This window comes from Cibotium barometz, chromosome 21 (assembly GCF_041138505.1).
Source record: "Cibotium barometz isolate CiBa-2024 chromosome 21, ASM4113850v1, whole genome shotgun sequence".
NCBI classification, from domain to species: domain Eukaryota; kingdom Viridiplantae; phylum Streptophyta; class Polypodiopsida; order Cyatheales; family Cibotiaceae; genus Cibotium; species Cibotium barometz.
Window position 1 is genome coordinate 32,403,261 of NC_141066.1, and position 127,176 is coordinate 32,530,436.

Here is a 127,176-nt window from a genome sequence, read left to right on the forward strand (position 1 = left end):
TCTTGAAGTTGTGTGTGCATTCCTGCAACCCTAATTCCAACAATTGGTATCAGAGCAGGCTTCCTCCTCCCGGGCAGCATCACCGGCACCTGCCGCTTCATCTCCTCTGATTGCGACGAGGTTTCACGAGCGTCTGCAGGTTAGTATATGCCGTGGGAGAGCCCTTAGGGCTTGTTCGTTTCAGAATTTTGATCTGAAGTCATTTCGCCCTCCGTTTTTGCATTCCAAGTACTGCGCAGGCAAAATCGTCCTACTGTGCAGATTTTCTGTCAAGATTAAAATCTGCAGGACAGGTGCCCATTCGTCTGTTTTGGGCTGTGCTACATAGCACAGGTCGATTTTATACAGGTTTACCTCTTACAGACAGCATTTACATCTAGTAGTACAGTCATTGGCCATGGCTGACAACAATGATGTATTCCGCATGTTGGCTGCTGAGGATAAGTTGGATGGCACCAACTATCCATTGTGGGCATATATGATGCGACATGTATTGGTAGCAAAGGGGTTATGGAACATTGTGCAGGGTATTGATGCACGTCCTATTGTGGCTGGGAATGCTGCAAACACATCAGAAACAGGTACTGTTGATGATGGTGCAGGCACAAGTGCTGTAGCAGCTGTTCGAGAACCACCACTTTCAGCAGAGCAGATTCGTTGGGATGGTAGAGATGCGCAGGCTCATGCCTTGATTGCGCTGTCTGTCAAACGTACCATTATCCCACATATTCGCTCCTGCAGGACTTCTAAGGATGCTTGGGATGTACTTGCCACATTGTATCAGGCAAGAAATGAGGCTCGTGTTGCTTATCTCCGAAAACAGTTGGAGAATGAGCATATGAACGAAGGTGATTCTATGGATAGCTTTTTGACAAAGATCAAGGATTTCAAAGAGCAGCTCATTTCTGCAGATGAAATCCTGTCAGACAGTTCACTTGTGCAGACTGTTTTGAATGGTCTACCAGATTCTTATCAGGGTTTTGCTTCCACTCTTCGCTTGATGATGAAAGGCAATCCCAATGCCTTATCATTTGAGGAGTTAGTTTCTGTTTTGCTGCAAGAAGACCAGTCAAGGCAAAACAGGAATAATATGCGTGTCGCAGATCAAGCTTTCGTTGCTAGTCAGAGAAGCGGGAAAGGTAAAGCTGGCTTTTCTTCTAGTAAGCAGAAATCTGCAAATGCTGCGCAACCAAAGAAGGAAGACAAAGATGAGAAGAAGGGTGACAAACAGAAGACATTTTGCAAGTACTGTAAGGGAAATGATCATGTCATCAAAGCGTGTCCTAAGCTGGCTGCGAAAGAGGCTAAGAAGAAAGAGGCTGGTATGGCTGTTGCAGATGCCTCTCCTTCTAACAATGAATCTGCTAATGTTGTGCTAGATACAGAATGGGCATTCAATGCGCAGTGCAGTTATGACCCATCTTTGCATGACACATGTATGTCTGCAGTAGATTCAGATGTATGGTACTTTGACAGTGGTGCCACTAAGCATATCACCTCGCAGCGCAGTTTATTCACTTTCCTTGAGTCTGCTCCCACAGGGAATACTGTCACTTGTGCCAATAACTCCTCTTATCCCGTTGAAGGAGTTGGACAGATTGTGCTGAATGTTGCAAATGGCAACACCTTTACACTTTTTGATGCATTGTATGTGCCAGGGATCAAAAAGAATCTGCTGTCAGTCTCCGCATTTGCCAAAACAGGTTTGGTTGTAAAATTTGTGGATGACAGATGTACTGTTCATGATCTCTCTTGTGGTGACATCATTGTAGCATCTGGTTCACTATGTCGAGGGCTGTATAAGCTCAATATGGATGGCAAATGTGTAGAGGATTCAGCATGTGCTATTATGGATACGCAGGCTATTTCAAATGCAAAACTGTGGCATGCACGTTTTGGTCATCTGAATTTTGCAAGTTTGCTGCGCCTGCAGAAATCTGAAATGGTGTCTTCTTTGCCTAAGCTTGAGGCACCTGTCAAGCATGTTTGTGAGGGCTGCATATTGGGTAAAATGCAGCGTGCTTCCTTTCCCAAAGATGGATCAGTGAGAGCTGAACGCAGATTGCAGCTTGTTCACAGTGATGTTTGTGGTCCCATGCAAACTCCATCATTTGGAAACTACCTTTACTTCGTGACTTTCATTGATGATTTTTCCAGGCATGCATGGGTATATCCTTTGAAGGCAAAGTCCGAAGTGTTTTTGTGCTTCAAACAGTTTTTGGTTATGGCTGAAAATGTGTCAGAAAGTAAGATGGGCACCCTCCGTTCAGATCGAGGGGGGGAGTATATGTCTTCAGAATTTAATGCATTTCTGGCTGAGCGTGGGATAAAACACCAATGTACAGTGCCGTATACACCACAGCAAAATGGTGTGGCTGAGAGAAAAAACAGGTCTCTCATGGAAATGGCAAGATGTATGGTTAAGAGTCAAAGTCTACCACATGGTTTTTGGCTTGAGGCTGTCATGTGTGCCACTTATGTACTAAACAGATGTCCCACCAAAGCATTACAGGTTGTCACTCCATATGAGGCTTGGCATGGCCGCAAGCCATCTGTTGGCCATTTACGTGTTTTTGGTTGCCTGGCATATGCATTAGTGCCTGTGCAACATCGCAGAAAATTGGATGACAAAGCTGTCAAATGTATTTTTGTTGGATATAGTGCTGAGAGCAAAGGCTATCGTTTGTATCATCCACAGACAAAGCGCATTTTGGTTAGCCGTGATGTTGTATTTGTGGAAGATGCAGTTCAGCCCTTGGTTTCATGTACTAAGGAGACAGATATCAGCTCACGTGATGTCTATGATACATTGTTGCCTCTTTTCAGTGGTGCACAGTCAAGTGCAATACCTCATGAGGCAGTTTTTCAGCCTATGCAAGTTTTAAATGATGGCACAGATCAATCTATATCTGATGCAGATATGCATGATGCACTTGAGGATGAGAGACAAGAGATTGAGGGCTCTAGGAATATGCCTAGATGGCTGGTGCAGACTTTGCGTGACAGCAAGTTGGATGCCCCTTTGTCTAGTCGCACTCGTTCTGGCTCTCATGGTGCCTCTTATGCGTCAGATTGTTATGCATTGGCTGTTTCTAGTATGTGCGATGAAAGTGAGCCTGTTTCATTTGATGAGGCACAAAGTTCAGAAAATTGGATGGCTGCTATGCAAGCAGAATACGATGCTATTATGAAGAATGGTACATGGTCTTTATGTGACTTGCCCCCTGGCAAGAAGGCCATTGGCACTAAGTGGGTATACAAATTGAAGCGTAAGCCTGATGGCACAGTGGATCGCCATAAGGCTAGGCTTGTTGCAAAAGGTTATGCTCAAGAGAAGGGCATTGATTTTGATGAGACTTTTGCTCCCACATGTCGTATGACCACTGTTCGTAGCATCTGTGCATTAGCAGCTCATAATGGTTGGAATGTACATCAGCTGGACATAAAGACTGCGTTCTTAAATGGAGATTTGCATGAGGAGGTGTATGTATCGCAGCCTCGTGGTTTTGTTCAAAGAGGGCAGGAAAACAAAGTGTGCAGGTTAAAAAAGGCTTTATATGGTTTAAAGCAAGCTCCACGAGCTTGGTATGAAAAAATACATGCATATTTGACTGCACATGGGTTTCAGAATAGTCCAACAGAAAGCACTTTGTATGTTAAACGTGTGGATGATGTACATCTAATCATTGCTCTCTATGTCGATGACATGCTGCTCACAGGACCAAATGAGAGTCATATTGCTGATTTTAAGGCTGATTTGAATGCCTCTTTTGAGATGTCAGATTTGGGGCATTTGCATCATTATTTGGGGGTACAATTTAAGCAGTGTGATGGAGGTATTGCTTTGTGTCAGACAAAGTATATTGAAACATTGTTGCGGAGATTTGGCCTTGAAGACTGCAAGCCTATTGCTACTCCAATGGAGACAGGTTTGAAGTTGAGTCTTCATGATGCTGGAGATCACTTTGATGTCACACTCTATCAGACAGCTGTTGGTTGCCTCATTTATGTATGCATTACGAGGCCAGACATTCAGTTTGCAGTCTCACAGGTGAGCAGATTTATGCATAGCCCAGGCATTAAGCATTGGCAGGCAGTGAAGCGTATCTTTCGCTATTTGAGTGGTACTCGGCATCTTGGGTTGTTTTATCCCAAGGGGGGATCATTGCCGCCAGATTTACATGCTTTTTCAGATTCTGACTGGGCTGGTTGTTATGACACACGAGTGTCCACGAGTGGTTTTTGCTTCATGCTTGGAAGCTCATGCATATCATGGTTGAGCAAGAAGCAGCCTACTGTGGCCACTTCTAGTTGTGAAGCTGAGTACAGGGCAGCTTTCACAGCTACGGTTGAGTGTGTGTGGCTCAGACGCCTTATGGCTGATTTGGGTGTTGGGCAGCCATCTGCCACCACCATCTTCACTGACAGTCAGAGCGCATTGGCAGTTGCGCGGAACCCAGTGTTCCATGCTCGTACGAAGCACATTGAGGTGCACTACCATTATGTCAGGGAGAGACTCTCTGCAGGAGAGATCAGTTTGGCTTATGTGCCAACACAGGATAACCTTGCAGACCTTTTCACAAAGGCTCTGCCTCGTGAGAAGTTCGAAGCTTTTCGCAAAGCTTTGGGCTTACTCCCTTTTGTGGATTCGTCCACATAGCTAGACACTTCCCTATACATGAGTGCTAGCTCTTGTTCACCGCATCACTCCAGGGGGGATTTGTTACCATATTATAGTAGTGATGTGTGTGAACACACTTAGGACCGCCGGGGCACTTTTTCCCTCACTAGGAGGTTTTTTCCCCCGTGCATTGTATATACGCCCATTATCTTCTAGGGCTTGTTATCTTTCATTTTGGCACTTATAATACACCACTGTGTTGTGCTCAAGCTTCCTCATCTTCTTGAAGTTGTGTGTGCATTCCTGCAACCCTAATTCCAACATATTTCAAGAATATCCTATTAATCATTCTGTTGAAAGTAACTGGAGCATTAGTCAAACCGAATAGCATAACTAAAAATTCATAATGGCCAGTTTGGGTCCTGAAGGCAATTTTGTAGATATCTCCTTCGTCCATTTGAATCTGATGATAACCAAACTTTAGGTTGATCTTGCTAAAGACTCGGGCTCCTTTAAGTTTATCTAGCAAGTTATCCACTTGAGGTTTTGGATATCGATTCTCAATAGTAATTTTGTTTAGTGCACGATAATCGATACACAATCGATATGTACCATTCTTCTTTTTAATGAGAAGAACTGGAGCACCAAATGGAGAATTACTGGGTCAAATCAATTCTTTATCTAATAGTTCTTTGACTTGCCTTTGAATCTCCTACTCAAGCATGTTAACTCTATAAGGAGCTTTACACGGCGGTGAGCTACCAGGAATTATTTCAATTTTATGGTCTTTTGGACGAGGTCTTGGTAGGCCAGGTGGTAAGTCATCTATGAAGCAATTAGAGAATTTAGAGACGAAAGGGTCATGAGACGTATTTGATTTGGAGTCATCCTGGGCAGTACGTTGGTTGACAAAAAAAAATGTCCTCCTTTTTTCGTATAGCTGTTTTTGCTTGAGTATGAGTAAAAAATGGATCTAATTCACCTTTGTTTTGGCATTGAAGATAATTTTTTTGGTCATCTTTTATTAACCATATGGTATGGGTGTCATAGTCAATATGGGGGTTATGCTCATGTCTCCATGGCATACCTAAGATGACATCCACACCTTGTAAAGGTGTCACTAGGAATGTTCCCTTTTCTTTTAGTGAACCCATTTGTAATTCTAAATCTTTAACCTCCTTGGTGCAGTTGTACTTAGTACCTTGAAATGCAGCTTTAACTTTGTAACTAGAGTATGATGCATCTAGGTTAAGTGCTTTCAATGCTTTCTCATAAATAAAATCATGTCACGCAATATAGAAATTGATTTTTCTTTTATTTTTCCTTGAATTTTTAATAAAGCATGAATTGAAAACTTACCTTGATCTTCACTGCCCATATTCTCTACCATTGTCTCTATGTTCTACCAAGCAAGGTAGCAATATCTTCAAGAGCACATAGGACAAAAAGAATACCCCATTTCAGTGGTTTGCCAGGTGACAGAGTGCTTTTGATAAGCTAAAGACCGCCTTGGTAACCAGTCCCATTCTGAAGCTGCTAGATTTCTCTCTACCCTTTGAGGTAGTAACTAATGCAAGTGGTTTTGCCCTGGGAGGTGCACTCATGCAGGAAGGTATTGCAGTGGCCTATGAATCCCGAAAGCTCGAAACACATGAGAGAAATTATGCTGTCCATGACCTGGAATTACTTTCAGTAGTCTATGCCTTAAAGTTGTGGAGACATTACCTACTGGGAAAAAGATTCACTTTGATGACAGACCATCAGAGTTTAAAGTGGATCTTCACTCAGAAGGACCTCAACATGTGCCAAAGAAGGTGGATGCAGACCTTGCAGGAATTTGATTTTGAAATCAAGTACCGCCCAGGCAAAGAAAATGTGGTAGCAGATGCCCTCAGCAGAAAAGCCTCCTTGCTTGCAATTACTGTAGTATCAAATCCTTTGATTATTGAAGCAAGAGAGAAGATCATGCAGGGATAGATTCTTTGGCCTTATTGCTACCCTACTTATGCAGGAAAGCAAAACTCCACAGGAGTTGAACAGAGTTCAAGGGTACAGCCTAGATGATGGCATTATGTATTATAATCGCAGGCTATGCATTCCCAATGATGAGGGAACCAAGGGTCAAATTCTCAATAAAGCCCATGATAGCCTTATAGCAGGACATCCAGGTTTCATCAAAACCTACATGTCTATAAAGAAAAGTTTCTTTTGGCCTAGTCTGAAAAAGGATGTACTGAATCATGTACGTCAATGTCTAACATGCCAAAAAGTCAAAGCTGAAAGAGTAAAAATGCTTGGGAAGTTACATCCATTGGACATCCCCCAGATGAAGTGGGAATGTATCAGTATGGACTTTATTACTGGATTACCTTCAGTGTAATCAGGTTACAACTCCATTTTCGTGGTAGTTGACAGACTAACCAAAGTTGCCCATCTGATCCCAATAAAAGAAACCTACACTGCAGTAGATGTGGCCAGAGTGTTCCTCAAAGAAATCTTCAGATTACATGGCCTACCCAGGAGAATAGTAAGTGATCGAGATCCCAAGTTTACTTCAAGGTTCTGGACTGCATTTTTCGAAGCAGTGGGAACTTTCTTGATCTCAGCATAGCTTATCACCCTGAGACCGATGGTCAACTGAAAGGGTAAACCAAGTAATCGAAGATATACTTCGGTCATGCTGTGGTGGCAGGGAACCCAAGAAGTGGCTAAGCTATCTGCACCTAGTCGAGTTCGCCCACAATGCTTCTTATCACCGAAGTATCGAGATGAGCCCTTTTAAAGCTCTGTATGGACAAGATTGCTTAATTCCATTAACTTGGTCCGACCCATTGATTAGGGTCAAGATGTCCAGACAGATGCTTGACGACATGAAGCAGTAGATGCAGGCAATTCATAAAGATATAAAAGCTACCCAGGATAGACAGAAGCAATATGCAGATAAGAAGAGGACAGATAGAGAATTCAAAGAAACAAATATGGTCTTCATTCGTACGGCCCAAAAGAAGTTCGTTATCTCTTGGGAAGTACAAGAAGTTATCCCCCAGATATTGTGGGCCATATCTAATTACAAAGAAAGTAGGTGACTTAGCCTACGAGCTTCTTCTGCCTCCTCATCATCTCAAAGTTCATAATGTATTTCATGTAAGCCTTCTAAAGAAACATGTGCCAAGCCCAAATCATGTGCTTGATGATGAAATCCTAACCTCTTTAACCCAAGGGCAGATGTAACTCTAACCTGAAGAAATTCTTGATGTTCGAGAAAAGATTCTCAGGAACAGGAGAAGGTAAAATGGAAGTTCTATCCTTTTGAAGACCTGGGAGAATGAAGCCGATCTGTGCTGGATTACCCCTAGTTTGCGAGATGAGGGCATCTCGCGTTTTTCAAGTGGGAAAGAATGTAAGATTCCTCCCCAGCCTCTTAAGATATCCGGCATCTTTCCCTGTAACCAAATCCTTTTTCAGAAATATAAAAGATCTTGTTTCTACCAGTTTTGGCCTAGAGAGAGAAAATCTTCTAGAGAGTGGTAATTCAGTTTTTAAATATTTTTGGATAGAAAAATATCTCATTTTATTAAAATAAGTTTCCCTGAAACAGAAGTTCAAAAAGATTTTCAGAACGTGCATTAGAAATTAAGTATAATCTGTTCAAGAGGCATTATCATGGCGGTCAAGATTTTTTCGAAATTTTAAATTAAGGTTCTTATGGACCAATAAGATTCATCCAAATGTAGGGAAGAGATAAATAGAAGAATAAAAGGAAAATCTCCCAAAAATGAGTAAATACTCACATAAGATGAAGAGTTGACTAAGGACAAGGTTAATAGTTAAAAAAAGAGAGATATTTAGATGAAATGATGCATTTTGACACCTCAGTATGGGGGAATTCCCCTCATGAAGGAGACGCCTATTTCACATGTGTGGGAGAGTTTAAACTCCCAAATAATGAGATATTTTTATCTCTTCTCTCTCCTATTTCAACTAAATCCAAAAAGGGACTAAACTGACCCAAAAATGGTCAAAAATTGACCAAACTGATTTGGAAAATTCTAAACTCCCAAATAATGAGATATTTTTTTCTCTCATGTTTCAACTAAATCCAAAAAGTGGACTAAACTAACCCAAAAATGGTCAAAAAATTGACCAAATTGATCTGGAAAATTCTAGAATCAATTGGCTTGGTTAGAAGCTCACTTTTTCCTATAAATAGAAGCCTTCCCCTTTGTTGAAACTCAATAGTGTTTTGCACTGTTACCCTGCTTCTCCCAAGTGCCAAAAACTATGAATTTTACTCATAATTCATTAGTTTTTGACCTTCTCTCTTCTAAAAGATTGGTGGGCCACTCTTGTTTCAAACAAGAGTAGAACCCTCAAACCATCAAGCCAAAGGAAAGCTCTCAAATTATCCATGTAAGTTAGAGATTCTTCTCTTTTCTATTTCTTTTATGGTTTTTATGATTTTTGTTTTCTCTAAAATGAAATGATGTTATGCCTCATTGAAAAAAGGCATTCCCCTCTCTTTTTTAGTAAATCCAACCATTCTTATCCTAGATGATTGATTATTGGATAAAATCAAGTTTTTCATAATGTTTCTCTTAAATAAGTAGAAAATGTTTACATTAGAATGATTTAAATACTCTTGGTGAACTTCTAATTAATTTTAGTGAGTTAAAAATTGAAAAATGGTCAGCCATACAAAGGAGGTTATGGTAAAAAAAATTTGAAAATTTGTGAAATAAATTTCATCTTTTATTAATCAAAAAGAGTAATCCCCATCGTTAGAGTATTCTAAAAGTGTCATTTTCATTCATGCATAGAGAGATGTATATTGATTAATTTTTATAAAAGAATGATTTTCAATAGAATTAAATTCTATGTATAGAAAGATACATATTGATAAATTTTTTATTATGAAAGTGTTACTTTTATCATTATTGATTTCTATGCATAAAAGTATGCATAAAAGAATATATTTTTTTATTATAAAAGTGTTACTTTTATCATTATTGATTTCTATGCATAAAAGTATGCATAAAAGAATATTTTTTTATATTATAAAAGTGTTACTTTTATATTATAAAAGTGTTACTTTTATCATTATTGATTTCTATGCATAAAAGAATATTTTTTTAATTATAAAAGTGTTACTTTTATCATTATTAATTTCTATGCATAAAAGAATATTTTTTTAAATAAAAGTGTTACTTTTATCATTATTGATTTTTATGCATAAAAGATTTTTTTTTTAATTATAAAAGTGTTACTTTTATCATAAATGATTTTTATGCATAAATGAATGCATAAAAGAAATTCTTTTATATTAAACGAGTGATTTTTATCATAAATAATTTGTATGCATAAACATATGCATAAAAGATAGTTTTTTTATATTAAAAGTGTGATTTTCATCATAAATGATTTTTATGCAGAAATGGATGCATAAAAGAAATTCTTTCATATTAAAAGAGTGATTTTCATCATAAATGATTTTTATGATGATAAAAGTGTGACTTTCATCAGAATTAGATTTTATGCACAAACAGATGCATATAGAATGATTATATTTAAATAAGGGTTCTCTTAATCCTCTGTTTAATTTTCGCAAAAATTAGAAAAATGAATAAGTAGATAATATGTGAGAAGAAATGCTACCGTTTCATATTCACTAAGATGGTAATAAGAAAATTCAATTAAACTATCGAAGTCAGAGATCGAGATAAATGATTATTTTATTCCTCATAAGAAATTCATGTTTTAGAAATCTGTAAGTAAATATTCGTCGAACGAAATTTAGAAAAAGAGAAATTGAAATAGTACCTTTCGAGAAAGATAGCTTAGGAGGAAGAACCTTACGAACAGAGAGAGTAAGAGTAAAGGTTTATTCAATAGAATGGTACTCTGTGTGTGCCCACGACTATTTGGAAGTTGGTGTTCTTACTCGTAAATCTTAGTAGGTGACTGCACGTCTCCCATGGCATTGCCTGATTGGTTTGTCACCACAGAGTGCTGTCTTACCATTCTGCTGAAATGGAAATCAATGAGAAACACTATCTCACACCGTGAAGCGTTTTTTATAAGGACCTATCTCACGTCATGAAATGGAGGCTATGTTTTTTTTTTGGGGCTTCATGAACCTATCTCACGTCATGAAATGGAGGCTATGTTTTTTTTTGGGGGCTTCACGAACCTATCTCACGCCGTGAAATGGAGGCTATCTCACGTCATGAAATGGAGGGTATTTCGTGCCGTGAAGCCTTTTTTTTGGAAGTCTAGCGAGAAATTTGAGTTTTCTTGTATGGAGGGAATATTTTTTGAATTTTAAATTGGAAAGATATCCCAAAAAGGCAAGTGGGAATTAAAAAAGTCAATACTTTTATGACACCCCCTTACACCCTTCATAAATGACCCCCAAAATGGACAAGTTGACAACTCATTGGCATCTTTACATTAAATGCTCACTAGCCACTAATGAGTTGTGATTAGGAATTGATCAAAGATTAACTCTTTCACTAATCTTTCTCTCCTTTTGGACTAATTAAGGACTCTAATTAACACTAAGCACTAATATTAACTCTTTCACTAATCTTTCTCTCCTTTTGGACTAATTAAGGACTCTAATTAACACTAAGCACTAATTACACACCATTGAGCACATCATTAGACAGGGCATGAAATTACTAAGCTATGTGCATAAATTAATGTGTAAATTAGTCCATAAGTAGAAATTAATTAAACTCTTAATTTTACTCTCTTCTCTTTATGCTACAAAATTAAGCAAAAGAGAGCAAAATTCTTCCAATTAATAAAGAAATTAATTTAATTAGGTGTTTGATGCATCTAGATGCTCTCAAAACACTCAAGAACACTAATTTCGACCTCTTACATGATCGAAATGGACTCCAAACAACATATTTACGAATTTCTTAACTCTTGGAATGGATAAATTGCTCCTAAACGAGAAAAACCAGTCCATTAGTGAAGATTAGTCAATTCTAAGAGTTTTTTTATGTTCTTTAAAATTTTTTGAGAGATTAAGCTACCCTAATTGATTGCTAACACACTTATACAAACAAATCTAACAAAAAACACAAAAATTAACAATTTTCACTCTATGTTAACTAAAAAAGAGAGCTAAAAATCACTAAAAATACATTCTATTGCATTTTTTGATACAATGGAAGCAAATAAAGCCTAATACACCTTATGTGCAAGCCCTAGGAACATTAAAATTTAAATTAACAACAACAAAAATAACGATTTAAGGCAAAAAAATTAAGCAAAAAAATCACACACAAATCACCATCAAAACCATATCTTTTTCATGGCAAACCATTACTAAAGACAATGGGCAATGGATAATGCGTGGATTAGAGAAATACGGCAGAAAAAAGCCAAGGGATGGCTCCTTGGAAGTGGCACCAAAAATGTTATGGCTCGTGCAAACCTTCGTCAAAACACATTCAACAAGAAGTGAACCACAATTGTCGTGGGGACGCTGAGCTCGTAATCCTTGAGGTCTCCAAGCTCCACCATTCCTTGAGTAGTAATTCTGTCGTAGCCTCCCACATGCGTTGTCACCCCGCTGCGGTGCACTACGTGCACTCATCCCTCCTCTCACCTCGCTTTATTCACATACACTCACTAGCATACACTAGAGAGAGATTAGCAAGAGGATTAGCAAGAGCCACATAATTGCACAATGGGAGAGTCCTTTACATTAGAGAGAGATTAGCAAGAGCCACATAATTGCACAATGGGAGAGTCCTTTACATTATGAGAGATTTTCACTTACATACATGGTCATATCTATTCACACTCACTTAAATTGTGGCTGGCCGGGCACTTTAGGCTCATAAGAGGCCTAATGCTATATCCATGAAGTACATCACTTGGGACTTCATCCTAACTTGCTACCACACGCTCTTGAAGCAAAAATCGCCATAAGTATTTCGTCAGACCATTACGAGTGCCTATCCAAGTTGTAAATTTGGACATTGTTGCTTTATATCTTGAATGTATGACCTTTTAGTGTGTCTACCTTGACTCCTTGATGTAAGATAATGGCAACAATAGCTCTTGTTAACCCTAAAAATGGGTTAACACTCTTTGATAGTGAAGATGAAAAATTGTACCTCCTTTTTCCAATAAGAAACTTCGAGCAAGGCATTCTTTTGTGATAAAATCATGAAGATTATTTAGTAATGCTTCATTAATATTACTACCACCTAATGAGATTGTCACACTTAGCTCAAGAACTTTGGATTCATTGGGTTGATCAAATAATGCCTCATCATTACATAGCTTCTTTGGTCTACCATGGTTCTTCTTTGGTTCTATGCTAGAAACCTCAATAATTAGATTGTTTGAATTTTGAAAAATTACAGTCCCTGTTTCTCTTGTTTTTTGTTTTTTTTTTCCCATTTTCGACATTTCACTATATCATAGACAAAGACAAAAAAGAATGTCTCAAAATTTTGCAATACATATTTCCATACAAATAGGGGGCCACAAATAATTTTGAAATATCATCATGCAATAGACGATTACTATAAATGACTACACTTCTGCCAATTTTGTAAACGGAGACTGTATGCACAATATTTGAAGCTTAGGTATGTACAATTACTTCAATGTTATGTCACCTTTGCTGAAACATTGGTAACGAATTATTTAATCTCATTCAAAATGGAAACAAATAAAACAACAACAACTGCACAAGCGGAATTGAACTACTTGGGGCAAATAGAGCTGGACCCGAGCGTCGCACGGCTCTTTGACTTTGATGATATGCACTGTTCGAGTTTGACGCTATGTGTTGGGCGGGAGACTACTTGGGGCAAGTGAAGCCAGAGCAGGCGCTGCACACTCTTCGACTTTGATGCTATGTGTTGTTCGACTTTGATGCCGTGTGGTAGGTGGGAAGCTTTTCAATATTGCCATGTAGAGATTAGAAACCGAACATGCATTTTCACACGAGAAGTTGTCACCCCTCATATCCAAGGCTCAAACTAATCCAATAAACGTTCCATGTTAACCTATCACTTAAAAACAATAGTTTTTCTATCCTTACAAATACTAACTACTAATTAAAGAATAATGATTTTTAATTCGTTGTAGGCTCCTATTGAATCTTTGGTCACAATTCTTGTGAGCTGTAGGATATAATATATTATGTGAACTATGCAACTTGTAATTTATGATCAATGGGGATGAAGTGATAACACCTACCTTCCTCCATTGGTTTTTGACTTTTGTCTCCAGTGGATGGTGATAGGTATAGCTTATCCCCCTTAACTCTACATAGATGGATTTGTGAAAAACTGGACAAATTCTTATTCTGATTCATATTTGTGTACTTATGTAATGTTCTCTCATTTAATTTGATTTTACCAGTGCGCATATGTCATTGTAAACAAGACAAGTGTGATCGTTTGTGGTCTTGAAATTAATCTAATTGGTTATTTTAATCCAGAGGGAATGTCTATGCAAATGGGAGGGCAAATTTAAAACACACACACACACACACACACATATACATACATATATAACACGCACATGCACATGCACATATTCATATATAACATGCACATGCACATATTCATATCCACACGTACACGCACACGCGCACACATACATACATATATAAAGCGTGTATGCAATGTGTGTATATATTATATGTGTGGCTTCTATTTAAAAAAAGATAAATATAAATATGTGCGCACGTCTATTAAGATAAATTTTGGTATGTATTACATTGCCATTTAATTAATACTAATGTCAAAAACTCGTCCACCCCTCGCTCACGCCTCCCCTTCCTCCCCACTTGCAAAGCTGTCCACGGTCCCTCACGCCTCCGCTTCCTCCCCTCTTGCCAGCCATGCCTTTTCACCCCTGGCTCTTGCCTGTCCTCTCTGCTCATGCAGGAAGAGGCGCCTTTCTCACCCATCTCCCTCTTGTTTTGCGGAAGAGAGCTTTTGCTTCCCCTTGTAGTAGGCGGAAGAAGAGGCGGAGATCTTAGCCAGTGCACATCTGCACATGGCTCGTCACTCATGAATGCAAACAGAGAGAGAGAGAGAGAGAGAGAGAGAGAGAGAGAGAGAGAGAGAGAGAGAGAGAGAGAGAGAGAGAGAGAGAGCAACCACAGATACCAAACACTCCTTAATGTCTTTAGCCCTTCGCAGGAGTGGGAATGGACGACCTCATCCTCACCCCCGTTTTCACATTTAGCTCGACAGTGAAAATGCATGGGTACATGCCACGAAAATTCATGGCTACATGCCACTAAGAAAAAAATCCCCTAAATCAAAATTTTCTAATTACGTCTTTTAAAAAAACCTTAGAAATCAACCCTAAGGCGCCTTGGCCACGAAAAAAACTTCGCTCCTCCCAAACGAATTAATTAATATAAAAAAAACAATTTGATGTCTTATCTATTACATATTAGTCATGGACAACCAAGGCACAAGAAGAGTCTAGAAAAAAGAAACCTTAAATTTTTTAAAAATAGAAGGAAAAAATCCATTCCATTGACCCTTTGTATTTCCTGCATTTGGCCGGGTTGAGTACTAGTTCTTATTAGCCCTATTACATTATGTAATTTTCTAGGCCCCCCCCATAGCTATATTTTGTTAAGTTTCTTCTCCTTGCTGATTCAGTTCAGCAATGGCCTGCGTCTACATCCCCGTACAGAACTCCTCGGAAGAGGTTCGGGTGGACTTGGACCAGCTTCCTCGCGATGCTGCAGACATCCTGGACATTCTCAAGGCCGAGCAAGCTCCCCTCAACTTGTGGCTAGTCTTTGCGGTAAGTCTGCAAATCAATATATATTCCTTGATCTACCGTTGGTTCAGATTATTGGGTTTTTTATTTTTCTGAATGTTTTTTTTTCCACTAATTTCCTATGCAAACAGCATTTCCTACCCTCGGCAAAAATCGGATAATTTGCTCTTCCTAGTTTTTTTTTTTTTTTTTTTTTTTGGGGGTTGGGTGGGAAGTTTGCTTAAGTAAAAAAGGTAATCTGGAAAAAGTATTTTCTCAGCTTTGTTCATAGCCTGGTTGCAGTGCAAAGCACAACCCTCCCCCCCCAAAAACACACACACACACACACACACACACACACACAAAATTTTGAATTGGGAAACAAAACAAATGTTTTGATTCTAAAAATTACTTTTCTTCATTTTTGTTCATAGCCTAATTGCAATAGAACAATCGTGATGTAATATTTCCCTAAAAACAGAAAATGATGATACATTCTCCAAAAACAAAGATAGATACATCAGATTATACTTGTAGAGTTTTTATGGCTTCTTTGGTCTTGTATCGCTTATGCAAGGTCACCCTCTTCTTATGGTGGTGTGAAGTGGCTGAGTTGCTGGACGTTATTGGGGTTGATCAATTTCTAGAGGGGGTGTTCGGGTGTGGTGAGCTAGTTGAGACCATGTGGGAATGCCATGCTGACTAACAAGTTTTGGTGCAAGATAGCCCATTTGATTTTATAGTCAACCGCTGGGGAATGTTTTCTCGGACTATGGAGACAAGATCTTGATTTAGTAGACTTCTCCATTGCTCACCAGATTTAGCGTGTTTGCTCTTCTTATGGATCTGTCTTTATAGCTATCGTTATCATTTTTTTTTTTGGGTATCATTTTTGACCGCTTCGCATAATTTACATTCAAATCTTAGCATTGGCTGATTTTATGAGGAAAAAATCATGTGTGTTTTGCTGCTGTCCATATAAGTCTCTCTTATCTTCTTGCAGAGGGAGTATTTCAAACAAGGGAAAATTAAGGAGTTTTTACAAATTTTGGAAGAAGGCTCAAGCCCAGGTACAATAGCAATTGAGTCTTTATATGTTCCGTCCTCTATACTAAGAAGCTTAGAATAGAGTTTAATTTATGGTACTTGTAGGTTTTTTACTACGTTAGTCACAAAGTGCATTCATACTCTTTGATACCTACCATTGCGTAATGTTTCCATCTTAAAAAAAAGTGCATTCGTACTCTTTGATACCTGCCATTCCTAATGTCTCCATCTAAAAAAGAAAAAGAAGATCTTTCATTAGTTAAAATTCAAACAACCTAAGGCTACATGTACACACTTAGAGCCCTCAAAAGAGGTGAATATAATAGTTGGGGAGGGTGTACCCTCCATGGTTGGTTCCTCTTTGAGGGAAACTACCTCATACAATGGGGTGGGGGGCGGGGGGGGGTATGAAGCCAAACACGAGGCCTGTAATTCCAAGTGATCTTGCCATCCCGATCAAAGAGAAAAGGACCCTGGCATCATGTGTGTAGAAAAGCCTGTTGCCATGTCACATGTGCGGAAGCTCTTCGTTCCTTATTTCAGCCCTAAGTATGTTAAATAGGAACCTTGATGCAAGACACCAACAAAGAGAAAGAAAGAAAGAAAGAAAGAAAGATATATTAAGCGTCTACTAAAGACCCAATGGGCCTATGAGACCAAAGTGATACAATAATGTCCACGGCATATCTCATCATGGAATGGAAAATGAAACAGAAAGAAAACATAAACATAGCTATTTCACTGGGGTGATACAAAACTGTCCATGGAAACTCATCATGGAATACTAAGAACATAGAAACATGAGAGCAACATCAGCTCCGAGTAGATGGTATACCACTCTCCAAAATATCAAGCATGGGGCTAATGAGTATGGCCGAGAGGTCTCCCTCAGCTATGTCACGTGGAAAGGTAGCTTGATGGCGGTGGATCATGTCTTGGATCTGGAGCTGGAGCCGGAGTTGATGAGGTGATCGTGTCCGACAAGGGGGTCGAGGCGTCGGGCACGTTGGAGTGTAGAGGCTCGGTCCGAGGTAACTCCTCGGGCAAGATAGGTCCAGAGCAGCTCGTGGAGGGTCCACAAGATCCACTATGTTGGTGTCCTCCACTTCTTGGGTCCGGAAGAAACTGGTGATGGTTGGCTGGCGAGGGAGGGGGCGGGGTGGCTGGGGCCGAGGCTCTCTCAAGAAGTGTCCCTGCGCCTGCGGAGCTCAAGTAGGAAGAGGCCGAGGCAACGTTGGTCCTGGAAGTCAATGATCCTGGATCACGAAATAGATAGTGAAACCTCCCGCGGATCTCATAGTATACTGGGCAGTGGCATATGTATGCTCCTCCGTCTCAACCTATGTGTGGCATAGTCGGTAGATCCTCTCCTCTTTGGGTCTCCGTATGAGCTTCCCAGCTCTGAAGATGCGTTCAGCTCTACCTGTCTCCACTTTGAGGCGGTGGGATGAAACCCGTATCTGGCCAATCGCAATCCGCATGGCATGGGACATGTGAACACTCAATTAGCCCGGTTGTTGGATGAATCCATCCTCAGTGAGTGTGAGGAAGTGCTCTTTGTAGAAGTGCATCTTCGTGGGGAGCTCCGGAGGTGTGATCCATGTGCAATATGTGTAGAGGCTGAGAAGATCTAATCGGGTAACCCGGTTGGTATCCTCGTGAGACAGCCGGAGAAAAGGGGAGTCCAAACTGTACTGAAGGGGGGGTAGGCGGTCCATGCAGAGCCCATATACTGAGAACCAAGTGGAAACTAGTGCATACTATACTGCAGAGTGCCCCTCAAGTGCTACCTGTCTGGAGGACTCCAGGGCAAGCCTTGGGTACTTGTGGGGATCCATGTGACTGATGCGATGGAGGTATGTGACTGTCTGGAAGGGTGCATCCACTACCATCGGGGCTGCAGCAGACTCTGCCTGGATAATCTGGTGTGGGACCGATGGTTTGCTGCGGATCATATGAGAGAACATCATGACCTGGGGACTGCCAATCCTCATCGGATAAATCTGGCCCCCAGAAGGCTGCTCCATACATCAAGGCTGGTGTTACGAGTATGTGGTCTCAATACTGAGCAGATTTATGCATAACCCATGTATAAAGCATTGGCAGTCTATCAAACAGATGTATGTTACCTAAAGGGCACTAAGAACTTTGGGTTATTTTATCCCAAGGGGGGTAAATCATAGTTGCATGCTTTACAGACTTAAAATGGACTGGATGTTATGACACACAAGTGTCCACAAGTGGTTTTTGCTTTCGCCTTAGTGACTCATGTATATTATGGCTTAGCAACAAGAAGCAACCCACTGTGGTCACTTCTAGCTATGAAGTTGAGTACAAGGCAGCGTTTATAGCTACAATTGAGTGTGTTTGGCTCAGGCGCCTTATTTCTAATTTGGGTATTATGGAGAGTCCTTAGCCACTACCATCTTCACTGATAGTTAGAGCGCTATGGCAGTTGCCGAGATGAATCCAATTTTTCATGCTCATACAAAGCACATTGAGGTGCACTATCATTATGTCAAGGAGAGATGCTGTGGGAAATTAGCTTAGCTTATGTGCCAACACAAGACAACTTGGCAAATTTGTTCACGAAGTCTGTCCCACGAGAGAAGTTTGAAGCTTTGCAAAGCTTTAAAATTACTTCCCTTGGGGATTAGTCTAGGCTCCCTGTCATAGTCCAAAGAGCCTAGCACATCTCTGTACTTCTAGTGCCAGCTCACCCCATGTTTTTATCATCACTCCAAGGGGGATTTGTAGCCATATTTGGTAGTGATGTGTGTGAATACACTAGAACTAACCGGGGTACTTTTTTTCTCTTTAGGAGGTTTTTTCCCCCATGCTAGTATACACCCATCTTGGGGTATACTTATCATATTTATACATCACACATTTATTATCTATCTATTATCTCATTATGTGCTCCCTTGAGTTTCTCCATCCCACCCACTCGCCTATATGGGCAAAGCTTGCATGTCCATGGCTGTGCACCACCTCCATGAGGGGATGGGGTGTGATTGACCTCATCCCACCATGTCCATCCCGTCGTCCTTCTACGGGTAGTTGGAACTTGAAGAGCCACTGCCACGAGGAGGATGCCATGGATGATGGATGCCTCCTTGTCACTTGATAGCTTGAGAGAGAGAGAGAGGGAGTGAGGCTTGAGCCTTGAAAGTTAGGGAGAACTTGAGAAGTTGAGTGTGAGGGTGGGTGGGTGTGTGTGTGTGTGTGTGAAGCTTGAGAGAGAGTGTGTGTGAGGGAGAGAGTGTGTGTCTTGAGAGGCTACAGCTTGCTTGTGTGAGAGCTTGAAACTTGAGACCTTGGCCCTTGAGGCTTGCCGCTTGAGGGAGAGAGAGTGTGTGTGAGTGAAGCTAAAGCTTGAAGTGTGAGAGGGAGTGTGTGTGTGTGTGTGTGTCTTCTTATAGGGAGGGAGGCAAGAGAGAGGCCAAGGCCCAAAGCCTCAAAGGCTCAAGGTCTATGGGCCAAGGCTAAAGGTCCATGAAAAGCCCCTCCCAAATGGCCAAATAAAAAAGTCAAAAATGTGACCATTGCCCAAATAGTAACCTGCGGTGGGGGACGGCGTGCAGCCGTCCCCCATAACCGTCCCCTCCTGGATCCGTCCCCGGAACGCCGTCCCTTGTGAGGGACACCCAGCTAGGGACGTCCGTCCGTCCCCGTCCCATAGTGTTCCCGGGACGGCGTCCCCCCGTTCCAAGGGTCCGTCCCCTCCGTCCCCTGTGATGACTGAATTGTCTACACGGTGGTCTGGCATCCAATATCATACCAGATACACAGAACCACTGACATCATTCCAGAGGGAGACTCACAGCGTGGACTGGCATTGTTCCATGTGCAGGACAATGCACACCTGGTGACCTCGGACGATTGGAGTGGGACCTTGGCTGTATAGTCATAGGGGACGGAGGGGATGGACCCTTGGAATGGGAGGGCGCCGTCTTGGGAACACTGTGGGACGGGGACGGACGGACGTCGCCAGCTGGGCGTCCCTCACAAGGGACGGTGTTCCGGGGACGGATCCACGAGGGGACGGTTGCATGGGAACGCCACAGGTTACTGTTTGGGCAATGGTCACATTTTTGACCGTTTTTTTGGCCGTTTGGGAGGGGCTTTTCATGGGCCTTTAGCCTTGACCCATAGGCCTTGAGCCTTTGAGGCTTTGGGCCTTGGCCTCTCTCTTGCCTCCCTCCCTATAAGAAGACACACACACACACTCTCCCTCTCACACTGCTAGCTTTAGCTTCCCACACACACTCTCTCTCCCCCTCAAGTGGCAAGCCTCAAGGGCCAGTTTCAAGCTCTCACACAAGCAAGCTGTAGCCTCTCAAGACACTCTCTCTCCCTCACACACACACTCTCTCAAGCTTCACACGTCACACACCCCCCCCCCCCACCCACCCTCACACTCAAGTTCTCCCTCAACTTTCAAGGCTCAAGCCTCACAAGGAGGCATCCATCATCCATGGCATCCTCCTCGTGGCAGTGGCTCTTCAAGTTCCAACTACCCGTAGAAGGACGACGGGATGGACATGGTGGGATGAGGTCAATCACACCCCATCCCCTCATGGAGGTGGTGCACAACCATGGACATGCAAGCTTTGCCCGTATAGGCGAGTGGGTGGTACTGACAAAGTAATTTTTAAGTGCCATTCCTACCCTCGTTCCCGTTCCCTACATATGGTCGTCCCCCGTCCCGTTACCGTCCCCCGTCCCTTATGACTATGCCTGGCTGACTTGTCCCAGAGTGGGCTCACATGGGACGAGTTTTCCACCCCAGGTCCTGCACCTTTTGTATAGACATGTCTACGTGGCATCCAAGTGCGGGATGCACGTGACAATTACCTTGGTTTTAGCAAGGTTAACAGAGAGGTCCCGCTGAGTGCAAAAGTCATGTAAGGCATCCAACTGTCTATGAAGCCCTTAGGATGAGTTTGAGAGGAGGACGATGTCATTTGAATAAAGTTGGGACCAGCCCCGCCTAATCCATTAATGAAGCTCGAGATCTCATCAATGTAGAGGCTGAAAAGAGTGGGTGATAGAGGGCAGCCCTATTTCACCCCGATAGTGTTGGAAATCTCTTGTGATGTACCTCTTGGGGCTCTCATTCGTTCGGTGACAGACTCATAGAGGGCGACGATGCTCCAAACCATGTCAGATGGGACTCTGATCTCCTGTAGATGGTGTAGGAGGCGGGCTCAGGGTACAGTATCAAAAGCTTTGCGGAAATCCACAAAGCAAGAGTAAATCCTTTGATGTCGTGCTCTACCCTCCTCGATGATGGCACGAAGGGTGAAGATGTGGTCAAGGGTAGAGTAGCTCCTCCGAAAGCCAGCCTGTCCTGAGGCTCTGCATCCCTGGCTCTCTGCAAATGAACTGAGCTTCGCCTTTGGCACTGATCCATAGAGTTTGGCCAATGTGTGGCCAATCATGATTGTCTTGTAGTTATTAGGATCAAGTGGATCTCCGGCTTTGAGGATGGGGGTCATGGTGTTGGTGGACCAAAAGGGTGGAAATCCTTCACAAAGGGTTCTATTGAACATGTAGGCTAGTAGGGGTGCCAGGGTATCATCGGCATGCGAGATGTACTCGGCGCAGTGAGTCCCTCATGATCCCGGGCTCGCCCATTGGGTAGTCTACGAATGGCCTTTAGGACCATGCCCTTTGTGAAGAAGGTGGAGGTGGTGGGATGGGGATTTGGTGGTGGGGGTAGGGGTGGTTGATGGGGGATATGATAGAGGGAGCGTGCATAGGAGTGCCATGTGTCCGGGCAGGTAATAGGTGTGGGAGGATGATGTTCTCAGAGTTTCCTCTAGGCTTCTTTGCAGTTCGGCCCTAAGAAAAGTCAGTATAACTCATCCTCTTTCCGAGCATAGAACTCCCGTTTCTTGCGTTGGTGTCATGTGCATGAAATGCCAAGGACATTCTCAGAGCTAATCCAGAAGGGGCAGCCAAGAAAAAGACCATTAAAGCTAGGATTTGGAGCACAAGGTGCAGTGTGGACTTGGAGCAGGGCATGGAAGGCATTGAAGGATGACCTGTCAGCTGCGTTAGAACGCAAGAAAGGACAGCTGGCTGAGACGAGCTATCGGCTGCTTACAGGGTGGTCGGCTGAATCAGAGGACAAGGCGGGCTGCAGGCGCATCATGACAAATGAAGAAGCCCAGTTGGACAGCATTTAAAAGCATTTAATGTACTGTAGACTGGCCGACCAGCAGTCAGCCAGTATGCCAAGTATTCCAGAAAGCCTATAAATAGGCAAGGGTGCTCCTCATTGTATTCATTCATTCCTTTATGGAATGGATCCTTAGGGTCCTTAGAGTAGGACAGATTTTGGTGATGTTCACCTTGTTTACAAGGCAGCCTAGGGCTGTGGACTGAGTACCTTTTTGTACTATATGAAATATACTGAATTTCCAGCTCTCTCTCTCTCTCTCTACTCTCCCTTCTGTCTGCGTTTTTGCATCAGCATGTTCTCAGTGGTGTTTAGGGCTGAAAGAAGACTCCCAGAGCAGAGCTTCCGCATGTTACAGTTGGGTGAGCCGTTGAGAAATCCGTTGCGCTTGGCACTTCGTGATTTGCCCAATTCGTACCTCATGCTTAAGATGGGAGCGTGTGGCCTGGCATTCGTCATCATACCAACAGTTCTGGGGCATGGAACCGCAAGGTGGCCTGGCGGTAGACCGTCGCGTGCAGATGAAAGAAGCAGTGGCGGATGTGTGGAGTATGGTTGTGAGCTGTGCTGTGAGGGTGGATAGGGGGATAGTAGGTTCCACATCCTGGAGTTGGCGGTAGATTTGGTTGGAGTAAACAAGGTCAAGCTTGTGATAAAAAAGGACTTGAGTGTAATGTGAGATGGGGGGTGGTGGTGGAGGGACGGGTGGTGTGTAGGTACGAGTGAAAGAGAGGTAGGTATGGTCAGCTTCAAAAGGGGGTGGTGCATAGTCACATGGGACGCAAAATGGGGACGAGGAACGGGGACGGAAAAGATTGAGAATGGCCATTCCTTGTGACTATAGAGTGACATGGGACGGGAATGGGAACGGGAAGATGCTGCCATCCCCAACATTCCTGAGTCTAAAAATGCCCATTCCCTGTGACTATGGGGTGGTGGAATGGAGAAGTCGGGGAGAAGGTGTGCCAAAGCCAGAGATCCCATAAGGTAGTCCACAGTGCTAGTACCTCCTAAGTGAGGGAAGGAGGTGAGGGCACCAGAGGAGGGCCATCGGGACATCCAGTTATAGATAATGAGACCATGTGCAGCTCCCAGCTCTAAGAAATATCTCCCATACATTGTGACCTCCTCACGGTCCTGTGATGATCGCTGTAGCCGTGGGTCAGTGATGTCCAGCTCAAGTAGTCTGATAGGGTTGTCTAGATTGAGTAGTGGGACCTGCTGCCCCCAGCTGTGAGAACTCCATGATATTCCCATATAATGGTAAGTATGATGACTGGCCATGCTGTGTGGCGTAAGGGGAGTGGCGTGGTGCAAAATAACACACAGCAATGTGGACGACTTTGTCACTGCTAAGCTGTAGCCGCACCCAAAGATACCGTGCATCCTCGTCCTTCCGGACGATGTTGAGAATCTGTCGGAGATGGGATCTAAAATGGATAGCCCCCTCCCCTCCCCCGGGAGCCACGTACTCCTCCTGATGTGCGGGTCTCGCCTCAAAAAGCTGACTCCCACTCATACCTGGCTATGTATGGTAAGCCCCTCTCAGGGCTCTGACGAGTCTTTGTATAAAAAATGACATCCCTGCCTGTGAGAATCTCGCTCAAGCCTCCTGGATTTGACCACAGCATGCCATTGCAGTTCCATACTGCCAACCTCAGGTGTTTGGTCTCATAGACCCCGCGTCCCTATTTGGGACGGCGCTCAGTGATATTGACTCTACCATCTTTGTAGATAGCCCACTTGCTTGCCTTGCGGGCCTCATGAAGAGTCACCATCGCCTCACGCCGGTGTGCCACCTGTGCTGGAGTGATATCATCTCCCATGTACACCTGTGTGCCCTTGAGGGCAGCCCGCTTGTCTAAGAAGGCCTGTCTGCTGGTGGCATCAGGGAATCTAATGATGAGGAGCCGCACTCGTGTCATATCCTTGCCTACCCTCTTTGACGAAAAATCCGATACTTAAAGACTGTATCTGAAATAACCGGAAAGGTTGAGACGAAGCGAGAAATTACATATTTATTGGGAGCCAACCCAAAATGTTCAAAGGAGGACCCTATAAAAATCTCCCAACCATGGGGGGGTTGATGCTACCAAGAAATACTTTTCGTTTACCGTCCACTCCTAGCATCTTGCAAAGCATCATGGCATCCTCCTTGGGGGAAGCCCTTGTCTGTAGCCCCCGTACTCGCACATGGAGGGCCCTATCCTTCTTGCATTTCTCCTCCTCGAGAGTCTCATGTATGATGCTCTGTGGGGGTTTGTGCTTCTTCACCACCTCCACCCAATCTTTCTTAGTGGTCTGCAATTCTTCCCGCAGCCTATCACTCGCAGCTTTCAACTACTCCAAGTCAGTCCTTAAACCCTCCTCCCCTTCATCCACTGTATGGTCCTTGACCGTAGCCTTTAGGGCTTCCATTTCTGCCCGGAGTTCCCCTATTATTGGGGCAGCCTCTGGCATTCCTGTTTGTTGCAGCTGGGTCTCTTTCAACATCTGAATCAGCTCTTCCTGGTGGTTCACTTGGGCTGCCAGTTCTTCAATCTTGTTGTTCTTTCCTTGTATCTCCTTGTGGAGGCCTTCCAACTGTTTTTCATGTTGGTTCAGAACCCTGTCCAGCACCTTCTTTTGTTCGCCCAATAACTTCTTGGTGTTGTCCTCCACTGTCTTGATGTATGCCTCCAGCTCTTGTAGGTGCATTGTGGCTATTTCCCCCTAGTTGCTGCCTTGAGGGCCTGAGCAAGGCCGGGTGGGAAAAGCGAGGCGGTGCGCACAGGCGCAGCAAGGGTGGGTGGGTGGGAAAAGGGAGGCGGAGGGGCACAGCAGCGCAGGTGCAAACAGGCGCAGCACAGCAAGGGCAGAGGGGGCGGCTAGCGTGCAGCGTGAACAGAGGGGGCCGCGGAGAGAGAGAGAGAGAGAGAGAGAGAGAGAGAGAGAGAGAGCTATATATTTTCAGTTTATTATATGGTACAAAAGATGTCAAATATGACTGTGGCCTTTGGCAATGTCACATGCGCAGAAGCTCTGTGTACCTTCTTTCAGCCCTAAGTATGCCGAATAGGAACCTTGATGCAAGACACCAACATTGAGAGAGAGAGAGAGAGAGAGAGAGAGAGAGAGAGAGAGAGAGAGAGAGATTGCTATTATATTCTGATGACGTTAGTGGGGATGTCGTAGTATCTAGTCCATACTATGCATAATGGAGTTGATAGTTATATAGTCTTGTGGGTTGACTACCATGAGCATATAACATGCACGTTCCTAAAAGGGGAATTTGGGCATGTTTCTGGATTCATCTAGGTATATATATATATGGTACAAAAGATGTCAAATATGATTGTACAAAATCTGTGGCGTTTGGCCTTTCAAAAGGTAATCTAAAGACCTGACTCTTGACCTGTCTCAAAGGGGAACAAATGAGCTTCCACATCCTGGCCTAGCCTTTATATAGGCTCTTCACATGGTCATAAACTAGTTGACTTGCTTCCAAAACTTGAGGCATCTTGATCACTTGATCTTGTCTTCAAAACCTTTTGTTGCAACCTTGGATTGCTCCAATCTTTAATGCACGTGTTGTACATGTCTTAAGAATTGTGCAAAACACAAAGATGAATAGAGAGAAGAGAGAGAGAGAGATGCTGTTGAAATAGTGTTTATGTATCTATGTATCAAGATGTACATAGATCCTAGCCAACATGGCCTCCAAAAGGAAAACAACCATAGACGAAATGGCAAGCGCCTCATCAAGGCATTGGTCAGAGCGACTAGAGTCACCATCCACATATGAATGACTTGTTGACATATCAGGCAAAAAAGATTGATCTACCTTTTCCTTCCCTTTTCATGATACACCCACATCTATCCTTAACCTGCTTGACCATGGACTAACACTGGATCCACTACTAGAGGACTCTCTAGGTCCACTAAGCACCTATGATTGTTGCTCTATATGTGGTGCCCCTACCACTACTCAATTGCTGTCGGCTAGGTCCTTGGACAACAAAACACAAAAAATCCCATTAAAAAGATGGTCAATGCCTACAAAGGCTCCTAATCATAGCAAAAGCTGGGGATCACGCATGTCCACATCTTTGCATGTGACCACTGACATGCCGCCTGCCCATGCGATCTGAACCACCCTTAAGCTCCCCCCCACTAGGTGCGGAGGGTATGAATGATATCAGTCCAAATCAAGCGGATGGACTCAACGTTGGTGTTGGGGTAAGAGGGGTGAGAATGGCCTCGGTGGCCTTGCTGCATCGGGCCCACTATATATGCCACGCAACAATGCTGCTGATGATCTCCCATGTCTGACTAGTGCTTGGAGACCAGGTCTTTGACAAAAGGCCAGGAGTAGGAACCGCATGTATCCTGCAATAAGATAGTTGGAGATCCTCCTCTCCTGCAGCCTCCTCGAAGAAGAGGGCATGGTCAGCCCCTTGTCACCCAGACTAGTGCCCCCCATGTGATGATAGGCAGTGAAGACCACGCGTATAGAGGCGAAGAATTCTCTGCCAAATGTGTTGCGCTTTGGGTCAGTCTCAAAGGCAATGCTGTTCTAGTGGCTCCAGCTATATATATATATATAGCTGGGCATGTTCCTGGATTCATCTAGGTGTATATATATATATATATATATATATATATATATATACACCTAGATGAATCCAGGAACATGCCCAGCTATATAATATATATATATATATATATATATACACCTAGATGAATCCAGGAACATGCCCAGCTATATATATATATATAGCTGGAGCCACTAGAACAGCATTATATATATATATAATGCTGGAGCCCAGCTATATATATATATATATATATATATATATATATATATATATATATATATATATTTCTCCTATTAAATAATTGAGTTTGGCAAGGCCCTTTTAATTAAAATTTATTTTCCTTCAAAACGGGGTCCTTCGATTAGTAAAACAAAAGAATGTTTGCATAGGGGCAGATTACAATTCTCTATAGAGAGAAAAAAACAGAGATGGGGGGAGCTCCCTCTGTTGCCGGCCACTCTTGAAGGAAGGAAGACTACAATGGGGATGGGGGAAGTTGGGGGGGCTCATAATGCTAGAATATACTGATATGCCATGTTGGTGAGAAGGGACTCAGGCTGCATGGGAAGGCTGCGCAGCATTGCTGCATAGTCTTTGAGTTGCCCTGAAGGCATTCCGAGCCTTACTGGAGGGTGTGCATGTATGTCTAGATCAAGTGATCCTCTCTATAGTCTTGTTGCAATGTGCCACGTGTCCAAGAGGTATTGCCCATACCTTGTTTTGGTGGCATGTTTACATGTATCGTCAGATGTGCATTGAAAGTCATGCATAGTATCTGCTTGTGGGAGCAGGATGGCATATTCTTGGAAGTACAAGAGTTCTGCACATGTCCTGGCATTAAAAGTCCCCAAGCATCAAGGTCAACCCTGTTACCCATATGTCTGAATATCCTTATATAATGTCAGAGAGGGTGGCACTACCCTTCCCACAGATTAGGGGAAAGGGCTGCAGGGACGAAAGAGGGGGTGGAGAAGCACCAACTAGCAGGGGAGATCGTTTGGCGGCACAAATGTGCCGAGTTTCTCTCTTTCCTGACCCCATTTAATTAATATAATGTTGAGACTCTAGGATAAAGGTCTAAGATCCCTACTAGACCTTAGTGTAACCTTTAAAAACAAACATGTAAAAATTGGCATTTGAATTCAAGACATGCACATTTGTAAATAGTAATCACAACCACTATGCTACAGCGTACATGTTCTTAAAGGGATTTTCTTTTTTATAAAAGGAAGTTGTGCCCGCAAGCCCTTGATTGATTACTTTAGGCCAGATAGTTATTTTTTTCTCCTCCTTGAACTAATTAATTGAATTACTCATTTTTTTAGAAACTAGGAGCCCCTATTCTTTTAAAATTATATGACCTTAAAGATGCAAGATGTTATGGGCCTTGGCTTGTGTTTGAACTTCTGATGGATTTCAGAATTGTTGTTTAGATTAAATATATATACTGATTCTTTTTCGTGGGACAGAGATTGACGAGTACTATAGCGATGTAAAGTATGATAGGATTGCAATCCTAAATGCTTTAGGAGCCTACTACAGTAACCTTGGCAAGGTGGAAACAAAGCAACGTGAGAGGGAGGAGTACTTCATCCGTGCAACTCATTACTACAACAAAGCTTCTAGAATTGATCAGGATGAACCCACTACATTTGTTGGCAAAGGTCAGCTTGGCCAAAAATGGTTTTGATTGTGGACTCGGGATTTAGGAGTGTCATGAAAGTTTTGTATCTTAGTTGCTGTACATTTTTTCAATGTATGCTTAATTCTAACCATCAACTACCTTCTGTTTCAAAGGGCCTTCCATCACATCTGCATATCTTTTGCTTGCAGGCCAGCTCTTGTTGGCAAAGGGTGACCTTGACCAGTCTTCTGATGTTTTTAAAATCGTACTGGATGGGAGGCCGGACAATGTTCCTGCTCTTTTGGGTCAGGTGTGATTTGCTAGGTGTGCTTTTTGGCTTGTGAAAACTATTTTGCTTTCAGTAGATCACTGTGTCTGTTTGCGTTTTTTCTGGTCTGTTTGTGCTAATACAGGCATGCGTTGAGTTCAATCGTGGGCGTTTTCAAGAATCTTTGGAACTCTACAAGGTATTGTGTTTTGCTGCTTGCAGTTTTGTCCTACCCAGTTCTCCATTTGCACCAGTTTTGAGCAACATTTTTACTTGTTACAACAGAGAGCACTGCGTGCCCATCCACATTGCCCAGCTGCGGTAAGGCTTGGCTTAGGCATTTGCCGATATCGACTAGGGCAGATGAAAAAAGCACGCCAAGCCTTTGAGCGAGTTTTGCAGGTATTACAAGAGCCCAAACATGTTCTTGTGATGGTGAACCGTCTATTATTGACCCTACATTATTTTCTGCTTTTTTTAAAGTTACTCCTAATCCTGTACTAGTGTAAGTATCGCCACTACACTTTGAAACTCTCCTAGGGGCTGTAGGATGCCCCATTATTTGATGAATTAGTACCACAGTTTACCTGAACTAGATTTTATACCAGCTCATGACATGATTGCAGAGAGTATGCACATGAAGATGGGGAGATCTCAATCAGGCCTCTATGCACCATGGAGGTCCAAGGCTAGAAGAAAACACAAGTAAATGTGGTTCCCGATGTGCAAGGAAACACTGGACAGCCAGCTGAATATTGGAAGTTATGCAAAGCATGGGACAACTTAAAGAACAGTTGGCTATGCTTATGTTTGATGATTGATCACTGGACAATTTTATTTCTGTTGAGATGCTGCCACAGGCTTGGATATCCCTTATATGGGAATGCTAATGGAGGCTAATTCCACTTTCAAAGGAAAGGATAAGATGTGATGCTTGAGATTTGCAAGTTGCACATCTGGCACGTGTTCACCTTAATTTGGTGTCACATAGACAATTCCTTGGAGCTGCCTTATAGGCAAAGTTAAGAGCCATATATGGGCAGATTGAAGCCGTTTTGGTAGCTAAATGGCTCGGAGGTGCTGAGGACATGCATCGATGATTGGGACATATTTTGGGCTTAATATGAACTTGTTTAATGACATTTTTGATGATATTTTGGGACGTGGCCGACCAGCAAACGACTTGCCTTATAAAGGAGGTCTAGGGTCACTCTTCATTCATTCAAGCTTGGGAAAGGCAAGTCCAGATCTGGATCAGCACTAAGGAGTCCCAACACCTCAGGTTTCAGCCTGATAAAGCTTTGGAGCAACAAGTAGGAGCAAGTACAAGTGTTATGAATTGTAACATTAATGCACATGTAGTCCCAACGCAAGAGGTTTCAGCCCTGTAAAGCTTTGGAGCAACAAGCAGAAGCAGGTACACTTAGTGTTATGCATTATAACATTGACGCACATGAGTTAGAAAGTCGAGATTTAGTATCAGATCTGAATTTACAGCATTGTATATATTTATTTTGGTAATATACAGTGGGAGTAGATTAGGTAGAGGGTCTCTTTCTTCTACTTCTCTCTACTTCTGTCTATCATCATTGTGCATGTGATTAGTGTTCATCTCTGTAGCCTAGCATTAATCATCATTAATTACGCTTCCTCATAGTTAGCATGCTACCTTGGTATCAAAGGATCTAGGTTCTTCCTAGGGTTTGTAGGAAGTGCACGCAACAACAAATTACGGCTTGCGTATTTGCATTTGTAGCCAAATTAGGGTTGTGTTTTTGCATTGACGGTCAACTTTGTGCATAGATCTTACATATAGCAATAGTTTGCCAATTAGAGTCTAAGTCTAGTAGGCAAGTGTCATATGGCAAACATAAGAGTTGTTTCGGCAACAAGATGAGGAGCAATACCGTTGGGATAAAGAACATCAAGCTTTATGCGTGAAGATGGAGAAGAACTAAGGCAGATGCTTGAAGCTATTGGAGGATATGATGCAGCTTTTATGAGGCCAAGTACAACCAAGGAAGTGGTGGTGGCAGTCAAGTTCATAAGAGTGCTGCAGTTGAAGATCAAGGGAAAGATGATGGTGATGCACGTGATGACAATTCAGCTCATAGTACTCATGCTAAAGAGTACTCTCGGGAGTATGGTGATACAAGGAGAGATGTTTTTATGCATGCAGGAAGGCCACCGTTGTCTATCCCACCAACTCAGAAAGCACATGCCCCTATGTTTGGAGTTGCATACGAGCCCCATGTAGCAAGTGTTTCCTTGTCGGACAAGGGGAAGAGAGAGCATGAAGATGATGGGCACCATGCCAAGAAGCTCAAGGAATTCAAGGCCGGCGACAAGTTGGCCAAGTTTCAAACATATCATGGTGAGTAGGATGCAAGCAAGGGTAATGGCTTTTATTGCACAATTTGATATTGCTTTTAGTGATGAAGACTTCACGGAGAAGTCCAAGATAAGACATGTGAGCATGTTCTTGAAGGGCACGGCTGCCCATTGGTGGATCTCCGAAAAGCTTCCGGTAATCACCGTTCATGCATATTAGTGATTAAGAGAAGAAAAGAAAGTGCGAGTCCGGCTTACATCCTGTCTATCAATCATGCTTGGAACTTCATCCAAATCAAACTTTGCGACAACTCATAGCTTGTGCTCTTGCCACCGAGCAATTAGAACAAAAGATCAAGCAATCCAATAAGGATGGGCGCAGTAACAAGGGCAAAGAGAGGGCTGTCCAAAATCTGCAAAAAGGTGGACAGCCACCTAAGTGGGTCTTGAAAGAGGCCAAACATGAGGGAAAAGCTTAGAATACTCCTTACAAAGACGACCTCAACAAAAGGGACAAGTTTGGACTCACACTGGAGCAAAGGGATCATTATGTGAAGGAAGGAAAGTGCTTTGCACGTGGGAGCAAAGACCATATGTTTAGAGAATGTTCTCAATGGAAGAAGAATGAAGGCAACAAGTGTTAGCTACACTCTTGGGAAGTCTCTGGTGTGAACATGATCTATCCACGGGCACTTTTTACCCAGGCGGGAGAGGGGTTTTTTCCTGTGGGAACACACTCTAGCGTGTTGGCCTTTTAGGCTTAGGTCTTTTATATTGGTACTTTGTACTTTCACGTTATTATTATTAAGTACAACTTTCTGGCACTCTCTGTCTCTGTCTCTCTTTCTTTTTCTCTCTCTCTCTCGATTATCTCTGTTCGAGCTGTGTGTGTGTGTGTGTGTGTGTCTGTGTGTTTGCAGAGCTTCCCCCATCCAACACGCTTATCTCTGTTTGAGCTATGTGTGTGTGTCTGTGTGTTTGCAGAGCTTCCCCCATCCAACCTTGGTATCAAAGCCAAGTAAGCTGGTTGCCTTGCTGTCTGTACACAGACCTACATCAGCACGTGAAGATTTGCATCGTACCAACTGTCCATTCAGATCTGCGTTGCCCGTGCTGTCCTACAGATGTAAAAAGAGTGAATTCTTCCTTTTGGAAATGCACTATTTGGGGCACATTGTATCCAAGGATAATGTAAGAATGGGTCCCACAAAACTTGATGCCGTTCGCAATTAGCCGGAGTCTTCATTAGGCATTTTGCTTAGATGGCCTCGCTCATTACATGAGCTTATCAAGAAGAAAGCAGTATTCAAATGGACCGTGGATGAGGGATGCATTCTGCCAACTTAAGGAAGCACTCGTAAGTGGGCCGGTGTTGATAATTCTAGACTTGCTGAAAACTTTTAGTGTGGAGTGTGATGCTTGTGGAAATTGTATTGGACCTGTCCTAAATCAAGAGGAACATGTTGTGGCTTATGAGAGCCGTCGTTTTTCATGATGCCAAGCTTTCTTTGGGCATTTATGAGAAAGAGTTATTGGTTGTAATTCATGCCTTGACCATTTGGAAAAATTATCTTCTTGGGACTGATTTTACGGTGAAGACGGATCACCCCAAAGCCTAAGATACTTTCTCACGCAAACCAAGCTTTTTGAGAAGCATATGAGGATGGCAAACTTTCTCTCTATGCTTCATTTTCAGATTGTGCACTCTCCAGGAAAGAAGAATGTGGTGGTGTGGATGCATTGTGTGAGGAGTCTTTTACTGGCCACTATCAGACAGTCTAGGATATCAATCAAAAGCTGAAGCAAATTAAGGAGAAAACTCAGAAGACAACAAAAATAGGTATGAGAATCGGACAAGCACAGGTAACAGAAGGTATTTTTGCCAAGCAGGCACCTTAGCAATGATCGTCCAAGGCCTCATGAACTCGTCTTTCAGCTGGAGTTCCACAGATGAATCCAGTATACTATACATGTAATGTTGTGTAGTATATTGGCCCAAATTACTAGGATGAATTGGAGCGGCTTGATATTGGTGGCCTTAAAGAAGGCTTCTTATCAGCTGAAAAGGCATACAAGAAGGAGGGGTATCAGTGCTATTAGCTGTTTTTCTTGACAAGAGTATCACTCGTCATTTCCATAACTTCAAGTGGTTAGTTGCAGTCTTATTTGGGAAGGATCTCAAGATGTGGTGCTGCTTTTGTAGCAGCTGTGTGCTATGATAAATGCATTGATGATAGAAGGCTCGATTGTTTGGTTGAAAATCTTCTTTGTCTTTTAAATCCCCTTATTTCAATTTTTACTCAAGGCATGTCCATTCATACTATGCTAAGGAGGAAATAGATGATAATGCCACTCCATGGACGTGGGGTGAGAGTTGGTAGTGTTCTCTCTTCGCTTGTTCATGCAAAAGAATGGTACTCTGAGCATTTGGAAGTGTTAATGAAGTCCTATTGTGACTTCCAATAAAAAACAGTTTTATTCTTACTTGCTCTTGGGTTTCTTTTGGCAGTTGGATCCCGAGAATGTTGAAGCTTTGGTAGCCTTGGGGGTTATGGATTTGAATACAAATGAACGTGAGTTCAAAGAAGACCTTGTTCTTTTTCAGTACTGGTTAAGTCCTTCATTTTTGGTCCAATAAATAGTTTTTTGATTCTTAATGTTTTTCAATGAAAGAACAAGACTGGAAAATTTGCTTGAACCTTTTTGTATTTTTAATGCAGCTGAAAGTGTTCGGGAGGGGTTGGAGAAGTTGGCAAAAGCATATGAAATATATCCTTACTGTGCCATGGCTTTGAATCATTTGGCAAATCACTACTTCTTCACTGGGCAACACTTTCTGGTGGAACAGTTGATGGAGGCGGCCCTTGCAGCAACAGACAACCCAATATTAAAATCTCACTCCTTTTACAACCTTGCAAGATCTTATCATACAAAGGTAAGTTTCACATCCAAGGTTCGCTCATCAATTCAAACTTCTTGACCTTAAAACTTCAGGATTCTTTTTTTAAAACCTATTGAAGAGCTTATTCTAAGGAGCCCTCTTGAATGATTGTTCTTGTACTTATACGGGCAATGTACTTTAAATGCTTGTTGCTATGTCTTGGCTGAGGGGGTAAGTTAGATCAACTGTTGGGAATTCCAATTCTCAAATAATCCTGATCATGATGGTGGTGTTGATATATTTACTCTAGTCTTGGGGAATCCATTTAGAGAGACTCTTTGTTGAGGCTAAGTACACTTGTTTTGGTTATGTAATCTTCAGGAGTATGACACACTGCTATGTTAGAAATCATAATAGCTGAGGCATTTCATGGTCATGGCATGAGGAATTCTTGTGACGCCGGCACATGAAAACATTCTTGCAATTTATCGAGCTTTTTAGCCCTCATGCCAAACTCTGTGTGTTAGTGCGCTTTGTTAGCAGTCACTAACTGACCGTGTGCTACGAGGTGTCAGTCAAACCTTTCGAACTTGTGTCTCCAAGAACTGGATACATCTGGGTTTCTTGTCCTTTATTAGCTTGTTCTTGGAGAATTAGCATTCTGCCAAGTTTTATTCTTGGCCATTCTTTTGCAGGAATTTGAGGAGACATGCTAGCAAGGACACTCACGCCATATGGATTTTCTGATAGTTGGATCAGAGGCATGGCCATTTTGTATCATTCATATTGCGATATTGTCATGTGCACAGTGCGTATCTACCGTGTGCTATACGCATGCAAGACTAGTTTCGAGGCTTGGGGAAGCTTGGAACTAGGCAGGCTGATTGACGAGCTGAGTTAGGGATATACTAACGGGCGGGCACCCAAGTATGGACGGGCGGGCGGCCAAGTGTGGACGCCCGATGACCGGCCAAGAGTCTATAAAAGGGTGGCCAAGGTTAGTTATTGTATTATAGAGAGTCTCGCGAGTTTGTGAGAGCTCTATGGTCTTGGAGCCTGGATCTAGTGCAGACGTGCACCTGCTTTATGCAGCCGAGGCCGGCAGCAATCTTGAGGCCCGTGAGGGCAGCTTCGTGGCGGTATGGAACGTCACGAGGAGGAGATTGGTCGGTACGTCAACCTAGTTAGCTCAGCTCGTGGCTCGGTGGGGACAGCCAAGGCTGTGGGCTTGCCCACGGCTGTCATGGTTGGGAGGTGAGTCAGGCCTGCACCCCCTTGCTTGTTTGTTGTTCGTTTGTTTGCAGGATTCGAGTTTCGAACCAAGATCGATCACGAGGGAAGATCCGTGGGGATTTGACAGTGGTATCAGAGCATACCTCGTGAACGAGCAAGTCGGTAGGTAGTGAAGATGAGGTCGAAGAACGGTATGTGAAAAAAAAAGCTTGCTGTTTTTTTTGTGCATACTGCAGTTTTCAGTTTTAGTATATGTGTTTTCCTTTATCAAAGAACCCCATGTTGATGATGGGAGATGGTAGTTTTAATAAGGTTGATTGCTTTGCAAAGAAGAGGCCTTGTGTGCAGTCGTTTAACCTGCAGGGAGAGAAACAGAAAAAAAAGAGCAAAAAAACATGATGCTTTTCGTTGTTTTTTGGCGCATGAGAGAGAGAGCGAGAGAAGTGCTTGATTGCCGTTGAAAGATTGGCGATTGGCCGAATATTGCTGACGTGTGTGTCGTGTGTGTCATAGGCGTGGGGGCTGCTCACAGCTACAGGCGGCCAGGCCTGCTAGGCATGCGGCCAGGCCTGCGTAGCCAGCCCCAGCCGGCGCCCAAGCCACGCAAGACCAGCGCACAGGCCACGTGGCCCTGTGGCCAGGCGTACGTGTGCGCACAAGAGCTGTTGCAACGCAGGCGAAGCTGGCGACGGAAACTACACTCGGCGGCTAATCCTGGCGCCGGCAGCAGTGACGTTAGCAGCGATGGCCAGCACACCACGTCAGCAGCAAGCGCTGGCTAATCCAGGCGCCAGGAGGGAAGTGAAAAAAAAAAAAACAACGCAAGGAAAGCATTTTTTTTTAGTGCTTTCGCTTTTGTTTTTTTTTAAGGGGAGTTTAATTTTTTTAAAAAAGTCCTCCCCTCTCTAAGGTTTCCAAGGTTTTTATTTTTTTAAGACTTTAGAATATATATATCCATATACATATATATTAAAATATCTATCTATATATATATATATTTCAAAAAAAAAAAACACAAAAGCTAAGCCTAGCTTTTGCAGATTTTTGGCTTTTGGGAAACCTTTATAAACCCCTCTAGTGGGCTTCTTGCCACACATCTCTCGAGTTCTCAAGTTCTCCAGTTTTCAAGCTCTCAAGCTCTCGAGTTCGTTCGCACTTTCATTGTGCAAAGATCGAATTTTCTCTCCACGTACCCTCTTCACGATGTCGACCCAAGAATCAGAGTTGGAGCCCCTCGTGGAACGCGAAGGCTTGCCGGCTACGGAAGGCACTGATGCCGATCTTTTTGACGAGTTTGTGTCAAAATCAGATTTCCAAGAGTTCAAAGTAGCTCTCGAAGCTTCTTCGGCGGAACGTCAGGCACAAATCGCAGCCCAGATGCAGGCTTTGCAGAACTCCATCGCTCTCTTGACCACTACCCTCTCTACTTTCTCGGGAATGGATACCTTGGCTTCTGCTTTAGGCCCCAATATTACTCCGGAACCGTTCGGGGGCGAGCAAAAGCAGCGAACCAAGGAGATCGTGGACACTTGGCTACATAAGTGGCAAGTTCACTTTCAGTTTCATCCATATGATGATGGAAAGAAGATACAGTTAGCAGCAGGTTTCCTGTCCGGCAAAGCTTTGCTTTGGTGGAAGGAACTGAACCCAAAGCCGACGACTTGGGCACAATTCGAAGACATTTTCAAGAAAGAATTCCTCAAGAAAGAGGATGACTACGATGTTGTTGCCCGGTTTTCAGCTTTGACCATGACCTCGCAGCACCTCACTTATGAGGTCTATCTCCAGAAATTTCGTGACTTGCAGATGAAGGCTACAAAGATGGATCCCACTACTCTGTTGGGGTTTTTCGTAGCTGGTTTACCAGACTTGTACCGATTACAGGTTAAAAATAACAAATGTAAAACTTTGGACGAGGCCATTCATTCAGCTCGTATCTATGATGATACGATGGTCTCTTCCAAGTCGAAACCCGTTACCGAGCAGGGGAATAAGCATAAAAGAAAGTTCTCCGCACCTATGGCTAACAAGACAGAAGGCAAGTCTTCGGACCAACCTTCGAAGAATTCCAGTTCGACACCAGCGAAGAAGAAACGACTCCTTAGGGCTTTGAAGCTCAAGAAGGAAGAACGTTGTTTTATCTGCGAAGAAGAAGGACACATGCGTAATGAGTGCCCGAAGCAAAAGGGTACCAAGTCAAACGCAGGACCCAAGCCAAAGGCAGCTAACCAGTTGTCTTTGACAGGTACGTCAATTACTGTACTTTCTTGCCCCAGTACTTGTTCTGATTATCTGTTCAATTCTAAAGTATTTGGCATGCATGATCTTCTCCGGGTTTATGGAGAAGTGAATGGCCATAAAATTCACATTCTGTTAGACCCTGGCAGTTCGCATAACTTTGTTAACTACAAACTTGTGCAGAAATTGAGTCTTGACACGACACTCAGCGACCATACCTATGAGGTACGTCTACCTGCGGACAGACAAGTTTGGGATCGCAAGGTGGAGATGTTTCCAATCCAGATTCAGGACTACAAAGATACTCTGGAATGCTATGTTATGCATCTGGAAAATGTAGACTTGTTATTAGGGATTGAGTGGTTTAAGACTCTTGATGTCCAGATAGATTGGTCTAGTCATATTTTTTCTTTTCAGCATAGGGACACCAAGTATAGTATTTTAGGTGATTGTATTCATCCCTCTCAGGGACCTCTTGTAAATACAATCGATTTTGGAAATATAATGAATTCTTCTTTGTACACCGCTTTCCATTGTGTCTTGATTCCACTTTCTTCTTTTCTCATCCCTTCCATGGATGTGAATGAATTAAGTGTGTTTGAAAGCAAAGAATTACAGAAGATACTTGATTCGTTTCAAGACGTATTTCCTAAGGAATTGCCATCGGGTTTACCACCTGAACGGGTAGTAGATCATCGTATTGACTTGATCCCTGGTGCTCATCCTGTGAGTATTCCACCTTATAGGATGAGCCAAGTTGAGGAAGATGAGTTGGCTAAACAACTCGAAGATTATTTGAGGATGGGCCAGATCCGTCCAAGTAAATCACCTTGGGGTGCACCTGTGTTGCTTAGGAGAAAGAAGGACAATACTTGGAGAATGTGTATAGATTACAAAAGATTGAACAAGTTGACTATTAAGAACCGTTATCCTCTCCCTAGATCAGATGACCTAATTGACCGGTTAGCAGGAGCGAAATATTTCACGAAGATAGATTTGCGTACTGGCTATCACCAGATACGTATTCATGAAAGGCATGTCGAAAGAACCGCCTTTCGACTAGGTATGGCCATTACGAGTTTCTCGTATTACCTTTTGGGTTAACCAATGCTCCAGCCACTTTCCAGCAAATGATGAACGATCTTTTTCGTGAACATTTGGGGAAATTTGTGGTGGTGTTCCTGGATGATATTTTGATTTATAGTCGTACTCTTGAGGATCATGTCAGACACCTCACGATTGTCTTATCTCTTTTAAGACAGAATCGACTATATGCCAAATTGAGTAAATGTGAGTTCTTTATGACTGACATCATTTACTTGGGACACAAGATCACTAAAGATGGATTGAGCATTGACTATGACCGAGTTCAGAAGGTTTTTTGGACTGGCCTATACCGCGAACAGTGAAACAACTTCGTTCTTTTCTCGGTTTTGTTGTTTTTCTTAGGAAATCTGTACGAGAGTACTCTCAGCTCACACTACCGATGACCGACTTATTGAAAGGTAGTGGACGTAAGTCCAATCAGCCTATCACTTGGAATAACGATTTGGATATGGCCTTCAGACTTTTGAAAGATAAAGTCAAGGAAGCACCTATCTTAGCACTACCTGATCCTAGTCGGCCTTATGTTCTTGAAACTGATGCCAGTGACTATGCTATCGGGGCTGCTTTATTTCAAGATGGTAGACCGGTTGCTTTTGAAAGTAGAAAGCTAGACGACACTCAATCTCGTTGGCCAACCCTTGAGAAGGAGCTTTATGCTGTGATTCATGCTCTCAAGGTTTGGAGACATTATTTATATGGCTCTAAGTTTGTGGTATTGACTGATCATCAGTCAATCAAGTATGTGTGTGATGCGGATGATTTGAGAGGCAGGAAAGCTCATTGGGCAGAGTTAATGCAAGATTTTGATTTTGAGATCCGTTATCGGAAAGGGTCCATGAATAGTATTGCAGATGCGCTTAGTCGGATTAGAGAGGTGAATACTTTGTCGTTCACCGAGATTTCTACTGACTTATTTCAGTCATTGAGAGGGCTTTGCAGGACTGATAGTTATTTTGGTTCATTTTGGCAGAAGATCCAGGACGGGAGCTCATTGATTGACCAAGACTCGGTGACTGCGCAGTCTACCATTCAGGCTGCAGGAGGTCAGTGGATGATTCGGAATGGTTTACTATTCCGTAATGACAAAATTTGTGTACCACAGATCTCGGACATTAGGTCCAAGATTCTGAGGGAGTGTCACGACGCCCCTTCTGCTGGACACCCTGGGGTACATAGGACGCTATCATTAGTGAAACACACTTTTTATTGGCCGGAGATGAAAGGGTATGTAGAAGATTATGTTCTCAAGTGTCAGATTTTTCAGGCAAATAAAGCTGAACGCTTTAGACACGCTGGGTTGTTGCATCCTTTGCAAATCCCAGGTAATAAGTGGGAAAGTATTTCCATGGATTTTATTACCGGATTGCCAAGAACACATCAAGGCCACGATTCTATTTGGGTTGTGGTAGATCGCTTGACAACAATGGCTAGATTTTTACCGACCCGGAAGACTATTACAGCTACGCAATTAGCTCGGCAGTTTATCGAGCAATTGTTTAGACTGTACGGGTTACCGCAGGACATAGTCAGTGATAGGGACTCTAAGTTTACGAGTGACTTTTGGAAACTTGTTTTCGAGAAGTTGAAAACAACTTTGAATTTGAGTTCCTCAGATCATCCTCAATCTGATGGCCAGACTGAAAGAGTGAATCAGATTTTGGAGGATATGCTTCGAGCATATGTATCCAAAAGACAAAGTTCATGGGAGGATTATCTTCCTATGTTAGAATTTGCATATAACAGTACTAAGCATACGAGTACAGGGTTTAGTCCTTTCATGCTTATGTACGGTTTTCAACCAAGATCACCTGTTACAGTAGGATTCTCAGGACTTCAGCATGATGCAGCACGTAATTTTTTGCAAGATATGCAGGAAATGTTACAGGTTGCGACAGGTTTTATTCTAATAGACATCGTTCACCTAGAGAGTTCTCTGAAGGAACGATGGTGTATTTGCGAGTTCCGAAAGATTCCGAGACTTTACGGACAGGTAGATCTCCGAAATTATCCCCTAGATACTGTGGACCATTTCGTGTTACACGACGGATTGGTTCAGTTGCATATGAATTGGATTTGCCTTCTCATGTGAAAGTTCATCCTGTATTTCATGTCAGTAGACTTAAGGAAGTACTGGGTGGAGCAGATCAGTTAGTTACTCCTCAAGAAATTATAGATGTCCAAGACATGACATTTGTTCTGCACGAACCTGAAAAGATTCTTGGCTTTCGTGAACGAAGATTGCGTCATACGCTTATCACGGAATACAAGATCAAGTGGAAGGATCGTGTTGAGGAGGACGCTACATGGGAGACATTGACTTCTCTTCAGAGAGATTACCCTGACTTTTTAGTGAGCTCAGGAGTGAGCTCTTAGAGGAAGGGGAGTATGTCATGTGCACAGTGCATATCTACCGTGTGCTATACGCATGCAAGACTAGTTTCGAGGCTTGGGGAAGCTTGGAACTAGGCAGGCTGATTGACGAGCTGAGTTAGGGATATACTAACGGGTGGGCACCCAAGTATGGACGGGCGGGCGGCCAAGTGTGGACGCCCGATGACCGGCCAAGAGTCTATAAAAGGGTGGCCAAGGTTAGTTATTGTATTATAGAGAGTCTCGCGAGTTTGTGAGAGCTCTATGGTCTTGGAGCCTGGATCTAGTGCAGACGTGCACCTGCTTTATGCAGCCGAGGCCGGCAGCAATCTTGAGGCCCGCGAGGGCAGCTTCGTGGCGGTATGGGACGTCACGAGGAGGAGATTGGTCGGTACGTCAACCTAGTTAGCTCAGCTCGTGGCTCGGTGGGGACAGCCAAGACTGTGGGCTTGCCCACGGCTGTCATGGTTGGGAGGTGAGTCAGGCCTGCACCCCCTTGCTTGTTTGTTGTTCGTTTGTTTGCAGGATTCGAGTTTCGAACCAAGATCGATCACGAGGGAAGATCCGTGGGGATTTGACAGATATGCCTGGTGATGAACCATCCCGGGTCAGAGTTGGTTCTTTGTCATTCAATTATCACATAGAAATCTCTCTTGTAATTTTGAACCTGAGATGTCATCCTCCCACCGCTTTGAGAAAGCTACTCGTTCTCCTGGCTTGGGAAAATCAGAGGAAGGATGAAAAGGAGCAGTTCTGGTGCACCGATCTTGTGAACTAAAATCTATCCCCTCTAAAGAATATGAAGATTACATAAGTGGATGACTTATTATTGATTCCTTTTATGCATTATATTAGGTGTCGGGGTTCGAGTTTGTGCCCCCGGCCAGGGAACATGGTGTGATAGCCACTCAGGCAAAGGCCCATGGATTTATATGCTTGATTTCAAGACTTAAAGAGCATTTGAGCATATTACACCCCCAAAACAAAAAAAATAAAATAAAGATTTTCATCTTTGTTTAGACCATCAGTGTTTGTGAGCCTTATCCAAGCCACACAGTTTAATTCTTTTTCAAAATTTGAGCATTGAAAAAAGATTGAGTGCAGGAATAAAGAATGAATTTTCCAGTGCCTTGGTGTTGACTGTAAGGTGAATGCAGGGTGATTACGAGACAGCAGCTGTTTACTACAGGGCATCAGTTAAGGAGCTGAAGAGCCCAAAAGATTTTGTTCTACCTTTTTATGGTCAGTCATTACTCATGCGCATGAATTTAAGCACATGCTTCATAGAGGTTTGCTTAATTTGAAAGTTTTTGTAGATTATTTCTAACGATTTCAAAGGCATTCTTTGTCGCTTTCATTATTTTCCTTGAGAATTTCAAAAACCGTGCTAATTTAGTTATGCCACACACTAAGGTACAGTGGTCAGTATCAGAAGGCTCACCAAAGGCAATCCAAACTCACTCCTGGTACAAACTCGCTTGTTTCAACCTACAAAACAAGAGTGGAAAAGATGATATGCAGATAGTCTATTGGCTGAAAACTCGCTCTTGGCATCACTCTCCCTGTTTTCTTTCTTTCTATAGGCTTTCCTTGTATCAACCCTCTGAGATTAGGTTGTTTGGCACAGTTTGCCTCACACCTAGACCATCAACAACACCATTTAGTCAGTCCATTTGATAAATCAATGCTGCATGGCCAAATCTAGTCTTGAACTTATTTTATTCAGCATCTCAGGAAACCTGCATAAATGTGACACCCCTACGAGTATGCAGGGCATCAGATAGAAACCAATATGCATAGTCGGACAATGCGAGGTGACATGTGGCATTGCCATGTGGCAATTATGATGTGACATTGATGACGTGGCAATCAGGTACAATATTACTATTGGCCAACTAGGAGCATTGGTGCATATATATACGTGGGTAGCCAAATCGTCATATTCATCTGCTTTCCTTAGTGTTGGACTTCGCAGAGTGTTTCTCTGTAGGCAAAGTGCTAGCCAAGAGTGTACAGTAGGTCAAAGGGTTGCGATTTGACGTCTTCATTCTAAGCCACATCTTGTACTTGAATTTTAGTTGTTTTACTTCTTTCTTGTACATAATACAAAGCAATAGTTTAGGACACTTGTGTGTGTTGTATTTGTGATTCCGCCGCACTCTTCTTTCTATCTTTGGAAAGCCCTAGCACATAACCATAAGTGTTCTACAATAAAGGTAATTAGGGGATAAGATGATTATGCTCGTTTTTATCCTTGCTTAATTTAGGAGTGTTTATACTTTTCCTCAATGTATGTGCTAATTATACTAATTCCTCAACGAGAAGATTTTTTTTTCCCGGGGAAAAAGATCCTTATATTAGTTAACGAGAAAACAACCAAAATGGCTAAGTACAAAATCGTCCCCAAATGGGAAGCGAGAGTCAAGATGTATAGAAGGGGAGGATGCTCTTCTCCTCCGGCTGGCCGCTCTAGGAGGAGAAGGCTATCTCATACAATGGGGGGAGGGGGAAACAACCACACATGTGGTCAATAATGCCACGTGGGCTTGCCACCACTATCAGTAAGAACGGGACCATGATGCCAGATCCTTAGTAAGGCCTCCGTGTTCTTGTGCATATGGTCTGAGCCACCCTGAAGCTGCCCCCACTGACCACAAAGGGTATGAATGATATCGAGCCAGATGCTTTGGTCGGACTCTGCTGGCGGGTTGAGGGTGCCTTTGATGGCTTCGCTACATCGAACTCTCCAAATGTGCCATGCAGCTATACTACTGTAAATCTTCCATGATCCATCTTTGGCTAGAACCTGGAGTCTAGCGACCTATAGGTGGAGCTGGAACTGGCACTGCAGAAATATGAAGGTGAGAGACCTAAAGGGCTAGTCCCCCATCGACGGGAGAGTTTTACTTAAACCAATGATGCTAATTTATCATATTATGTTCCACTTGCATTATGGAGCTAGTCCTTGCATCAAAAGCAGATTAGTGTCCATGGCACCACTTTAGTCAATTTTCGTTTTGCCCATCCTGTATACAGGTACATCACATATTGTTAGATTCTATCCAACATACATCGTGCCATCACTTTATGCATGAAACCTTTTCTATGGGGATAAAATATGATCAGAATGTAGAAAGTTCACGTATATGCCTTATACTACATTGCAATGCTTTTCTTGTTCACACCAGGGCTAGGACAGGTGCAGCTGAAGCTTAACGATTTAAAGAGCGCCCTATCAAATTTTGAGAAAGTCATGGAAGTTCAACCTGAAAACTGTGAGTGTCTCAAGGTTAGTAGTGTAATTCTAGTTTTGGTGATACCATAAGAAAGTGGAGGTTAGAAAGAGTTGAAGGATTTTTGAGATATTTGCAAGTTCTGAATTGTTTTTGTTTCCTTGACTTTTTTTTTTGAAGGCTCTAGGACATATATATTTTCAGCAAGGGCACAATGAAAAAGCATTGGAAAGTTTCAGAAAAGCAACCAGAATAAATCCACATGATGCTGAGGTATGTCAAAGCTGTCAAAACTGCGTGCGTGTGTGTGTACTTGTAAGGGTTGGGCTTTGTGGGTGTATGGAAGCAGGGCTTTGCACACCAGGGGTGGCTGCTCAGTGCTAGGAGCTCGGTAAAAGTCGTGATTTTTTTTCCTTGTGTGCAAAAGACAAACTGCACTTTTTACCGCCTCTCAATCAGATGCAGAAGAGAGATAATTGCTATTAAATTTGCTTTTGTTTATGTCTTTTACTGCAACTTAAGAGCAAACCTTCTCGTCCCAACTTAGGAAACAAACCGTAGCAAACTTGGGATCAAGTTTCGGGTGCTTCAACTTAGAAACAGGCCATTACCCAACTTAGGGTAATTGTTGAATTTCACTTGGGAATTCTGTCCCAATTTAGGAACAAGCCTTTCCTTCTCCAACTTAGGAACATACTGGGACATGAAACACATGGTGAAGCTTCCATATCTAATCTCCTTCTAAGAGATCCATTAGTATAAAATGCTCATCTAGAGATCTTTTATGGTTGCTTGTTATCCCAAGATTCTTCCTCACTGAACTTAGGGTTCTGAAATAGGCCATTACCCAACTTAGGGCTTCCACTTACGAATTCTGTTGTCCTGACTCCCAATTTAGGAACAAGCCTTTCCTTCTCCAACTTAGGAACATGCCAAGATGGGTATGTTGAGAGAAGAAAAGTTAAATAAAAAATATAATACAAAAGTATAAAGATATATAATAAATAAGTATAAGATCTTATCTTCATAACGCAGCTTTCTCTAGCCTTCATGGAGGATACCAAGTGCGTGCTAGCTCATGTACTTGGTAGAGACCCCCATACTTGCCCACTCTGGTGGATCAATGTCATCAAGATCTGGCAACCCTGGGCCTTGAGATTTTTGGAAAGGACTCTCATGAAACACATATCTAATCTCCTTCTAAGAGATCCATTAGCGATAAATGCTCATCTAGAGATCTTTTATGGTTGCATGTCATCCCAAGATTCTTCCTCACTCAACTTAGGGTTCTGAAAAGTCTCAAAAGATCTTCATTGCTAGTGAAATATCCTTGGGACACATGGAGTGTCCCATTTGAACATGCATTTGTCTCTTGACATAACCAAGAACATAATTCATCAAATTACATTTCTAGAAGCCTAGCATCTATGACACGCTCTTGGCCTTCATGCACCGGAGTATAATCTTCTTAATCACATAATCTTTACTTGGATTGAGGTGTGTGTGCAAAGGAATGCCCAAAGGTACATCACAACCCTGCAGAGGTTGTAGTTGCTAGAAATGGGGGTGAGAGAGAGAGAGAGAGAGAGAGGTAGAGGTGGAGAGAGAACAAAGCTCAAAGAGGGACCTTATCTTTTGACCCATTAAATCACACATACCCACTAGATAAGTGACACATGGTACAATTGTCCTATCCACACCTAAGGGTGGGTTAACACACATATACACACTCATAGGGAGTTTTCACACATATAGCTATAAACCAAGTGCCTCCTCCCCCCCCCCCCCCCCCCCCCCCCCGCGGCCCCTCCCGAGCGAAGGTGGAGATGCTTGAGAAATCTTCAATAGTCATGGTGATTTGGACTCTAGACTGCACCTATGCTCTAAGGAGACACAATGGCACCAACACTTGAACTCTTATGTCAGGCCTGATATAAGACCTTGACCACTTACATCAGTCCATCCAAAAACAACGCCCCTTTGCTTTAAGCAGGGGTATTAAAATAAAAACACACACAAGGATTATTCAACTCAGATTTTGGGAGACTAATCTATGGCTGTTTGAGCTTCCTTTGTACTATGATGCTTCCCTCCTTTCTAAAATACTCCATATCTGGACTTGGAAATACCTAAGTTTATAAGTATTTTTTTTAAACACAGTATTTTATTGTACAATAAGAAAAAAAATTATATCGTACCGTATTTTCCTGTACGATATCGTATCGTATGAACCGTACTGTATCGTACCAAACAACTATGCCTTAGATTGGCAAGTTATTGAAGGATTGAGCCTAAATTGCTCAAGTGTTCTCATAGGATAGTAGCATTCATTTTCAAATTGAAGTGCTTTTACTTGAGAGATACCTTAGAGTTATTAATTTGATTATCTCAAGTTTATTCTATAACTCCTTGACTGTTTTGTTGAGATCCACGTGGTAGATGAGACTGTCTACAAGAGTGAGACGAATGAGTGCGAGAGCCTTGTCATTCTTGTCCTGCTAGGTTGGAATCTTGTCAACACCTTAATCTTCTAGAGGTTCTGTGTTTTGCCTTTCATAGTCGTCAGATGTTTCAAAAAAGCGCGTTTAAAAACGTTTCCAAAAAGTTTCATACCTTTTGAAAACATTTCGTACTCCTACATCAGCCTAGGGTCTAGGTAGGCTTGCCCTTGGAGCTCGAGTATGGAAGAAATCAATGAGCGCTCTCTGTGTTGGTCTTTGGGTAGGTGTTGTTGGTCTAGGCCAAAATGAGAAGTGTCATGTGCACAGTATGTGTCTACCGTGTGCTACACGCACACAAGACTAGCTTCGAGGCTTGGGGAACTTGGAGCTAGGCAGGCTGATTGGCGAGCTGGGCTAGGGATAGACTAACGGACGGGCATCCAAGTATGGATGGGTGGGCATCCAAGTGTGGACGTCCGGTGACCGACCAAGAACCTATAAAAGGGTGGCCAAGGTTAGTTAATAGTTCATAGAGTCTCGCGTGTCTTTGTGAGAGCTCTATGGTCAGGAGCCTAGATCTAGTGCAGACGTGCACCTGCTTTATGCAGCCAAGGCCGGCAGCAATCTCGAGGCCTGCGAGAGTAGCTTCGTGGCGGTATGGGATGTCACGAGGTAGAGATTGGTCGGTATGTCCCCAGCCAGTTAGCTCAGCTCGTGGCTCGATGGGGACAGCCAAGACTTGTGGGTTTTGTCCATGGCTGTCAAGGTTGGGAGGTGAGTCAGGCCTACATCCCCTTCACGTTGCTTGGCTTTGTTTTGCAGGTTTCGAGTCTTGTACCAAGAGCGTTCTACGAGGTGATTCTTTAGGGATTTTGGAAATATAATGGATTCTTCTTTGTATAATGCTTTCCATTGTGTCTTGATTCTAGTTTCTTCATTTCTCATACCTACTATGGATGTTAATAAATTAAGTGTGTTTGAAAGCAACGAATTAAAGAAGATACTTGATTTGTTTCAAGATGTATTTCCTAAGGAACTGCCATTAGGCTTACCACCTGAAAGGGCAGTAGATCATCGTATTGACCTGGTGCTCAACCTGTTAGTATTCCATCTTACAAGATGAGCCAAGTTGAGGAAGATGAGTTGGCCAAACAACTCGAAGATTATTTGAGAATGGGCCAGATCCGTCCAAGTAAATTACCTTGGGGTGCACGTGTGTTACTCAGGAGAAAGAAGGACGACACCTGGAGAATGTGTATAGATTACAAGAGATTGAACAAGCTGACAATCAAGAACCATTATTCTCTCCGTAGATCAGATAACCTGATTGACCGTTTAGCTAGAGCGAAGTACTTCACAAAGATAGATTTACGTACTGGCTATCACCAGATACGTATTCATGAAAGGCACGTCGAACGAACCGCCTTTCGGACCAGGTATGGCCATTATGAGTTTCTCGTATTACCTTTTGGGTCAACCAATGCTCCAGCCACTTTCCAGCAAATGACGAACGATCTTTTTCGTGAACATTTGGAAAAATTTGTGGTTGTGTTCTTGGAAGATATTTTAATGTATAGTCGTACTCTTGAGGATCACGTTAGACACCTCATGATTGTCTACTATTTTAAGACAAAATCGACTGTATGCTAAATTAAGTAAATGTGAGTTTTTTTATGACATAAGTTATTTACTTGGGACACAAGATCACTAGAGACGGGTTGAGCATTGACTATGACCGAGTTCAGAAGGTTCTGGCCTGGCCTATACCGCAGACTGTGAGACAATTCGTTCTTTTCTCGGTTTTATTATTTTCTCCGGAAATCTATGTGGGAGTACTCTTAGCTCACACTACCAATGACCGACTTGTTGAAAGGTCGTGGACGTAAGTCGAATCAGCCTATCACTTGGAATAACGATCTGGATATAGACTTTCGAAAGATAAAGTTAAGGAAGCATCTATCTTAGCACTATCCGATCCGAGTAGACCTTATGTTCTTGAGACTGATGCAAGTGACTGTGCAATCAGGGCTGCTCTATTTCAAGATGGTAGACCTATTGCTTTCGAGAGTAGAAAGCTAGATGACACTCAATCTCGTTGGCCAACCCTTGAGAAGGAGCTTTATGTTGTCATTCACGCTCTCAAGGTTTGGACTTTGGAGACATAGTTTGTGGTATTGACTAATCATCAGTCAATCAAGTATGTGTGATGGAGATGATTTGAGAGGAAGGAAAGCTCGATGGGCTGAGTTAATGCAAGATTTTGATTTTGAGATTCGTTATCGAAAGGGGTCCATGAATAGTGTCGCAGATGCGCTTAGTCGAATTAGAGAGGTGAATACTTTGTCGTTCACTGAGATTTCTACTGACTTATTTCAATCATTAAGAGGGCTTTGCAGGACTGATATTTATTTTGGTTTATATTGGCAGAAGATCCAGGACGGGAGCTCATTGATTGACCAAGACTCTGTTGGAAGGTTGGCGATTTCGAGCGTGTGATCTATGGCTAGAAGGTGCCTTGGATTATCCCATAAGTGGAAGCATGGGAAGTTGAAGAGCCATATATAGGCTAGAGTGGCACCTTGTGATAGTCATCTCCTCCGGCCGGTGTTTTGGGAGGTAGCTCAGTGGGAGATGGGAGCCCGGTGGAGGGATGTTGCAGTGCCCGTTGGGGGGTGTTCGTGGTGCTCGATGGTGATGCATCTCCTACGTGCGTTAGTCTTCCGCTGCGCATTCTGACATGGTATCAGAGCCCGGGCGTGTGTGGTCCTGGGCGGCTCAGGCGTGTGTGGTCTTGGGTGACCCCCTCGCGCCTCGGTGGCTTGCGGAGCTCGAATCGAGGGAGGGTGTTGGAAGGTTGGCGATTTCGAGCATGTGATCTATGGCTAGAAGGTGCCTTGGATTATCCCATAAGTGGAAGCATGGGATGTTGAAGAGCCATATATAGGCTAGAGTGGCACCTTGTCATAGTCATCTCCTCCGGCCGGTGTTTTGGGAGGTAGCTCACCGGGAGATGGGAGCCCGGTGGAGGGATACTGCAGTGCCCGTTGGGGGGTGTTCGTGGTGCTCGATGGTGATGCGTCTCCTACGTGCGTTAGTCTTTCGCTGCGCATTCTGACATGGTATCAGAGCCCGGGCGCGTGTGGTCCTGGGCAGCTCAGGCGTGTGTGGTCTTGGGTAACCCTCTCGCGCCTCGGTGGCTTGCGGAGCTCGAATCGAGGGAGGGTGTTGGAAGGTTGGCGATTTCAAGCATGTGATCTATGGCTAGAAGGTGCCTTGGATTATCCCATAAGTGGAAGCATGGGATGTTGAAGAGCCATATATAGGCTAGAGTGGCACCTTGTCATAGTCATCTCCTCCGGCCGGTGTTTTGGGAGGTAGCTCACCGGGAGATGGGAGCCCGGAGATGGGAGCCCGGTGGAGGGATATTGCAGTGTCCGTTGGGGATATTCGTGGTGCTCGATGGTGATGCGTCTGTTAGAAGTCATCTCCTGTCCAGTTTTATACACTAGGGCCTTTGTTGTGGGTGCGCCCGCCCTTATTTAGGTGTTTTATCGTTTTTCCTCACTCCCCGCATTTTTTCCCTATTTTTTCCCATTTTTCCGTAGTGTGGATGGATGCCAGATGGTTGGCAGGAGCCCATGGGGCTGGCCGACTGCACCCCATGGCTGGCCGACCTGTTTTGCACAGTCGTGTAGGTGCTGGTGGCTGGCCGACTTGGTCCTTCAGTCGTGGAGGCTACTACTGCTGGCCGACTGCTTTATGCAGTCGTGGAGAGCCTCTAGCACAGGCCAACTGCATCTATGGGGCATATAAATATGCCCCATGCTCCCCACTACTCTTTGTATCATATTCGGGATCTTCTTGTGTATATCAGAGCAGAGTTACATGCCTACATCTCTCTCTCTCTTGTGTTGTTTTTGTGCCTGCGTTTTTGCTCTTGTGTTCCCAGATCTGGTCATCATCTCCGCTGCGTATTCTGACATGGTATCAGAGCCCTAGGCTCTAGATAGGTCTTGGGATTTGTGTGAGCAAGAGGGGGACTGTTTTGGGCTGATCGGGAAGAGAAGGTGCAAGAGGAAGGCGGGCTGATTTGCTGGACAGCCACTTGCAGGTTTTAGTTCTTCTTTGGCCGAGAGACATGTGAAGATCCCGACACTCCCCATGTTCCCGGTGGACCGTCACTTGGACGGGAGCAACTACGGCATGTGGAAGGTGATGATGGAATCTGTTCTGGAGTCTTACGACCTCGCCGATTTCGTCGTTGTTGGTGTTCCACGGCCGGAAGTAGAGGAAGGGGAGTTACCGTCAACCCGAAAGGACCGGGAGGCTCAGACACAGATGTGGGATCGTGTCAACGCCAGGGTCCGTTCATTTATTTTCCTCAACTGCACACCACAGGTAATCAATCATGTAAAGCATATGACGTTGGCCAGAGGTATATGGCAGCATTTGGCCTCACTTTACAACGGGGTATCGTCCATGAAGAGGATTTCCTTGGAAGTACAGATGCGGGTTATGAGTCCTGCAAAGTCGTCGATGATGTGGGAGCATATTAACAAGCTGCAGGCTCTTCAGCAGGAAGTTCTTCAGGCTGGGAAGGAGATATCGTCAGAGGACATGGCCATAACGTTGCTGTCGCACTTGCCCTCTTTGTACTCAGCATTTTACTCGTCTTTGATTACCAGTGGTGGCAGGCTCAGCACCATCACGTGGGAGGAGCTTGTGCCCATGGTCCTGGACCAGGAGGAACGATTCACGAACCCTCCTCAGGGTGGAGGTTCGGAGGCCTTTACTGGCCAACGGTCGAAAGGCCGTAACTCGGGCAAAGGGAAGGCTTCATCGGAGAAGTCTTCTAAGAAGAAGTCCGACGCTGACCGCGAGAAACTGAAGGCAGAGAGAACCTGTAACGATTGTGGCGAGAAAGGCCACTATTGGAGGCAGTGTCCCAAGTAGAAGACCAAGAAGGGTGAAGACTCCTCAGCAGCAATCATGAAGACTCTGGCTTTTGTGCACCTGGAGGTGATGGACACCGATGCTTCATTTTCTTCAGGCAGGGAGGAGATTGGAGGACTCTCCGCACCGGATACTCGGGAGTGGATTCTCGATAGTGGTGCTTCCAGGCACATGACTCCTTCCCGTTCCGGTTTACAGGATCTCTGCAGGCTTTTTGGTCATATTCTTACTGGGGATACGTCCACTATCCCAGTTCACAGTGAGGACAGGATGGAGATAGTTCCCGATGGCAGAGGGGGGAAGCATTCCTCCCAGGTGTTAGAGAACCTGTAACGATTGTGGCGAGAAAGGCCACTATTGGAGGCAGTGTCCCCAGTAGAAGACCAAGAAGGGTGAAGACTCCTCAGCAGCAATCATGAAGACTCTGGCTTTTGTGCACCTGGAGGTGATGGACACCGATGCTTCATTTTCTTCAGGCAGGGAGGAGATTGGAGGACTCTCCGCACCGGGATACTCGGGAGTGGATTCTCGATAGTGGTGCTTCCAGGCACATGACTCCTTCCCGTTCCGGTTTACAGGATCTCTGCAGGCTTTTTGGTCATATTCTTACTGGGGATACGTCCACTATCCCAGTTCACAGTGAGGACAGGATGGAGATAGTTCCCGATGGCAGAGGGGGGAAGCATTCCTCCCAGGTGTTGTATGTTCCGGCACTTGGTTTTCATCTGTTGTCAGTGCATTAGGTTTGCAAGACTGGCGTACGGGTGGAGTTTGATGAGCATTTTGTTGCTCTTCGAGACAAAGCAATAGGCCAGGTGGTTTGGGAAGGTGGAGTAGAGAATGGAGTTTACAGGCTTTCAGCACTCTCTCTCCCAGGTCCTCAGGTTTGTGATGAGTGGCAGTCTGGTGATGGCCACTTAAGTGTGGATACGTTGCAGGTGCGGGCTTTCCGAGACCAGGTGGTGGATAGCTTGCCAGTGGATGGCAGTAGTTGGCAGGAACTTTCCAATACTGATGTTGGTAGTTCTCGTGTTCGTGAGTTAGAGGAAGCTGAACAGGTCACTTATGCTCTGATGTCTCGTAGTATTCGGGACATAGAACCTCCAGTAGATGAGGATGTTCTTTCCACGGGGACCTTTCGAAAAGCCAGGCAGGTGACAGGTGCTTACTTGCAGAAGAAGGTGGTTTCTCCAGGCTTTGTGGTTCCGGATTCAGAGGGGGTGGTTGACAGGTTTCATCAGGTTTCCAGGACTTGTTTGTGCACCATAACAAGTGTTGATCCTTGTGAGCAGTGTGATGTCTCTGTGACTCAGAAGCTGTATGGTTCATTGATCTGGTTGATGGACACCAGATTGGACGGGAGCTTCCTGATGAGACAGTTGAGCTCATTGTTGCGGATGACTCTTTGGGAGGCAGGATTGCGTTTCTTGTGGTTTCTGCGGCATGCGAAGGATCATGGACTCTTGTACACGGGAGGGGGATTGTTGGATGGAGTCCGACTCCACGGCTGGAGTGACTCAGTTTGGGGAGGAGATCCGGACACGAGGAGATCTACTTATGGCCCAGGAGCAGTTTTACGGAGCAGCAGGAGGTTACATTGCAGGTTTGGGCTTCCACTCGAGGAACCCATGGTCATCCAGAGCAACTTTGTTTGTGAACAGATCGTTGCTGATGACATCTTGCTGGAGTTCTGTTCGACGGAGGACAGTACGGTGGACCTCTTCACGAAGTCGCTCTCTCAGGATTTGCTCAGGCGGCACCCCAGCTCCCAGTGGTTGGTTTCACAGCCAGGAGCTGAGCGGGGGTGTTAGAAGTCATCTCCTGTCCAGTTTTATACACCAGGGCCTTTGTTGTGGGTGTGCCCGCCCTTCCTTATTGTCAAATCCCCACGGATCTTCCCTCGTGATCGATCTTGGTTCGAAACTCGAATCTTGCAAACAAACGAACAACAAACAAGCAAGGGGGTGCAGGCCTGACTCACCTCCCAACCATGACAGCCGTGGGCAAGCCCACAATCTTGGCTGTCCCCACCGAGCCACGAGCTGAGCTAACTAGGATGACGTACCGACCAATCTCCTCCTCACGACATCCCATACCGCCGCGAAGCTGCCCTCGCGGGCCTCGGGATTGCTGCCGGCCTTAGCTGCATAAAGCAGGTACACGTCTGCACTAGATCCAGGCTCCAAGACCATAGAGCTCTCACAAACTCGCGAGACTCTCTATCATACAATAACTAACCTTGGCCATCCTTTTATAGGCTCTTGGCCGGTCATCGGGCGTCCACACTTGGCCGCCCGCCCGTTAGTTTATCCCTAACTCAGCTCATCAATCAGCCTGCCTAGTTCCAAGCTTCCCCAAGCCTCGAACTAGTCTTGCATGCGTATAGCACACGGTAGATACCCACTGTGCACATGACATACTCCCCTTCCTCTAGGAGCTCACTCCTGAGCTCACTAAAAAGCCAGGGTAATCTCTCTGAAGAGAAGTCAATGTCTCCCATGTAGCGTCCTCCTCAACACGATCCTTCCACTTGATCTTGTATTCCGTGATAAGCGTATGACGCAATCTTCGTTCACGAAAGCCAAGAATCTTTTCAGGTTCGTGCGGAACAAATGTCATGTCCTGGACATCTATAATTTCTTGAGGAGTAACTAACTGATCTGCTCCACCCAGTACTTCCTTAAGTCTACTGACATGAAATACAGGATGAACTTTCACATGAGAAGGCAAATCCAATTCATATGCAACTGAACCAATCCGTCGTGTAACACGAAATGGTCCACAGTATCTAGGGGATAATTTCGGAGATCTACCTGTCCGTAAAGTCTCGGAATCTTTCGGAACTCGCAAATACACCATCGTTCCTTCAGAGAACTCTCTGGGTGAACGATGTCTATTAGAATAAAACCTGTCTCGGTCTTGAGCACTTCTAATAGATTCCTTCGCAACTTGTAACATTTCTTGCATATCTTGCAAAAGATTACGTGCTGCATCATGCTGAAGTCCTGAGAATCCTACTGTAACAGGTGATCTTGGTTGAAAACCGTACATAAGCATGAAAGGACTAAACCCTGTACTCGTATGCTTAGTACTGTTATATGCAAATTCTAACATAGGAAGATAATCCTCCCATGAACTTTGTCTTTTGGATACATATGCTCGAAGCATATCCTCCAAAATCTGATTCACTCTTTCAGTCTGGCCATCAGATTGAGGATGATCTGAGGAACTCAAATTCAAAGTTGTTTCCAACTTCTCGAAAACAAGTTTCCAAAAGTCACTCGTAAACTTAGAGTCCCTATCACTGACTATGTCCTGCGGTAACCCGTACAGTCTAAACAATTGCTCGATAAACTGCCGAGCTAATTGCGTAGCTGTAATAGTCTTCCGGGTCGGTAAAAATCTAGCCATCTTTGTCAAACGATCTACCACAACCCAAATAGAATCGTGGCCTTGATGTGTTCTAGGCAATTCGGTAATAAAACCCATGGAAATACTTTCCCATTTATTACCCAGAATTTGCAAAGGATGCAACAACCCAGCCTGTCTAAAGCGTTCAGCTTTATTTGCCTGACAAATCTGACACTTGAGAACATAATCTTCTACATACCCTTTCATCTTTGGCCAATAAAAAGTGTGTTTCACTAATGATAGTGTCCTATGTACCCCAGGGTGTCCAGCAGAAGGGGCGTCGTGACACTCCCTCAGAATCTTGGACCTAATGTCCGGGATCTGTGGTACACAAATTTTATCATTACGGAATAGTAAACCATTCCGAATCATCCACTGACCTCCTGCAGCCTGAATAGAAGACTGCTCAGTCACACCGAGTCTTGGTCAATCAATGAGCTCCCGTCCTAGATCTTCTGCCAAAATGGACCAAAATAACTATCAGTCCTGCAAAGTCCTCTCAATGACTGAAATAAGTCAGTAGAAATCTCGGTGAACGACAAAGTATTCACCTCTCTAATCCGACTAAGCGCATCTGCAATATTATTCATGGACCCTTTCCGATAACGGATCTCAAAATGAAAATGTTGCATTAACTCTGCCCAACGAGCTTTCCTGCCTCTCAAATCATCCGCATCACACACATACTTGATTGACTGATGATCAGTCAATACCACAAACTTGGAGCCATATAAATAATGTCTCCAAACCTTGAGAGCATGAATCACAGCATAAAGCTCCTTCTCAAGGGTTGGCCAACGAGATTGAGTGTCGTCTAGCTTTTTACTTTCAAAAGCAACTGGTCTACCATCTTGAAATAAAGCAGCCCCGATAGCATAGTCACTGGCATCAGTTTCAAGAACATAAGGCCGACTAGGATCAGGCAATGCTAAGATAGGTGCTTCCTTGACTTTATCTTTCAAAAGTCTGACGGCCATATCCAAATCGTTATTCCAAGTGATAGGCTGATTGGACTTACGTCCACGACCTTTCAATAAGTCGGTCATCGGTAGTGTGAGCTGAGAGTACTCCCGTACAGATTTCCTAAGAAAAACAACAAAACCGAGAAAAGAACGAAGTTGTTTCACTGTTCGTGGTATAGGCCAGTCCAAAACCTTCTGAACTCGGTCATAGTCAATGCTTAATCCATCTCTAGTGATCTTGTGTCCCAAGTAAATGATGTCAGTCATAAAGAACTCACATTTACTGAATTTAGCATATAGTCGATTCTGTCTTAAAGTAGATAAGACAATCGTGAGGTGTCTGACATGATCCTCAAGAGTACGACTATATATCAAAATATCATCCATGAACACCACCACAAATTTTCCCAAATGTTCACGAAAAAGATCGTTCATCATTTGCTGGAAAGTGGCTGGAGCATTGGTTATCCCAAAAGGTAATACGAGAAACTCGTAATGGCCATACCTAGTCCGAAAGGCGGTTCTTTCGACATGCCTTTCATGAATACGTATCTGGTGATAGCCAGTACGTAAATCTATCTTCGTGAAATATTTCGCTCCTGCTAACCGGTCAATTAGGTCATCTGATCTAGGGAGAGGGTAACGGTTCTTAATTGTCAGCTTGTTCAATCTTTTGTAATCTATACACATTCTCCAAGTATTGTCCTTCTTTCTCCTAAGCAACACAGGTGCACCCCAAGGTGATTTACTTGGACGGATCTGGCCCATCCTCAAATAATCTTCGAGTTGTTTAGCCAACTCATCTTCCTCAGCTTGGCTCATCCTATAAGGTGGAATACTCACAGGATGAGCACCAGGGATCAAGTCAATACGATGATCTACTGCCCGTTCAAGTGGTAAACCCGATGGCAATTCCTTAGGAAATACGTCTTGAAACGAATCAAGTATCTTCTGTAATTCTTTGCTTTCAAACACACTTAATTCATTCACATCTATGGAAGGGATGAGAAAAGAAGAAAGTGGAATCAAGACACAATGGAAAGCGGTATACAAAGAAGAATTCATTATATTTCCAAAATCAATTGTATTTACAAGAGGTCCCTGAGAGGGATGGATACAATCACCTAAAATACTATACTTGGTGTCCCTATGCTGAAAAGAAAAAATATGACTAGACCAATCTATCTGGACATCAAGAGTCTTAAACCACTCAATCCCTAATAACAAGTCTACATTTTCCAGATGCATAACATAGCATTCCAGAGTATCTTTGTAGTCCTGAATCTGGATTGGAAGCATCTCCACCTTGCGATCCCAAACTTGTCTGCCCGCAGGTAGACGTACCTCATAGGTATGGTCGCTGAGTGTCGTGTCAAGACTCAATTTCTGCACAAGTTTGTAGTTAACAAAGTTATGCGAACTGCCAGGGTCTAAAAGAATGTGAATTTTATGGCCATTCACTTCTCCATAAACTCGGAGAAGATCATGCATGCCAAATACTTTAGAATTGAACAGACAATCAGAACAAGTACTAGAGCGAGAAAGTATAGTAATTGACGTACCTGTCAAAGACAACTGGTTAGCTGCCTTTGGCTTGGGTCCTGCGTTTGACTTGGTACCCTTTTGCTTCGGGCACTCATTACGCATGTGTCCTTTTTCTTCGCAGATAAAACAACGTCCTTCCTTCTTGAGCTTCAAAGCCCTAAGGAGTCGTTTCTTCTTCGCTGGTGTCGAACTGGAATTCTTCGAAGGTTGGTCCGAAGACTTGCCTTCTGTCTTGTTAGCCATAGGTGTGGAGAACTTTCTTTTATGCTTGTTTCCCTGCTCGGTAACGGGTTTCGACTTGGAAGAGACCATCGTATCATCATAGATACGAGCTGAATGAATGGCCTCATCCAAAGTTTTACATTTGTTATTTTTAACCTGTAATCGGTACGAGTCGGGTAAACCAGCTACGAAAAATCCCAAAAGGGTAGTGGGATCCATCTTTGTAGCCTTCATCTGCAAGTCACGAAACTTCTGGAGGTAGACCTCATAAGTGAGGTGCTGCGAGGTCATGGTCAAATCTGAAAACCGGGCAACAACATCATAATCATCCTCTTTCTTGAGGAATTCTTTCTGGAAAATGTCTTCAAATTGTGCCCAAGTCGTTGGCTTTGGGTTTAGTTCCTTCCACCAAAGCAAAGCTTTGCCGGACAGGAAACCTGCTGCTAACTGTATCTTCTTTCCATCATCATATGGATGAAACTGAAAGTGAACTTGCCACTTGTGTAGCCAAGTGTCCACGATCTCCTTGGTTCTCTGCTTTTGCTCGCCCCCGAACGGTTCCGGAGTAATATTGGGGCCTAAAGCAGAAGCCAAGGTATCCATTCCCGAGAAAGTAGAGAGGGTAGTGGTCAAGAGAGCGATGGAGTTCTGCAAAGCCTGCATCTGGGCTGCGATTTGTACCTGACGTTCCGTCGAAGAAGCTTCGAGAGCTACTTTAAACTCTTGGAAATCTGATTTTGACACAAACTCGTCAAAAAGATCGGCATCAGTGCCTTCCGTAGCCGGCAAGCCTTCGCGTTCCACGAGGGGCTCCAAATCTGATTCTTGGGTCGACATCGTGAAGAGGGTACGTGGAGAGAAAATTCGATCTTTGCACAACAAAAGTGCGAGCGAACTTGAGAGCTTGAGAGCTTGAAAACTTGAGAACTTGAGAACTCAAGAGATGTGTGGCAAGAAGCCCACTAGAGGGGGTTTATAAAGGTTTCCCAAAAGCCAAAAAAAAACTCGAAAAGCTAGGCTTAGCTTTTGCTTTAGCTTTTGTGTTTTTTTTCTTTTTTTCTTGAATATATATATATATATATATTTTAATATATATATATATATGGATATATATATTCTCTTGTCTTTAAAAAAATAAAAATAAAACCTTGGAAATCTTTTGAACCTTGGAGGTGTCTTTTAAAACTTTGAAAGTTTTGAATTCTAAAAAAAAACAAAAGCTAAAAACAACGTACTTGCCTTATGTTTTTTTTTTCAACCTCCTGGATTAGCCCCGTCGGTGAGTTGCTGCAGACGTCATCCATGAGCTGACGTCGCCTACTGCCTTGCGCCAACCTACGCCTGTCACGAAAGCTTGGGCGCCCGCCGGCTGTGCGTGGTCTGGGCGCCGACTGAGCGCTGGTCTGCCTAGGCGCCATCCTGCTGTAGGTGGCCTGGGCCTGCGCTAGGCTGCGTAGGCTTGGCCTAGGCGCTGCCTGGCTTGGCAGGTCTGGCCGCCTGGCTACGCAGGCCTAAGGCGCCTGCAGCCGCCTGTAGCCCAACGCCTGCAACTTGGCAGTGCACTAAACCACCAGTCCGCCAGTGCCTCCGCCAGCCGCCAGTGCCACCATCTCACAACCACTCTCGCTCTCTCTCTCATGTTCGAAGCAGGAAAGCAAACATGCTTTTTCTCTTCTTTTTTTTGTTTTCTCTCATGCGACTGCACAACAGGACTCCCCTTCTTTGCAAAGCAATCAACCCTTACTAATCCTACCATCTCCCATCAACATGGGGTTCTTTGATGAAGGAAAAACACATACAAAACTGAAAACTGCAGTATGCACAGAAAAAAACAGCAACTTTTTTAACACATACCGTTCTTCGATCTCTTCTTCTCTACCTACCGACTTGCTCGTTCACGAGGTATGCTCTGATACCACTGTCAAATCCCCACGGATCTTCCCTCGTGATCGATCTTGGTTCGAAACTCGAATCCTGCAAACAAACGAACAACAAACAAGCAAGGGGGTGCAGGCCTGACTCACCTCCCAACCATGACAGCCGTGGGCAAGCCCACAATCTTGGCTGTCCCCACCGAGCCACGAGCTGAGCTAACTAGGATGACGTACCGACCAATCTCCTCCTCACGGCGTCCCATACCGCCGCGAAGCTGCCCTCGCGGGCCTCGGGATTGCTGCCGGCCTTGGCTGCATAAAGCAGGTACACGTCTGCACTGGATCCAGGCTCCAAGACCATAGAGCTCTCACAAACTCGCGAGACTCTCTATCATACAATAACTAACCTTGGCCACCCTTTTATAGGCTCTTGGCCGGTCATCGGGCGTCCACACTTGGGTGCCCGCCCGTCCATACTTGGGTGCCCGCCCGTTAGTATATCCCTAACTCAGCTCATCAATCAACCTGCCTAGTTTCAAGCTTCCCCAAGCCTTGAACTAGTCTTGCATGCGTATAGCACACGGTAGATACCCACTGTGCACATGACACTTATCAGGTGTTTTATCGTTTTTCCTCACTCCCCGCATTTTCCCCTATTTTTTCCCATTTTTCCGTAGTGTGGATGGATGCCAGATGGTTGGCAGGAGCCCATGGGGCTGGCCGACTGCACCCCATGGCTGGCCGACCTGTTTTACACAGTCGTGTAGGTGCTGGTGGCTGGCCGACTTGGTCCTTCAGTCGTGGAGGCTACTACTGCTGGCCGACTGCTTTATGCAGTCGTGGAGAGCCTCTAGCATAGGCCGACTTCATCTATGGGGCATATAAATATGCCCCATGCTCCCCACTACTCTTTGTATCATATTCGGGATCTTCTTGTGTATATCAGAGCAGAGTTATACGCCTACATCTCTCTCTCTCTTGTGCTGTTTTTCTGCCTGCGTTTTTGCTCTTGTGTTCCCAGATCTGGTCATCATCTCCGCTGCGTATTCTGACAGCGTCTCCTACGTGCGTTAGTCTTCCGTTGCGCATTTTGAGAGACTCAATGACTGAGCAGCCTATCATTCAGGCTGCAGGAGGCCAGTGGATGATTCGGAATGGTTTACTATTCCGTAATGACAAAATTTGTGTACCATAGATCTTGGACATTAGGTCCAAGATTCTTAAGGAGTGTCACGACGTCCCTTCTGTTGGACACCCTGGGGTACACAGGACATTAGCTTAGTGAAACACACTTTTTATTGGCCAAAGATGAAAGGGTATGTAGAAGATTGTGTCCTCAAGTGTCACGTTTGTCAAGCAAATAAAGCTGAACGCTTTAGACAGGCTGGGATGTTGCATCATTTGCAAATCCCGGATAATAAATGGGAAAGTATTTTCATGGATTTTATTACTGGATTGCCAAGAACACGTCAAGGCCACGATTCTATTTGGGTTGTGATGGATCGCTTGACAAAAATGGCTAGATTTTTACTGACACGGAAGACCATTACAGCTACGTAATTAGCAAGGCAATTTATTGAGCAATTGTTTAAACTATACGGGTCACCGCAGGACATAGTCAGTGATAGGGACTCTAAGTTTACAAGTGACTTTTGGAGGCTTGTTTTTGAGAAGTTGGAAACAACTTTGAATTTGAGTTCCTCATATCATCCTCAATCTAATGGCCAAACTGAAAGAGTTAATCAGATTTTGGAGGATATGCTTCGAGCATGTCTCCAAAAGCAGAGTTCTTGGGAGGATTATCTTCCTATGTTAGAATTTGCATATAATAGTACTAAGCATACGAGTACAGGTTTTAGTCCTTTTATGCTTATGTATGGTTTTCAACCTAGATCACCTGTTACCGTGGGATTTTCAGGACTTCAGCATGATGCAACACGTAATTTTTTGCAAGATATGCAAGAAATGTTACAAGTTGCGAAGGAATCTATTAGAAGTGCTCAAGACACAGACAAATTTTTTTCTAATAAACATCGTGTCGAGAGAGTTCTTTGAAGGAACGATGGTGTATTTGCGAGTTCCGAAAGATTCCGAGACTTTACGGACAGGTTGATCTCCGAAATTATCCCCTAGATACTGTGGACCGTTTCGTATTACACGACGGATTGGTTCAGTCGCATATAAACTGGATTTGCCTTCTCATGTGAAAGTTCATCCCGTATTTCATGTGAGTAAACTTAAGGAAGTACTAGGTGGAATAGTCAGTTAGTTACTCCTCAAGAAATCATAGATGTCGAGGATATGACATTTGTTCCACACGAACCGGAAAAGATCCTTGGATTTCGTGAAAGATGATTGCGTAATACACTTTTCACGGAATACAAGATCAAGTGGAAGGATCGTGTTGAGGAGGACGCTACATGGGAGACATCGACTACCCTTCAGAGGGATTACCCTGTGTTTTTAGTGAGCTCTTAGAGGAAGGGGAGCATGTCATGTGTACAGTATGTGTCTACCATGTGCTACACGCACACAAGACTAGCTTCGAGGCTTGGGGAACTTGGAGCTAGGCAGGCTGATTGGCGAGCTGGGCTAGGGATAGACTAACGGGCGGGCACCCAAGTATGGACGGGCGGGCACCCAAGTGTGGACGCTCGGTGACCGGCCAAGAACCTATAAAAGGGTGGCCAAGGTTAGTCAATAGTTCATAGAGTCTCGCGTGTCTTTGTGAGAGCTCTATGGTCAGGATCCTAGATCTAGTGCAGACGTGCACCTGCTTTATGTAGCCAAGGCCGGTAGCAATCTCGAGGCTTCCGTGAGGGTAGCTTCGTGGCGGTATGGGATGTCACGAGGTAGAGATTGGTCGGTACACGTCCAGCTAGTTTGCTCTAACTCGTGGTTCGGTGGGGACAGCCAAGACTTGTGGGTTTTGCCCACGGCTGTCAAGGTTGGGAGGTGAGTCAAGCGTGCACCCCCTTCACGTTGCTTGGCTTTGTTTTGTAAGTTTCGAGTCTTGTCCCACGAGCGTTCTACGAGGTGATCCTTTGGGGATTTAACAAGAAGCTTGAGAAAGAAAGTTGTATTAATGTCTTTCGAAAGGCCAAAATGACCTATGAGACCAAAAGGTTACATCATATCCATGAGGTACATCATCCTGGGTACAAAATAGTAATAAAGAAAGATAACAAAAATCTAGAACTATAAAATCTGATTTAGGTACACAAGCAGAGAGCTCTCATATCACCCTAATACATCCCTCATGGGCCACTGTGACATGGTGCTCAAGGTTGTAAAACTGAGCTGGTGCGAGAAGGTACTACAATGATGGGAGAAGATGACCCGGATCCTTTTGTGGTAGCGTGGCCGTGGGCAAGGGCCATGGGATCTGGGGCGTTGAGCTCTGCATAACTTAATGGCTCTGTTGAGTGTCACACCTCTCAGTCGAGCTCTTGCACTAGCCTGTGGTCCAGGTATGGTGGGTGGATCGGCCCTCGGAGTGCTGGCATGGAATAACTCGGTGGGAGCTCTCTGTGCTGGTCCTCGAGCAAGTACAACTGATTTGGATCTCACTAAGGCTCCCTGTGTCTACGGAGCTCTAGAAGAAAAAGTCCTAGGTATCTCTGATCCAGGAAGTCCATGATCTTGGAAAGTGGTCTGAACCAAGTTCAGAAGAGACAGTGGAACCTCCCCTAAATCTCATCGTATACAGGCCATGGGCATATGTAATGATCTTGTCTCGGGCTCTGTGTGACGGAGCTGGCATATCTTGTGCTTTGGTGTGGCCGCCCTGGGCCCATATTTGGCAATCTCCACTCTCATCTAGTGGGACGAGGTGCAGATCTGGCTGATCACACATCTCACTCCAAAAGATAGGTGTGTGTCCATGTAGCGTGGGCGGGTGATGAAACCATCCTCTGTCAGGCATAGGAGGTGATCTTTGTAGAAAGCCATCTTCGTCCCTAGTGGACGACTAGGTGAACTCCATGTCCTTTGAGTATCCAGTCTGACAATGTACTTCTTGATAACCCTGTTCATGCATGTGATTGACACGTGTCATGCTGTATAGTTGGATATGATATTCCGCTGGGACTTGACGTTATTATGCCCGGAATATCTGGAGGACTTGGCTTTCCGCTGGGACTTGTGCCTTTGTGTACATGCCCGGAAACGCCTGGAGGATTGGCTTTCCACTGGGTCTGGTATCGCATATACTTGCCTGGAAACGCCTGGTCTTATGTGGTTTCATGAATGGAAATTGCTCATGCCAATGCTGCATTGCATAGCATCTTTATGTGCTTGCTTGCAGTTAAAATTGGATGCTGTTTTCATGCTTGCTTGACCAATGTGTGGTTTCGGGTAAGGGGACGCCCGCCCGTGAACCGTGCGTGTGAAACTGTCTGCTAACATGGTTGTGTGGCATGTGAACATGTGGTAAGTATTACCCAATCTAGGCTCAAATAGTCCTTAGGACTTGGCCAATATTTATAAGTGAGTGCGTTCCCACTTCATTAAAGTTTGGGCGTCCAAAAGTCACTTATAAATTATGACCGCTTCCAAGTTCACACTCACTGAAGTCCCGAGGCGGACAAGACTCAATGTCCAGGACCTGATCCTCCCTTTTTACTCATAAATGGGCATCTCCCCATGTCCCATCACCTGATTGGACCCCAATTCACTTACTTATTAAGATAAAATTCGTGTTTTCTCTTCATGAGGATTTTTGGAGGCTGAAAACTCTGTTTTTCCACCATTTTTCTCCATTTCCAAGCTCTCCATAGCCATACCCAACTTGCTAGGGTGTTTTCCAAGCTTCCAAAAGTGTTTCCAAGTGCTAATCACTCTCCTACTCACTCCCAATGACTGAAATTCAGCAAAACAGCTCTCATTTTTGCTGTAATTTCTGGTCTTTTTGCTGAAAATCCTAATTTCAGCCTTCCTTTCTCAAGTTGAACCATAGGGGAAGCTTTCCCAGGGTTGCGTTCATCCTCTTGAAGACTTTCGTCGCAAAGGATTGCGGCAAATCGAAGATATTAACACTTCTAAAGCTTTCAATGCGAAGGCTTCCGCTTGCAACAACTTCTATGAAGACTGGTAAGCTAATTGGACAATGTGTTGTCATTACTTATTCAGTAGAAGGGCAGGACTCCTTGTTTAGCCGCCCTGTGTAGTATTTCTCTTGTCCTATGTGCTCTTGAAGATGTTGTTACCTTGCTTGGTAGAACATAGAGCCAATGGTAGAGAATATGGGCACTGAAGTCGGGCCGGGCATCAAGGCAGCTCCTTGGTGATCTACATCGACATACCATTGTTTTCTAAATGTTGAATTTCATATGCATTGGCATGGAGGATTTGGCAATGGATGCCCGTGAAGCTGTGTATTGAATTTCTCCAATAGTAATACAATTTACTCAAGGGAGGGGTCGGCCGTTCCGGCTCATTGTGTGTCTTGTCAATTCAGTAATTTACTTCTTGTATTTGAGCAAGTGTTCTTCAAATCTTAGTGTATTTAAGTGTATTGATTAGCAGGAGCCATCACAGAGCAGGAGTCGAGGAGAGAGATGAGGAGACTTACTCGCCGCAAAAGGCGGGCCTTCGCAGAGAGAGGAGCTAGAGATCTTTCATTTCTTCATGAGTAGAGATAGCCCTGTCTCATGGCGGCACTTCAGAGAGCCCCGGACACCGACACCTATTGCAGACCCACAGACATGGCACACATATGCAGAGGGTCTATACCACGGCCCACAATAGCCACCTATACCTCAGCCACAGGAGCCTCGACCTACCACAGCTAGCTTCTTTACCCACTCGATGGTACAGGAAGCTATCCACCGCCTACAGCATGGACGGGCCGCCGACCATACGGGCCTGCAGGGTGAGCATCTCATATATGCAGTAGATTCTTTGGCTCCTTTTCTTGCACACTTGTTTAACAGGGCACTAGCAGAGGGTTTGCTTGCGGAGTGGACGATGCACACCATTGTGCCGATTCACAAAACAGGGGATATGCTCGATCCGAGCAACTACAGGACGGTTATGGTTGGCCACGTGCTGGCCAAACTCTTTGGTGCAGTGTTGGAGCAAGAGCTTAGCTTATATGCTGAGCGAGCAGGTTTACGCTCATCAGGGCAAGCAAGCTTCAGGACAGCTTTCTCTACCACTGACCATGTATTCACTTTGAGATGTATGATTGATCAGGCCAGAGTGAGGAAGAGAAAGCTCTATTGCTGCTTTGTGGATTTCCGCAAGGCATTTGACACAGTACCAGGCTCTTTCAGCGCCTGCAGTCTCTTGGCATACCAGCAGATATGACATGGGGCATCTATGCATTATATGAGCACGTTTTTGGGCGAGTCAGATTTCCAGGAGGTATGTCCGAGACTATTGCTAGCACCATTGGTGTGAAGCAAGGATGCCCACTTTCCCCCATGCTATTTGGGTTATACATTGATGAGGTGGCTGACTTCATTACACGGGGAGGCGGAGATGGGGTTGATTTAGCAGGTACCTCAGGACATATTATGCTTTATGCTGATGATATTGTATTAGTGTCTGAGTCTCCAGGTGGTCTACAGTAGCATCTACATGCACTCGATGATTTCTACACACAGAGGGGTCTTACTGTGAACCTTGGGAAAACCAAGGTTATGGTCTTTCATACATCGAGACAGGGCAGGAGTCAACTGACATTCACTCTCGTAGGACGCCAGGTGGAGGTGGTGACATCATACGTGTACCTAGGGGTTACCTTCTCTGCAGCAGCCACACGCTTCACCATGGGTTCAGCAACCAGAGCTAGATTGACACGGGGATATGCAGCATTTGCTATGCTAGAGAGACAGTGCCACCAGGCGCATTTTCAGGAGCCTCAGACGAAGGGGTGGCTATTTGACACATTAGTCACACCGGCATTGATGTATGGAGCAGCGGTATGGGCGCCAGGCCTTGCTACCCATTGGTGGACACAAATAGAGAGACCACAGGCCCTTATGATGGCACGCATGATACGCAGCAAACCGTCAGTACCTCATGACATTATCCGAGCAGAGTTTGTTGCGCCCCCTATGATGGTAGAGGCCATATTCTAGACTATATGCTTGCTAGACAGATTCAGAGAGATGCCACAGGACAGATTGTCATACAGAGCTTTTGAGGCATCTAGACAGCTAGCTGAGGCAAGAGACAGAGGATCATGGTCTGCACAGGTCACACATTGGTTCTTACAGCATGGCCTAGACATGGATCATCTACCACCATTCCAGTATGACAGGGATCATAGTTTCCAGAAACGCCGTTTCTGGCCCACCGAAACGTGGAAACGTTTCCGTTTTTGGAAACGGCGTTTCCAAGGTGTTATTTTTTCCAGGGTTTAGAAACCCGCGTGCTCTCTTTCGCCGGCATTTTGCGCCTTGTTTCCGCCGCCTGTTTGGAGATGCTCTACCCATCTACCTTGCCCTCTACCCCTCTACCTCCACATCAGCCCTCTACCTTTCTACTTGGGGCCTCCACCTTTGCCATCTAAGCTCTACCAAGCAAGGAGGAGTCGCACCTTGCTCGCAGCCTGCAGGACCAGAAAAACAGCCTCCACTTCTCGAATCTCTCCGAGTCTCCCGACCTCGAACCGCACAAGTAAGCTAAGTAACATGGTTCGGACTCCGGATCCTTTTTGGCAGCATCTGGAGCAAGTGGGGGGTTATGCAGGATCTTTTGCTCCAGGAAATGGAGATGTAAATATTGTGGGTTGGTCAAAACGGGGAGTGTCACCCGTGTGAAGGACCATCTTGCTCATGTTCCAAACAAAGATGTAGGGCCATGCCCCTCTGTTCCTCTAGATGTTCGGAAAAGCCTTGAAATGTGGAGGCGAAAGCGTTTGACCATTCCGGAAGAGGAAGTATCTACAGCAATGGGTGGTCAAGAGCATGAAGCTGGTTCAAGTCAAGCAGCAGCAGCAAAGAGGGCCAGAGGCAGAGACACAGGATCAGATTTCTCCTCTACCTTAGTGTCGGGTGTGCATGCAAGGAGGACTCCTTTGCCAGGTGATGTATCACATTCACAAGACACCCCTCCAATAAATACTGTACAAAGGGCTAGCATCCAAGCAGGATTTCAAAAGCAAGCAATTGCAGAGGCAACTAGGGAGCTCACCCGGATGTTCATATGGTGTGCCATTCCCTTTCATGTGGCCAAGACAAATCAATGGAGGAAGACCATGAGGGCCATCAGCCGCATTGGATGCGAGTGGGATGGCCCTACATCTGAGGCTCTGCGGACACGAGAGCTAAAGTGGGAAAAATCATGCATAGAAGTGCAGCTAGAGCCCTTGAAGGAAACATGGAAAAAGTATGGCTGCACTGTATTGTGTGATGGGTGGTCAGATGTACGCAGGAGAAATGTATACAATGTTTTGGTGTCATGCTGCAAAGGCACTATGTTTTTGAAAGCCATTGATGCCTCCCTCCCAGGTTTCACAGTTACAAGTGCATTTATTTGGACACATATAAGGGAGGCTATAGTGCAAGTTGGGCCTGAGAATGTTGTGCAGGTGGTGACAGATAATGGAAGTAATTGTAAGTCTATGGGCTCTATGCTAGAGGATGAATTTCCAGCCATTGTGTGGACCCCTTGTGCATCACATAGCCTCGACTTATTGATTGAGGACATAGGTCAAATACAATGGGTTGAAGCCATCTTTTGCACCGCACGAAGCATGGTGAAGTTTGTGAAGAAGAGGCCAAAAGTCTTGAGCATGTATCGGGCCTACAACACTCTTGAGCTATTGCAGCCTGCAGCCACCAGATTTGCATACATGTTCATTGTGCTTGAGAGACTCCTGCGAGTCCGCAGAGAGTTGGTACGCACTGTCTACTCAAATGAATGGCTAGAGTGGGATGAGAGAGAGAGCCCCAAGGCAAGAGCTTTTGTGCGTGATGTCATGAGAGAGGAGTGGTGGGTAGAGGTTGAGGGGTTGATCAAAACTCTCAACCCCATCTACACAGTGTTACGCATTACAGACATGGAGGGCAGTACTCTTGTTGTAGTCTTGGTTAGTCCCTATACATCTGAATGTATGACATCCAATGGCCTTGCACTAGTCATGGCTACCCTTGCTTTACTTATCTTTATTTTACTCTTGAGTCTTTACATTGGTCTCGACTCTCGACTCTTGTTTTTTGTCCTTTTTTATCATATGGTTTGATCTCTAAAGGGTTGATGAAATCAAGGCTGTGTGGAATCGGCGATGGGATTGGTTTCACAGGCCGATTCATGCAGTAGCACATGTATTGCATCCTTTGTGGCGAGATGAGGAGCAATACGAGAACGAGGAGCTAGAAGAAGGCTTCATGACATACATCACGAACTTGACATCTGGTAATGTGCACATGCTGAAATGTATAGAGGATGATCTCTTGGCCTTTCGCAACCAGACAGGGAGCTTTGGTCGAGAGACTGCAAAGCTTCGAGAGACTCAGCTACAGCCTGTCTCATGGTGGGAGAAGTATGGAAATTGTGCTCCCACGCTGGTAATTCACTACCCTTAACTACAGTTTACATAGTACACTGTACAATGTGCATCTTTCTTGTTTCCACTTAGTTCTAATTTCTAATTGTATGTGCATTTCAATAACAGAAACGCATCGCCATTCGAGTGCTCTCACAGGATTGCAGTGTTGGGGTAAAGGCGTTATGCCCACCCTTATAGTGTGTACAAGCCCATAAGTTATAGTACATAGTACACTTAGTACTTTTAATGTACTAAGTGCACTATGTGTACTAGTGCAATATACATGTGTGATAGGGGAGTCACACACTCATGCTTTTTCATGAGTTGACTTATCCCCACAACTCTCTCTCTCACCCTTTGTTTCTTCTGTGTATGTCTCCCATGAATGTGAGCTGTAAACCCTAATTCAGGTTTCTTCCCATCAACTGGTATCAGAGCCCTGGAGCAGTTGTACTGGTCGTGCTGAATTCTGATCTGAGGTTTACCTTCTTCTTTTTTTTTGGTCGCCTTTCTCTGCCCAGCCAACCAGCGTGGGCTGCCCAACAGCCACGAGGTCTGGCCAAGCTTGGCGCTAGAGGGAAAACGCAAAGGCACGTTAGCGTGTAGCGCTGGCCACCACGCAGGCGGATAGACGAAAGTCCTTCAGCGTGGAGCGAATACTAACGCTTGGCGAGCGAAGAAGCTTTGGGCGAAGGCAACAAAGCGAACCGTTAAGCGAAGGGGCAACCAAGCGTCCAGGCGAACAAAGGATTACTAGCGGGCGCATCCCCCCATTGGTATGGTGAGCGCGGACTGAACACGCGACCTTCAGATTCGGGTGGAGTTCAGTGTGGCGTCTGGCAACGCCGGCACCATCGCTCGCTAGCCGCCTACTGGAGAAGCTCTTGTCTACAGTGAAAGGTGACACCCGCCTCTCCTTCGCCCAGGACAGCCATTTCTTCCACGTAATGCGCACAGAGCAGCACCAACTCGTCTGGAAACATAATAAAAAGCAATAGCTTTCTGCAGCAGCATCAACATCAGCAAACCCCCCTCCTGCAACAGAAATCCACCTGCAAATTCAGAGGTATTTTGCTTCAATTTTTTTTTTTTGGACTTGCAATTGAGCAGGTACAATTATCAATTGAGCAGGTACAGGTGCCCAATTGCTCAATTTTGAGCAAAATTGGCAAAATCGGGTGACATTGGTCACAATCAGGATAAATTTGCAGGAAATTGGTCAAATCAGGATCAATTTGCAGGAAATTGGATGTCGAAATTTGGGGCTTTTGATGTAATTGTGCAATTAAGCACTCATACATGCTGTATGATGTGAAAAATTGTACATTTGGGCAAAATCGCAGCAAATTGCAGCAAATTGCAGTGCAAATCAAGGGGCTTTTGTGCCGATTTGGTCGATTTGCATGCAGGCAATCGCATTTGATGCTGTGGTTAATGTGCTGATGCCTTACAAGCACTCAATGTGCCTGTAAATCAAGGGGCTTTCATGTATTTGATGTATATGTGGCCAGGGGGAAGCATCGTGAACACTCTGGATGCCTTCATGTGCGCCAATGTACCATGCATGATCAGAAATTGATCTCAAATCAAGGGGCTTTTCAAGTTTGTATGCTTGTTGAGCTTGGCAAAGCAGCAGGCGAGACTTTTATGCCTTGAATCCTCAAAAATCAGCTTGCAGTCAAGGGGCTTTTGCCCAATTTCTGTTCGGGACTGTTTTATGCAGTGTTCGTGACTGTAAAAAATCTGATTTTCACTCATTTGGACAGCCAGGAGAGCATTTATTGCTATTGTACCTGCTGGTACAGATTTGGCACAGCTTTGTGCATGTTTGGGCATGGCTGTACACTGTTTTGAGTGATCAAAAGGTTCAAATTCAGCTGCTGAAATTGCCGGTACAGGTTTGGTACATCATTGGAGAGCGCTTAGTACTGCTGTACAGTACTTTGGAAGGGCAAAAGAGGACATTTAAGGTGCTGTCCAAAATCTGCAGCAACCAGATTTTGGTGTTTTCATCACAAAAAGTGGGAGAAAAGTTGCATTCTTGCTTCCGCAGTGGGAGATAAAGCTTGGGAGAACATTTGTAAGCACTTTGTGTGCTTAGGGTGCAGTGTTTGCACATTTGCAGGGAGTCAGGCATTACAGGTTGCATTTTGCTATGGCAACCACAGGTGAGAGCTCTTCATTGCTTCACATCAAGAAGCTTGAAGGCTCGCATAATTATGATATTTGGCAAACCCAGTGCTACAATGTGTTGCTTCAGAAAAAGCAACATAAGCCTATCAAAGAAAGGGGTGTGATGCCCGCTTCTCTTACAGCTGAAGAGTGGGAAGATATGGATGAGCTGGCAAGATCTACTATCATGTTGTCTGTGTCAGACTCATTACTTTTCAGCATTCGTGAAGAGAAGACAGCTTGGGGAATGTGGCAGAGATTGCAGGACTTGTATGCCCAACAAAGTGCCTCAAGCAAAGTGTATTGGTTGAAGAAACTCATAGGCCTTCAGATGAAGGAAGGGGCTTCTATGACAGCCCATCTCAATGAGTTTAATGGTATTGTCAGCCAGGTTATAAATCAAAAGTTGGCAATGGACGATGAGTTCAAAGCCACTTTTTTGTTATGCACTTTGCCAGAGAGTTGGGACACATTCAGGACAGCCACTAGCAATTCGAATGCTATGCTGTCATATGCAGATGTTGAGGGTGCTCTTCTTCAAGAAGAGATGAACAGGAAGAACAACTCTGTTGGAAAGTCCAATGCAATGAATGCACGTGGGAGATCCCAGCAAAGGGGTAAAAGCCAAGAAAGGGGAAGGAGCAAGTCTCGCTCGAAAAAGGATTTGGAATGCCATTATTGTGGCAAGAAGGGACACATTAAAAAGCAATGCTACAAATGGAAAAATGATCAGAAAGAAAAGGGAAAAGGCAAAGACAAAGAGAAGGATGAAGCCAAAGATGTAAAGCCAAAGGGCAAAAGTGGAGTCAAGATCGAAGAAATCAATGTGTCACATGCAGGTGGCAGTGAGGATGAGGTCCTCTTTACGTCTTCACTTGATGCCCATTCACTTCTTACAGGTGGTCATGGTATGCACTCATGGATCATTGATTCAGGTGCCTCCTTTCATGTCACAGGTTGCAGAGACTTGTTTGTCAGGTACACTGCTGGCAATGAAGGAGTGGTTTATTTGGGTGATAACCATGCATGCAAAATTCTTGGCAGAGGTGATGTGAGGCTTGTATTTTCAGATGGCTCACAGCTTATGCTCCATGATGTCAGGCATGTGCCTGAGATCAAGAAGAATCTGCTTTCTACTGGACAGCTTGATGATGCTGATTATGTTACCACATTTGGTAGTGGAAAGTGGAAGATTAGTAAGGGCTCACTGGTTGTTGCCAGAGGCTCTAAGGTGGACACTCTTTATTTCATGCATGCAGGTGTTTGTCACCATGCTAATGTAAATGCAACCGAGCTGCCGGAAATTTCTATGTGGCATAGCCGGTTGGGACACATGAGTGTCAAAGGAATGGAGCAATTGTCTCGTTTGGGTTACTTGCCTTCTCTAAAGTTTTCAAGTTTTCAGTTTTGTGAGCATTGTATTTATGGTAGGCAACTACAGTGCCCCCACAAGAAAGCTCTTGGACAGAAAGATGCTCAGTTAGAGCTTGTGCATACAGATGTATGTGAGATGCCTCAGCTTTCTTTGGGAGGGGCAAAATATTTTGTGTCTTTTATTGATGATGCCACACGCAAGGTGTGGGTTTATCCTCTTCGTTTGAAGAGTGATACATTCTCAGTGTTTGAGAAGTTTGTTGCTCTTGTTGAGAATCAAACTGGCGAAACACTGAAGGCTTTGCGTTCCGACAATGGTGGAGAGTATACGTCCAAACAGTTTCAGGACTTTTGTGATGCTAAAGGCATCAAGAGGGAGCTCTCTACTCCTTATGATCCTCCACAAAACGGGACAGCAGAGAGGATGAACAGGACCATTCAGGAGAAGGTCCGTTCTATGTTGTCACATGCTGCATTACCTCATGGTTTTTGGGCTGAAGCTGTTATGACAGCCGTTCACCTTATAAACAGGTCACCTAACACGAGGCTTGGTGGGAAAGTGCCAGAAGAAGTATGGACAGGGAAGCCTCCGTCATACAAGCACTTGAGAGTGTTTGGTTGCGTTGCGTACGTGCACATACGCAGGGAAATGCGCACCAAACTTGATCCTAAGTCTCACAAATGCATATTCCTAGGATATGGTGACAGAGGTGAAATGGGGTATAGACTTTGGGATCCCATGAATAGAAAGATCATACGCAGCAATGATGTCATTTTTGATGAAACATGCATGTATAAGGAGCCTGCAAGGCAACAGGAGCCTGGCAGAGTCATCTTTGATGATGATGGACATCATGGACAACAACAAAGGGCTGTAAATCAGCCATTACAGCAGGAAAACCAGCCCTTAAATGGTGCTGAAAATGGTCCAAATGGACAGCCAGATATGGCAGAAAATATCCCTATGGATATACCACAGTTGGAGGATATACCGGGCATGATATTTCAGCCTTATGGCATGGAACAGGAGCCACCAATGGGTGATATGCAGGCTGGACAGCAACCTGCAAATGATGGTCATTGGGTACGGAGGTCCACAAGACCCTCCAGAGTCCCTGACAGGTTTGTTCCAGGGGTTGACTACTTGATGCTCACTGGCTGTGGGGAGCCCTCATGTTATAAAGAGGCTTTACAGAGGGCAGACAAAGCTCTATGGGAGCGTGCCATGAAGTCAGAGATGGATTCTCTGCATAAAAATGGAACTTGGAAGTTAGTGCCTTTGCCTGTAGGCAAGAAGGTTTTGCCATGCAAGTGGGTATACAGGCTCAAAGTTGCATCAGATGCTAAGCCAAGATACAAAGCCAGGTTAGTGGCTAAGGGCTTCAAGCAGGAATATGGTGTGGACTTTGATGAGATCTTCTCTCCAGTGGTCAAAATGACCACACTTAGAGCTGTGTTGGCTTTGGTTGCGCATGATGATCTGGACTTGATTCAGATGGATGTGAAGACTGCTTTTCTTCACGGTGATCTCCATGAGGAGATATATATGCAGCAGCCAGAGGGTTATGCAGAGAGTGGAAAGGAGAAGCTTGTATGCAAGCTGAAAAAGAGTCTTTATGGGCTCAAACAGGCACCAAGAGAATGGTATCATAAATTTGATACATTCATGAAATCTCAGAAATTCAGGAGAAGTGACATAGATCACTGCTTGTACACCAAGAAAGCTTTGGATGGCAGTCTCTTGATTCTCATTTTGTATGTTGATGATATGTTGATTGCCGGGAAATCTCGTAAAGAGATTGATGCTTTGAAGAAGAGGCTGCATGAAACCTTTGATATGAAGGATTTGGGTGATGCAAATCACATCTTGGGTATGCGGATACTTCGGGACAGAAATTAGCATGTGTTGTATTTGTCTCAGAAGGAATACATTGGCAAAGTCTTGCAGAGGTTCAATATGGACGGGGGGAAGAAAGCTAGTACTCCTTTGCCTCCATATGTGAAACTCAGTGCTATGGACAGCCCACAGTCGGATAGTGACAGGGCTGATATGGCCAAGATTCCGTATGCTTCAGCTTGTGGCAGTCTCATGTATGCCATGGTTGCTACTAGGCCAGACATTGCATTTGCAGTGGGAGTGGTTTCTAGATACATGGCCAACCCTGGCAAGAAGCATTGGGAAGCAGTGAAAGGTGTCATGAGATACCTGAAGGGCACACAGGATTTGTGCATTTGCTTTGGCAAACAGGATGCATTAGTGCATGGTTACACGGATTCGGATTATGCCGGTCATCCAGATAACCGGAAGTCTACTACCGGTTATGTGTTTACATTCACAGGAGGTGCTGTGTCATGGATATCCAGGATGCAGAAGTGCACTGCCTTATCTACTACAGAGGCCGAGTATATTGCAGCCACAGAGGCTTGCAAGGAGGCATTATGGCTATCTCGGTTAGTGGTTGATTTGGGTTATACAGGGGATATTCCATTGTTGCATTGTGACAGTCAGAGTGCCATCCAGTTGGCAAAGAACCCTGTCTTTCATGCAAAGACGAAGCATGTGGATGTGAAGTATCACTTCATCAGAGAGGTGATAGAGAACAAGCAAATTCAGCTTGTTAAGATTCATACGGATGACAACCCGGCTGATCTGTTGACGAAGAGTTTGCCTCCGGAGCGGTTTGCTCATTGCAGACACTTGATGGGCATTGGATGAGGCCATTTTCAGCCTTGATATGGCCTTGTATATTATCATGTACATGCTGATTTTTTCTTTTCCTTTACTTAAGGGCACATTGCCTTTAAGTGGGAGGTTGTTGGGGTAAAGGCGTTATGCCCACCCTTATAGTGTGTACAAGCCCATAAGTTATAGTACATAGTACACTTAGTACTTTTAATGTACTAAGTGCACTATGTGTACTAGTGCAATATACATGTGTGATAGGGGAGTCACACACTCATGCTTTTTCATGAGTTGACTTATCCCCACAACTCTCTCTCTCACCCTTTGTTTCTTCTGTGTATGTCTCCCATGAATGTGAGCTGTAAACCCTAATTCAGGTTTCTTCCCATCATGCAGTTCGGGTCCATGTGAGAGGAATTGGAGCACTTGGGCCCTCTTCCATGCAAAGAAGAGGAATAGGCTGAGTACCGCTCAGCTAGAGCGGTTGGTGTTTTGTCATTGCAACCTCCAGCTCCTTGAGAGGAATGCCCGACATCCGGAGCCTTCGCAGGTGAATGTGGATAAGATCGACATCAGGAGGGAGAGGTTCATTCCAGAGATCCCACGGAATGAGCGTGATATGAACACCTTGCTTTATGAGGAGCTGATAGTGCCGAGCCACAACACCCGCTGCACCACCCATTCTCAGAGGCAGAGGGGGGGATCCATCGCTTCCACTTCAGCAGAGGCAAAGGACCACGATCCTACCATTTCTTCATCTGAGCCTGACTCTCATGAGTCGGAGGATGACTCCTCCATGGATGATCTTGATGAGTGATTTTTGGAGCACTTAGCTCTAGGATTTTGTCATGCCAATAGCTGCTGCCAGCTTGCCAGCCACATGGATATTTTTTTATCATGTTTTGTATTTACTATAGTCTATACATATGGATTATGGATGATGGATCTTGTTTTGTATTGACTCTTTTGAGGCTTGAGCCTTGAGCCTACAGTTGTCATTTCTGAATTTTGATCTATCATTTGAGTCTTTGACATTGAACTTGAGCAAAGATGTATTTTTCAAGCTTTTGTAATGTTTTTATTAATTATATATATGTATGTATTAAACCCTAAAACCGAAACTTCGTTTCCCCGTTTCTTCCCGAAGGCCGAAACTCCGTTTCCCGCCGTGCTCCGCACCCCCGTTTCCGAAACTCGTGGAAACTATGACAGGGATGCACCACATATCCGTCTCTCTCATAGTGAGAGGAACAGAGTATTGAGAAAGGATCTATGGTAGCTCTATACACGAGAGACATGGATATCGCCTACACAGCCTCTTTCGCCGAAGATGCTATACTATAGAGATCACTTCATGAGTATCACTGATGATGGATTTATAGAGAGACCTAGATACATGGAGGGCTTTTTACCACACGGCTCCCGAGTGGCTATTGGTCAGCTTAGAGTTTCATCACACCGATTGGAGATTGAGACTGGCAGAGCAGCACGGATCCCCCGAGAGGAGAGGGTATGCAGATTGTGCAGAGAGGAGGTGGAGAGTGAGGAGCATTATGTACGCAGATGCAAAGCATATACAGCCATCAGAGAGAGATATCCCATTTTATTCAAAGAGCCACATTCCCTACGCCAGATCTTTGAGGCAGCAGACCAGCTCATATTGGGGAGATTCATTCTAGACGTACAGCGCCACAGAGAGACATCATTACAGGCTCAGACAGCTCCAGAGGGGGGACGACAGACACAAATTACTACATTTTTTCAGAGATCCATCCCACTCCTAGCCCCTACACGGCAGGGAATTACTCTCCAGAGAGCAGAGACACTCAGAGCCTGCAGGAGACAGAGGAGACCTGGCTTTCGGACACCACGCCTATACCAGAGAGAGATGACAGTGATCAAAGCTCAGTTTCACAGAGAGGGTGTGGAGCGACTGGCTCGCTTCAGAGCACACCCAGGCATGTTCTTCAGGGAGCTGTGGACACCCCCTTCATTGATGTATACCATTTTATACCCCCAGTATGGTACAAGATGGAGCTAGCTAGGTTGCATATCATGATTGTATACTCCATGCATATAGCTTTGCATTCTACTAGTAGTAGAGCTCCATCCCCTTCACCACTCATTGTACTTATTGCACACCCAGATTCAGCTTTTTAGTTCAGTACTTTTTCATTTTGTTGGGATGACAGAGGATACCCCATACAAGTACACCGATTTGTCTCATAGGCCGAGTTCGGTCTTTTGGAAGACGTTAGTAAAATCTTTCTTTCTTTCTTTCTTTCTTTCTAGAAGAAAAAGTCCCTCCAATCGCTTCAATGTGCATCTAATTGGCCAATTTTCAGAAAAGCCCCAAATTTCTGCAAGTGAAAGAGGTTCAATTTGCTGATTTTGACCTCAATTTCGAAAACCTCCAAATTGCAGGCAAAGCAAAATGCCCAATTTTTTCAATTTGTCCTGAAATTGATAAATCCCCCAAATTGCACCTGCAATTTTCTTTGAATTTGACTTGCACAGCAGTGTCTGCATATGTCCATGGCATCGGCATATGTAATGATCCTCTATCTTGGGCTCTATGTGACAGAGCTGGTATATCCTGTCCTCTCGTGCGGCCGACTTGGGCCCATATCTGCTTGTCTCCACTCTCAGCTAGGGGGACGAGGTGCGGATCTGGCCAATCGCACATCTCACCCCAAAAGATAGGTGTGTGTCCATGTAGCATAGGCGGATGATGAAGCCATCCTTTGTCAGGTATAGGAGGTGATCTCTGTAGAAGGCCATCTTCGTCCCCTGTGGACGACTAGGTGAACTCCATGTCCTCTGAGTATCCATCTGACAATGTCCTTCTGAATAACTCTGTTTCGCTCTGTGCGGCTGAGAGCAAATGACGGGGCCTCTATGTTGTACTGGAACGGGGAGAGTGCCTCCATCTGCATACCGTGCATGCCAAACCAAGTGCCTACCTATGCATACCAGCACTCTATATCTCCCTCAAGTGTCAGCTGTCTCGAGGACTCCAGGGCTAGCCGGGGGTATCTATCTAGTGGAAGCTCCCATAGCTTGTGCCAGTATGTCACTGTCTGGAATAGAGCCTCCATCACTATCGGTGCAGCCCCCATCTCTGCCTCCACAATCTCATGTGGCACTGATGGCTTACTCCTAATCATGCATGAGATCATCACCACTAGGGGCCTCTCCATCGGCTTCCACCCATCATATACCTCCTCTGTATCTGTCTTGGCCGGATCTCTCCTTTGTCTCCTATGGCATAAGCTGGGACCCAGATGGGGGTACCATACAGTAGTGGAGGTGTAACTAGAGTATCAAATAGCCAAAGCTTCGCCTTGGCTCCTGAAACTGTATCTGTGAGCATTGATTGCCTCTCTAGCGAGCCAAGGGCTGCATATCCCCTCATCAATCTAGCTTCGGCCGCCTTCCGCATCGAGAACTGAGGTCCAGCAAAAGTGATCGCAAGGTATACATATGAGGTAACATACTCCACAGGCTCTCCACTGTATGTAAACTATATTGATCTACTTATCCACTGTGAGGAAGTGTTAAAGATCATGACCTTGGTCTTTCCAAGGTTCACAGTGAGGTCTCGGTCCTCGCAAAAGGCCCGTAATGCATCCAAATGCCTCTGCAGCCTCTCTGGTGAATCAGAAATAAGAACAATATCATCTGCATACAAGAGGATTGGTATCAAGACTCCTACTAAATGTGCTCCTCGTCCTCCTTGTCTATCTATGTAATCCGAGATCTCGTCAATGTATAGACCAAATAGAGTAGGAAACAAGGGGCAGCCCTGCTTCACCCCGATAGTGCTGTGTATGATCTCTGAGTCACCTCCTGAAGCCTGTACTTTGCCTGTGATTGACTCATAGAGTGTAATGATCCCCCAAAGGATCTCTGTTGGCACTCCCATATCCTGCAGTCTTCATCAGTCTGGCCCGTTGGACGGTATCAAAAGCTTTACGGAAATCTACAAAGCAGCAATATATCCAATGCCCGTGAGCTCTCCCCTCAATGATCCCCCTAGTGTAAAGATATGATCTAGTGTGGAGTGCCCTCTCCTGAAGCCTGCCTGCCCCGATTCTATGAGTCTCTGCTCCTCGGACCATCTACTAAGCTCATGCCGAACCATAAATCTTGGCCAAGGTGTGACCAATCATGATAGTCCTGTAGTTGCTGGGGTCCATGGGGTCACCTGCTTTCAAGATAGGTACAATAGTATTCGATGACCAGTTGGCGGGGAAGCCCTCACATAGAGCCGTGTTAAACATGTGAACCAGTAAAGGGGCTAGCGTGCCCCTAGCATGAGAGAGATGCTCGGTGAGGAGTCCATCATGATCTTATGCTCTCCCAGTCTGCATCCTGTCAATAGCATCTCTCACCATGCTCAGGTGAAAGAAGGAAGAGTGTGGGGGACGAGGTTCGGGTGGATGGGGGAGAGGTGGCTGCTCGGGGGCATGGTAGAGAGAGGTGGCATAGGTGTCGGGGGAGTAATCGGAGTCGGCAGGCGATGATCTTGGAAGACCCTCCAGGCCTCCTTATAGTCCCTCCCAAGAAATAGCTGGTATAGCTCCTGGCTAGGTAGGCTCTCTTCTTTCTCCCTGTGAGACATCGAAAGATCACTCGTGCTTGCTGGTGAGTGGTGGATCCTAGCGCCACCTCCCGTTGTAGACAGGCTCGGGTATCACGACATTCCTTGTCGTACGAGCTATTCTGTTGGACAGTCCCTCTTGGTGATGTAGGAGTGGCTCTAGAGTGCAGGAAGGGAGTTGTAGCCGATGTATGGAGGGTGGCTGAGCTGTGGTAAGCTCATCAAGTGGGATGTGGGGTTGAGGTCGGAGAGGATGCGGTAGACGTGATTAGAATAGATGGTCTCTCTATTGAAGTGGTATCTCGGGCGGTGATGGGGCAAAGCAAGTGGTTGAGTGGTGTATCGGCATCATGCATGTGAGGGAGAAGGCTAGGTATGCATGGTTAGCTGCAACACCGATGGGGCGAGGCGAGATGGTAAAATCTGGAATGAGTGGGATCAAAGAGAGGGATCCCATTAGATAGTCCACTGTACTGGCTCCATGTCCGAAGGGGTAGGAGGTGAAGGAGTTGGATCCAGCCATCTGGCCAGGCCATTATAAATGGCTAGCCTATGAGCCCCGCCGAGGGCTAAGAGATACTCTCCATAGTTTGTGCGGGCTGCTGTATCCTGTGATGTCCGCTCCAGATCCGTACCCATCGTGTCAATCTCTTGGTTCTCTGTCTCAAAGAAGGGTACCTGTGTACATGCGGTGCGGGCATTGAAGTCTCTAGCCAAGAGGATGTCCCCTAGACTGGAAAACTTCATAATGTCATCATAAAGGGGCAGGTACGGGGACTCTCCATGGGTGGCATATTTAGAAGTGGAGGGTGCAAAGTAGATGTGCCGGGCCCTCTCTGTTTGGATCCTCACCCACAAAAACCGTGCAGCCTCATTTAGCCTGATCACCTGTATCACATGCTAGGGCACTGTTTCTAGGCTGTTTGGGGACTGGGCACCCTGTATGGGCTGCCCCAAACTTGCCCTTACAGCCATAACTAGGTTGTATAGCTTGTATGCTTCCCTTAGTCTGCTCCTAGGGCTGTCCTACAGCCCCTCCATGGCTGGTGGGTTCAGCCAGGGCCTTCTTGGCCCTCATGGGGGTGGTTTTACACTATCCCCATGCCCACACAAAGACTTGGGGTAGCCCATGGGCTGGCCCCTTTTCTTAAAAGCAAACCCTAACAATGATCTGGCATCCAGTACCATACCAGATAAACAGAATCACTGACATCATTCTAGAGGGAGACTCACAGCACGGACTGGCATTGTTTCATGTGCAAGACAGTGCACACCTGACTTTGGACTCCTGTGCAGGACAATGCACACCTGACCTCGGACGACTGAGATGGATCCCTGGCTGACTCGTCCTGGACTGGGCTCACATGGGACCAGTTTACCATCCCAGGTCCTGCACCTTCATTATAGATATGTCTACATGGCATCCAAGTGCGGGATGCACGTGACAATATGATTCTGATGGGAATCTCCTCACAGATGGAGGCTACTCATCATCCTCATCTTCAGGCTTGGATGATGATGAGTGAGAGCCGGCCATATGGCTATTGGCGTTTGTACTTTGTAGTATGTAGTATATACTAGGATTCAGCTTCAGCAGGAAAGTCCTTCATGTTGTATGCAATGCAGCTCATTTGACATTTATATAGCATACATGTTTGCATTTCAATCGCTTTTTGTGCATCTTTGTGTACCAGTGTTGCTAAATTATGAATGATTTATAATGTGTGTTTTTTTTTATACACATTTAAAAAAAAAAGTGAACGTACTTAAAGTGTACTCATCCCAATGCGTACTTTGCATACTTGTACGCATACCGTACCGTACCGTACCGCACCGTACCTAAAGTACTCAACCACTATGGTTCACACCACTAAGGACACTTGACCAAACTCTGGACTAACGCCAAAAGACATAACCCCCTTCGGAGTGATGCTGGGGTTCCATGCATAACCTTTCAATAGTCACGTACTCCAACACAAGCAAAGATCAGACATGGACCCCACAACTGGTTGAGTGAGCAGGGGTTTGTTGGGTATTTCAGAGTTAGTCTGGAGTCTAGTCAAGTGTCCTTAGTGGTGTGAACACCCTCTTATTTTGGGTCAAAAGATAAGGCCTTGGTGCCTATAAAAGCATTGTACATGGTGGAAGTCTTATGCTCATAATTCATTCGTTGTCATGTTGTGCAATCTTGCTCTCTTGTGTGCTGTCCCATCTCTCTCTCTCTCTCTCTTCCATCCATGTCTATGCTCCCGCACACCATGGCTTGATCTCTCCATCTCGTCCTTGCACTCTCACTCCCTCTTGGACTTGGCACCATGGTTTCTTACATGGTATCACAGCCTGGCTGATGCCATTGCTATGCTTCCCTCGCTTCATCCTCGTGTCTTTTTTCTACTTGCATTTTTGATCTGCTGCTGCCCGCCTCATTTTTGTATCTCTTAAATGTATTTTTGTCCTGCTGCCCAGTCCCCTTAAACCACAAGCTTAAAAATGGGAAGGCCAAAGATCATGATGATCTCCAAGCCGAGCACATTATACATGCATGTGACACCTTGGCACCCTTCCTGGCTGAACTGTTCAACATTGCCATGTGCCAAGGTCTTCCCTCATCTTGGGCCACAAACACTGTAATTCCGATCCACAAAGCCAGGGATTCCTTCCACACCCACAACTATCACACCACCATGATTGGGCGTACCTTAGCCAAAGTCTTTGGTTCAGTCCTAGAGGCAGAAAGAGGGGTGGGCAACGAGCCAAGGGGCAGATGGGATTTAGGAGATCTTTCTCAATTTTAGACCACATCTTCACTCTCAAAGCTATCACTGAGGAGGCCAAGCATAGGGGCAGGCGTGAGTATTGCTGTTTTGTGGACTTCCGCAAAGATGTTCTTTGGTAACAACTGTTGCTATCTCACGGAGAGTCTAAGGAAGACAAGCACCGGAGAGCATTGGAAATAGAAGACCATCGTTCCACATGAAGAAATGTGATTACTATGTCAATGCGAGGAACAACGCAAAGAACGTGAAGGAAAGCAATCACGTGAGGCAGGGGGGTTCAATCAACCATAGTTGACCACATCAACAAGTTAAGCACGAGAGGACATCATCTACACCTCCTCTATTAGGGTGAATCAATACACTTAGGACACCTGTGTGATGGGCATTGAGCATGTTGTAAGCCCTTATCCAGGGACAGCCCATGATCTTGAAGAAAATCCCAAAGTTGTAACAATGGGTGTTGTAGTGCCACGGATCACATACGTGGTCTTGAAGACGCCACAAGTCATGCATGTGAAGGTGTTTGATGAAGACCAAGCGATTGATTCATGAAGGAAGCATAAGATGTGGCCCATGTGGTTGTCGGAGCAACATTGGTTGAAGCACCTGCTTGTGCAGCTTGTGCCTCCTCTTTGAAGGAAGCAAAACAATGAAAAAGCTTTTAATCCATTAAATTTACCAGAGGATCTGAGAAATAATGCACATGATGCTGATGGCTTGTGTTTTGCTGATCTGCAACTTCTCTATGGGTATGCTGCTCTTGTATGCCTCCATGTTTCAGATTTCTGTAGAAAACCCTCTATTGATGATGATTTAGAGGGCCACCATATGTATGTGTGAAAAATGCACAGCTGAATGGACTGTTATGGCTGCAAGTTTATGGCATATTGTAGGTGATGTTAAAAAAAATGCACAGCTGAATGGCAGCTGTTTTTCAGTTGATCGGATGGGACAAAAACTCAGCGTGAGAGGTGGCTGAAAGTGCTGCTTATAGGGTTGAAAAGCGCAGCATATGTGGTGGGTTTCAGAGTTGAAAACGCAGCTTTCTGTATTGCATAGAAGCAGCAAGTCTTTGTGCATACACATGCCATGTAGCTGGGTCTGTTATGGGGGTGGGAGACCTTCTCTCCTTCAGCATCTGCCATGCCTTAGAACTATTTGCACTTAGAAACAATCTATAAAACTCCTCCTCCCGCTTGGCCAAGAAAGCCTTGTTCTTGCCTCTGAATTGCATCAATGATGGCCTCCGGATTGCACACTACTGGTGCCAACACGTGTACCTCAGGTCAGCAAGGCATGGTGGAGCTCCACTGCAGCTGCAAAACCAAGACCACTACGTAGCAATAATGCCCCTCACCCTGGTAACTTGCTAGATGCAATAGCTTCATAGTTGTCAGGTACGATATTGTATGATTCGTACAATATGATACCTCACGGGAAAATACAGTATAATATAATTTTTTTTTCTTATTGCACGATAAAATACAGTGTTAAAAAAAAACTTATAAACTTAGGTATTTCCAATTTTGAGATATGGAGTATTTTAAAAAGCAGGTAAGCATCATAGTACAGAGGAAGCTCAAACAGCCATAGACAAGCAAAAACAAGACCACTACCCCCCAAAAAAAAAATCCGAAGAAAATCTCGATTAAAAAAATAAATTCCGTATGGGATTGTATGGTATCATACCGTACAATATTTTGTATGATATGGCATCATTCGATGTACGGAAATAACTATGAATAGCTTGCACTCCTGCAAGAGGTGAGAGTATGATATGGGAATGGAGCCTTTCAATCGATCAAGGCCCTTTCACACACAAAGAGAAAACACACATAAATCTGACACACACTGGATTAGTACATCTCTTTTTGGGCGACAACTTGGGCAAAGAACACCTTATCCATTCACAAACTAATTAGAAAGTCCAATCATAGTCTTTCTCATCAATAGAAAGTCCAATCATAGTCTTTCTCATCAATAGAAAGACCATGTACTGCCACGGTAGCTGCCATTTATTGTTCAATCTCTTGTTGTTGTGCTGCTAGGTTATCGTCTACTACAAGATGGGCATGATGCTTTTCTTGTTCGTGTTCCTTTTTCTTGAAGCATTGAGCTTCTTCATGATAATCCTTGATCCAAAGTAGAAAGAAAGAAAGATAATTAAGCGTCTACTAAAGATCCAATGGGCCTATGAGACCAAAGTGATACAATAATGTCCATGGCATATCTTATCATGGAATGGAAAATAAAACAGAAAGAAAACATAAACATAGCTATCTCACTAGGGTGATACAAAACTGTCCATGGAAACTCATCATGGAATACTGAGAACATAGAAACATGAGAGCAACATCAGCTCCGAGTAGATGGTATACCCTTCTCCAAAATATCAAGCGTGGGGTTAATGAGTATGGCCGAGAGGTCTCCCTTAGCTATGTCACGTGGAAAGGTAGCTCGATGGTGGTGGAGCATGTCCTGGATCTGGATTTGGAGAATAACTTGCGGAAGCCTGCCTGTCCTAATGCTCTATGCCCATGTCTCTTTGCTAGTGTGTTGAGCTCAAGCTCAAGTACTAACCCATAAAGTTTGGCCAGTGTGTGGCCAATCATAATAGTCATGGGTGTGATGATATGGGCTGTCCAGGTGGGTTGGAAGCCTTCCGAAAGAGCCCGGTTGAACATATGGGCCAGGAGGGGTGCCAGAGTCTCCCCCGCATGGGAGATGTGCTCTGCCAAGAGGCCCTCGTGGTCCTGTGATCTACCGTTTTTGAGTCTCCAGAGGGCTCGGGCTACCATGTCGGATGTGAAGAAGGTGGATGTAATGGGACATGGATGTGATGGTGGTGGGATGGGGGGCTGATCTGGTACTTCATATAAGGATCGTGCATGTGTGCGATATGTATGGAGATGTGGTGATGTGGGTGGGTGTTTCTCCCGGATTTTCTTCCAGCCCTCAGTACATTTCACACCTTGAGAGACTGGTATAAGTCCTTGTATTGGTCCTTAACATGTGCTCATTTCTTACGTCTGGTTGTGTATTGGTTAATCCTTCAAGCATCTCGCTTTCGGATTTGGCTAGTTGCAACCTTGCATAAGAGAAGCTCACATGCTGTGCTGCATTCCTCGTCATACTAATCGTTCTGGGGCATGGTGGTGGTGGGGGGTTTGGCGGTAGATTGGGTGGTGGACGGGAAAGTGGCTATGGCAGAGTTGTGTAAGATTGTGGTGAGCTGAGAGGTGAGGTCGGCTAGTGGGAGATTAGGGTATACATATGTTAGATGTCGGTAGAGATGGTTGGAGTAAGTGGAGTCTCCATCATGCTGGAAGTGAATCTGGGTGTAGTGGCAGATAGGCGTTGGTGGTGAGGATGGTCGGGAAAAGCTGAGGATAAGGGAGAGATATGCATGGTCCGCTCCAAGTGGGAGGGTGGGAATGGTGAAGGTGGTGAGGATGGTCGGGAAAAGCTGAGGATAAGGGAGAGATATGCATGGTCGGCTCCAAGTGGGAGGGTGGGAATGGTGAAGGTATGTATGGATGTGTCTAGAGACGGAGATCCCATCAGGTAATCCACTGTACTCGAGCCTCCACCATGTGGGAAGCATGTGAGAGCTCCGAAAGAAGGCCAACGGGACATCCCATTGAAGATGGCTAAGCCATGTGTGGTCCCCAGCAGGAGGAACTCTCTCCCTGATGCTGTAATGTCCCCTTTGCCCTGTGATGCTCGCTGAATGCCAATCTCCTCCGAGTCTATCTCCTGCGTGGTCGGCTCCTCCTGGTCATATACAGACGCCTGTTCGCTCCGAGTCCTGGCGTTGAAGTCCCCTAAAAGGAGAACTTCACCCAAGTGTGAGAACTCAATGATGTCTGCATGGAGGGGATAAAACTGCTCTCCCTCCTCCAGAATAGCATATGGGGACTTCCTAGGTGGGAAGCATAGTCACAGGGGACGGAGGGGATGGACCCTTGGAACGGGGGGACGCCGTCCTGGGAACATTGTGGGACGGGGACGGACGGACGTCCCTCACAAGGGACGGTGTTCCGGGGACGGATCTACAAGGGCCAAGGTCTCAAGTTTCAAGCTCTCACACAAGCAAGCTGTAGCCTCTCAAGACACACACTCTCTCCCTCACACACACACTCTCTCAAGCTTCACACACACACACACACCCACCCACCCTCACACTCAACTTCTCAGTACTTTTTCATTTTGTTGGGATGACAGAGGATACCCCATACAGGTACTCCGATTTGTCTCATAGGCAGAGTTCGGTCTTTCGGAAGACGTTAATAAAATCTTTCTTTCTTTCTCTCTCTCAAGCTATCAAGTGACAAGGAGGCATCCATCATCCATGGCATCCTCCTCGTGGCAGTGGCTCTTCAAGTTCCAACTACCCGTAGAAGGACAACGGGATGGGCATGGTGCCATTCCTACCACCGCCCCCGTTCCCTACATATGGCCGTCCCCCGTCCTGTTGCCGTCCCCGTCCCCCGTCCCCGTCCCCCGTCCCTTGTGACTATGGTGGGAAGTAACATACTGCAATGTGTACACATCTCTCCAGTGTGACGTAACATACTGCAATGTGTATACATCTCTCCAGCGTGACGTGTAACCTCACCCACATTAAGCGTGCCTCTGCATCCTTGCAGACTATGGTGATCATGGGCTGTAGATGTGTCCTGAATAGTACCACCACTCCGCCAGACCCGCGTACCCCACCACATGTCCGTGTCTCCTCTCGGTAGGCAGATGCCAACTCATAGCCTGAAATGCGTGGTAGCCGTCTCCTCTCCTGGTTGGTCTCTATGAAGAAGGTAATGTCCCTCTCTGTAAAAACTTCCCTAAGTCCCCCAATGTCCAACCATAGTGTCCCATTGCAGTTCCAAACTGCCAACTCCAGGTGTATGGTCCCACAAACCCCATGTCCGAGAGAGAGAGAGAGAGAGAGAGAGAGAGAGAGAGAGCCTGGCTCCATGGTTTCATACGCACTTTATATGGAAGTCTGCACATTCATATCATAGTAGCTTGATTGTGTGATATGTTTCAGGCATGGATAGAAATGGGAGAGCTTTTAGTCTCTACGGATATAAGCGGAGCACTTGATGCATTTAAGACAGTAAGTCTTTTTCATTGCAAAATCTAATGTGGATTTGAGTTTTTTTGCACTTGAAATGCTTACTTTGTTATTAATTGCAATATTTAAACTTGAGCAGATTCAAAGTTTGCAGTTTAAGTAGTCATTTTCTCTTGTGAAAATCCCTGAAAATATTTTGTTTTTTTTCCCCTGCTTGGTTCTTCTCAGGCATTGAACTTATTGAAAAGGAACCCTGAGAGAGTGTCGGTTGAGCTCCTCAACAACATAGGTGTGTTACATTTTGAGCGGGGAGAACATGAGGTAGGTGTGCCAAGGGCATGTTAATTTTTGATACTGTGATTGAAAATAGTAGTGTTATTCTGTCTTTCACTGCATGCATATTCCTTTTCTCTTTGTTGTAGCTTAGAATGGTGCTTTCTGACATGCCTTACTTCTATGTTCTTTTCTGTTCCTTCAGCTGGCACAACAGGCTTTCAAAGAGGCATTAGGAGAGGGTGTGTGGGTGGATCTTGATGCCATACTTCTCAAAAGCCTTGATGTGGATGGGTTTGCTGGATTTTCCAACGATATTGCAGGCAATGATTTCTTCTATCGACTAGAAGATCAAGGAGTAGCTCTGGATGTACCTGTGGTAAAAGTGACAGTTCTCTTCAACCAAGCCAGGCTTTATGAGCAGACTCATGAACTAGAAAAAGCAGCATTTCTGTACAAACTGATTTTGTTCAAGGTAAGCCTTCTGATATTTGTGATCCATGCATGCATATATTCATGTACTTGTGCATGTGTAAAAATGCGTTCATGTATTAGTGCGTGTATCTATTTGTAGATAGACATAAGCACGCATCATTTCTCATTTATGCATGTGCACGCTCACATAGACTTGTGGTGGTGCCTATTTTCAAGGTTGTGCTGTCACATAAATGGAAATACTGTGCTGTGACTTTGACAGTGTCCAAACTATGTGGATGCATGCCTACGACTTGCTGCTATTGCTCAAACAAGTAGCAATATGAATGCATGCATGGAAATGGTAAGCTAGTACTCAAGTTGGTATCCTTTATATGAAAATAAATGAAAAAGTGTATATTCCTATATATATACGTGTGTGTGTATTGTATATGTGTGTGTGTGTGTGTGTGTGTGTGTGTGTGTACCATGAGTATATAACATGCACGTTCCTAAAAGGTGAATTTGGGCATGTTCCTAGATTCATCTAGGTATATATTTATATACATATAGGAAGAGAGAAAGAAAGAAAAGAAAGTTATATTTACGTCTTACAAAAGGCCCGATGGGCCTATGAGAGAGAGAGAGAGTTATATTAACGTCTTCAAAAGACTCAAAGGGTCTATGAGACCAAAATGATGTGTACATAGTGTTCGTGAAATCTCCATGAAAGCTCGGCATGGATGAAATAAGAAAAAGCAACAGTAAACTAAAACTGAAATTTGAAAGCCAAGATCTTAGACTCTGAGATCATACAAGTCATGACCTAGGGTCTCTCATCTTGCTGCCAATCCTCATTGGATAAATCTGGCCCCAGAAGGCTGCTCCATACATCGAGGTTGGTGAGACGAGGGTGTCAAAAGGCCAACCCCTCGTCCTGGGCTCTTGGAAATGTGCGTGGAAGCATTGCCGCTCTAGTAAGCTGAAGGCTGCATATCCCCGTGTCACTCTGGCATGTGCTGCAGGAAGCATGGTGAAGGATGGGCCATTGAAAGTGACACCAAGGTAGACATAGGATGAGACTCTCTCCACAGGATCCCCTCTGTATGTGAAGCTCAATCTGGATGTGAAGGGGCGGGAGGTATCAAAGACCATTACCTTGGTTTCACCAAGGTTAGCAGTGAGGTACCGATGCGTCATCCATAGATCACCTCTAATACCCCATCTCCTCTCTGTCCAAGTATGTACGATGATGTGGTCCCGCTCAAAGTCAAAGAGATTGACCAGGGCATTCCCTGTCCTGGCATTAAAGTCTCCCACAAGTAGTACCTCCCCCCTGAGAGAGATAGAGAAAGAAAGAAAGTTATATTAAACAACTTCAAAAGACCCAATGGGTCTATGAGACCAAAAGTGATACAATAGTGTCCATGTAATCTCATCATGGTACAAAAGAAAACAAAGATGAAAGCTATGAGCTGGGAATGTCAAATCTAAGCCATATGATACAAAATGGGATCATCATCAACAATATCATATATATATATATATATATATATATATATATATATATATATATATAGAGAGAGAGAGAGAGAGAGAGAGAGAGAGAGAGAGAGAGAGAGAGAGAGAGCACCCCGTTGTGATATGTGTGCTTTGTGGACAGATTTCTGATGCAATAAGGCTAGATGAGAGCAATGTGGATGCTCTATCTTTTCGGGGAAATGTGGAGCTAAAGACAGATGATTGGCTCAAAGCAAAGGAAACCTTCAAAGCTGTTCAGCAGCTAACAGATGGAAAAGATGCTTACTCTTTGCTTGCTCTAGTAAGAAAAACACCTGAGTTCCTCTCTTTTTCTAAGCGTCTTGCTTTAGATTCAGTCACAATGCAGAGCTTCAACGTCCAACCATGTGGTATCGTAGCATCATGTAGTAACATAAGGTCATGTTCATGCTGCTCACATTAGCAAGGGGATACATTCTGTCTTAGGCAAGGTTTGGCTTTTCAGCAGCGACCCAAAGTCTTCTTCATGTCGTAGTTTTGATCATATGCTCATGTGATGCCTAGGGGAACTGGAATTACTATGCAGCTGGGCGTGGAGAGAAGAGAGACTCTAAATTGGAAGCAACTCATTTGGAAAAGGCCAGGGACCTTTTCCATAAGGTACCACTTCTTTTACTGTTTTGGTCTCTAGGAAAGGATTCAATTGAAATACATGAGAAAGTCCATACAGCTTGAGTGCTATTAGTTATCTCAGAGACACAAACATGCACTTCTTCCAGACACACTTTGACCTGTATGCTTCTACACGAGTTTGTGTGTTGCATACAGCCATGAATGGAGTTTTAGATGTTGGGCATTTTAATGTTTGTTGAATTTATTTGTTGGATGTTGATGCGGCTATGGGTGATGCATCGTGATGGAAGGTGTTATCACAAAACCCGAACAATATGTATGCGGCAAATGGTATTGGTATGGTGCTGGCAGAAAAGGGGCAGTTTGACATGGCTAAAGAGATTTTTACACAGGTATGGTTTTGCTAAATCTGACAATTTGTGCAGAATAAATCACTGTTTGAGTTCTGCATATTTGTGGTTTCGAACCTGCAGGTACAGGAGGCAGCAGCAGGAAATATCACGGTCGAGATACCTGATGTGTGGGTAAATTTGGCACACGTGTACCTGGGTCAAGGACAGTTTGGACTGGCGGTTAAGATGGTGAGAAATGTGGATTCTGGTCTCTATGCCTTCATTTTACCATTTTGTTTTTGTGAGAGGTTTGTGGTTTCTGTCATAATCAGCTGTTAAGTTACTGCTTACATCACATATTTTTACTGGTGTGTTTTACAGTACCAGAATTGTTTGCGGAAGTTTTACCATAACACAGATCCACACATACTTCTGTATCTTGCGCGTACCTACTATGAGGCGGAACAGTGGCAAGATTGCAAGTGCTCACTTCTGCGTGCGATTCACCTTGCCCCATCAAATTACATGCTCCGGTTTGATGCAGCAATTGCCATGCAGAAATTCTCCACTGCAACTCTTCAGAAAGAAAGACGCTCTGCTGATGAGGTCAAATACATCAATTCTCCACAACCAGTAGTAGCTAGTTATCGCCATCACCTCCATGTTCTGCCTGTATTATAATTGAACATTCAAAATAATTTAACAAATGCTGTTACCTTGTTGGTCTTTCCAGGTTCGGCAATCAGTATCAGAGCTAAAAAATGCTTTGCGGCTCTTCAGCCAATTGTCTGGAATGGCCGGTCATCATTCCCATGGTTTTGACGGGAAGAAAATTGAGATGCATGTTGAGTATTGCAAGCACTTGCTTGATGCAGCGAAAGTTCATCTAGAGGCTGCAGAGCGGGAAGAGCAGCAAAATAAACAAAAACAAGAGGTAGCTAGGCAGCTTGCTATGGCAGAAGAAGCTAAAAGGAAAGCTGAAGAGGAACGGAAAATTGAGGTAGACAGCCTGTGGACATGTTGTGAGCAAGATTTGGCCTAGGTCAAAGTAAGAGTCAAATAAATGCTGACCCCTGTGTGTGCTGCTTTTTTGGCGCTCAATAGATGGAAAGAAGGAAGCAGGAGGAGGAGTTGCGGAGGGTTCTAGAAGAGCAGGAAAATTTTGAACGTGTAAAGGTGATAACATGGCTATCATTTCTAACTCTGGGAATGGTGTGATCACTCTTGCAATAGACCAAGCATAATCGTGGATGCATATAGCTTGGTGGAAAATATAGTATTTTTATGAATGTTGTTGACAGTACTGTTTTTAGATGATTTCAGTCTTTTTTATGTTTGTCATGGTGAAGTTCTCTGTATCTAGAAGTGAAATGCATCATCGTCAAGCCAAGAACAGATCACACCACACCCCCCCCCTCCTCTTTCTGCGCATTCCAACCTTCCCTCCTCCTCTTTGCAAACCCCCTCAGCGTGTGCATTTGCGCGCCCAGACACGTGTGCCTGCTGCTTCTACAGCCTGCAGCACATGCTGCAACCCCTCCCCCCCCTCCACCCCCTCAAACTTCCTCTCTTCTTTATTCCGCTGCCTGGTGCACCCCCTGCAGCCTCACCTCCAGTCTCTCAGATGCTCCACCTCCTCTGAGCCAGGCCCCTTGCTTTTTTGCCTCCCAGCCTGTCTTTGGCACCAGCATCAGTCCCACTACCCCTTGTTCTCTGCCCGCTGCAGCCCCAGCCATCGTGTCCTTTGTGTGGCCAGTCTCCCCTCTTCACCTCAATTTATGCTGTTTCCTGGATGCTAGTGGTGTGCTTTTCATTCGGCATTGGTGAAAGGCCCTTGGTATTTGCTCCTTTGGAGGCTTCCATGGCAGCCACTCTAGCTTTTTTTTTTTCCCGGGAAAAAGATCCTTCTTTAGTTACCGAGAAAAACAGCCACAATGGCTAAGTACAAACCTGTCCCCAAATGGGAAAGGAGAGTCAAGATGTATAGAAGGGGAGGATGCACTTCTCCGGCTGGCTGCTCTAGGAGGAGAAGGCTATCTCATACAATGGGGGGGAGGGGGAAACAACCACACAGGAGGTCTATAATGCCAAGTGAGACTCCCTCATTCGGGGTTGAGCACAATCTTGCCTTACACTTAAGCAATTAACACAATTAAACAAATTGAAAATGGCACCACAAAATGAAGCTTAACAAAACTGCAAATTACATTGCACTAGGGATGGAAAGGGCCGACTCCCCTTGTAATAGATTGTATTATCAAGGTTCTGTTACAAGCTTCACGAGCATTCACATGCCAAACTGTCCATAGGCATGCATGCAAATGAAAACATCATTGCAAACATGGTTGTTGATGTGATTGATTGCTTCCATAGCTTCCATTTGATTTCAGAGTCGCACTCCTCAATCCCTCATAGCTAATCAAATGCAACCATGCTCCATTGGCATCCATAAACAAACATTGTGTGTGCCAAGACCGAGACAGGACCATAATGACTAGTATTCAGATCTTGAGTAAGTGAAAGAGAGTTTAAATGAGCTCTTATTACAATTTTGCTTCTTGCCTTTGAGTACAACCATCGTATGGTTGATGTCCACGCTTCCAAGGGTCCATTCTCACTCTCAGCTAAAATTATGATTTCTATAAATTAGGGTTTTCAACAGGTATTCGGACGGGGCTTTTGGGTGCAAAAGATGCCCAAAGTAGAGGGCTATAGATGTACTATGGTTGCTCCAAAATTAGGGTTTCTGAAATCAGGGTTTTTGATAGAATTAGGATTTATAGAAAATTTGGGGACGATACAATACTTAGGAGACTCCATATTCATGAATAGAAAAGGAATTTTGCAAATTGGTGATCATATGGGGACTATATAAGTAGAAGATGAAATTTCTCAAGCTGTCATGGCTATGGGAATCATGAAAAAGAAGAAAATCAGCTTTCCCGTATCCCATATGGTTGGCATCCACTTCTAGAGAGAGGAAAGAGAGGGAAGATAAGCTTTCCCAACATGTTGAGCCTGTAGAAGCATGTACCATATGATTGTATGCAAATTCCACAAGTGATAGATACTTTTTCCAATAAGATTTTTGATGTGCTACATAGCATTTAAGCAAATCCAATACAACTGAATTTGTGGCTTCACTTTGTCCATCTGTTTAAGGATGATAAGCTGATGAAAAATTCAGATTAGTGTCCATGTTATCAAATAGAGCTTTCCAAAAGAGGCTCGTTGTTTTGGGATCTCTATCTCCCACAATTGACTTAGGCATACCATGATGCTTAAACACTTGTGACATAAAGAGTTTGACCATATGCTCAGATTTTATGGTCTTCTTGATAGGTATGAAATATGGTTGCTTACTAAACCTGTCCACAATGGTCCAAATTGCATCATTACCATATTGTGTACGAGGAAGATCCATAATGAAATCCATTGTGATGCTTTTCCATGGTTGGTTAGAAATAGGTTAAGGCTGAAGTAAACCAGGGGCTTTTTGCCTATCAAACTTTATCTTTTGACAGGTGATACATTCACGAACAAAAGTTTCTCTCTCTTTCCTCATGCCTGGCCAAAAGAAATATTTTTCAATCATTTGTATAGTAGGAAATATTCCCCTATGTCCTGTATACGGAGGTGCATGACATTCATCCAAAACTTTTGGCCTTAATTCTTTTACCACGCATAGGCAGTTATCCTTCATAAGATATAGCCATTTTTAACCATATAAGATAGATGTGCATGACCAGCCATCAAATCAGCCCATATATCCCCAAAATCAGGATCCAAATGATCCGGAGGTCCCCCTCTTTTTTCCTTTTTCTAAAGTGGACCTTGAGTTCCTAATTTGCTTTTCCTTCATTGCCTTGTCCAGAGGCTACCGCCCTCATCTGCAAGTTTGCTAGCAACATTATCAAGCCAAGAACACAGCACATGAGCAAGAACTGGAGCTCCCTTGCCTAGATGCCTAGGTGCTCTCACCCTGCCCCCCCAATTCCCCTTCTCAGTGCTTCTTCCCTCCCCTCCTCCTCCTCTATGTGCACCCCCTCAGGCCGCTTGCACATCTGCGTGCCCTGACCGCACACACACCTGCTGCATCTCCAGCCCGCACCACACGTTTGCAACTCCTCTCACACCCTCCTCCTTCATGCCGCTGCCTGCTGTGCCCCCTGCATCCCCTCCTCCCCCCCTTTTCAGATGCTCTGCCGCCTCTCTGGCACGCTCCCCTTGTTCTCTGCCCTCTGCAGCCCCGGCCATTGTGTCCTATGCACTGCCAGACTCCCCTCTTGAACTCATCTCTTATTGTTTGCCGGATGCTCTTTTCATTGGGCATTGGTAAAAGGCCCTTTCCCTGCCAAGGAATCCATGGCAGCTGCTCTATCTTCGTCGACAGAGGTCGCCCTGTTTTTCCCTTTTTCTGAAGTGGACCTCGAGTCCGTGTCTTCCTCCATTGCCTCTCTAGAGGCTACGGCTTTCATCTGCAAGTTTGCTAGAGCAGGGACATGATCGAGTATGGTATGCTAGGGTCACAAGTTGGTTTCTCGTGCTGGAACTCCAGATTCCCTACCACCATTTCAGTACAGTTTAGACGCCCCCCTTACTCTGCCTAACCATCAGGATACTATTTAGATCAGGCGCCCCTTACTCTGCCTAACCCATCAGGATACTATTTAGATCAGGTCAGATCTCCTTAGCCTCCTACACACCCACACCACATGGCTTGCACAAACCCAACCACACCCCTCCCCCTCCCCCTCCCTCCTCCTCCTCCTCCTCGAGCCACCCTCGAAGATGCAGTTCTACAGATATCACTTCTTGAGAATCACAGCAGATGGATTCATCCAAAGGCTGCTTTACTTGCAGAGGCACATGTCACATGCACCTATGCACTGAGGTGCCATGTGACACTAGCTCATCATCGGTTCTGTACTTGTACAGATTTAGAACCTTTTTAGGGAATATTTGTCGTGCGCCGTGACCTCATTGTGTTCCCTAGCCTAGAAAAAGTAAGGCATGAGCTACGTACACCTTTAAAAGCCTTAGGTGTCAAAGTTTGTCACTTAACCCACTTGGAGAACAGTTAGTCCATGTACGGTGCTAACCGCACGGAGGGACTCGTTATCGTAATAGTGGGAGGGAGCAAGGCAGTGACAACCTGGGGATTGTCATTGAGCGTCCCTGGACGCTCAAGAAAAATAAGTTATCGATGGCTCTTCCGAGACAGACCATTTACGCTCACGGCATCCCTTACGGAGTGTAGGTTAGCCTAGCATAGGTACATATGACATGCATTTAGTAAGCAGAGATGGCATAGGCTAGCCCTATGGCCAGCCTAAGGTCTTGCACATAGGCAGTCCATGGCCCACTTAAGGAGGCCAATGAAGGACCACCAAGAAGGGCAAGCACTTGGGCATTGGTTGGGTGGCCAGCGGCATGTGGGCCAGCAGCAAAGGCAGGCGCAGCGAAACACGTAAAACGATGACTTTAAAGTAGCATTTAATGCTATTTCAGCAAGTTGTGAGCAAATAAACAGGCGGACAGCTACATCAGCAATCCAACCCGCATGTGGAGTTGCAGATATAAGGTGTCTTCAGTCCCATGCTAAAATCATGTCATTCCTTCACAATTCAACAGTGAGCAAGAACAGAATTATGGGGGAAGCTATTTTATTAAGAAAAACATGTCTTATACCAAAAAGCACCTTGTGTAGATATTTATGGGCTCCCTTTGTAAAAAGCATGGAGATATCATACAAGCGCACCACCTTCATCAACAAAAATCTTCTTTGTTTTGAGAGTTTCTTGTACAAAAAAACCTCCTTGCTGCCTCTGCATTGCCCTCCTCCTCCCACACAACGACCACATCCATGAAGTTTCGCTGCCACTGAGCTGACAATCATTCCCCACTGCTCAGCGCCAGAGCTGTTGCCTCTCCATTGGCTTCTTTGTTCCTATCTGGTTTGCAGCCTGACTCAGTGCCGTTGTGCCCTCAGCCTCTAGGGTTGCTGCTCTGGGCCACAGTGCTGCCTCTCCTCGCCATGATGTAGATGCCTACCCGTGCCTCTTGTGGCAGCCTTGCCATTGTGCTGCCGCCATTGGAACCCTACACCAATGAACGCTTTAAATAAATCAAACACACCAAACAATAACTGTGAATCCTACTCTCCCCCCACCCCCCCTCCTCCCCCCTTCTTTCCCTTTCTTGTAAGATCTCCACACTCCACGCCCAAGGAGTATCTGACCTAGAACCGAAATCCTAACGATGTTTCATAGACCTGGCATCATATGCATCGCATGACCGCAATAGATTGTGCAATGTGGCTAGCTACTCACCACCCAACCGTAGGTTTAGTGCCTAGAAACACCCCCGTGGGTGAGGTCTAATTGCCGCAAGCTTGCTTGGTACTGATGGCCCCAACCTAGCATCCCATAACACCAGGCTGAACCACCCACTTTGTAGCTCCATGGCCATGAGGGCTTGGACGCCCCTAGTGGCCCCAACCTAGCATCCCATAACACCAGGCTGAACCACCCACTTTGTAGCTCCATGGCCATGAGGGCTTGGACGCCCCTAGTGGCCAACCTGTCTACCGCATGGATACCTCAATAACTCGTAAGTGCTCCCAAGGTCACTTATCTAGCAATAACTTGGCTATTATTGGCGCTCTTTCTTGCTTTATTTATAAGCTTTTAGCCATTATTAGCCCTAGGCTATTATTTATAAGCTCTTATCCAATCTAGACTCATCTTGCTAGCACCCTTAGTCCACATGTGAACCCTCCAGGTCCCCACGTCCTAGCTAATCCCTAACCCTAACGTGGATTAGTCCATGTCCAGTACCCTAGCCCTAGGCCTATTGGGACGTAACATACTCCCCTCCTTTAGTTCAATTCACATCCTCGTGATGAATGCATGAGGAGGCAAGCCTATGTAAGCGAATCCCCAGATCCAGTCATCTGTCCATAGCATCTACTGAAGTGTTACCTTACCTAGGCCTATCTAAAACTTTTCTTGTAGACTCTGCTACATAGATTCACTTGCTTACTGTCAATCAACTCTTATCTAAGAGCTGAATCCCAATAGGACATCCATTCTTAAAGTGCAACAAAATCTACCATAACAACCCCAACACAGACCACAACACAACTTAACTGTCATACGAAATGGCATCCTGCATTAGTTGTCGACAAACACTAATCCACTTGATGCACAAACAAGTCCTAGTGCCATGTCCTTCCAGTACAAATTCTAACCACAAGACCTCCCTTGTCCAATCCTCACCAAAGACTGAATGGAGATTGAGTTTTCACACACAACCAGTAGATACTCACATCTACTTTTAGGGTAAGCATAAAACTCCCCATCAATTTTTGCGTATGTCCCATGTCCTCGAGCAACCTAAAGACATCACATGGCTTCCAGCTACTTTTCACCCCACCAAATTTGAATGAACTAAAGGTTACCAAAAGTCAACGCAACTCCATTAAGAGAGATCCCGAAGGACAATGGTTATAACATATTCCACCTCTAACTGGTCCATGGGTTACACACCATTGATCAGGTGGAAGTCCATATGACTCCAAGGTCATGGGGATCACAATGTACAAACAAGTCCTAGTGCCATGTATTTCCAGTACAACATTCTAATCACAAGATCTCCCATGTCCAATCCTCATCTAAGACTGAACAGATATTGTGTTTTCACACACAACAAGTAGATACTCACATCTACTTTTAGGGCAAGCATAAAGCTCCCCTCCCTTGTCCTCAAGAAAATTGAAGACAACACATGGCTTCGAGCTACTTTTCACCCCACCAAATTGGAATGAACTAAAGGTTACGAAAAGTCCACGTGATCCCATTAAGAGAGATCTCGAAGGACAATGGTTATAACGTATTCCACCTCTAACAGGTCCGTGGGTTACACCCCATCAAACAGGTGTGGAACTATGTCCAAAGTTGTGGAATCAAAATAACCCCATGGAACTATGTCCACCTTGGGATATCTCTGACCATTGTCGGATGCAACCACATATACAAAGTCAGTGTATCAAACGGTCCAACCGTCAACTGGTCTCGACATTTAGTCCAAGACTGAGAAGTCCAAACTTCTCATGTCTCTCATGTGCAAGTACAATTCCGGGGTTGCCTCATGCATCAATATTATTTGGCCATCACGAGCGAGTATGTGATGAATCATAAAACATGTCACCCCACACCAATGCTCAAACAACCAAGAAAGTCCCTTATCTTGTTGTCACTAATAGACTATCACTGCTCCTCACAATTACCAAAGGTTAACTATGCAGAAGCATAGAGTGTCCAAGACAAGCGAAGCCTCGGGAGATCCTACATGGGAATACACTCTGGCGTCCCATACCACCAGAGCACACCCCAGATAAAACCACCATTAAGCATGATCATAGGTGGAATGGCCAACTTTTCCCCCTTCAACCCAACCTTGAAGCAACCGAATTCCTCGCTGAACACCAAGGTCAAACCTTAGGTCAACTTGAGGGTCAATCCATTCAATGCCAAGTCAAGGATGAAAGATAACCACCGTGTTCACACTTGAATCCTTCTCCCTGGCTGCTAGAGTCAGCTCTACTAGTTGTCTATAAGCCATCCGGAAACTGTGGTTTAGGCATCTTGGATTATAACTATTACCACAAGACTGCCTAACTCGACACCCTGTCCTGGGCTATGCCAATTTCTAACACGATTGCGTGCCATCTGCCACCTAGTGGCTGTCTGGATAACATGAAGGGTTCATGGGAAAACTTGGTATGATCTCTTCACGGTTTTATAAAGCACTATCCACTCATGTGAAAGAGTAAGAGCATGCAATAAATTAGATTTCATCACAATTCGGCAAAAACTCAAAAAATGAAAGATTACTAATTAGGGGTTGTACCAAAAAGTACTTGAAAACGAGCATCACGACTTGGGGTCTGTGAAGTCAAGACTATTGAGCCATTTGTGGACCCACCAATGTGTGCGAATTCAGACTTGAATCCCACTTAACTAAAGCCTCCCGACAACACTTGACAACCCTATAAGTCAATATTAGGTAATTTGGGAAAAATCCCACATTTTGGGAATCAATTACTCCATATAGTTTTGGACATATCTTAAACATACTAACTCCAAATTTGTCAGAGATCATAGATTTAAATTCTACTCTTCAAGATCTTTCCGATGATATGTCACATGAGGGGGTTTTGACAAACTTTTGGACAAGTTCACCATGCTCCCATTTTTCAAATGGGAATGGGATTTTTCCCAAATTATCTAATATGGTGTTCTATGGTCATTGGTTGGTGAAGGCAGGGAGCACCCATCAACCTTGGGCCCAACACTATCCTCCCCAGGGGATCGTGAATAACGCGCTCCTGTTTAACTTCCAGCCTTACTAGCCATCCCGGTGACTTCACTTGCTGAAAGTCATCATCACCGACCAACTCCATGTCGTTACTGCCAGATGACTCTACAGAGTTACTGCCCCACCAACTCCTCATGCGGCTTAAGTTTCCTAGACTCATATGCAACTGGTCACCCTTCTTAAGTTAGCACGACTCCAATTGTAAATCCACTGCTGGCCGGGCCGGGCACATGAAATTGTGTGCTAACTTGGAGAAAAGCAGTGACAAAAAGGTAACAGGTTATGGGCCGGAAAGAAGTGAAAGGTTAAAGAAACGCTTTTAGGGTGGATGAGAGGACTAAAGTGAAGTTTGAAGCTTTGGGAGGCCAAGAGCTTGGAGATGGTGTTCTCCCTATAGCATCGCCAGCACTGCCATTGGCTGCCACCAGTACCACCACTTGCCGCCATCAACCACTGTTGCAGAGCTGTAGCCCAGGGAATTTGCATAGCACAGTCCTTGAATCTTTGGCTCCTTGAATCTTTGGCCCCTCGATGTCTGTCCAAAATTTGTGTAATGCTTCATAATTGTCTGATTCTGTCCATGTTGTTTCAGGAGACTTGGAGGATAAAGAGCCGTGACAAGTTTCAAGTTGATGAGAATGAGGAAGATGGTGTATCTGAGAAAAAGAAGGAAAAGAAGAAGAGAAAAAGAGAGAAAAAGCAGAAAGGTCATTCAGAAGATAAAGAGAAGGAGCTTGAGGATGATGGAAACTTCATGCATGAGTCATCAGATGATGAGAATGCTGGTGCCCAAAATGCAATTGCTGCTGCTGGATTGGAAGACACTGATGATGAGGATGGTCACAATGATGTGGTAAATTTTCTATTGCCATTAGAAGCCTAGTAGAACGCTGGGCCACTTGCATATTTACTCCATTTTTGTATGAAAAGGATTTTGCTTTAGCCATTTTCTTGGTAAAGGGATAATAACACCATGCCTAACTTTTTTTGGGGGGAAAGGGAGTGGGTGGTGGTTTGTAACATGCCTTGTGTAAAATTTCAAGTCAAGACTATTTATATTCCTAACAAACTCATGGATTTATGTTCCCTCTTCAATCAAGAAGCCCTATAAAAACCCTCTTTCGTTTTGGACTGTTGGGTTATTTCACCTTTGTCAAGTGACTTCTTGGAGGAAATTTTTTTGTAGGCTGCACAGGATGCACCATCTGCTAAGAAAGCTAGAAAGAAGCAGGCTTTGTCCGATTCCGACGAGGAAGAGGATGCGCCTGCTGCCAGGTCAGATTTAGATAAAGTACCTGACGAAGCCGAGGAGGCTTTTGGAGGCAGTGACGGTGAAATCGGGGAGAGTCAGGCCCCTGAAACTTACAGCAGTGATAAATCAAATGAAGAACCGGAAGGGAAAAGAGGAGCCTTTGATTCTGACAGTGAGTAATGGAAGAATGGCCTGCGCAATGTTTTTGTATACCAGCTTTGCCTGTTAACTCGATTTTTGCTCTCATGTGATTGCATGCTGGGAGATCAGTAATAGATGGAGAAGGGATTCCAAATTGACATCTCATGGAAGCTATAGAAGGGAAACATTTCATAATGTATACAAGGAGAGTCGATAAATCATGAATGGTTGATGTTGCTTGAAGTGATGAGGTGACTCAGACAAGGGTTTCTCTTTTTGTGTTAAGGCAGTGTTCTCAGAGGCTCAGCAGCTTGGGTAGTGAGTTCTGTGGCCATACATCTATTGTTATCGTGCTGTTGTAATCCCAATCAAGGCTTTTGATGTGCAACTTTGATGCCATAATCAACATACCCTAGTTATCTGACTCACCAATATCCATTGCTGATATGACATATACATGATCATACAGGTAAAAGCTTGACTCTTGTAATTTTAGATAGAAAGCCCAAGAAGTGACACATACGGGGGAAGCAATCAGAAGACGAAATCTTTATGAAAATGTGTTTTGATCAAGGCTCAGTGCCAAATTGCCACTAATTGTGTGGCGTCTCTTGCAAAATATGTAAAACATTTGGAAGTTTGTAATAAATTGATATCGTTTTGTTTTGTTTTGTTTTGTTGTTTTTTTTGGGGTTCTTAAACATGGGCCTTTTGTTTGTACTTCGACTGCTCTGCTATTAAGACCACTTAGTATGCCCAAGAGACACATTCTTTACTATTCTGTATCATCCATATCGGCCCCTTCCATGGTACATACAACCCAGACTTTTCCATGTGCGCCCTCCATGGGAAAAAGCATAATGTTGTGATTTGATGACAATGTTATTCATTGTTTCTGCCCTCATAAACTCCTCTTGCTTTGATTCTCAAATCACTGATATTGAAATGCCTCAATATAAGCCGGTCTTGCTTTGTTTTGCCAGTTGCCGCTGTTAGAAGCTCCAAAAGTGGTCTGTTTCATAAGGAAAAACATCTTTCATCTCTTACTTCCAAATAAATGTATACTTGTATTATGGAGAGGTATATTGAACCTAGCCCCTAAAGCATCACACTGCTTTAAAGAATAGGTTCGTACAAAGGACCAATCAAATAAGAGTTTACTGATGATTTGATCATCTCTTTATTTCCCACACATGGTCTAGGTACTCATCTACATCAATTGTTTATCTTTGCAATTGCCACAACAATGTCTTGGTAACTTCCCCCTTCTATAATTATGCAAACAACCATGCAGTAGGCTAGACACTCTCAAGTTGCATCTGTTCATATTGTGATTTTCTTGAACTGGAAGCTTGTCAAATACTTGTGCTATGGCAAGCGAGGCACATTTGGTATACATATCTGTTGAAAATGTGTTGCCAACAATGTTGTCTCGTCAAGGTTATGTTATTTATGTTATTCATGTATGGGGAGTGTGAGAATGATGGAGCAAAGGTTAGGAAGATGTGTGAAATGTAAAAGGTGGAGAAGAGCCTAGAACTTGGACCAAAAGGGAGATTCTTGATGATGTAAGGGATGATGTAAGAGGGCAAGTGGAGGATAGCTAGCAAGTGGCTGCAAATGGTTGTATGTAAGCTCATTTCATCAATGCAAGTTGTGAGTTCTTGATTAGTATTGATTTGTACTTAATCATAGTGATTAGTATTAATCTTTTCTCTAACAATGCCTTTCTTCATCTTCTACCCACCATAGCTCTTGTTTGCATGCTCACATATCTCTTGATTAAACCATGCAAATTTCAACTTGGTATCAGAGCCAGGTTCATCATTTCATCCTCAACATTCAGCATTAGTACCAATTAATGGTTTCATGAGGCATAATTAAGCTTTTAATCATGTTTAGGCAACCCTATGCATTGCATAAAACTATAGCCAGACTTGAATTACTTGGCATTTCCCATTCTCCCAAACATTTGGCCCAAGCTCTTAGGGGCAACTAGGGCACTCCAATGCGCATCTTTGGAAAAGATGAATTAGGTAGAATCAACACCAACAAGGAGAAATCACAAGAGCAGCCGACACTATTTTTTTGGGAAAAATATCACCTTGTGTTGTCAACGAATTGAGATTCACTAATTTCTTCTGGCCCTCGAGGTTTTGAGGCATGCTCTATAACCCTATCAAAGCATATTTGAGAAAGAATGTGTCCATGGTGAGATCCAGATCTTTTTATGAGCTTTCATTCAAGTTTTACTAATCCTTAATTAAAAGGATTGATTATCATTAGTAGGCTAAAATCTCTATCATTTGTTGCTATTTCACCTACTTAAATCACTTGCCTCAATTATGAGTGCATCAATCTAAATTGCTTATCCAAAAGCTACTTACATTTTTTCTTGAGAAGTAGTGAGTAATTAGCACTCTTAACATGCTTAACACTGAAGAGTGAGCTAAACCTCCTCTCAAATCTTTGTAAGAGAGCACACACTGCCAAGGAATACCTAAAACTCTTGGTAAGACCCTCCTATTAGCACTTACAGGTCAAACTTTAGTAGAAAGTTTTTGCGGGGAAGAATTCCACACATGACAAACAAAGACCATGATGTACATGCTGATGCAAAAGGAGTTGTGGGGAGTTGTGAACGTTGATGAACCAATGGAAGGGAGTGATGTTGAAGGCAAAGTATATATGAATAAGGATAGAAAAGCCATTGCCATCATTGTATTAAGCCTTGGAAATAATATCAGTCAATCACATTAGCAACAAAGAGCATGCCTAAGAAGCTTGGGATGAGCTAGAGAAAGTGTTTGGGTTAGGGCTAAAAATTCAAAAATAAATCTGAAAATTCAATACTTTGGACTTGGATATGGAGCTCAAGGACTCATTTGTGAGCATGTTAGTAAGATAAAGAGTATTATGATGTAGCTTGCAGGTATCAAGGCATCCGTGAATGAGCAAAATGCAATAGTGGTCTTAATCAAAAGCATGCTTCAAGAGTTTTTTCGGTGGTAACAACTCTTACTAATCTCACTCTTAAAGGTGTTGAATCCTCTTTGTTTAAAGAGAAAAAGAAGCTTTAAGATGCACAACAAAGCTCAACAAGTAGCAGCAGCAGGAAGATTGCTTTCTTTATTAACAAGTCTAATGTCAAATATAACCATTGTGGAAGGATAGGGCATGTAATGACCCAATGTCATCATTGGAAGGTGTTTGAATCCTCTTTGTTTGAAGAGAATAAGAAGCTAAAAGGTACACAGCAAGGAGACTACTTTCTTCATTAACAAATCCAATGTCAAATGGAACCATTGTGAAAGGATGGGGCATGTAATGGCCCAATGTTGCCATTGGAACAAGCCCAAGCTTGTGTGTGATACATGTGGCAAGGTAGGTATCTTGAGAAAAATTGTTGATCAAAGGAGAAGTGCAATCAAATGTAATGATAGAAGCAACTCTTGATCTCCAAAAAAACATCTTTTCTAGACGTGCTGATGTCTATGATAGTGTTCTATGTTCATATTATGTCTCATGTCATATTGATGTAATCACCTCTAGCCACCGATGACGTAGGCTAAGTGATATTTTTTCGATGGTAACAACTCTTACTAATCTCACTCTTAAAGGTGTTGAATCCTCTTTGTTTGAAGAGAATAAGAAACTAAAAGATACACAACAAAGCTCAACAAGCAACAGGAAGACTGCTTTCTTTATTAACAAGTCCAATGTCAAATGTAACCATTGTGGAAGGATAGGACACGCAATGACCCAATGTCATCATCGAAAGGTGTTTGAATCCTCTTTGTTTGAAGAGAATAAGAAGCTAAAAGGTACACAGCAAGGAGACTACTTTCTTCATTAATAAATCCAATGTCAAATGGAACCATTGTGAAAAGATGGGCATGTAATGACCCAATGTCGCCATCGGAACAAGCCCAAGCTTGTATGTGATACATGTGGCAAGGTAGGTACCTTGAGAAAAATTGTTGATCAAAGAAGAAGCGCAATCAAATGTAATGATAGAAGCAACTCTTGATCTCCAAAAGAACATCTTTTCTAGACGTGTTGATGTCTATGATTATGTTCTATGTTCATATTATGTCTCATGTCATATTGATGGAATCACCTCTAGCCACCGATAACATAGGCTAAGTGATGTTTTTTCGATAGTAACACTAATCTCACTCTTAAAGGTGTTGAATCCTCTTTGTTTGAAGAGAATAAGAACCTAAAAGATGCACAACAAAGCTCAACAACAGCAAGAAGACTACTTTCTTTATGAACAAGTCCAATGTCAAATGTAACCATTGTGGAAGGATAGGACACGTAATGACCCAATGTCGTCATCGAAAGGTGTTTGAATCCTCTTTGTTTGAAGAGAATAAGAAGCTAAAAGGTACACAGCAAGGAGACTACTTTCTTCATTAATAAATCCAATGTCAAATGGAACCATTGTGAAGAGATGGGCATGTAATGACCCAATGTCGCCATCGGACAAGCCCAAGCTTGTATGTGATACATGGGGCAAGGTAGGTACCTTGAGAAAAATTGTTGATCAAAGAAGAAGCGCAATCAACTGTAATTATAGAAGCAACTCTTGATCTCCAAAAGAACATCTTTTCTAGACATGCTGATGTTTATGATTATATTCTATGTTTATATTATATCTCATGTCATATTGATGTAATCACCTCTAGCCACCGATGACGTAGGCTAAGTGATGCGTGTCTTTATGAAGGTGAGGTAAAGATGTTGTGTGATGTTATGTATGTTACATCCTTAGCTTGGGATGAGACCCATCTGGGCACCAAGGAGGGGTGTTGAAAATGTGGTGCCAACCATGTTGTCATGTTAAGGTTGTGTTATTCATGTATGGGGAGTGTATGTACCTTGGGAGAATGATGGAGAAAAGGTTAGGAAGAGTGGTGAAATGTAAAAGGAGCACTTGGTCAATAAGGAAGAATCTTGATGATGTGAGAGGACAAGTGGAGGATAGATAGCAAGTGGCTACAAGTAGTTGTATGCAAGCTCATTCATTAATGCAAGTTGTGAGTTCTTGATTAGTATTGATTTACACCTTAATCATAGTGATTAGCATTAATCTGGTCTCTAGCAATGCCTTTCTTCATCTTCTACCCACCATAGCTTTTATTTACAATGCTCACACATCTCTTGGTCAAATCATGCAAATTTCAACTTATATCGACCAAGGTATTGCCAACAACAATATCTCTTTCCAACAAGCCTTGTATTTCAATCTCAGTGTGTATTTCTTGGCCCTTGTCTATGGCTCCTATGCTGCACAAGCTTTTAAGCTTCAAACAAGCTCAAAAGATACCCTTGGATCCGTTTAAAACGTTTGAGTACTTCCTCATTGTGTCCATGTTCAACATATCTAGCTATTAGTGCAGTCCACAAGACAACATTTCAAACTGGAAGCTTGTCAAACACTTGTTGCACTATGGCAAGGAACGACATTTGGCATACATATCAACCAAGATGTTGCCAACATCATCTCTTTTAAGCAACCCTTGTCTTTCAGTTTTAGCATGTATTTTTTGGCCCTCAATAGTGGTTCCTATGCTGGCACAAGCTTTTAAGCTGCAAACAAATGTGAGAACATCCGGGGAAACACCCTCAAGTTGCAACTGCTCAAAACACTTGACTACTTCCTCACCATGCCCATATTCTGCATATCTTGAGATTAGTGCGGTCCTCCACGAGACCACATCAATAACTAGAACCTTGTCAAACACTTGCTGTGCTTAGGCAAGTGAGCTGCATTGGGTCTCTATGATCTTTCAGCTTAGCATGAGACTTAAATAAGGCCACAAAGGTATGTCCACTGGGATGTACAAAATAATCCATTTGTATCTTTCAGCTTTTGTTGCAGCTTCCCACATTTGTTGATACAACTAGTTATGATGAAATTCCAAGACCACGCACTCGGAGACACCAACCCTTCAAAGAAGACCTTTTGAGCATCCTGCAAGCTTTCAACTTCCACCAACATTGAGACATTAAGATAGTTCCCAAGTGATGTATGAGCTTCCAGCCCACTTTAGGGCATGCAGTGCCCTAAGTCTCTCTCCTTCCTGCACATGTCCAAAATGCCTGCAAAGTCCTCAAGGGAAGGCTGGGATAGCACCCCTTTTTCTAAGAAAGGCGGTGCCTTCTGTAAGGTCAGCATTAGTCCTACTCTTCTTTCTTCTTCTTCCTCTTTTGCTTTGTGGTATTCCCTCTTGCATTAGCCTGTCCATTGAGAGCAACTCATGGGTATGTGTATGGTTGGAATCTGGCGTCCTTCACTGGAACCACAAACATGAGCTATAGCTGCTGCAAGAGCTCCAGCCCCTTGCTCTGACAGAAGCTTCTCAACTGAACGAAGAATAGATCATGTTCCTCCTCACGTCTGGATGAACACTTTGCAGCTTGGTGGCTACCTGTTCAGCCGATGACCTCAAGATATCTGCCCATTTTTCCATCTCTGAAAGATTTGAGTGTCCTCTCTCTAATTTGAGCCTGCCATGTAAGGGCTCACAACCAAGTGTCTGACCTAAGGACATGGCAACATCGTCAGCATCTCCCTATGTCTGAGTGAACACAATAGACTTGCAACCCTCGCCACATTTAAATCAAATCACAGCATGGAAGTGGATTAGCTTAATGCGCTGCAGATTAATTCAAACGCAGGAGAAACGAGCTTTTGAGCGCAATGGCTATTGCGATGGCATCTCACAGAAATCCGACTTCTCTCTCCACATTCTGAAGCTTTCTGCAGAGTTGACACCATAGCCATAGACATAGACAAGGATAGGGTTTCCTGACAAGTACTTTATTAAAAAACACATATTTTCACAACTTTTATTGCAGGTGTATATATTCACAACTGTTTTTATTTTTTTTCGACTTTGCTACATCATCAGACACTTGTTCTAGTGGTTGATGGGAGTAAGTAACCTAGAGGTACTAGTAGGTTCGACATAAGTAGCCTTTGCTACATCATCGGGCGCTTGTTCTAGTGGTTGATGGGAGTAAGTAACCTAGAGGTACTAGGTTCGACATAAGTAGTCTAGAGGTACCAGGTTCGATCCCCAGCTAGACACCCGTTACCTTGCCCTCGCTTTGTAGAGGATGAGGGGTCCCCACTGAGTACTTTATTCACAAATTTTATTGTAGGTGTATATATTCACAAATTTTATTGTAGGTGTATTGATTAAATGCTACTGATGTGGCATTTAATTAATACAACCTTAGTACATGAGTTCCCCCCTCCCTCTCCTCCTTCTCTCTCTTAGTTAAATGCCCTTTGAGGCCTTTTATAGAGAATTGTGAGACTTTAAATAGAAAGGATATGGGTGAATGCATGAGAATAGAAAGCATATGGGGGGTCATCATTTCATTGCCTTAAATAGAGAGGATATGGAAGGGTGAATGCATGCAAATAGAAAGTATGTGGAGGGTCATCATTTCATTGCCTTTTTCAAGCATTACTGATTACATACTAAAATGAAACCTTAGAAAAACACTCGAGATGCAAAAAACATTTTGGTATCATATTCAAGGACACATAAGATTCAATGTGTTGCATGTCAACAAAAATCATAGTGTGATGTTATACAAATCAATAATACAAGTCAACAACCTGCACGCATGTGTATAAATCGATGTGTCTTTTTGTATGGGTGTCTATTTTCTAATGTATAAAAGAAAATATAATTTTAATACCTTTTATTTTTACATAATGTACACGTACATAGTACATATATGAGTGTGCATGTGAGAGTATATACACATGTCCATATTTTCTAATGTATCAAAATAGATACTATTTTTACATTATAAGTAAGTATATATGCACATGTGTATACATTATGGGAGCAAATTCAAATAATTGATCGTAAAAACATTAAATATCAAGCATAAATAGAATAAACAATTGCTCAAGACACAAGATTGGGTCCAATTTTTCTCGGAGCCCATGCTTCCTCTTGGTGTACTTAAATATATTTCTTGAGATAGCCTTTAGAGCTCAAAATAGTGTGCTTTACAAATATGTCGACTTCTTCAAGAATAGCTTTACTTCAAAAATAGCTTGCTGCAAGCTAAACTACTTCAAAAATAGATGTAAGTCTATAAGCATACAAATATGTGCATATCTTGTAAAATCAAATATACACAAGGGAGCTTTCACATGTCCCAAATAATATATACATCATAAATAAATATGGATGGCCCCCAAAATAAATTAATGGCACTTGTTGTCATAAAATCGAATATTATTTGTTGACATTCAAAATTGATAATCTCAAAATATTCTATCAGCTCGCTGTCATTATCTAATCCAATGATTTGTACTTACATCAACTAAGCCAATCAATTAATAAATTAATTGCTAAAAAATACAAACAACCATATGAAACTCATAACATCAAGACAATGCAACCAATATATCCACACATGTACGGATTCACCCGCGTACGCGTACAGTAAGCTACGATCATGCCCGAATTTAAAAAGGTGTCCCAATCTAAAGCTATATAGGAGAATTCAAATACGTGGAAATATATATTCCATGAATTAACTCCAATTCATAAATTATAAAAAATGTAAGAATATATATTCCATAAATTTACTCCTCTCATAACATGCCCTAGAGGCTAGGAGTGACAAGCACTTGTTCTTAGTTATTATAAAATTATAAATAACCAATATCTTGCTCCTTAGTACACAAATTGAGAAGGCTTTTCCCAAGTTCAACAACTTCTAAAGCAAACCAAAATTTCCTTGGTCAAGAAATGTTTTAAACCCTTGTTCACTTGATCTTAGAACCCTTGTTCAACATTAGCTAACCTTTGTTTTATAGATTGAGGCTCAAACCCCAGCTCAAAAGCAAGTTTTCAAGAAAAAATACTAACCATTTTCATAACCCAACAACTTGGCAAGACGGAAAATTGTTTAGGGCTCAACGATGGTGGCTCAAACTCGAGTCCGAAAGGTTTTCTTTGCCTAATACACATAGCTCCCAGCTGTGTCTAATACACACAGCTTCATCTCCAAGATTCGCCTGATAATTTTGCAACTCCTAGCTTTATCTGATACAATATCTCCCAACTCGCACACACACAACATAGCTCCACCTAATACACACAATACTCCTTATATCTAATACAACTATGTGCACACACAATCTAGCATGTGTGCCACAGACCCACACCTAGCTACGCACATCATCCAACTCTTGGTGCTTGTTGAGAGGACACACATGCAGATCTTCGTCACCCTCTCTCTCTCTCTCTCCCTCTCTCTCTCGTACACACAAGGGATTGGTGATCATAAGGAATTTTTCTTGTAGGAATTGTGAGGAGTAATGTTTACAAAGCAAGGTCCCTCCTTGGAGGGGGTAGGTGACGGCTTCCATAGTTGGAAACATGGACTGCTCCCTCTTGCAAGCCTTTGCCATGATATCTACCAACAGCTGTATTCCCCTTGTATTCTCCTCTTTACACTACCATTGCTAATTCCCTTTTGCTACCAACAGTTGCATCCCTTTGTCTTCTCCTCCTTGCATTGCCATTGCTAATTCCCTTTTGCATTCACATTATTACCCTATTAGAATTAGTCACACCGCATTGTATAATACTTTCTCGCATTGTATTTTAGGAAGTATAATAAAAAATCTCTCTCTCTCTCTCTCTCTCTCTCTCTCTCTCTCTCTCTCTCTCTCTCTCTCTCTCTCTCTCTCTCTCTCTCTCTCTCTCTCTCTCTATCTCTAAAACACACACACAAGCACACATGGGATTAGTGATGGGGAGATTTTGAAGGAATTAGTGATGGGGTGTTTTTTTGAAATCCACATAGAGGTACCTTGAAAGGGACTTTGTGAAGCCCCAGTTAGTGCAAAACGTGGTAAAGGTGCGAATGAGGAAAAATTATTCTCTCTCTCTTTAGTGCATCAACTTCATGAGGAGGTGACACTATCTTGGGCTTCATCTCACTGTAATGTTACCTGTAAATCTTCAAGTTGAAGTCCTCCTAATAAGTGATGTTTTGTTCATCACTATCAACTATCTAGGCTTGAACTTCATTTTGAGCCTTGGTTTGGACTTACCATCAAGAGACTAAGGCTTGAACTTTAATTTGCGCCTTGGGACTTGGCCTTTTGAGTTTGAGCCTCAAACTTAAGTTGAGCCTTGCTTGGGACTTGTTGGCCTCCAGAGATTGAGGGTCAAGGCTCAAACTTAAGTTTGAGTCTCACTCAAGAAATAGCCTCGAGAGACTGGGTATCAAACTTAAATTTGAGCCTCACTTGGGACTTGGCCTGAGTTAGGAAATAGCCTCTAGAGATTGAGGCTCAAACTTAAGTTTGAGCCTTCCTTATGACTTGGCCTCAAGGGATTAGGGCTCAAACTTAAAATTTGAGCCTCACTTGGGAATTATCCTCAATAGATTGAGGCTCAAACTTAAGTTAGAGCCTTGCCTAGAGCTTAGTCTCACAAAATTGAGGCTTAAACTTAAGTTTGAGTCTTGCTTGGGACTTGGCCTCCAGAGATTGAGACTCAAACTTAAGTTTGTTCTTTGCCTAGGACTTAGCCTCAAGAGATTGGGGCTCAAAATTAACATTAAACCTCAAGAGTTCACACAAATTTGCCTTACAAGATACTTAAGGTATTAGTTCCAAAATGACTTGTCTTTTTTGTAGCACAAGCTTTCTAGGACTAAAAGATGGTATCCAATCTAACTACCTTGACATATAAGCACAAATAAGCTTTAAGAGTGAAGAAACATACAATCTTTAAAAGTGATAATATAGTGTGCTTCTAATTGCAATATGCTTACAAACATTGACAAAAAAATCCAACGTTATCAACATTAACTAGAAAAATTTATCATAAACTCCAAAAGGCTTTTTCATCACATTTGGGTATAGAAATAAAGTATTTTTTGAAACTTAAAAAAAAACAAGTGCCAAAATTCCTAAATCGGCATTATAAGACAAGTAAGGAGAAGATTAATCCATGAAAGGTACATCATTAAACCAAAAGCGTATGAAGTTTTTATATGGATAGATAATAACATACCTTATACTTATTCATTAGAAAAGTCACATCCATGGCAAGAAGTTTATTGCTTCCATATTTGTTGAGCATGTGGAGTTGCTAGACTATCTAAATGCCTAGAATTAATTTTTTCTCTTTGGGTTTATCAAACTCTTGGTACATAAACGTGTTCTTATTGTTTTCTGGCACCTAATTGTGCACACTACAAGCATCATTTTGATAATAATGATTGAAAGGAAACAAACTCTAATTTTGAAGAAATATTTAAAATATCACGCAACTTAAGGAAGGCATCTCATTCTAACTGTTTGGTGGGATCTTGTATTGCTTGACCTTGCACTACATTAATATGATGTAAGACTTGTTGTGGTGTTAAGCCATTATGCAACAAATTACAAATCCATCTCCTCATTTCACCGAACAACCAAGGAGCAATTGAGACATTGCTACCATTTGTATCAACATGCTTCCATGAACATAATTAATAAGAGCTATTGTCGGCCATAAATAAAGGCGAGATATGACAAAGTGACACCACTAGCAAACCAACCAAATGGGTCCCATTACTTACATTGGGTCACTTTTTATTCCCCTTGTATTATAGGTACTCAATTTATTGCGGCAATCCATTGGTCCAAATGCACAACAATAACTCTAAAATAACCAACACGACATTTTCATAGCATGTGGTAGATATTAAGAAACACACACAATCCTTGAAAATAAATTTAAAAATAGGGAAGACTCATCCCATGGGTCAAGACATTCTTGCAAATGAGTGTGACACAACCGCTAGGACCAATATTTGTAGAGAATGCAACATAAGCTCACACCACATCGATTGATATCTCTAGAGCTCCTCCAAGAAGATGACGACCAAGATTATGAGCTCCTTCTAGATCCTGCCCCAACAGATTCACATTTTAGAAATTATGGACAGTGCTCTTCCATGGAAGTTTGGGACAAGGTTTTCACAATTGGATGGCGCCAAAAAATCACATGCTTGTTCATGCTCCACCATGCATTTGAAATAGAACCAATGGTGGAACCAGCTTACCTTGATCTCGACCTAGAAAGACCGCCTAGCTATGTGGCCCGACTTGGTTGACACCACTAAGGCTAGCCACAACGTGTTGTCTTTGTTGGAGACGTGGAACTCCACCCACCCCTCCCAGCATCCGCAAAAAGCCATTACCATGGTAAATAATTCCTAATCTATGACCGTCAATTGTTTTAATGCGGAGTTTCTCATTGAACCTAAGCCTACATCGTGCAAGTTATGTAACCCTTGCATGTACATTAAAAAAAGAGAGCATCATCCTCAGGAGGGGATGGATTGCGACCACAGATTGCATCATCAACTAGCAAAGAAGGACCCACAACATCGCTCAAGCTCCCCTTTGGAATAGTTATTATACCCTTGGTGGATGAGGGCACCTTGAATCTATCAAATCCCAAGCCTCATCCTCCACTTACGACGAGAGACACCACTTATGATAAACCTTAAACACTACATAATACTCTCACCTTGTCGAATGTTCGCCACCCCCTCAAACCATTATGGAGATCCTAAACCTCACTGTGGTGAAGACAAAGACCACTCCCAAATGTCAATCTTAAAAGGAGTGGGTACCCAAGAGTACCTGATTGGACTAGTAGACAAGATCATTCCTTCTCTAAACTTAAGAAAGCATTGACCCATGCACCAGCTCTTACACTACCAAACTTTTAAAACGACCATTCTTTGTTGTAGTTACTAATGCTAGTGGACAAGGCTTTGGTGTTGTTCTTATGCAAAATGGACATCCCATTGCTTATGAAAGTCGTCAGCTCAAACCAGTAGAAAGAAATTATAGTACATATGACAAAGAATTAGTTGTTGTTGTGCATGCTTTAAGACTTTGGAAACATTATTTAATGGGATTTGAATTCTTAATCAAGATAGACCAGCAAAGCATTCGTCATTTTGTTGACCCATCCATTGATCTCTGATCGACATATCAAATGGGCTTCATTTATCCAGAGTTTTCAACCCATGATTCAATATCAACCATGCAAAGAAAATTTTGTGGGGCAGATACTTTAAATAGACGTCCTAGTGTTCACAACATTTCTGTTATTCAAAATGAACCATTGAGTCCTATGATGATACTACAGACCCAAATTTTGTTGACATTTGGATTAAAATGAGAGACAATAATTGGAAACGTATTGGTGATTATTCATGCCATGATGGTTATCTTTTCTTCCAAAAGAGATTGTGTATTACACAACCTTTTAAACAATTCATATTGGAGGAAATGCATTAACCACCATATATGGGTCATCGAGAAATTTCAGCTACTCTACAATTAGTCTCTAGGGAATTCTTTTGGTCATATCTTAAACAAGATGTAGCAAAATTTGTGGCTGAATGTTCTGTTCGTCAGAAAATTAAAAGCTACAAAGGTAAGACCCAAGGACTTCTTACTCCTCTACCAATCCCTAATGATACTTGGGAACAAATATCTATGGACTTTATTACAGGTTTGCCTACTACATTGAGTCATAATGATAAGATTTGGACTATAGTTAACTGTTTAAGTAAGCAAGCATATTTCTTACCTTGTAAGAAAACTTTGACTTCTCCAGTGAGCCGCGATTATATTTATCAAACAAATCTTTATACATCACGGATTGCCAAAAGTCATTGTTTCTGACAGAGACTCGAGATCACTCTTTTCTCCAACTTAGGCACTAAAGTAGATTTTTCCACAGCTTTCCATCTAGAAATGAATGGACAAACTGAGGTTACTAATAGTACTATCTTGGATCTACTCAGATCCTATGTTGCCCAACAACCTAATTCATGGAATAAGTACATTCATCTTCTCCAATTTGCTTACAATAACACTCCTTATTCGGCTACTACTTGAGCACCTTTAGAAATTGTGTATGGAAAACCTTTGCCTATTCCGACAACTAGACTTTCCCACAAAATCGAAGCTGTTGCTGATGATGATGATGATCAATTCACTATCGATTTTAGTAGTATTATGAATGATGTAAAATATTCTATTGCTCATGCTCAAGAAAAATATGTTAAGAAAGCAAACAGTAAACGTAAAGCAATATCTTTTGAAATTAGAGATTATGTACTTTTGAGAATTGAAAAGCGTCGACTTAAGAGTGTTGATAAATTCCTAGGTGTTAAGCTTGCCCCAAGATTTTATGGACCTTTTAAGGTCATTCACAAAATTAATGATGTTGCATATAAAGTTGAATTTCCTTCTCATTGGCAAATTCATAACTCATTTCATGTTAGTTTGTTAAAACCTTTCAAGGGATCACTTCCCACTCATCAAGTATATGAAGAACCACCTCTTATTGAGGGTGAGGAAGAAGTTTTACTTCTAGAAACTATCATTGACCATCAGATTACATCAACTCGAATTGGAAATAAATATAGCAAATATATAGTGACTTTCCAAAATCATCCTCGTGAAGACGTAAGATGGGTGCCTGAGAAATATTTTCGTGCTTTTCCTGAGATCCTCCATTCTTTTCAACAAACCGGAAATTGAGGGCAATTGTAAACTCAAACAAGAGGGACTGTTATGGGAATATATTTTAAGCCCTCTTAAAAATATTATTCTACTCTCTTAGATAATTTAGGGACGCTTGGATTATCTTTGCGTCAAGCCAAATCATGTTAATATCATGGGTAAGTCCATTATAAATATTAATACGTTTGGTGGATATTGGCGTATGTTTGGGGCCTCCAATGTTTGTTTCAGTTGGTTTGTATGGAGGAAGGGTGATTCTTGGGTTACTTACGCCTGGCAAACATGTGTGTGGTTATGGTTTGTATACTTATAGAATATTTGTTTCACCAATTTATTGTTGGTTATTTTATAGGTGAAGAGGATTCCGAAGATTGAGGAGAAATTGCATAAATTTTTGGCACACTATTTTTGTAAACAATCTTTGTATATACATGTGCTGGCTTGTGTACATTTGATTGAGTGGTTACCCTCCAATTAGTTAGAGCCGCGATTGATGATGTGTCATCACGTGATTGTTGATGTGGCTATCACACCGGCCATGATTCAAGAGGCGTAATTGGTGATGTGGCAATCACCACGTGCCGTGATTCCACAGAATGCAGAATCACGGTAGAGGAAAAATGTTGAATGGAGAGGATATCATTTAACTGAAGTCAAAACATGGCATGTTCTACAGACAAGCTCAGAGGCCCGTAGTTGGGCATGACTGAGGAAGTACATGCGTATGGCTCAAAGGATGATAAAAAACCAGCATGGCTCAGAGGGGCGATGCACATGATCAATGGCCTAAATCTAAGTATGGCTTTTGGACTTAACTCAAAGGCCATGGGAGCTCGTTACATTACCCCCCTAAAGAGAAAACCCCCTGAATAGAATCCATGTTGAAAAAGCACACTAGTACCCCACACAAATTATTTAGAAAATAAAAAAGATAAAAGGGCTTTAGAAAACCCAGTCATCCCACTATTTATCACTATCAAGAGATAATGTGTCAACAACAACTGCCATGGCATCATCTTCGGTTGTTGAGGGCTTTGGATCATCGTTTGAGTCAGTGTAAGAGGAAATGAGCATGTTGTTTTTCATGTTGCTTCCCCATCTTCCTGTAGTAGTTGTCAATTGTATGACTAAGCTTCTTACAATAGCTACATTTTTTGGGCTAATTTTTGCTGAAAAAGGCTCCCGTGGGTATGTCCATGTCATGCTTGTGCTTGTCTCCTTCCATAAATACAGCCACCATTTCTTCGTAAGATATTTCTCATGCTACCTTCAAGGCACGTGCAATCTCCCTAAATTTTTCCTCCTTGATTAGACTGTTAAAAAGGAGAATCTTCTTATCATCATTATCTGGAGGGCACTTTACAGTGGTAAGCTATTGAAAAAGAATGCTAAGGGCATCCAAGTGTTGTTTAAGGATATCTAGCCCTTGATATGTCATACTCTATAGCTGCATCTTGAGAAATATCTTGGAATTGTTTATATTACCACCAAAGGTTTCCTCAAGGCTAGTCCATACCTCTTTGGCAGTTTTGGTAAGGTCAACATGATGGAGCAGATTGTCGGAGAGACCAAGGCCTATGATCGCCAATGCACTCTCATTCTTTCCCCCGCAAGCCGCATGTCACGTGTTGGTTCATTATGCACTTTCTCAGGTTCTGCGGTGGTAATAGTCTTCCACACACCTTCATGCATGAGAAGAAGCTACATCTTTGTTTTCCACATATTGAACCCGGTGTGTGCCCGGAGAACTTCTCGATGGAGATGTCGTATTTGCTTAGTGTCGGCACATGAGTCAAGGTGGAAGCCACTTCTCTCCATTCTTGCTTATGCTTTAGAGTTAGCGGTGTCAAAGGCTTGGGTATCCACACCCACTTGGATTTTACAAAAGTCGAGGTGGAAGGCACTGCTGTCCATTCCTACTTAAGCTTTGGAGTTAGCGTCGGCAGAGGCTGAAAACCACTAAGCCTTCGATCCTAACAAACGGTATAGTGACCCTCCCTAGTTAAGAAGGCTAGAATCCCTTAACAAGTGATGACCTTTGGGAGGAAATGAGCCAATGAAATGCATATATAAGCAGAGGAACAATGGAACTCGTGGAAATAGGAGCCACCAACGGGCCCCCGAGCTCCAGATTCACAAATTAGCTATGTTAAAAGCGCCTTAAATTTTATGAAGAAGGTATTCCACTACCCCATCTTTAGTTGAGCCAGCTCCAGTGAAGGAGCGGGAGTAGGACTAGGAACCTCAAGGTTTTCTCCCACCATAAGAAGCGATCAAACCATGCCAGATGCCATAATGTTTCAAACATTTGGTGTCAATCCTAGGCTAGGTTTATCCCAAGCTAATCATGATCAAAAAATAGCCCAACAACCATAGTTATGGGTAATCAAAACATGTATCTTTTGCTATACCATGGGACAAATGTTCCATAGTACACATAATACTAAGCACACATAATGTAAGCAGGAGTCTCGCTCTCCACAAGAGCCCATTATATAAGCGCCTTTACCATGGAACCAAGTTCTAGTTCTTCTCACTTGAACGAGGAACAGGGAACTCGAGGAAGGGTAAAGAGCCAATTTTTAGGGCTACCTCATCGCACAAAGGGATCCACAAGGGTATTCCCAAAACGTGTTTTGGCAAAGGACAAGTGTCATTGGAAACTACCATCCCAACAATCCCATAGGGCAAGAGATCCTATATCTTGAAATAGAGGGTTTCATGTAACCACCTTCTTACGTTCTATTGTCACGTGAATATGTAAAAGACATGCTAAGAATGGTATTTGAAATGGGAGCGAGTTGTGATAAACATAACACCTAGAGGCTCAGAGTTAGGCAAAACCAAGCCAAACCACGTCTCAAAAGGATGATGATCAAACTTTATGAATCTAGAGATCCTATTCAATACCTAGAGAAGCTTGATCAAATTTGCAAGGCCATGGGATCCCACCAAGATCTCCTCATTCAAACTTTGCCTTCTTGAAGGCAAAGCAGGCAAGTGGGTTAAATATTTGAACCACATGAAAAGGCCAGCCTATGAGATCTTGAGACACACATTTATTGCGGATAGTGGAGCTAGATGGAGCCCAATCACAGAGATTTATAACCTCAAGTAGCGGGAGGGAGAAACGATGTAGGATTACATTGCTAGAACCAAGTATCTCCATATGTGATTTTTGCCCCTATGAGAGATTGGATGATCTATTGCTCATCAATCAATTTATGATTGATCTTAAGAGGAAGAGGCTTCACGACCATCTCTACAGATCTAGGCATTACATCAATTAATTTATGGTTAGTCTTAAGAGAAAGAGGCTTCAGGACCATCTCTAGAAGTCTAAGCACTACATCTTTGACGAGCATTGTTGCCTCAAGGAGGCAAAAGACATGGTAGATAGTCCACAAGACAAGGATGTAGATAGTCTATAAGACAAGTATGTAGAAGTCATCCACTCAAACCAAGAGATAGGGGATGCATCATCTAAAAATTCATCGGTCAAGGGTGCCCAACTAGAACTAGCTAGAGTCCTAGTTAACGACATAAGCATGGATGAGTTGGCAGAGAAATTGCTCAACTATTTAGGCCAACAGCAATGGACAGGGACAACCCCAAGGGCCAACATCCCTAGCTAGCACCTCAAGCAGGACACCTACATCTATTTCCATGAAGAGATAACTGCACCAGTACAATGGTTACACTCGTCATTTCCAATAGACTAAGAGAGTCCAGATTAGGAGAGCTATGAGTCATATGAGCAATATCATTCATATGTGTAGCTAGAGGAACCTCTATCCCCAATAGAGACTATGCCTCTCTATTTGAGGCCATGGTGTAACAAAGTGTGAGATATCTTAACTATATGGCACACATGCCCCACCGATGCAATGTTTCCATTGTAAGGACCCACACCATGTTGCTAAATGTCCTCATAAAACTATCACACCTAGTGCCTCAACTCTATCTTGAATCAAGTTCCAAATCCCAATGTCATTCCATACAGAGGCACATGTTATTGGTTTAGATTCAAACATGCTTTCAAGGATTTTTCCAAAACAGTGATAATCACCCTAGTGGAAGGAGCATCAACCATTTGACTTGTTAAGTGTAGAAGGTGGATTTATTCATATATTCCCCCTATTGCCATCACAAGGTGGAATTATTCATACAGTCTCCCTTATTGCCATCACAAGGCTCCAAACTAAGTCAAGGGCAACATTCCAAGGTGGACTTATTCATACAGTCCCCCTTATTGCCATCACAAAGCTCCAAACTAAGTCAAGGGCAACATTCCAAGGTGAACTTATTCATAGAGTCCCCCTTATTGCCATCACAAGGCTCCAAACTAAGTCAAGGGAAACATTCCAAGGTAACAAAGAAGAAAAAAAACTCAAGCTTTGACGTCAAGACCAGCAGCCCTAAGAGCTAGAGGTACAAGTCCTAAATGGTACAAAGCATAAACCCCTAAAAAGGCTAATGTACTAGAAGGTCCCAAGAAGAAGCCCTCAAAGAGTACATAGAAATGTAAGGCATGATCTATTGTCAAGGGTAATGATGTCATGACCAGAGCTAGAGGCACAAGCCCTAAAGGAGACTGTAGAGCAGCAACCCCTAAAAAGGCTAATGAACTAGAACTAGAGGTCTAGAATTAGAAGACCTTGAAGAGCACATAGAAACAAATTGCACGATCCATTTATCAAGGGCAATGACATCATGACCATTGAAATTGGTTTGGATGATAGCTCTTAAGCTACCTCCCTCGTGGAGACAATGACGAGCGATCTCCCATTCAAACCAAATGTGCCCAAAGAGAAGAATCCCATTGACTATGAAAACCTTCTAAAGAAACTCAAAGGGTATCCCAACCAACCCCATGTTGAAGAAAGAGCAAATAAAATAAGCCCAAGAGCTTGTAAGAAAGGTGCAGGCTAAACTAGAGCTAATACTTGAGCAAGTGGTTGAGTATGAACCATTGGCACCACTTGAAGATATCCATGACCCCATTATAGAGCCAATCATAGAACCAATGAGCTATGTGAGCACAAATATCAAACGAGGGACATAGTAAACATCGTAGTGTTCTTATCCCCAGAAGTCCGAGTCCCAATAATTTCTCTTTTTACAAGGAAATTCTAAACTTTGGAGAGACTTATGGACTGGATGATGGGAATTTAAGATCCCACACAGTTGAACCCAAACCTGAAGAGAAGGAGTATGAGTCGTACCAACCATAGTGAGTGCTCTCCCTTTCATACCCACGACAAAAGGACAGTCAAAAGTGCCCATAAACAAGTTGGGATACTACTTCGAAGGCGATGAGATGAACACCATGATACCTATCATTTATAAAGGCATGATGGCCTCCACAATCTTAGATGGTGGTGCACTACAGTTGACTATATTGTCATTTCTAAATATTAGTCTAGATCGGACACATCAAAGGTCCTTAGTGTCTCTAGTGCAAGTCTAAAAATGGTTTCATACACATTTTTTTCAAAAAAAAATCCTCTTTTTTTGTTGTTGTTAGGCTCACATATCCAGGTTCATGCCTGTAGACTCACATCTCCAGCCTCACGTATACATGTTCACGTTTATAGGCTCACATCTGTAGGTTCGTGTATGCTTGCATTCACGTATGCAGGTTCATGTGTCCAAGTTCATGTATTCAGGTCCACGCCTCTAGACTCACAGTCTCCAAGCTCATGTATGCAACCTCACATGCCCAAGTTCACGTCTACAAGCTCACTCCTTTTTTATATGAGCTCGGCTCACGTACTTCCCTTGTATGAAATGAACCGACTTAGGGTACGAAAATTTTGGACATTATGAGAAATGTGGACTCTCCATTTTTCCCCTTAAGGGCTTTCTCTCTCTTCCACGAATCAAGGAAAAATGTTATAATATTATCATTGTCTCTCCTCTTTGAGAATCAAGGAAAAATGGTGAAAAAATGCTATAATATAGCCATTCTCTCTTCTATTGTTGAATCAAGGAAAAATGGTGAAAATAGAGAGAGAGAGAGAGAGAGAGAGAGAGAGAGAGAGAGAGAGAGATGGGGGTTGGCAGTGGGGTGGGGTGGGAGAGAGAGAGAGCGAGATGGGGGAAGGGGGGGTGGCGGTGGGAGAGAGAGAGAGAGTGAGGGGTGGTGGTGGGGTGGGGTGGTGATGGAGTGGGAGAGAGAGAGAGAGAGAGAGCGTTTTTAACATTGAACTAAATCTGATGTGTGGGGCCTCCGTGGCATGTAGAGGCCCTGCATGTGTGATGGCATCTCCATTTGGGCCTTGGAAGCCACCTGTCTGCCCGCAAAGCACTTGCATGGGCAAGCGTGCTTTTTGAAAAAGTAGGCTTGCCCACATGAGCCTTCAGACAAGTGGCTTCCAAGGCCCACATGGACATGCCATCACATGTAGGGCCTCTACATGCCATGGAGGCATGCTTGGAGGCCCAACATGTCAGATTTGGGAAATATGTGAAAACAAAATTACCTTCTCTTCTTCCTCAAGCTCCTTCTACATGGGTGCCTCCAAGTCTATTTCTGGATGGGGTTTGCCATTGTCCAGCTCAACAGCAAGTGTGACATGCTCTGGTTGAGATCCGAAGAGTTTTTCCTATAATTGCTTGAACTCAGCATTAGAAATCTCATATTGAGGAGCTACATTCTCAATTTACTTCTTAACAATGATGATAGTAGTAGAGATGTCATCTAGAGTGATTTCATCATATCGTCCAACCTTGTCGATATGTGGTATAGCTTCTTGGATGTCAAAGTCCAAGAACTCATCACTGGCATCTCACATAAGTATACTGTAAATCTCCTCCTTCCTCAACTCCAAGAGCTCTAATACATCCTACACGAGGAAGTATTGCATCCCTTCGATGGTTATGGCACTTAATGAAGCTAGTGGTGGGTCGTGACGCTGGTTTCATGGGGCTAGATGGATGTAAGCACCATGCAGAGCTCTCAGTGGCCTCGACAACATGGTCTAGAGCAGTCCATGTCTATGTATTCCACCAGTGGGAGATCACAGGTGTCATCATCCTTAAGCTCTTCAACATAAGAGCACAAGATATATAGCAAAAGCAATATCTTAGTGTGTGGAGATGTATTTCTCTCTAAGTTTTATTATAGATGTTCCTATTTACTTTATGTATATGTATATGCCAATTACTCTCTAAGTTTTATTGTAGATGTTCCTATTTACTCTATGTATGATGTATATGCCATTTTATATGCCTTCAACTCTACTTTATTTAGTTTTTTTAAGGTGTTTAGTATACATGGGTTCTTAAATTAGCCAAGCTCTTAAGGCTTTTGTTGGCTATTTTGTAAACTGCTAAATCTAGATCTTACTTGATGGGCCGATGGTTCCACAGCATTGTCTATGAGCACACCAAATGGACTCTTTATGTGAACTTATCTACTTGCCATGTTTGATGAGACGTGCATAGGAGGAGAGATCACCTTCCTTGTAAGAAGGTGCTTGTGTCCGACCTTGCACACCTACACTACCTCTCGCAAGGGCTTGTTGGATAGGCCTTCCACAAAGTACGTGGCAATGAGTTCGACATCAAAAACTTCAAGGATGAGTGCCTCCTTATATATGACAACATAATTTTAGTGCTTCATCTTGTGCAATGCTAAACTAAGGAAGGGCAAGTTCCCCTATGATTATAAATTTTTGGAGAGGATTACTCCACCTTGAGTATTGTCTTTTTTTTTAACCCATGCATACTTAGGTTTTTAGTATGCATGGGTTCTTAAATTAGCCAACCTCTTAAGGCTTTTGTTGGCTATTTTACAAACTGTTATATTCAATTCCTACTTCGTGGCCGATGGATCCAAGTACACTTCTAATTTCATTCTTGTTCATGTATTGACGAGTAATTTGAATCAATTTCTCCTACTGTTGTCTTTGGTCATTCGTCTAATTTTTACATAGTAACAGTGAGAATGAATCATGATCATGTTAGGGCCTTATAATTATAGATTAATTAAACAAAGACTTGTGCAATTTTCAAACATAATACATATCATTTCATTGACTAGACTAGTTAAGTCATTGCTCAATAAGCACATTAACATGCTTTCAAATTTGTGCATCTTCTTAGTATTATACATTTACATTTTAAATGTACATGGGAGTCTACATGCACAGCTACCCAAGCATTCTAATAATATTTCATTCTTAATTCTACTCATCTTTGATTGTCGTCTTCCTTCATTGTTGTAACACAAAAATGCATCCTCGCTACCTGTGCATTCTAGTTGATTATTGCAACTATATGGATTCAAATAGAGCCATTGTTTTGATGTATAGGTAGTCCAGTTTGAGTTCCAAATGAATGAGATTTAAAACTAGTTTTCTTCCTGAAACCCCTTTTTTCTAAAGTTATCTACATGTAGGTGGACATTAGATTATTGATTTAGTTTGCATGTTTGATAAAATATCTTCATCGAAATCATGAATACAACTTTGAAGAATCACAATGGCAAGAGCACAACAAAAAGGCCAATATCCCGATTTGAGACCATATGGGTCAACATGACCCATTCTACCTAGAAATTATAAGCCTTGAATAAATGCTTTTAGCATTAATAGAAGTATTGCAACTTTGACATGACCTTACTTTCAGAATCGATGAAAACTCATGTCACTCCATTGATGTATTAACTTGAATTGCATGCTCCTATATTTGTGTTTGAATTATAAGACTTCCTCATAAATTTATGAAAGTTGAGATTGGGTCCTTCCCTTCTAGTGAATGAGTAATGTGGTCAATGGACAATCAATGGTCGATGGTAAGTGATCAACAACTCATGAGAAATAGTCAAATGAATGAAAAAAAAAACAAAAACATTTTTCAAATTTGAGCCACCAAAGTGGATGAAGTAGCAAATTTGCAGTAGGATGTGAGCAAGTCACAACCACTAGGACCATCCTTCACAAGTTGGTAAAGATGAAGAAGTTAAAACTTTGTACTCCAAATATCAAAAGCTACTTGAACCTACAATATTATACTATTTTCCTCTTAATCGACGTTTAAAAAAAGATCGTGTCCACGTCACAAGGTGCATGCACCATACCAACATGCCACAAGATACATGCACCAATCTAGCTGAGAACAAACATAGTGAGTGCTTTTATGGGTGAAGACTTGGTAAATTTGCTCTACAAAATTTATAAATTTATAAACTTGGGAAAAATCTAAACAAGTTTTCACTACAATAGCCCTTCCTATGGCATTCAATCTCCTAAATCTATACCAACTAGTAACTTTGTGATCCAACAAGGTTTTTTCTAGGCTAGAGTAGTACTTAAATTACATCCCACTAGGGATTCAAAACCACTGGTGCTATCGCTAGGCTACCGTGTTCTTTTAGAACCACGATGAAGATCACTTGTTTGGAACATATGCCTTGGGATTGATGAAAATTTGATAGTAGATAAGGAGCATGAACAAGATTTGGCCTAAATCTTAAGGCATAAAGTTGATCAATCCTACACCATGTTTTGACCGAAAAGCACAATAATTTTCTTGATGATATACAGTAGCCCAATGGTATTGTTAGCACTTCCCATTTGTTCAACAAAGTGGTAAGGACTCCAGATAAGGGGTAAACTGGTGTTATCCTGAGTGAAGGTATGCAACGTGAGGTGGCAATTGCACAGGCTTGTTTGCTTGTTTACATAGAGACAAGGTGATGGTGCTGTAATTAAGTCTAAGAGGACTTGCACGGTATGCACCATGAAGAGAGCAGGAACTGAAAAACATACGTTTCAAGAGTGCCCAGCTTTACTAGCACCGGCACATGCTCCCTCATGCCCTTGAGAGATATCTTGACATCCATACCAAAGAGAAGGACCATAACCACTGCCACCTTTCGCATGTACCTTTCTTGTTTTCTTTTATAGACGTGCATGATCAGGTTTCATAGGCCGTATTCTCCTTTCAAAACGATTCTCTCTCTCTCTCTCTCTCTCTCTCTCTCTCTCTCTCACAGATCCATATTGGCTAAGGAGGACATCATTATCAATTAATCATGGCTATTCGAAGACAAAGGAGCACAATTGAGCATAGACTTTGAAGCATGTAGCTCAGTATGATCCTGTTTCAGATTGCTAATACCTGGTTGTAATGGATAACCATATCTAAGTCCTCAAACAAATAGCTTTCTTGACCAACATATATATATATATATATCTCCATACCCAGGTATTGTCCTGTTATTTCTTACCCTGTGCGCGAGTTTTCAACTGTGCCAAAGGAACTACTTAGGAGTCTGGCATCTTCAACTGTGCTAGAGTAACTACTAATTCCTCACCAGTACTCCATATCTTCAGTCTATCTACAATGGGCTGTCTTTGGCAGACCCTTCAACCCCACTCCAAATAGGTGCAAAGGTATAAAAAACATCTGACCAAATAGCTCAGGCCTAGTCTAATGGCTGGGTGTGAAAGACCTGGGTGCTGTCAATGGCCTCTATACCCATATCCTCTCTTCCTTCAACATGTCCACTGGGTGCGCTCGATGACCTCTATAGGCTTAACCTCTCTTCCTTCAACTTGTCTACTAGGTGCCCACGA

General features: G+C 43.6%; 1 protein-coding gene across 1 annotated transcript; it reads left to right on the forward strand.

Moving 5' to 3' along the window:
- Positions 1-15,154: 15,154 nt before the first annotated feature.
- Positions 15,155-102,662, forward strand: ELF8 (binding protein). The gene is made up of 24 exons (XM_086815661.1): positions 15,155-15,424; positions 16,383-16,449; positions 28,660-28,854; positions 29,024-29,124; positions 29,228-29,281; positions 29,368-29,484; positions 33,923-33,986; positions 34,134-34,348; positions 42,400-42,484; positions 44,431-44,531; positions 44,656-44,748; positions 88,039-88,107; positions 88,294-88,386; positions 88,544-88,813; positions 89,036-89,116; positions 90,416-90,574; positions 90,817-90,912; positions 91,176-91,277; positions 91,359-91,466; positions 91,599-91,823; positions 91,951-92,217; positions 92,322-92,393; positions 101,191-101,451; positions 101,785-102,662. The coding sequence occupies exons 1-24, from the start codon at positions 15,284-15,286 to the stop codon at positions 102,028-102,030; spliced, it is 3,282 nt and encodes a 1,093-aa protein (XP_086671787.1). The 5' UTR covers positions 15,155-15,283; the 3' UTR covers positions 102,031-102,662.
- The last annotated feature ends 24,514 nt before the right edge of the window (positions 102,663-127,176 follow it).

Bases quoted from the DNA above. Each gene is read 5' to 3' on its own strand.
- ELF8 (XM_086815661.1), top strand. From the start codon at position 15,284: ATGGCCTGCGTCTACATCCCCGTACAGAACTCCTCGGAAGAGGTTCGG. The intron at 89,117-90,415 runs GTAAGCTAGTAC...CTTTGTGGACAG, and splicing joins TGAATGCATGCATGGAAATG to ATTTCTGATGCAATAAGGCT. The intron at 91,824-91,950 runs GTCAAATACATC...TGGTCTTTCCAG, and splicing joins AAAGACGCTCTGCTGATGAG to GTTCGGCAATCAGTATCAGA.